Below are 144,179 nucleotides of genomic sequence, written 5' to 3'. Positions count from 1 at the left end.
AACATGTGATTCACAAAATGTGGCCATGAAAAGCTACTATCTAATACCACTAACTTTCATTCAGCAAAGTGAAGAGGTATTTGACTCTCTTGAACAACTTCTCCAGCTAGTTCCTTCATAGGTGCTTTCTGGTCATGGAGTACCAGACATGTGGTTCTATGATGTCCATCCTTGTTGTAGTGACTGCAATGATTCTTCCTCCTCTAAAATTTCTGGACCTTCTTTGAACATTTGTTCCTGGTGCATCCCTGATAAGGAGAACTTTCCATGGAATCCTCACTACAAATAGAATGTTGTGATGTTCTCCCATCATTCATCTTTGACTGGTCACTGGTTGTCTTGGATCATTCTCCAACCTCCTTTATGACATAACTAAGTCTTGCATAGCAAGGCAATTCTCCAATTTGATAGGATTTACAATGCCTTGTTCATTAATGCCTAGGCCTTTTCCTCGATACCCCATTTTATTCATCAACTTTGAACTAATTCCTATAGTATGTTTCTCAAAAGTAGTGAAATCATTGTCATAAAGGGAACATGAAATTGAAGAATCAATTTTTACCTCAGGCGCCAGAGATGAAGGCTCGTCATGTTGTAATTTTCCCAAAGATTCTTTTATGTCTTACAGTTGTTGATACAAACTCTATTTTTCATCCTCTTCTTCTTGTAGGAGTCTCCTCAGTTCAACATTCTCCCCTTGAATGGTTTGGTTGATCTCTTCAAGTTCATGGAGCCACGCAGTCTTTGGTGCTCTTCTTATATTTGGCACAACATATGCTACAATCTTTGTCTCATCCCCTGAATCAAAACCAAAGTCAATACGTCCATTATTTGCAATCCCAAGAGCTGCAATCTTCATCTCGTCACCTAAGTTAGATCCTAGTTCAATTGGTCCAACACCTGCAAATCCTGCAGCTATGATATTTTCCTCATCCTATGATTCAAATTCTTGGTCTTGTTGCATGTTAGTGACCATCTTCTACTTCTCTAATATGCCATTCCTCTTTGGCCTCAATTCTAGATGCAGTTTCCAGCAATGCTCCTCGTCACGCCCTTCTTCCTCACAATGAGTACAAGAGGAATTTGATTCCATTTTACTTGTTGTTGTTTCCTTCTTTGCATAGTTGTCTTGTTCATACTTTCCCTTCATTTCAAGGTGAATGGATTTCACACTAGTGACATCAATAATAGTAGGCTCCAACAACAATAAATAATGTTTGATATAGCTATGTAATGCACCAATATACTTTATTACAGTCTTAGGTGAATCTAATGGGATGCCCAAATTTAAAGCTTGTTTTCTAAATTCTTTGGTCAAACTTTGCACACTTTGGCTCTTGTCTTGCCTCAAATATTGCTATCCCATGAAATCATTTTTCCAATAGCCCAAAGGATAGAATTGATATTTCAATGCAGAAACAAATTTAGACCAAGAGGAAAGGAGTTTACCCACATTTTTACTACATTTTTGAAGCTTGCTCTCCCCCTAGATGAGAGCGGTGCCACTTAGCTGAAGAGATGTTAATTGGATCTTGGCCTTATCTTCCTCGACCCGTTGTATTTGAAAATACACATCAATCTACTTGACTCAATTGTTTAGCTTCTCTGCATTACATTGTTCGTTATATGTGGGAAAACAAAACTTTACATCAAGCTTAAAAAGAGGCTTTTTAGAAGCATTGTTATGATGCTTGTTAGAATGATGGGAATAAGAAGAATAAGACCTTTCACTAGAGGAAGAAGATGGGGGTTATGGAATCTCTCCTCCTCCTTAATTTACTGAGGCATGATCATCTGGTTCTTTCTTCTCCTTCTTTGTGATTGCCTTATACTTTACAAACGTTTTGTCAACTTTATTGACCATGATGTAAAAGGCCTTGCGAAATTTTCTCTCTTCCTCCAATTGAGAATCTTTATATTCGATTTTACTTCTTCGTGCTACATGCCCTGCTTCTGGATCAAAGGAATTACGTTTACCTTCGTCCTTTTAGAGTTTTGTCGTGGTTATCATACACTTGCAATTCACATCAACAAAAGACCTACTTTGATACCAAACTTGATCTGAATCTTTTTACTCCATTGATGTTTATAGAATTGCATTTTAAAAGAGCATGTAACCATGAATACATACACATAAGAGAAGAAGAGAATAAAAGGAAACCATGAAAAATATGGACACACACAAGTTGATAACGAATTTTTCCCCAGTTGGACTATGTCTCTTGGTCTCCTCAATGTGGGGAGGCCTTTGCATTAATTCTCAATGAAATCAAAATGCATACAAAGAAAAATTACACCTTATACCTCCACTTCTAGGGATGACTTGAAAATGCGTAGGTCTCCTGAAGAAATAGACAACATGGTTGGATTCTTGGAAAAATTTCATGAAATATGACTATAAACTTGGCCCAATTATGTTATGGTGACTTCTTGAGCTCCATGGAATCTAAAAATTCTCCACAGATACCAAGCATCAAGGTTCCATTCTAGAATGGTGCATCAGGGTTCATTTAGGTCGCAATTTCTCCCAACACCGGGTTCCACTGTTCTTTTCGCCCAACCTCCCCATTGCACAAATGAATTTCAGTTTAAATAGAATCCCTCGAGCATTATAACCAACGCATCGGTTGGCGCTCCTAATCATCATGGGCAAGTGGGGTCATTGGGCCGATGAAGGTTGGGGGTTCAAACCCTATGACCCACCTCCCGTTATGTTTTTATTATAATAAATGGGAAATAGTTGGTGGGTTCCACCAACTTCCATCGTGACCACTAGTTCTTAACTGCCAGACTTGGCATATGTTGGTTCACTGTTACTGCCAATTATAACCACTAGTTTGGCGAGTCCTCCAACCCATTTGGTTAGCCTCCAACCTGCTCTGCCAAATATGATCATTTCTGCTAAAACAACCTGCAAACTTAGCCGATTGACAAATTTAACCACAGCTAATCACTTGCCATGTTAGCCACCAGATTTGGCCCGCTCTAGGCCCACTGGGCAATCATGGGGTTCCATGTGGTGCGATGTGATTGGGCCACGTGGTGACCCTAGATTGGGCCTTATCTAGCCAATCTAGGCTTGCCACACAACAATGATGTATTGGTCAAGAATATTCTCAAAATATGATGACTGTGTTGTACGAGCGTCATGTAGACATCACTTGCCATGTTTCGCCTCTTGCTTGGCTACCTATTGACTTTACTACCATGTCATCCTGCTAACATCAACATGCATACTGCTGATTTCATCTGCCACGTGGCAGTATATGGTTCCCACTTGAAAAACAAATTTAGTTATTTCACAAAAACTTCAGTGGGGCATAACTTTCACATACAGTGTCAGATTGAGGCATCGTTCATGCCGTTGAATTTAGAATGAAAAGCTCTTCAATTTAAGATAGGTTTCACTAAGTTTTGAGGATTTCAAAAATTTAGCCTTTTAGGATCCTCCTGGATCAAACATAAGCTCACTGATTAACGGTAAATTTTTTGGCTTTATGTGCTCCAACATGGACACTCTGTTGTGGCAACAAAACTTGTATGGTTGTAAATGTTTTGGCTCTGTGTGCTCTAACGTGAAAGCTTTGTTGTGGCAAAAAAACTTGTTTAGAGGATCTCAAATTGGTGATGGAAATGAATTGTTCTAGCTTTGTGTGCTCTGACATGGAAGCCCTGTCATGGTAACAATATTTTTGGCTCTATGTGCTATGAGCTGGAAGCTCTAAATCTCTTTGATTGGTTGTGGAAAAAAATGTTTTGGCTCTATGGCTTCTAACATGGAAGCACTTTTGTGGCAATGAATGGTTAGTACTGGTTGAGTAGCCCTGATGTGGAGCAAGGGACTCAGTTGTGAGGTTAAATAGTCACAACACATTTAGTCCAAATGAGGAACTTGGTAGCACAGTTGGTTTGATGACAATTTAGCCCTGGTGAGGTCGAGGGTTTGAAACTTGGTGGAAGGAAGATTATTTTTTGTATTTTATTTATGCCAAAAACATGCCAAAATGTTGAACATTTAACCAAACAATGATGTCCATTTTGTAGCATAAATGTTGAATCTGGGCATTTTGTATAACACATGCAGGAAGTAGGGATTTTGTCGAATAGTTAAGTTTCCAAAAGTTTTTATGTGTCAAAATTAGTGCAAATTGTTTTTTGAAAAGGGGTTTTGGTTGGAATCTTTTGCAACTTGATAAAGGGAAGCTACAAACAAATGTTGAGTATAGGGAGGTCATGATTATTGGTTATATAAGCATGTGGACATTTTTTTCATATGAAGAGAAGAAAAATTGGTTTTGAAAAGATTTAAGCTTGTGGATCTAGTCTGAAATTGTAACACACCCTCTTACCACTCGTAGACCTCATAGAGGGTGAAAAGAGGGATGTTACTATCCTGATCCAACCTCCAAGGTATAGTTATGGAGATAGGGTCTATTTTTTTTCTCTTTTCCAACATTTTCAAAACTCAAAACCAATAACTCAATTAAATTCGTCTCTATAAGACCTTTCCAACAATATAAAATTTTCCTCTATCCGCTTCCTGGACTAAGAATTACAACCATTTAAAAACTAGCCCTTTAGAATTTACCCTAACCTCCTAGCCCACCATGTGGCACCCACATGGTTGTCTAGATGATTGACCCAACATCCTTATGTGGTTTCTACCAAAACTTGCCATGTATCCCCGACTTAAACCTTGGGAATCCCTCTTAGCACCTCCATGTAATTCCTTTGACGGTCAAGAGGCAAGATGAAAATTTCTTTTACGCTATCAAATGGGAGGGTGTTATATCTATTAAGGTCGGTCAACACTAGAATCTCGAACCTTTGTACCTTAACACAACCTAGAATCCTCCAAGTGGTTGGAAATTAAATTAATTCTCATTGTCTGCCACCAATGCTCTTGTTTGTTAGCTTCCATCAATGTTGGCCAACACTTCATGCACTGTCATTGTTTTCATGAGTGGCTTGGCACTTTGGGATGACAACCTTGTTGTCACCTACCAGAGATAGTTTCCACCCTAGCTTTTTTTTTGTTGCTAATTTTCCTAGGCACCTCCAATTCCACATGCCCTATAGCCAGGTTCCCAGTGATTTCCGAGCAATTATTGCATAATTTTTCCATTTGTTGGAAACTGCATGCTGCTAGAATTTCAAGGCCCAGGTATGTCATACTGGCGTCACCTATCCACGTGGCCTCCTTTAGGTGTGCCACATGTCAATTATTTTTAGGCCATCTGGTCCCTCCAAAGGACAAAAAATGGTTGCCACATAGCTTGCCACCATGGTGCCATGTCATTCTTAGCACACGACAAATGCCATTGTGGCATGGGTCCCACTAAAGGCTCATAACCCCTTGCAAATCACATTTTCCATGTTACCATATGTTAAATATTTAATAAATTAAAAGAGAGGTCTACACCCGATTCAATCAGACAATGGTAGTGGGCTTAGTAGATCGATGAACAAGAGAAAATGTGGACCCTCCCTCTTCCATGTCACAAGGGGAGTCCGCTTTTGAATCCTTGTCGTCCATCAAACATTGAATCTTCACCCTTGATTTAGGTAAGCACTATAGCTCTCTTGACATCTCATTTAGTGCTTGGACGCATGGTTTAATAAGGCTAAAGGGCCCTTTTTTTCCTTCGAATAATAGAATCTCTAGCCCATGAGCACACACACACACACATATATAGATATGCATATGTTGAACATATACACAAGCTCTTTTAGGCTATCCTTCATGAGCTTTATGCTTGAGTTTCAAGACCAGATAGTCATTTTGATCAATAGAATGAGGGCTATTACTAGAGACCATTAAGATACAAGAATTCCAACAAAAAAATAGATGGAACCACCTCTTATAATCAGGAAAATTGATAGAGCTTTAGCTCAGACTTAAGCACAAGGCTGATATCGATTCTTTTAACAACATGATAAACATAACAGAGATTTCCTCATCTCATTCACACTTAAGATAATTAGACCTATTTCAGGCTCATAATAACTCATATATTTGTATGACCTTTAGGACGGTTATAGGACGTAAAATAGACTCATGAATAGATACGGGAGTTCATTCATTTACTCAAGAATCAGACAGAAAATCATCATTCCTTATTCATGCAAGACATCACATTCCTCAACTTAGAATTGGCATTTTAACTAGTACAATAAACATGTAAAAAATATTCAAGGCACAAGAGCTTGATTAAACACTTATCTTATAATAAGAAGTCTGAAAACCAATATTGGGACTACAACTCTCCACCCAACCATATAAAAGTTTCAGCCAAGTCTTTCTTTCAATTGTCACCCCTAAGCCAGATTCCAGAGCTTAAGGAGGAGCGTTCAATGAAGTAATGGCAATAGTTCCAGTTGAAACAAGGTTTCCAAAGGTAGCCCACCTTTATCCACCAGCTAATCAAATTAGGTAATTTGAATACACTGATATCATCAGTTGTGAATGGGGTGTCTGGAGGTTACCTTGTCTACACCCACCAACTATACAATAAATTTCACATAAAGCAAGGAACTCTTCCTTTTATTTAGAGGGAGTTATGATATAGCATCCTGAAATCTTTGGGTATTTAGATAAAAAGATTCTCAATTCATATGCAGAGAGAGAGATATATAGTTAATGATAAGGAGGTTTTATTAACTATGTTACTTTTGAAGGAATAAGAGTGAACTATCCAATAACTTGTTTTTGGAACTTCCACTTGTGTTCTCAGTCCAACCCCGTGGTACTGCCATCAGGTTTTATTAACCCACTAGCCCTAAATGCCTCCACCTCTTAGAAGTTGTCACAACATAGTCTCTAGTGGATTTATCATCCGTGTAAGGAACAACCACTATTCAATGATTATAAGCCAATAAGCCATATGGATTTCTCAACTAGACTATCATTTGAGCTTACTCTGTGATTACCAGCCAAAAATCCTTATGGGTTTCTCAACTAGGCTATCATTAGAGTTATTCTCTATGATATCAGCCAACGAGCCTCATGGGTTTCTCAATTGTGTTATCATCAAATCTTCTCATCTCCCTAAATCCTCTTAGTTCTCATATCATTCGCTGCCCTCTCAAATAATAAGCTTGATCATCAGGAGCCTTTCAACCTTCCTCTTTTCTTGTTCGCTCCAATGATTGACTCAATCCTCAATCGTGAATGCCTCAACTTCCTGTTATTTTTTTCAGCATCAGATGTGTTCTAGACTTGAAATTTGGTGGAGAGGCTAGAATACATAAGATCTTCAAAACCGAGAAATTGTTTTCTAGAAATTCCACCTAGAAATGACTTAATTATATTTTTAACCATTCTTTAAATATTTCCTAAGTCTAAACTTAGGAAATATGGTTAATTAATTAGTATTAATTAAGTCAAGGTGTGAATGATCTAGAAACTCACACTGATTGATCCAAAGATGATTCTAGCCATCAATTATATTTTAATCTTGGCCATTGGTGCTCCAACAAAGGATTATAAGAGGAGGTTGATGTGGTGATGGAGAAGACACTTGAGAGGTTTGATTTTTGAGTAGATCAATTTCGAGAATAGCAGTAGCCAGTTGCTGGAGAGAGAGAGAGATATAGATCGAAGCAGTGTGAGAGGGGAAATGACAATGATCCAAGGAAATATTTCCACATCTGGAGAGTGCATTTGTAGAGAGGCATAAGAGTCACAAAGAGGCTGACGTTGGGGCATCACAATAATTTCTAGAGGAAATTTTGATTATGCAGGGGAAAGCAGAGTTTCAATGCTAGAAGCTGGACAATTGTTTCGGGGGCCACAAAAAACATTTTTCCAGACAACAGGAGACTAGATGGCTTGAGGAGAGGTTGATTCAAACTGAGCACACAAGGGACTTTGTTAAGGTGATACAGAACCAATGCAGAGGAAATTTGGACAACTCACTTGGAGCTGCAGTTAGAGCCTAGATTTTCCTGTGGGGTGAGGAAAATTCCTCACTGGATTTTTTCCAGTATTTTCTCTACAGGATTTCTAGTATTTGGCATCCATATTGTACGCAGTTTTTTCACTGCTACTTCATATTTAAACCCTCATCTACTGCACCAGTTTTCCCAAGCTAGGTTTCTCTGGGGACCTTTGTCCAAAAATAATTGTGTTAGTTTTATGTGTGTGTGCTAGCTTTTCTTCTAGTATTTATTCTTACGTAGTTTTATTTGTGTAGATTGCAGTGTGATTTATTCAGTATTTGTTGTAGAAAACAGTAAATAAATTGTTAAATTAAATTAACAATTAGGAAAATAATTTCTAGTTGCTACAATAAGGTTCACGTTTGGAATTTTCACATGGTATCAGAGCCTAGTTGATCAGTTGTGAAGCTCAGAGGTGAAAAGACAAGGAATTTCACTGTTCATTATGGGCCTCAAACCTAAATATCCAAGGGCAGCACAATCATTCTACTAGGAGGCCAAATTACTTGTGGAGGTTGATTTTTCTGAGTGAGGGGCAAAAAAATTTGATCTTTCCAGATTGAGTGATTCCAGAGGCAGAGGGAGCAACTCAAATTTTTCATTGGGAAGATCTCTAGATGGACACATTTTTCTAAAGCAGCACCAATGTCAGGTGGAAGGAAGAAGAGCACACACAGTGGGAAAATTTCCCTCAGGGTACTTCTAGTCTCAAGAAGTTCAATTTTTCCTTGCATATTAGCAGTCATTGTAAGCAAATATTCTCACTCCAGAAGGGAGTGTGAATAACAGAGCAACAACTTAGCAAAAGGAAAGAGGAGGTTTTTGACATTTTGTTGAGATGGCCACTGTTGGGCTTCATGATCAGGACAGGTTGGATGGAGCTTCCAACTATGTCATTTGGAAGGCTAGGAGGTCCTCCCTTCTAGATGAGTTTGGCTTGAAGACATATATTGATGCAGTGGTAGCAGTTCCCATGGATGTAGATCAGCTAGTCCAAGGGAACGACCAAAGAGATGTAGGAGACTCTCTCCATGCTATACCAAGGTACTTCCGAGTAGTAGAAGATGTACTTAGAGGAGAAGCTAAGATGCACTAGGATGTATAAAGGGGAAGACATAGACCCCTTCCTCACCAAGATTTAGGAGGTTCAGGACCAATTTTTAGTTGTTGGAGTAGTGCCTTAACATACATAGCTTGTGAGATTGGCATTCAACAGTGTCTTCGAGGATTGGCAGGTAGTTTTCAAAAGTATATTGGGCAGAGACAAGTTCCAAGAATGGAACAAAATGTGGGCTGACTTGTAGCAGGAGGAACTGAGGTGAGCTCTTCTAAAGAGTTCCATCAGTGGCAGCAGTAGTGGACAAAAGAAGGTGAAGGAGGAGGAGAATGTGGCCCTTGCATCTAAGGGTCTTAGTTAGGAACAAGGGTAACAAAGGAAGAATAAGAAGGACCCGTCGAAGGTCAAGTGCTTCAGATGTGGTGAGATTGGTCACTACAATACCCAATGTCCTCTGAGGAAGAAGGACAAGGAGGAGAAGCAAGACCAGTAGACAACTTCAACAAAGATCGATAGGCTTTTCACTATGCTGGAGGAAGACTTTGCCATGTTCGATGACATACCTCCAAGAGTGAGGTGGGGTGACTTGGTGTTGTATCCCCAGAGTGCTACAAATGGGTAGGATCATTGAGGAGTCTAATTCATGGATCGATACCTAGCTACGGGGGCCCACAATTTTCCGTAGTAGGATGTATCAGTGATGGTTGATGTAGTCAGATGCTAGAGTGATAGTTGTAGAGACTAGTAGCAGTTAGATGTTGGGGAGCGCAATGTAGAGTTGGCAACAGTGCAGAGTCAACAACAACGTAGTTTCTTCAATGATAATGTAGATACTAGCAACAGTTAGAGACTTGAGAGACAAATACATTATACTTATCACTATTGATTCAATATTTTGGATGCTATTGAGTTGCAGATGTTGCATTTGCAACAACATCAGATGAGAGGGAGTTGAAGGGTAGATGCAGTGTTGGCAACAGTTTAGTAGGGTCAGCAACAACATAGATGTAGCATATATCAGAGTTGCACAGTGGTTGGTGGGTAGTATGTCTAGACATCAACAATGTAACATGAGATGATGGAAATTTGGGGTGCCTCTATAGGGTGTGTAGTAGCAATGGAACACATCTCTCACAAGGAAAAATTTAACTATTGAAAATTTTCTTGAAGTTTAAAAACATTGGCGAATCTCACTAATCCCTAATATGAAAACTATAAAATGTTTATTGATATATTTGTAAAATTATTCAAATTTATAATGATTTTATATATAGTCTCTATATAATGTTGACGATTTTTAAGGTAAAATAATTTTATATTCTAAAATTTGGGAAAATCATCTTTTATAAAAATTGGAAATTGGCAAATATTTTTTGTGGAAAAATCATGGAAAATTAGCCCATGGGGTGAACATTAGCCCCTAAAATTTTCCATTCTCGATAAGAGGGAGTGTTAGTTTTTGTAACATCAGATGTGTTATAGCCTTGAAATTTGGTGGAGAGGCTAGAATACATGACATCTCCAAAACTCAGAAATTGTTCTTGGAAATTTCGCCTAAAATTGACTTAATTAGATTATTAACCATTTTTTAAATATTTCCTAAGTCGAAAATTAGGGATTATGGTTAAATCATTATTAATTAATTCAAGGCATGAATGATCTAAAAACTCACATGGATCGATCTAGAGATGATCCTAGCCATCGATTATGTTTTAATCTTGGTAGTTGGTGCTCCAACAGAGGACTACAAGAGGATGTCGATGTGGTGATGGAGAAGATACTTGAGAGGCTCAATTTCTGGGCATATCGATTTCTAGAGTAGAAAAAGTCAGTTGGCAGAGAGAGAGCTAGAGATCGAAGTAGTGTGAGAGGGGTGGGGATAGTGATCCGGAGGAAAGATTTCCAGATATGGAGAGTGCATTTGTAGAGACGTAGAAAAGACACAGAGAGGTTGATGATGGGGCAATGCAGTAGCCTCTAGAGGAAATTTTGATTCTATTAGGGAAAGCCAAGTTTTAGTGCTAGAAGCTAGACATAGGTTCTAGGGGCCAGGAGAAACATTGTACCAGACAACAACATAATAGAGAACTTGAGGAGAGGATAACGTAGATTGAGCACATAAGGGATTGTGTTAGTGTGATGCAAAGCCAATGTAGAGGGAGTTTGGGTGGCTCACTTGGAGCTATAGTCAGAGCCCAAATTTTCCTATGGGGTGAGGAAAATTCCTCACTAGATTTTTTTCCAGTATTTCTCTGTAGGATTTCCATTATTCAACATCCGGATTATACTCATTTTTTTCACTACTGCTTAATATTAAAACCCTCATTTTTTGCACTGATTTTCCCAAGTTGGGTTTTTCCTGGGACTTTTGTCCAAAAATAATTGTGTTAGTTTTATGTGTGTTTGCTAGCATTTCTTCCAACATTTATTCTTCTGCAGTTTTATTTGTGTAGGTTTGTTGGGTCCCTATAATACTAGTGATTACCCCATTACTATTGTAGTTATACCCCTTATTTATATTGTTGTGCCCCTATTACCCCCATGTTGTTATTTCTGTGCCCCATAGAATCCTTCTATTGTTATTTTTGTGGCTTTATATTATTATTGTTAGGTCGGCTGGATTATGTTGTGACTCCTTAGACTCCTATATATAGAAAGGAGGTTTTGTCATTTGTATCATCGAAGAATTGTTCATTTATGTAATGTAAAGGAGGTTTCCCCCTCGAAGAGGCTGAATTCTAAGGCGTTGATCTATCTTTTCTATCTTTTCTTGAGCTGGTTTCATAACATTTGGTATCAGAGCTTTGGATTCTAGGGTTTCGCTACTCCAAACAGGTCATCGTGGAATTTTCACTATAACTTTTTTTTCTGTGACGTTTCAGAAGTCGCAAAAAAAACCCAATTGAGAAGAAATCGTGCTGAACCTTGGGTCCAAATTTCAGAGCCTTTCGCGCAATATTTGCGGAGATATGATCTGAGGAAGTTGGTCTTTCTGCAGACTCCTGAATTACATTCAAAACAGGTGACCTGGGGAAAATCGTCATAACTTTCTCTCTGGGGATTGGATTGAAATTTTGTAAGAAGGTATAGAAAGAGGACAGACTGTAGTTTCTTGTATGCGTGTTTCAGATCCAAAGGTTGAAACAATGACTCGTGGCACGTCGTACAAGTTCGCTCTACTAAACTATTCTAAAAGCAAGTCACTGTGGGAGATTTCACATAACTCTTCCTTGGAGAATCCAATTTGGGTCAGGCTTGTGGCATTGGAAAGAGGACGTAGAAGGCTACTACAGGTCACAATTTTAGAACTTGATGATCCGAAATTACAGAGATACATCAGATTCAATATCAGGCTTCTATAAAGTGAAAAAAGGTGTGTAGTTTTTTTTTAAATTTTTGTGTAAGCTTGGTTTAACGGAATTCAAAGGGCATAGTAAAGCATTATTATCGGTAATTGATGCCCCGAGGAAAGAAAATGCAAACACCTAGTAAGGAACCTAAAAGCTCTAGCATGACTCATGAAGAAGAGGAAGAAATGCTACATGATATATCAAAATTACAAGAACAAGTGCAACAAATGTCACGCTCACAAAAGCTAACAGAAGCTAAGATAAATGGCGTGGAATCTAAGATAAATGGCGTGGAATCTAAGATAAAGGGCATGGAAGCTAAGATGGATGATTCAAAGACAGATTTGAAGAGAGACATGGCAGATTTGAAGATAGATTTGAAGACAGACATGGAAGAATTGAAGAAGTTGCTACAAGAAAGGGTCACTAATGGTGAAAGGGTAGTAAAGGAAACTCATGATGAGAACAAAAGAAATGTTAATCATGATTCCATAGACTCTAATGTTGGATTGAAGACCCACCATATTCCAAAAATTGATATGAGGAAGTTTGATGGCAAGGATCCCGCCACATGGATATTACAGATGGAGCAGTTCTTCGATCTCAATAATGTGCAAAACACACAAAAGGTACGTATGGCAACTGTATATTTGGAACCAAATCAGTTTGTATGGTATCAATGGCTTTTCTCTCGTAAACAATTTATCACTTGGGCAATTTTTACGGAAGAATTGATAGCACATTATGAAGATACAAAAAGCAACACTTTTTTTAGCCAATTGATAAGTCTCAAACAAAAGGGTTCAGTAATGGAGCACATTGAGGAGTTCCAAAAATTGAACATAAGGGTAAAAGATATTCCAGAGGAGCATAGGATTGATGTGTTCATAGGGTCTTTAAAGGATAATATCCAACATGATGTTCGCCTTTGGGAACCTGATTCATTAGAGAAGGCATTCAGGTTAGCAAGAAAAATGGAAAGCAAAATTATGGCAACCAGGAAGCATACCACTCACAACTATAAAGACGGAAGTGTTGTTGCCCCTAGTCTTCCACAACCTATAAGGTTGACACCACAACAATTGGAAGAAAAAAGAGCAAAAGGGCTTTGTTACAGTTGTGATAGCAAATACACTAAAGGTCATAAGTGTGCTGAGAAGAAATTATTCTACATAGATTGTGAAGAGAAAGAAGAAAAGGAGCAAGAAAGGTCAAAAGAAGAAGATATACTCCAGGAACAAAGCCTAGATGAAGAACAAATAAGTCCGACCATATCTTGTAATGCATTGGCGGGAATTACCACTCCTCAAACCATCAAGATAGAAGGACAAATCAAGAAGAAAAAGGTAATAGTGTTGATTGATTCAGGAAGCACCCACAATTTTATTCTTTGTAGGGTAGCAAAAGAATTGAATTGCTTCCTATATCCAGCACTAGAGTGTCAAGTGATGATTGCAAATGGAGGAACAATAAATTGCTCTGGAAGTGCCATAATATCAAGCTATCCATGGGAGAATATGTATTGACTAGCCCAATGCTTTCCATTCCAATGGGAGGTGCTGATGTTGTACTAGGAGTCCAATGGCTACAATCCTTGGGTACAATAGCTTTTAATTTTCAAGAACTTTTCATCAAATTTTCTACGGAAGGAAAGGAAGTTGAATTAAGGGGTATTGCAGGAAAACTAGGAAAGATAATCAGCTCTAATGGTATGACAAAGCTTCTAAAAAAGGAGCAAAGAGGTGTAATTGCACAATTATGTTCGCTAGATGTTTCCACATTGGAATCATCTATTTCTCCAGATCTCCAAAAAGTCCTGGACAATCATTCCAAGGTATTTGAGACTCCCAAAGGTCTCCCACCTAGGTGTGATCATGATCATGCTATTCATCTGATTCCAGGAAGTGTTCCTCCAAACATCAGGCCGTACAGATATCCCTATGTCCAAAAAAGTGAAATTGAACGTATGGTTGCAGAAATGCTAGAGGCTGGTATAATTCAACCAAGTCAAAGTTCTTTCTCTGCTCCAGTAGTATTGGTGCACAAGAAGGATGGATCATGGCGCATGTGTCCAGATTATAGGGAGCTCAACAAGCTCACTATTAAAGATAAGTTCCCCATTCCTGTCATTGATGAATTACTGGATGAATTGCATGGATCAATTTACTTCACCAAGTTGGATCTTCGTTCGGGATATCATCAAATCAGAATGAAGATTGAAGACATTCCGAAAACGGCATTTAGAACTCATGAGGGTCATTATGAATTTTTGGTCATGCCTTTTGGCCTTACCAATGCACCTTCAACATTTCAAGGTTTGATGAATTCAATTTTCAAACCATTCCTTAGAAAATTTGTGTTAGTATTTTTTGATGATATACTAATCTACAGCAAGTCTTGGAAGGATCATGTTGAACATGTTGACAGGGTGCTACAACTATTGGAGGAGAAACAATTATATGCAAAAAGATCCAAATGTTTCTTTGGAGTCCAGGAGGTGGAATATTTGGGTCATATTGTATCTCATGAAGGAGTTAAGGTAGACCCTAGCAAAATTAAAGCCATTAAGGAATGGAAAATCCCCACATCCATAAAGCATCTGCGAGGATTTCTTGGGTTGACAGGGTATTATCGCAAGTTTGTTAAGAATTATGGGAGAATAGCAGCACCTCTAACAACATTATTGAAGAAAGATGCATTTTCATGGACTCCGGAAGCAACAAAGGCCTTTGAACATCTTAAAGAGGCAATGTGCCAAGCACCGGTCTTAGCTACACCGGACTTCACAAAAACCTTTATTGTGGAATGTGATGCTTCAGGAAATGGAATTGGTGCTGTTCTAATGCAAGATGAAAGACCCATTGCTTTTGAAAGTCGTCCAATCAAGGGAAAGTTTTTAAGCAAAGCTATTTATGAGAAGGAAATGTTGGCAATACTCCATGCACTTAAGAAATGGCGACCCTACCTAATGGGAAGACACTTCAAGGTAAAAACGGATCATGATAGCCTTAAATACTTTTTAGAACAAAGATTATCCTCTGAAGAGCAACAAAAGTGGGTCACAAAGATGTTGGGTTATGACTTTGAAATCATCTACAAAAAAGGGAAGCAAAATGTGGTGGCAGATGCACTCTCAAGAAAGGATGAGGATGTGGAAGCATTGTTGTGCGCCATTTCTATTATCCAACCAGATTGGATAAACGAAGCAAGGGAGGAATGGAAGAATGATGAAGAAGTGTGGGCACTTATTCGAAAGCTACAACAAGATTCCAGTACGTCTGATACATTTAGTTGGCAAAATGATTCATTATGGTACAAAGATCGCTTATACCTCTGTAAGAATTCCCAGCTAAAACAAAAGATTCTTATGGAATTGCACACTTCTCCCTTAGGAGGGCACTCAGGATTTTTAAAAACTTACCACAGGGTTAAGAAGGAATTTTTTTGGGATGGCCTTAAATCAAATATTCAAAAGTTTGTGGCGGAATGTTTGGTTTGCCAACAAAATAAAGTTGAAACAATTAAGACACTAGGTCTATTACAACCTTTATCCATTCCAAGCCAACGTTGGGAGGAGGTTTCAATGGATTTTATCACAGGTTTACCCAAGTCTGAGGGAAAGAGTGTCATCATGGTGGTAGTTGACAGACTTACCAAGTATGCACACTTTTGTGCATTATCACATCCATTTAAAGCCAGTACAGTTTCTACTGCATTTATGGAAACAATTCAAAAGCTACATGGAAACCCAAAGATTATTGTAAGTGACAGAGATCCCATTTTCACTGGAAATTTTTGGACAGAATTATTTTCTTGTCTTGGTACTCAGTTAGCTCATAGCTCATCTTATCATCCTCAATCTGATGGGCAAACTGAGATAGTAAACAAATGTTTGGAAGGATATCTTCGTTGCTTTGTATCTGATAAACAGACACAATGGGTCAAATGGTTGCCTCTGGCTGAATGGTGCTATAACACTTCCTTCCATACAGCAACAAAAATGACCCCATTTATGGCACTTATGGGTATCAACCACCATCCATCACATCATATTTAAGAGAAAATTCTAAGGTTCAGGCAGTGGAACATCACATCGAACATCAACAACAAGTCCTCCAACTCTTAAAGGATAACCTCGTGTTGGCACAAAATAGAATGAAACAACAGGCAGATCAACATCGCAGTGAAAGAAGTTTTGATGTAGGTGATTGGGTATTCCTACGGCTACAACCATATAAGCAAATGTCCCTAAAACAAGCTAAGAAGGATAATAAATTATCACCAAAGTATTATGGTCGTACAAGGTGTTGCAAAAGATTGGTACTATGGCATACAAATTGGAGCTTCCTGCTGCTTCTCGATTGCACCCAGTTTTCCATGTTTCATGTTTAAAGAAGGTTATAGGTGAAAAGCTCCTAGTTCAAACAATATTGCCAGAACTTGACGAGGAAGGAAAAATTATATTGGAACCGGAAGCAGTCACAGAAACAAGAACTCGACAGCTACGAAATCGATCAATTTCAGAGTATCTTATCAAGTGGAAGAACTTATCCGCTGAAGATTCCACATGGGAGGATGAGAATTTTATGCAGAAGTATCCAGAACTACTCAAGCGTTGAGGACAACACTTTTTTGAATGAGAGGGGCATGTTGGGTCCCTATAATACTAGTGATTACCCCATTACTATTGTAGTTATACCCCTTATTTATATTGTTGTGCCCCTATTACCCCCATATTGTTATTTCTGTGCCCCATAGAATCCCTCTATTGTTATTTTTGTGGCTTTATATTATTATTGTTAGGTCGGCTGGATTATGTTGTGACTCCTTAGACTCCTATATATAGAAAGGAGGTTTTGTCATTTGTATCATTGAAGAATTGTTCATTTATGTAATGTAAAGGAGGTTGCCCCCTCGAAGAGGCTGAATTCTAAGGCGTTGATCTATCTTTTCTATCTTTTCTTGAGCTGGTTTCATAACAAGGTTTCAGTGTGATTTATTCAGTATTTACTGTAGCAAATAGTAAATAAATTATTAAATTAAATTAAAAATTAGTAGAATAATTTCCAGTTGCTGCAATAGAATTCCAGTTTGGAACTTTCGCACTCTCTGGGGCCTCCACTTCTTTCTATTGCAATTGACTAACTGTTTGCTATCTTTTCATGGATCTACACAGGCTCTCCTCATGGCCAATGCAACCCATACTCCTTCATTAATTTTTATCCTTTTGTTTGCTTATAACTATTTCCCAAAGAGAACATGACGCATCCTTCATTTCCATATGAATTTAATACACGAGCATCTCTTTTAAAACCACTCAACAAACCCATGATTGATATTTAAAGTAATTAATTCCTCAAGCAATGGAATCTATGCCCCTTTCTCTCAACCATTTTTAATTTATGGCTACATACTTACAAATACATTTTTCAACGTTTACAAGGGGAATTAGACCACAGGGGATGTCACAAAAATATTATGAAAAGTGGTTCACACTAGATTGAAGAAGGAGGTGGGTGCCTCAATTAGGTTGAGTCGAAGCTTGCACATTTTCGAGGTTGGATGTACCTCAATTAGGTTGAAACCTATTGCAAGTGGGTTCTTGCACATTATTCAAGGTTGGTGCCTCAACTAGGTTGTAATTATAGGTGGGTGCTTGCACACTTTGGGGGTCAATGCCTACAAATCTATGTAAATAAATTGAAGAATAAGACACATTTTTTTTGTTTTCTCCTGCAAAGGTTTCCATGTAAAAGCTTGTGTCCTCTCTTGTTGATGTGATGATCAATTCTTGATGCATGAATTTATTTATTGTTATCATGCAAATCATAATGATACATTGCTACATGATTATTTATTGATGAAATGTTTTGAAATGATAAATTTTCCATTACATTGATTCACCCCACCCCCCGGCCCTTCTCAATGTGATATTTGATCTAACACCCCGCTCTCCTTGAGCTAGGTGGGAGAACTTATAAGCTTGAAGCTAGTAATTTTTAATAAGAACTAAAAATTTCCTTTCTACAATACACTTTATCCTATTCAAGTAATGGTGTGTTGAGCATTCACATTTTTTTGCTTTTTAAACAATACCTTGTCTAAGGTAGGGTCCCCTTCTTACCCATGTTTTTTCTATACTCATATCATAGTTGTAGCTATAATTTCTATTTCTAGTTCATTTTTATATATGCTCTATTTTTTTTAGTTATGCAACTTTGAATTGTTAATTCTTGAAAATACGACTTTTTAACTACTGCAATGCCGATATATTACAAATTGTTGCAACTTCTAAGTATATGTGTATCACTGCAACTGTGGTGTTAATATTATATTTGTTCACTCACTAATTGATTTTTGTGAAGGAATTACAACATTGTGTGAGTTAAGATTATTTATGCAACTCCTGTTGCTGCAACTATGTTGTATCTTTAACATTATTCTGTTTTCATGATCTTAATAGTTATGTTTTCCTAAATCAACAATCAAGGTCGTTCTTAACACTTGAGGAAGTCACCTCTAGAAATCAGTGTGATTTACTTTTCCTACAAGTGTGATTTACTATCTTGCAACATAGATTAGACAATGTGATTTCTATTCCTATAAAAGTGGATTGGATTGAAGGTGTGATTTAGGTTACTTGGTGACTTGTAAAAGAATACTTATATCTTGATGACAACCATTTAGTTACTACAACTTCTAAACACATACATGATCATACTAACATATACAGTGCATGGAAGTTGTCAAGTTCCCTAAAAATCCCATATTAACAATTAAATGAACAGTGTTTTGGTTGTCTCTCCAAGAAATTAGAAATGTAATTAAAAGCCACCATCATTTTTGGTGTCGTTGCTAGGGAACTATCAATATATAGTATTTTTTGTGTTGATTGTTTTCTTTTTACTAGTTGTTTTACATGATTTTCTTTTTCAATGCAAGTTTGATTTACTATTTTGCTAATTTTACTTCTTTCTCGACAGTTTGTTTTCAATATAACGACTTGTTAGATGCCTATAAGTAGAGATAAACTTGCTATATTTGTCAAATTTCTACCTCAAACTAACAATGCAAGACATAACAAAGGAGGGCACAACCAACCACATTATTTGGTTCCTACAACAAGTTCTTTGGCCATGCAAAAACTTGAATCCTTTAGCATCTTATGCACTTGCATAAGATCTATTCCCGAAAGATTTGTTTGATGAGTAGTTCCATACAAAGCTAAATTTTCCTAAAACTCCCAAGTTAGCCTTGAAGGAGGAAGACAAGTATTTGGAATAAATTTCCCGAAAAGTTAAGAACGGGTAGTCCTCTTCTTTTGGATTCTCCATCAAATAATTGCAAGAGCAAAACAAGATGAAGAATAACCCACATTCAACCTTGCCAAATTTTCATGATCTCTCAAAAGAATATCCCAACACCTTTCTTTTCAAGTTTGATGTGCTTTGCAGAAGTTATTATACTCTCTTATGCATAGAAAATGGAACTCTTTCTTGCCACACTTAAAGATGCCACACTACATTGGTTTATGGGCTTGGGGTATGATAGAATCAGGACATGGGCATAAATGAAAAATAAGTTTTAGAAAAATATCAAGAGTACTACAAGGAAAAGGAACAAAGGGGACAAGTCTTTTGAATGACCTGGCATGAAGACAAATTCCTTGAGGAATATGTTGAAATATTTTGATACAATTTACAAAGAGTAAGGCAAGAAAACTTACCTATGGAGACATGTCATGTCCCATTACTGCAAGGATAAGAGATGTCGTTATAGAAATCCTCAAATCGATAAGTGGAGGATATATCTCACAACAACATTATGATGATATTGCAGAACTTTTTTAGTGATACTCATGAGGAATTTATAAGACCAATAGAGGACCCCGAGACATGTTGGCCAATATCAATAGGATTGCTGGTAGAGAAATCATGAGAGCACAAATTGGAAACATGCTGGAAAACTTCGAAAATGATATATTAAGAACATCGAGCTCCCAGGTAGACACTTTGCAAGTGAAGAAAAAGGAGGAGGAGGCTGAATTAACAGTAGCAATCTTCTGCACAAAATGTAGAAAAAGAATCCACTAAAGGAGTGACCATTAGATCAAATTAAAATGTGTGTCATATGTAGAAAAGAGTATCATATTAGTACCTTCTCATCTCTACCTATAATGAAGGTTGTTTATCAAGAAGCAGAAGAGCCATAATGGCTTTGTTTGGTTGCAAAAAAATAACCATGGTCACAAAAGGCACAAAGTACGATCTAAGATCCATCTCAAAATTTCAATTCTTATTGGACTGACCCTTCCATGCAATGTCCCTCTTAGTAGTGGTGCTTACCTTCCCAACCTTGGATAGCTCGTTCTCCCCCTTAGCAACCTTGCAAGCAAGGGTGGAGAAATCTAGTATGGAGACCCTCAATAACCACCCATGCAATTGCTTCCTTGTCCTCCAATGAAAGCATTTACATCTACCCCTCCAAGACCACAATTTCTTGCAAACCTATAACTAATCCTAATAATGGTAGAACATTTCAATCAACATGATTTTTTTTCCTTGAAACTTATCCAACTTACTAAACATCTTCCTTGGGTTGTGATGATATCCATCTTAGATCGGGGAAGACACTAACTAGAGAGCATCCTCTAATGCATATTGAGGATCTTGATAAGGAAGCACGAAATGAAGAACCCTAGAAGGAGTTATCTCTTGAAAATTTAAAAACTAAGGACATACGCCTTGAACTTTAAGAACCAACTCGCCCTAAAATTTTAATTCAAGAAAAACCTATAACTCAACCCGAATTTGATTTCTTGGGCAAGCTCAAGAATGTGTGTGTTCATATTTTTCTTTTTCAAGCTATTAAATATGTACCAATTTACTCAAAATTAGTGAGAGAATTGTGTTTAAGGAGGCCATGTCGAGGAAGAAAATATCCCGAAACAATGCATGTCATGGGAAAACTAGTTGATCTTATCATGGGGGAGTCCTCGCAACAAAATATCCTAATGTTGGTAGTCTAAATCAATAATATTGTTATTCCAAACACATTAATCGGCTTGGGTGACACCATTAATGCTATGAGATAGGAAACCATGGAATCCTTAGATCTCTTTCACCTCAAACGAACCCCTATTGTGCTTTAACTAGCTGATAGGCCAATAATTAAGCAAGAAGGAATTTTGGAGGACAAGGTGATATATGTAGACTCATGGGAATATCCCACTAACTTCATGGTTCTCCAACCTAAATCATTTCTGGAGGGATACCCTCTAATGCTTGGATGACCATGGATGGCCATTGCAGATGCATAAATTGCTTGCAGATATGGGAGTATGAAAATCTCCCATGACACCTCCATTAAACAGTTGATGTTATATTTTTCTTTCCAAGCCTAGTTTAGACATTGAAACATATTTTTGGGCTAATGAAGAATACAATGACAAGGAATAGGTAGCTCATCAAGTCCTCATGATTGTTCAATACCTTGTGATTAGGGAGAAAACTGAGAATGAGGAAATTAGTGATTTTATCACCTCCTCCTCCTCCTCACTCTCTAATACACATGGTCTTGACCACATTATGCAACCTATTTTTTAGGCTTCTATAGCCTCAATAGGTGCTTCACCTCTTAAACATGGGTCGTTAGCTAAAGAAGACTAATGGTCAACTTTAGAAGCAATTGAAATCAACCCTAGTAAAAACTTGAAGATTAATCAACCATTTATAGAATAGAAAAACGAGAGATTAATTAAACTATTGAAAAATCATAGTGATGCTTTTCCTTGGAATTATTCAAACATGAAGGGGATCCATCCTGACTTGTGTACATATCACATTTACATTAAGGAAGGATATCGACCTATTTGACAACCTCAACGTAGGAAGAATCTTGCACTAGAGTAAATAGTAAAAGAGGAGCTACAAAAGTTGCTCGCAACTGGATTTATCTACCTAATTTCTAATATCCAATGGGTATCCCTTCTTGCCACAGTCTCAAAAAAGAATGGTAAGTAGAGGATTTCTGCGGACTAAAGATAAATCAATAAAGAAACAAAAAGGATCATTTCCTTCCATTCATCGATTAGGTCCTGGATACATTCGCAGGAAAGAAATAATTTTCCTTCCTCAATGGATTTAGTGGTTACAATTGAATCAAAGTCACTCATGAGGACCAAGACAAAATTAAATTCACTTGTCCATGGGGGACAATTTATTATCATGTATTTCCATTTGGACTATGTAATGCTCCAACCACCTTTCAAAGTGAAATGCTAGGCATATTTTCCGACCTTGTCCATGATTGTGTGGAAATATACATAGATGATTTTTACCACTTATGGAAAAAATGAGTTGGATGAATCCCTTGATAATCTAGAGAAATTTTTTATAAGGCATAACGAAAACAATGTTTTCCTTAGTAATGAAAAGAGCAATATAATGTTAACTAGTGAAATTGTATTGGGGCATATATGTTGCTTAAAGGCATCTAGGTGGATCCTACAAATATTGAAATAATGCTTAATGTACCCATTCCATAATGACAAAGAGAAGTACAAAGTTTCCTAGGTTATGTTGGTTACTATTGTTGCTTTATTGAAGATTTCTTACCAATAGTCAATTCATTTTTTTCCTTATTTAACAAAATGTTGAGTTTTGTGGGTAGGTAGTTGCCAACATACCTTTGAGGAACTAAAGTCTAAAGTGTCATAAGCTCCTATTTTAAAGGGGCCCAATTGGTCCCTCCCTTTCCACATCTCTACTGATGTGTCAGATACTACCATTGGAGTTATCTTAGGGAAACATGAAGAGAATAATTTGTACATAATTTATTCCATCAACAAAAACCTCTTTCTAGTAGAACTAAACACGTTTATACATTATATTATAGGATATATGATAATCTTACATATTTATCATGCTACTATTAACTACTTAATGAATAAACCAACCAATAATGGCAAAGTTACTAAATGGTTTCTGTTAACGGTGCTAGATCCGTCAACATGTCAGGGGGTAATCGTGGTAACAAGTCCCAATTAGACCTCAGACCATTTGGTGTAGAAGTCCCAACAGTGGGTTGTAAGGTAATGCCTTGACCGCGATGTCGCACAGATGCAAGTAAGATAACTCTGTCAGTAGCAAGGTTGTGACTGATGCAGTGAGTCAAGGAATGAGTATGAGAGGTTCCAACACTTCAAAAGGGGAGGAAGGTGAAGGTGAGTTCCAGGTTGAAAGGGATCAGTCCCAACACGGTTAGGAACACACAACACAAAGGACATGCACAAATTCTGGCAAAGAAGTCGACACGGATGCGACAGTCCCAACATACAAGGTAAGATAATATGAACAACACTCACGGATCAGTCCGAGATGAGTGTGACCATTGATATAACAAGGTTCATAGAAAGGTCATTCTAGTGTCCGACAGAGCAATCAACACGAATGGTGACAACATTAACAACATATGCAACACATCAAAAAAAAGATTCATATAATTTCATGTGAATCAGTTGATACACAAGTATGTAAGTTAAACAACATATATCATTAAGGACACCAGAGTAGTCCGATTACAATAACAACATATGCATGAAAATGTGATGGCTTTTATTATATAAAGAAGTGTAAGTCACAATCATACAATACACCATGTAAAATTGCTAGCCCTATTAGTAGAACGTTACAGCTACATCCACCTTCTCCTCCAAAGAGATGTACTTGCTCCATGCAATGGAGAAGCCAAGGCGCATTACAATACTGTCCAAGTCTTCTTCAAGATAATATTAGTAGAAGCTTGGCTGACCAAAAGCCTATACAATGAGTTATGAGGGACTATTTATAGCAAAGGGTGGGGTGAACCTTGACATACCCCTTTGTGACAGTTCAACTACACTCATGACTCTTCATCTACTCAATGACTGTTACATCCAACTGTTGACACTTGACTTACACTTGACATGACTCAACATTACAATGCACATGTACTCATGTGAGACAACATGGCTTGAGTAAGCCTTGTAAGACATCACTGACACTCGATCCATTGTGATGAGACCAACTCTTTGACATACTTGTGATGGTGAAGGTGCTAAGATGATGCCAAGCTTGGTTGTCCATGATGATGTGCCTACACCTCATGGTGACATCTTGCTGAAGCGAACTCTTGCCTCTGTTGCAACTAGTGCATTTGTTCGGCCCGTTCATCCAACTTGTCTGCTAACATGCACATGGTCTTCTTGGGTATGGATGAACCGTCAACACACTAATGCATAGTGTCCATGCTAATCTCCAAGAGTGTGCTAGTGGTCATGTGCATCAACTTGCCGAAGTGCATGTTCAACCCCAATTGGACTTGCTTCTTGTCTTCGCCTTAGTGAGTGTGTTGAATGGGTTGGATTGCATGCGTGCGCTCAGTGACATGCATGTTGCTGGATCCTTTGCATGCAATCAACAACACTACTCACCATGTTTGATCTATGTTAGCACTGGGATGGATCCTTAAATTGTACTGGTGCAGTTTCATCCACAAGTGCGTGTTGCGCCCATTACTATTACTGTTCCCGCTGCAACTCATTGGACTGTCTGTGCAGCTTCATGTTCCTCCTGAGTTGCTACTTCAACACATGCAACTTCTTGGTCCCATCTTCTGCCTTCGCGTGATCTTCATGTCACACCATCACTTCATAGCCCGAGTCTCCAAATTTGCTTTCATTATTAGCAGATTTGCTTGATCTCCAAATTTTCTTTCATTATTAGTAGATTTGCTTGATCTGGCAACTTTGCTTGGCCTCTACATTGTCAACAACCTTTCTCTTGCATTCGCTACGTTCACTACATTTGCTGCATTCGTTATGCTGCCTTCAGTTGTTGTTCATGATGCTGCTCACTGTGATGCTACTGCTTGATGTCCTTGTCCACGAACAACTTGATGTCTTCGTGAGTAGGTAAGCCCATGGACACTTGATCAATTGCATCCCCAAGCGTGCTCTGAATGGTGTCTTCATCTTTGCTCCCTTGAAAACCATTGTACCTGTACTGCTGAGAGGCAGATGAAAACATGTGATACCTGGAGACATGGAAACACTCATAGCAAACAATTTGTCAGTTGAAAACCAAAATGAACATGAGAACCAACTTGCAACATACCTGGGTGAATGATCATTAAGGATATGCAATTTCAGTCGGAAGGTCAGGAGACCGACTGCCAAGACTATAGAAGGCACAGTCTGGGCTGCTGGGAGACTAAATGACTGCTGGAACTACAAAATGCGCAATCCAGTTGGGCAGTTGGCTACTGGGATTGTGGAATGCAAGATTCCAACTGGGAAAGACTGTTGGCTCAAGGACATATTTGCACAAATTTATGGGCCAAGTAGCCACTAACCTCCAGAAATGTGCAATTCAGTCCAGGAGGCTAGTGCTAGGCCAAAATATGCAAATATAGAGAGGAAGGTGAGCCTTCCTTCTCCAGATTGCGTAATGAAACCTTGGTGAAGGCAAACACTGGGCCAAGGTTGGCCCGACTCGCTGACGGGCAACTGGAAGCAAGTAAGTCAAATGAAATGCATGACGAGACTAAGTGATAGCAGAAGTCATGAACAATGCATGCAAAACATGAATGGAGGATTGAGAAAACAGATCAACATTTATGTGGGTGAGGTCATTCGCAGGTTGGGTGAACGTCCATGCAAACTAGTTTCATGCATGCAACAACAGTGAGATAGCAATGAAAATTGAAATAGAGCTAGGAAAAGCTAGAATATATGTAAACGATAATAGGCATTCAAAGAAATCAAGCAAATAGTACTCATACAAGCAAAAACCCAAAAAGAGACAGAAATGCAGCACAAGGCATGGGAAGTGGGCTTACCCCAAAACAACTGAGCTGAATGTGTCGACTACTCCTAGATGTGATGTGGGATGTCAGAGCTACAAGGTTGATGTGAGGAATGGGTTTTGTAGCGTCCAGTTGATGAGTTTTGATAACATCAAGGTTGTGATGCGCATGCTACAAATCTAGGGGAAGCGACACTTGGAGAGAGGTTTATGAATTGTTCCTTGCATGTACCTCCAACTACTAAACATAAATCCTTGAAACAAGGGATGCCTTTGCATGATGCCTTGGGAGAAGTAGCCTATGCATGCAAGTCTATTTTTCTTAGTCCTAAAGGGAACCGATCAAATCACCTACACATGAAAGTGACTACTCGACTGCTAGAGAAAAATGCACATTCCTGACTATCAGCTAGGCTGACTACCCAAGGGGACTGCGCAATTTCTGGGCCCAACAACTGGCTTCCTGTTCATGGGAAAAATTGCGCAAGTCCTACTGGGAGGGTTGGTTGGCAGGATTGCGCAATCTAGGAGACCAACAGGCTATCAGAGGGAATTGCACAATTCCTAGAGGGAAAGGCTGGCTGCTCTCTAGAAACATGCAAATTTCACTGGGAAGCTACTCAGCCTACAGCTGGACCAAGTCTGGATGAGCAGTTTGTGAAGGAAAAAGATCAAACTGTGATCGACAGACTGTTGTTGAGCAAGAAGGACACTGAAGCTTGAGTACTGGATGAAGCAAGGCAAGTTGCTGTGAAGGTTGGTGTGGAGTCTCCAAAACAGGCTAAGGAAAAATTTTGGAGGGTGGTTGTAGCTGCTACAACACTTGGTGACACACTAGTAGAAGTCCAACTCTCTACATAGACCTTGTTCGTGAAAAGCAAGTTTAACACCTCCGGAAGTATTGTTTAGTTTTTAGCTCATCTTAGTTTCACACTAACTTGATTGTAAGATGTATCGTCTACCAAGCCCTTGGTCGATTGACACACATTCCAAGCCAAGGCAACATATTTGTTTCGATTGGGGTTGAGGGGTATATAGGTGCACAAGAAGTATAGTCGTCAAAGTCTTAGTTTGATCTTTGGTGTTGCTCCACTACTAGCAGGCCTGGACAGTACCCTGGTGGAGTCACATAGGAACACAAGCATGGATCCACTTCTAGTGAGCCTGGTTAGTACCCTGGCGGAGTTACTTGCATCACCTCCCTACATAGGAAGCCTTTTTCTTCTTTCGCCTTATTCATTTTTCATTTTGATTTTTTTTTTTCATTTTTACTGTGCATAGAAATTATTCATTTCATAGGTAGAGGAGGGATCTTGACTTATTGAGAGCAGAGGAGGTTGTTCCAATAGAGAAGTTGTTTATTATATCTCTGATGTCCCTGTTAAGGTTTTCCCCCTCACCTTACTCTACTTGACTAAGCTGACAAGGGTTAACCCAAAAACAATCGACTAGAGAAGGTGACACTAATTAGAGTGCAAGCATTGTGTTTACAACAAGGTTCACTTCGATTAGTACGTATTTTCCTTCGACGTATCATGGACTAAGAGTAACAAGTTCATCATATAGAGGCAAGATGACAAATAACCAAGTAGCGATAGTTGTACAAACCCTCTTGTACTTTACCCAGCTCCTTTCATGAGTCACACATGGTTTCATGCAAACTAACCTACGAACAAATGAAACAAAAAAAACAAAGCAAATCAGGAGTAGAAGCAAAAATGAAAGTGAAGTGAGTAAGCAAACAAGCAAGCAACAAACAAGAAAACAAAGCATGTAAGCAAACAAGCATGCAAGAAAACAATTGAAAGAAAACACTACTCCTACTCCTACACTAATAGTGCATGGGTCTGATCACGTGAAGTGATACTTCCAATGCAACCACTGACGCATGGGTAGACCTATGCTGGTGAAGGCTTGGTCCATGAGTAACCTAGTTGTGTGGACCAGCATACAACAAAGATATGACAGTGAAGACAGCCACAGTTCGTGTTTCAAAGTGCCCACGAGACATAAGTGAGTGCATGTGCATGATGGTTAGTCCGTGGACTTACCATGGTGTCATGTGACACTACGTGTGACTTTGAAGCAAAGGAACACTCTTGATTGAGACATGTAAGCAAACAAAAGAAACAAAGATAAATTGCGTCGCGCATGAGTGATTGCAATGTAAGACTCCTCCAATGCATGAGCAATGGGATCGTGCAGTTCGAGTGGAGGAAGTGTGATCTGTGTGTGAGATGGATCTTCAATGCATATAGATGAGTGATGAGGAGCCTTGGGTGATTGAACAGTTTCATGATCGGAAGTGAGACTAACCCCAAGAGAGCGAGGACCTGACATAACCATCAGCTCGGGCTGAAGTGCCTTGACAGTCTTGGGTGTCTCAACTTCATCATCAGGTAGATCATCATAAACCAGTGGCTTCAAAATATCAACTGTGATAGATTCATGATCGTGATAAAAAATGGAAGCAAATGGATCACGACTGCCACGATCAGAAAAATCAATAAATTCTTCAGCATCCTCATGATCAGATGAATCAAACAGAGGGGTAGATGAAAAACGAATGAACTCATCCTCTGTGTTTCCAGAAAAGATAGATGAAGGATCAAGTGGATCTTAAATGAATAGCTTATCCTCTCCATTGTCGAATGATGGAATAGCATCCGGTGAGTCCTGCGAGTGATCAACAATGGGTGCATTCGTAGATGAAGACACACATAAAAAATCATGGATGGTAGGTTCACCAAAGAAGATAGGAAGGAATGGAGGGGGCTCGAACAGAGGGAGTCATTCTTCACCGAGTGTTGATGTTCAGGCTCCCACTCATACTCTTCATGAATGATAGCGCAAGTTGGTTGTGCAGCACTAACTTTGTCAATGGGTTGTTCCTCGTTCACAGCAAGTGTAGAGTCTAGAATGGATGAACATAAGACAACATCATCTAGAGGAACACTTGGGTGCAAAGACGGAGGTTGAAGAAAACAATGCATATTGGAACATGAAGGACTAACAACCAAATCTGCATGAAAATTGAGTGGAGTGATGTTGGGAGGGTGTGAAGAATGAACAGATGTGAAAACATGATCCTCAACATCACTGGGCAATGATGGAACTGTTGAATGAAAGGGAGGCGGACAGTTCATTGAGAGAGTACCTGCTCCCGCATGGGATTGTGCAGTTCCATCAACGAAGAAGGTTGAGCAAGGTTTGACATCAAGATTTCTCTTGGGACAAGCATATTTCTTAAGGCAATACTTGAACCGATCCCAAAGATAAGCAAACTTCATCTGGTTCTTTGGAGCTTGAAACTGTAAGTCACGGAAGCGCTACCAAAAATCAATAATGTTTTCATGCGGAGCCCTTCGTTGCTGTAACATTTTCCGGTCAAGATGGTCTAGATCAAAATGATGGAACTTGTCTTCAATAAGATCACATGAGTGCTAACATGAGTGCATGGTGTCAGCCAGTAGGTTGAGCACCCAAAGAAATGGGGATTCGCGAAGTGTGAATGCAAGAAGCAGACCATTCTGTTTGTCAGTCAACTCATCTTCCTCATAAATCATGGAAAGGAAGTTATGTAAGTGCTTAGGCCAGGCCACTTGACCTTCACCATCATATGTCTGAGTGGAAAAGAGATTGAAAAACTTCCCTGAGATGGAGACATCTTCATGATTCAAAAAACACATCGGGGGAAGAAGAATGCAAGATTCCATGAAATATATGCAAAGGTTCAAAATTGGATGAGAGGAGATTGCTTGTCATCAGGCCCTCCTTCTAGCGCTAGAAATGTTAACGGTGCTGGACCCACCAACATGTCAAGGTGATCTCCCCGGTAAGAAGTCCCAATTAGACCTTAGACCATTTGGTGTAGGAGTCCCAGAAGTGGGTCGTAAGGTAATGCCTTGACCGCAATGTCGCACAGAGGAAATTAAGAAAACTCTGTCAGTAGCAAGGGTGTGACTGATGCAGTGAGTCAAGGAATGAGTATGAGAGGTTCCAACAGTTCAAAAGGGGAGGAAGGTGAAGGTGAGTTCCAGGTTGAAAGGGATTAGTCCCAACTCAGCTAGGAACACACAACACAAAGGACATGCACAACTTCCGATAGAGCAGTCGACATGGATGCAGCAGTCCCAACATACAAGGTAAGATAACATGAACAACACTCATGGATCATTCCGAGATGAGTGTGATGGTTGATATAACAAGGTTTAGAGAAAGGTCTGTCTGGTGTCCGGTAGAGCAGTCAACACAGATGGTGACAACATTAACAACATATGCAACACATTAACAACAAGATTCATATAATTGCATGTGAATCAGTTCATACACAAGTATGTAAGTTAAACAACATATATCATTAAGGCAACTAGAGCAGTCCAACTACAATAAAAACATATGCATGAAAATGTGTTAGCTTTTATTATATAAAGAAGTGTAAGTCACAATCATACAATACACCATGTAAACCTGCTAGCCTTATCAGTAGAACGTTACAGCCACATCCACCTGCTCCTCCAAAGAGATGTACTAGCTCTGTGCAGTGGAGAAGCCAAGGCGTGTTACAATATTTTCCAAGTCTTCTTCAAGATAATATTAGTAAAGCTTTGCTGACCAAAAGCCTATACAATGAGCTATAAGGGACTATTTATAGCAAAGGGTGGGGTGACCCTTGGCATTCCCCTTTGTGACAGTTCAACTATCCTCATGACTCTTCACCTACTCTATGACTGTTACATCCAGCTGTTGACACTTGACTTACACTTGACATGACTCAACATTACAATGCACATGTACTCATGTGAGACAACATGGCTTGAGAAAGCCTTGCAAGACATCATTGACACTCGATCTGCTGTGATGAGACCAAATCTTTGACATGCTTTTGATGGTGAAGGTGGTGAGTTGATGCCAAGCTTGGTTGTCCATGATGATGTGTGTGCACCTCATGGTGACATCTTGCTGAAGCAAACTCTTGCCTCCATTGCAGCCAGTGCATTGGTTCGGCCCCTTCATCCAACCCGTCTGCTAACATGCACATGGTCTTCTTGGGTATGGTTGAACACTCAACACACTGATGCATAGTGTCTGTGCTGATCTCCAAGTGTGTGCTGGTGGTCATGCACATCAAATTGTCGAAGTGCATGTTCAGCCCCAGTTGAACTTGCTTCTTGTCTTCGCCTTGGTGAGTGTGTTGAATGGGTTGGATTGCATGTGTGTGCTCAACAACATGCATGCTACTAGATCCTTTGCATGTGATCAACAACACTGCTCACCATGTTTGCTTTGTTTCAGCTCCTAGGATGGATCCTTAACTTGTACTGGCACAGTTTCATCCGCGAGTACATGTTGCGCCCACTGCTATTCCTGTGCCCATTGCAACTCATTGGAATGTCTGTGCAGCTTCGTGTTCCTCCTGAGTTGTTGCTTCAACACATGCAACTCCTTCTCGATCCCATCTTCTACCTTCACGTGATCTTCATGTCGCAACATCACTTCATAGCCTGAGTCTCTAAAGTTGCTTTCATTATTGGTGGATCTGCTTGATCTTGCAACTTTTCTCCACCTCTAGGTTGTCAACAACCTTCCTCTTGTATTTGCTGCATTCGTTTCATTCGATATGATGCCTTCTGCTGCTATTCATGATGCTGCTCACTGTGATGCTGCTGCTTGATGTCCTTGTCCATGAACAACTTGATGTCTTCGTGAGTAGGTAAATCCATTGACACTTGATCAATTGCATCCCCAAGCGTGATCTGAATGGTGTCCTCGTCTCTGCTCTCTTCAAAACCATTGTACCTGTACTACTAAGAGGCAGACGAACACCTATGATACCTAGAGACATGGAAACACTCATAGAAAGCAATCTGTTAGTCGAAAACCAAAATGAACATGAGAACTGACTTGCAACATACCTGGGTGAATGATCATGAAGGTTGCACAGTTTCGGCCGGGAGATCGGGAGACTGACTGCCAAGACTGAACAAGGCATAGTCCAGGCTGCTGGGAGACTAACTGACTGTTAGAACTACAAAATGTGCAATCCAGTTGGGCAATTGGTTGCTGGGATTGCGGAATGTGCGATTCCAGCTGGGAAAGATTGTTGGCCCAAGGAAAAATTTGCGTAAATTTTTGGGCCAAGCAGCCACTGACCTCCATAAATGCATAGTTTAGTCTAGGAGGCTAGTGCTGGGCCAAAATTCACAAATCTGGAGAGGAAGATGAGCCTTCCTTCTCCAGATTGCGCAATGCAGCCTTGGTGAAGGCAGAGACTGGGCCAAGGTTGGCCTGACTCACCGACAAGCAACTGAAAGAAAGTAAGTTGAATGAAATGCATGGAAACACTAAGTGATAGTAGAAGTGATAAAAAATTCATGCAAAACATGAACGGAGGATTGAGCAAACATATCAACATGCATGTGGGTGAGGTCGTTCGCCGGTTGGGTGAACGTCTGTGAAAAACAGTTTCATGCATGCAACAGTAGTGAGATAGCAACAAAAATTGAAACAGAGCTAGGACAAGCTAGAATATATGTAAATGATAACAGTCATTCAAAGAAATCAAGCAAACAATACTCATACAAGAGAAAACCCAAAAAGTGACAGAAATGCAACACAAAGCATGGGAAGTGATCTTAACCCAAAACAGATGAGATGAATGTGCCAACTACTCCTAGATGTGATGTGGGATGTCAAAGCTACAAGGTTGAAGTGAGGAACGGGCTCTGTAGTGTTAGCTTGATGAGTTTTGATAGCATTGAGGTTGTGACGTGCATGCCACAAATCTAGGGGAAGCGACACTTGGAGGGAGGTTTCTGAATTGTTCCTTGCATGTAACCTCCAATTGCTAAACATAGATCCCTAAAACAAGGGATGCCTTTGCATGCTGCCTTGGGAGAAGAAACCTATGCATGCAAGTCTATTTTTCTCAGTCCCAGAGGGAACCGATCAACTCACCTGCACATGCAAGTGGCTGCTCGACTGCTGGATAAAAACGCGCATTCCTATCTATCAGCTAGGCTGACTGCCTAAGGGGATTGCGCAATTTCTGGGCCCAACAGCTGACTGTTGCCCGAATTTGCACAAATTCTGGGTTGAACTGACTATTGATGGGAAAAATTGTGCAATTCCTATTGGGAGGGTTGGCTAGCAGGATTACGCAATCCAGGCAACCAATAGGCTATCAGAGGGAATTAGGTAATTCCTCGAGGGAAAGGCTGGTTGCCCTCCAAAAATGTGCAAATTTCAGTGGGAAGTTGCTCAGCCTACAACTGGACCAAGTCCAGATGAGCAGCCTATGAAGGGCAAAGATCAAATTGTGATCAACAGACTGCCTTTGAGCAAGAAAGGCATTGAAGCTTGAGGACTTGATGAAGCAAGGCAAGCTGTTGTGAAGGTTAGTAGGGAGGCTCCAAAACAGGATAAGGAAAAATTTTGGAGGGTGGTTGTAGCCACTACAAAAATTTCTTTTATTGCAAGAGTTTTATATTACCATCTTAAATAAACCTATAAAGGATAATGTAGTTGCTCATTTTCTTTCTAGGTTAAAATCTAATGAAAATGAACCCTCAATAGAATATTCCTTTTTCGATGAGCATCTCTTTGCACTTTCTACTAACATTTTTTGGTTCATAGATATTGCTAACTACTTGGTTGTAGGTAAGATTTTGCATCACCTGGCTCCAAAATAATGACAAAGAATCACCAGATGGAGTGGATGTTTCTCCTTGATGGCTCTCTTTTTTGCATTAGACTTGACTTGATTATCATATGATGTGTAGAGGAAGAAAAGTCTACGAAATACTAAAAGGTTGCCATGATGGCCCCATGCATGGGACAATTTGCTGACAAAATAACAAGGTATAAGGTACTTCATCAGGGGCATTATTGACCCTTTATTTTCAAGGATTCCAAGGAATATGTAAAGAATGCGATGGTTGTTAGTGCATGGGTAGACCTGTATAGATAGATCAAATGCCACTACAACCTCAACTGGTGTTGGAACCCTTTGAAAAATGGGCCATTTATTTTGTGGGACCAATAAATCCCCCTTCCCATCAAATCTCCTACATCATAGTTTGCATAGATTATGTTTCAAAGAAGATGGAAGCTAAAGCACTCCCATCAGCAACCGAACAAGTAATAATGGAATTTCTATATGAAAAAAATTTCACTAGGTTTGGAATTATTGAAGAATGTAACTAGTTTTGGTCTTCATAGTTGTCATTTGACTCATGTCATGATGTACTTCTTATGTATCTATCAAATGAAAGAAAATGATGCGAAGAACAAAAGAAAACTTATTTTTTTGTAAATCATGGGTTTCATGCTCAAGTCATTTTTTTTCATTAGGTCAAGCATCTATTGAATGCTCCTAAGGTTTGTCATGAGTAAAGTATTATTGTAAAATTGTAAAAATCCCATTCGAGCTTTTGTCTCAAAGAGAGAAAATATTTTATGATTGAAAGTGTCTAGTAGGCTCCCAAGACCAAGTTGGCCAGCCCAACATAAGTTGGCCTAGAGAGGGCTTATGGAGCATCTAAGAAGGATATAAAAAGGAAGGACTTCGATCTCATTTGAAATACATCAAGCACTCTTCTTTGGATTTGGCCTATAATTGAAATTAGGCATGGAAGGTCCTAAAAGGCTAAAAGATCCTAGCGAAGAAGGAATCAAGCCATAATAATTTTGAATCTCTGAAATATATTTGCTACAACTGACACATGCAAACTATGCCAATATTTCTAGGGTTACCTTAGGTCTGAAATTGCATAAGGTGTTGCAGATTTCTTTAACAAAGACCAAAAGTTAGAAGACCTATTTTAATGCCCTTGGAGATTTTGTCTTGTTGAGAAGAAGGATGATTTACTGGATGATTTGGTTCTTGATGGTAGTCATGGTACCAGTTTTGGTCTTGGAAGTCTCATTTGAATTGATTCTATAAGAAGAGAAGTTCTTTCTGGGTGTTGCCCTTGGAGGGGGTTTTCCCTAGCTTGGAGCCTATATGTGGTGTTCATCTTTGTATAGTTGTGATCTTCATTGTTTTAGAAATTATCTTGATGATAGTAAAATGATAATAATAATAAGAATAAGAATTAAGAAAGTCATAAGGAATTGCCAAGTTAAGGAAAACTCGAAACAAAAATTACTCTCATGCTGCCCTAATCGGTTTTCAAACATGGGATCAAAGATAAGGTCAAGGTAATAGGAAGCTACAACATCACTATTGTTTGAAGTCAAAAGAATTTCCAATAGATGACTAAGGGAGAATTTATGTTCTCCTTGAGGACCGAATAAGAGCTGAGTTAGAATAGACCAATTCTAGGTCACTTTTATACCTATTACAATAAGTATTAACCCTTGGAACTAGTCCAAATTCCTAATCCATGGGTTCTGAAAGATAGAATATCATGATAAGAAGACCATCTGAAGGTTATAATATAAAGCATAAGGTCTTGGGTTCTAAAATATTGAAAGAGGTCAAACAATCTATGAAGAGGCCTATCTTCCTCATCAAGAAAAGCGAGTTCTATAAACTTAAGGTTGGAAGGCCTACAATGGCATAGAAGTAGCCCTCCAGTCTAGAAAAGTGAAACAACTTAAAGAAAATACTAAACCACAGATTGGAGAGGAATTTTAAGTCTAGTATCAAGGTTTTTGCAGTAACTATGGTAAGCCCTAACTAGAGGGATGAAGATGCAGAATAATAACATTAACTTGATTCCATATCTATTATCAAGGGTATTGAAGTAAAGAAGGATTGTTGCATTCCCTTAAGATTTCCCTAGTTTAAGGATTGAATCTTCAAAAGTACCGAGACCTAAAATTGGTATTAGATTTTTATAAGGACAATGAAATAAGGAGAAGTCCTTAAGAGTTTGTCCAAGGATTGTCTGAAAACTGAAGCAACAATAAAAATTCAAGAGGAACAAAAGAAGAGCATCTTGAATGAAATTTTTGAAGCTTTTCTGGAAGTCGGTATTGATAAGAAGATCATGACAATAGTGAAGGTGACAAATAATTCTACATCTATGAGATCAATGATTTATTCTTGGGAAGAAAATGAAGTCCAATTATTTGCAAGAAAGAATAAGGTAAGGCTACAGTAAAGGTATGTATAATTGTTTTTATACTTATGTAGATAAGGTTAAATAAAGGTTCTACATAATGTAATACATTAAGGTTCTTGGGTTTATGGTATCTAGGAATTGTAAAACCCAGATGGGACTTGGATTAGAAAACCCTAGTTAAGTGAAAAACCCTTATCCCAATTTGTTTGTTCCCTCATACAAACCTTAGCTCTTTATATCTAGGGTTTTCAAAAATATTATAGGGTATATGGTAAACCCTAGCATGGAATGAATTGAATAAACCCTAAGATATGACATAAAAAAACTAGGGTTTATGTTTCCAAGGGAAAGCTGAAGGAATTTAGGGTTTGTAATTAAGAACTGCAGGAGTATACCCTTTGAGAAAACCATGGAAACCCCAAATAATCAAAAATGACATCATGATATTGTCTTTGTGCATTTTGCTTGGTTTTACTTGTTAATGAAAATTGCAGGTACAGAAAGGAAGCAAGATTAAGAAGGAAATGTAAGGACCCTAATGGAAATGATGTTAACAAGTTCATTGATGATTGTATGAAAAAAAAGGCTTCAGAAGAAAGAAAGGAAGTTAACAATGACAACTCCAAGAAAGATATTATAGCTTGGTAGTCAAGCTCGATCCATGGGCACTCTGATTAAAATGAATAAATAGATACTTCAAAGATGTCCATATCAATACAAGATCCAAAGGGAGCCATTTCTATTCACAAAAGAGGATTGCAAGAAAATGAAGTCAAAATATTATGTCTAGATTAAAAAGAAGTTTTGGTATCTTTGTTAGAAGTAATCATCTAGCAAAGCATGGGGTTAAAACATAAAGGAAGTTTCAATAGTATAGTCCAAAATGAAGTAGAAGACTATTTGAGGCTTGGTTATGTCAAGGATTGAGATATATAATAAAGGACTGAAGCAAGACAAGAATAATATTCATGCCTGTAGATAACTCCGTGAAAGATGATGAGCATGTTGGAAAGAGGGAGGTGTAAAAGAATCTTGCTGATATTGGTCAACATCCATTGTAAGATTCTTGAATAAAGAAAGAAAATACAACTTCTATGGAAGATATAATATCCCTCTTGAAGCTTGCTGACTAGTTTGTTCCAAGAACATGATGATTGATATATATATATATTGAAGATATTTAGATCAATGTGAATTTGAGGAATCTCTGACCTTCAAAGAGGCAAGCAGTAATAGAAACCATCATATTGACTTGGAAATTATTGAATCGATATTAATAGGACATGATTTTTCTACTTGAAAGGACATATTGCTGGGATGAAGATGACCAAATATTTGAGTGGATGACGTTTTCATTCAAGAACATGTGGAAGTAAAAATGTGGCACAAAAGGTGGAAGGAATCAAGATAACCTATATGATACATAGATCCTTGTTAGGGTTGGTACCTTGGTATGTAACCTAGATGGTACCTAGATCCCTGTTGGTATCTTGGTAGGTAGCCTGGATGATACCTAGATGTTGGTTGGGTTGGTATGTTGGAAGATAACCTAGATGGTACCTAGATCCTAGTTGGTGTCTTGGCAGGTAGCCTATATGACACCCAGATCCTTGTTGAGTTGGTGTCTTGGTAGGTAGCCTAGATGACACCTAGATCTGTGTTGAGTTGGTGTCTTGGTAGGTAGCCTAAATGACACCTACATCCTTATTGAGTTAGTATCTTGGTAGGTAGCCTAGATGGATCCTGGATCCTTGTTGAGTTAGTGTCCTAGTAGGTAGCCTAGATGACACCTAGATCCTTGTTGAGTTGGTGTCCTGGTAGGTAGTCTAGATGACATTTGGATCTGTGTTGAGTTGGTGTCTTGGTAGGTAGCCTAGATGACACTTGGATCCTTTTTGAGTTGGTGTCTTGGAAGGTAGCCTAGATGACACTTGGATCCTTATTGAGTTGGTTTCTTGGCAGGTAGCCTAGATGACACCTAGATTCTTGTTGAGTTGGTTTCTTGACAGGTAGCCTAGATGACACCTGGATCCCTGTTGGGTTGGTACCTTAGCAGGTAGCCTATATGGTACCTAGATCCTTTGATAATTTGATACCTTTGCAGTTAGCCGAGATGGTATCAAGATCTCTAGCATTTTATATGCTGATTCTGACACTCTTCTTATGACAAATTTTGAAAGTGAGCACTGTCCTTATACAATTTAAAAAATTATGAATACCTCCCTGGTTAAGAGGGAGTGTTGAAGAATGTAATTCTTATGTATTTATCAAGAAAATAATGAAAATAACAAAATAAAAAATATTTTTTTGTAAAGCATGGGATTCATGCTCAAGTCATTTTTTGTCATTAGATCAAGCATCCATTGAATGCTCCTAGGGTTTGTCATGAGTCAAAGATTCTTGTAAAATTGTAAAAGTCCCATTCAAGATATTGTATCAAAGAAAGAAAAAGTATTTTATGATTGAAAGTGTCTAGTAGGCTCCCAAGACCAAGTCGGCCAACCCAAAATAGGTTGGCCTAAAGAGGGCTTATGGAGCCTCTTAGAAGGATATAAAAAGGCAGGGCTTCGACCTCATTTGACATACATCAAGTACTCTTCTTTGGATTCGGTTTGTGATTGAAATTAAGCATGCGAAGGTCCTAGAAGGCTAAAAGAGCCTAGTGAAGAAGGAATCAAACCCTAATTTGTTCGAATATTTGAAATATCTCTACTACAACTCACACATATGAAATATGCAAATATTTATAGGTTACCTCAACTCAAAAATTCCAGAAGGTGTTGTAGATTACTTTAGCAAAGACAAAAAGTTAGAAGAACTGTTTTACTACCCTTGGAGACTTTGTATTGCAAAGAAGAAGGATGATTTTTTGGATGATTTGGTTCTTGATAGTAGTCCCGGTCTTAGTTTTGGTCTTGGAAGTCTCATTTGAATTGATTCTATAAGAAGATAAGTTATTTATGGGTTTTCCCCTTGGATGGGTTTTGCCCTGGCTTGGATCCTATATCTAGTGTTCATCTTTGTATAGTTGTGATATTCATTGTTTTGGAAATTGTCTTGATAATAAGAACATAATAATAATAATAATAATAAGAAGAAGAAGAAGAAGAAGAATTAAGAAATTTACAAGGAATTTCCAAGATAAGGAAAACTCAAAACAAAAATTACTCTCATGTTGCCCTAATCAGTTTTCAAATAGGTATACCCCGAGAGATAATGAATGATGAAGGAACCCAGTTTACTTGAAGGCTCGAGGAATTAATGGACACTTACAAGATAAAAAACAAGGTGACAACATCATATCATTGTTGGAAATAATACTGAGAGGGGGGGTGAATCAGTATTATCAAGTTCTTTTAATAAATCTTCCTTATTTATACTTTGAATTATTTTTGCATGTCAGTACCATAAAATAATGAGCATGAACAAGAAAAACAGATAGTCACACCAAAGAACACCAGATATAAGGTGGAAACCCAATGTGGGTGAAAACCACCTGCTGCAATATGTCTCTATCTTCTTTCAAATTAGAAACTCCTTGTACAATGGTTTTGTACTGGTGCAGTCCTTTACTAGTACGCAGGCTGCAACCTGCAGAGAGCTACAACTCTCTCTCGTTTTCCAGTCTCTCCTGGAAGGGAGCTACAACCCCCTACTTCTTTTCTTTCAAGGACCACTTTTCATAAATTTTCAAACTGGATCCATAAACATCAAGAGATCATCAAGTACAAGTAAATCACCTAGTCAACTACAGTAACCAGATCAATAGTGACAGTAAACTAAACCCAGAACACCTTATCAACAGAGAAAAGTCAGTCAAATAAATGCCTTAATACAGATATGCAGTTTTCCTTTCTCTGGCCTGCGTATACCCGCAGAGGGCCTTCTGTTCCCCTGCGTATACCCGCAGTGAGCCTTCTGCTTCACAGCGTACCCACGCACTGTTTCTTCAATCGCGCTGCGTACTGTTACTGTAGGCACGCACCCACAGATACTATCGCGTCGCGTACTGCTACTGTAGCCACGCACCCACAGATGCTATCGCGCCGCGTACCTACGCACCTGTGGCTTCTGAAGCGCCGCGTACTTTCCCTGTGCCTACGCACCTGAACCTATGTCGCGCTGCATACCCACGCACTGCGCCTTCTTCTGCTCTGCATACCCACACACTTCTCCTTTTTCTGCTCTGCGTACCCATGCACTTGCATTGTTAATCACCTGCGTATCTCTGATTAGGGCCGAATTGGCAGTCCCCCAGTGTGCCACAGATAGTCAGATGCTCAGATCTGATCATGCGCTGGAGAGATCATCCTTCATAGATTCACTTTCAACTTCACTTTTATATAGATCAAGCTTTTAAAACAATAACCCAATATTTCAGATCTTAAGATATTCAATTTGCAAAAGATGCTTAGCCAAGTGATCTCCTTTGCTTTATATAGGCAAGCTCTTCCTAAAATCATGGATCAATACCATAGATAACCAATACAAGGAGCCCAAAAACATGGGGCTCAATAATAATAATAATATAAAACAATACCACGGGCCAAAACCATAGAATCAAGAACGGCGAGCTAAATACCACGGGCCCAAACATAAGAAACCCCACGTAAGCGTGCTTCTCTGCCTTGAAGTAAGTGAACTGGGGGTACGCACCTTCTGAACGGGTGACCTGCGTGTGCGGCCGCAGTCCCTTCATGGTGTACCTGCGAGTACGCACCTTTTGAACTATTCTCCTACGCACCTCTTAATTTTCAACATTTGAGAGCCTGATTAGAGCATTGCCACTTGAGGGTGTTGCCATCAAGTACAACATCTGTAACATAGAGCCATACCAGAATCATAATGCCAACAATCTCCCCCTTTGGACTTGATGGCAACCTCAAAATCTTCAACGTCATTCCCCCCCTTTGACATCAAGGGCAAAGGGTTATGCTCCCCCTACGAACATGCTCCCCCTGAATATGAACCAGATCTGCAAATAAGAACCATAAGCCACCAAAACACCATAAATGACCATGAAGGAGATAGAGACATATTTCAGCAATATTCAGACCAGCATCCATGATCTTCTTCTGTACATCCTCCATAATGCCAACAATGCATTATGTGCTCCCCCTGAACCTGTGCCATTCGATCTTCAACCAATCCGCAACCTAGCACATGTACGCATATGCCCCAGATGAGCCTTGCGTACAACCAACCATCAGAAGAGATTCAACAAGATGATGCATCAACAACCCTCAGCTTTTGCCTGAGGTATTCAAAGGTCTCCCTGGGCAATGGTTTGGTGAGTATATCAGCAACTTGTTCCTTAGAAGGAACATACTCCAACTTGACCTTTTGTTCAAGTACTTGTTCCCGGAGAAAATGATACTTGATCGGTATGTGCTTGGTCTTTGAATGCATGACTGGGTTCTTTGAAATGCTGATTGCACTTGTGTTATCACATAAGATGGAGATAGGTGGTGTACAAGTGATTTGAAAGTCCTGCAAGGTCTGCATCGTCCAAAGGAGTTGAGTGCAGCAAGATGCAGCAGCAACATATTCTGCTTCAGCTGTAGACAAGGCAATCGAACTCTGTTTCTTGCTGAACCAAGATACTAATATGGAACCCATAAAGAACGCACCACCACTTGTGCTCTTCCTGTCATCCACGCTTCCTGCCCAATCTGCATCTGTATAAGCATGAAGTGTGAGATCTGTATCTCTAGGATACCATAAGCCATAATTTTGAGTGCCTTGAAGATATTTAAAGATTCTCTTCACTGCCTGAAGATGCGTTTCCTTCAGATTTGCTTGAAATCTTCCAACTATTCCCACTGCATGCATGATGTCTGGTCGGGTACCTGTCAAATAAAGTAGACTTCCAATCATAGATCTGTAGGTTGGTTGATGCACTGCTGCTGAGTCATCATTTGCACTGAGGCTACATCCTGTGACCATGGGTGTACATACTGGTTTTGCATCTTCCATGCCATATTTCTTCAAAATCTGCTTGAGATACTTGGTTTGACACAAAAAGATCCCTCCTTTTTGTTGGATTTGCAAACCAAGAAAATATGTCAGTTCTCCCAGCAAGGACATTTCGAATTCTTTCTGCATTACCAAGGCAAAGCTTTGACTCATAGCTTCTTCATTGCTCCCAAAGATAATGTCATCTACATACACAACAAGTATTAGCAATTTGTTGTCTTCAACTTTTATATAAAGATTGCTATCTGTTGATCCTTTTGAAAAACCTTGTTGATGAAGATATTTGTCCAAGCGATAGTACCAAGCCCTTGGACCTTGTTTGAGACCATAGAGAGCCTTTTTCAATTTGCATACAATATTTGGATCATTTCCAAGAATAAAACCATCTGGCTACTCAATGTATACTTCTTCTTCCAAGTCTCCATTCAGAAAGGCTGATTTCACGTCCATTAGAAATACTTTGAAGTTTTGAAAGCTTGAGAGTGCAAGGAACATTCGGATGGCCTCAAGTCTTGCAACAGGAGCAAAGGTTTCTTCAAAATCTATTCCTTCTTGCTGTGCATACCCTTTATAAACAAGTCTGGCCTTGTTTCTAATTACTTCTCCATTTTCATTCAATTTATTTTTGAAGACCCATTTTGTCCCTATAACGTTCTTATCCTTTGGTCTAGGAACCAGCTCCCAAGTGTTGTTCTTTTCGATCTGCTCAAGTTCTTCATCCATTGCTTTCACCCAGCATTCATCTTTGCATGCCTCTTTCACATTTTGTGGTTAAGTGGAAGAAAGTAATGCCAAATAGCTTGAAGCTTCTGCAACTGTTCTTCTTGTTTGTACACCTGCTTCTTTCTGCCCCAAAATCTGAGATTCTGGATGATTCTTCTGAACATATCTGGATGGAGTCTTCTCTTCTATCCTTATCTGCTCCTCTGGTTCTTCTTGAGGTTCTTCTTCTTCATCATTCTGTCTTTGAGGGTAGTCTTCATCTTCTTCGATATCTTCATGATTTACTTGCCTAGGAATGTATCCATTCTCATCAACCACTACATCAATGCTGTCAACAATTCTTCCAAGTCTTTTATTGTAGCACTTGTATGCTTTGCTGTGTGGAGAATAACCAAGAAGAATGCCTTCATCTGCTCTAGGTTCAAGTTTGCCAAGTTGCTCATCAGTATTCTTAATATAGCATTTGCTCCCAAAGATTTTGAAGTGCTTTACCGAAGGAGTCTCACCATACCAGAGCTCATGAGGAGTTTGAGTGCTGTTCACCTGCACATTTGTTTTGTTGAGAATAACAACCGCAGCATATGCAGCTTCACCCCAGAAAGTTGCGGGAGTTCCAGACTCATCAAGCATAGCACGAGCCATTTGTTGGACTGTTCTGTTCATTCTTTCCACTACTCCATTTTGCTGAGGAGTTCTAGCTGTAGAGAATTCTCTTCTTATCCCATGTTCTTCACAGAAATCGAAAAATTCATTTGAGGTAAACTCCCCACCTCTGTTGGATCTGAGGCACTTAATTTTGTATCCTGATTCATTTTCAACCAAGGCTTTAAAGGATTTGAATTTTTCGAATGCTTCATCTTTGTGCTTCATAAGTCCTAACCAGACAAACCTGGAGAAATCGTCAATGAATAATATCAAGTATTCTTCTCCTCGAGGTGTCCTTTTCCTGAATGGTCCACATACATCTGTATGTACAAGCTCAAGAGGCATGCTAGTTGATCCTTCCTTCTCTGGAAAGTTAGTTCTGGTTTGCTTTCCAAACTGACATGATTTGCATATGGTGTTGTCTGGAATTTTGATATCTGGAAGACCGAGAACTGCCTGATATTTGCATGCTTTCCTTATTTGTGAAAAGCTTAGATGCCCCAACCTCCGGTGCCATAACCAGTGTTCATCATCCTTGCTTAGATAGCATTGTTGTTGTCCTTCTTCAAATATGTACAGATTATTTGGAGTTCTTTTACCTTTGATCACCGTTTTACCTGTATCAAGATCACGAACAAGACATCCATTTGTTCTAAATATCACCTCAGTTCCTTGATCACACATCTGGCTGACACTTAGAAGATTATGTTTCAATCCATCAACATACAAAACATTTCCAGCTTTGACCTTTCTTTTAACTGAGCAGTGCCTTTTCCTTTTATAGCTGCAAGAGTATCATTTCCAAAAGAAACTTTCTTTCCCTTTTCTAGAGTAGAATATGATTCAAGTTTTTCTTTATCACCTGTCATATGCTTCGAACATCCACTGTCAATGTACCATAGATTTTCCTGTCCCTCTGCATAAAATGCTATCCCAAATCTTTCTGTTTGTGGTTCCTTTATTCTCCATGTTTTGGTGCTTGAGGCTTGCTCCTTTGCCTGCTGAAACCTGCTCTTGCATTCAGAATATTCATGACCAAAATTATTGCAAATAGAACATTCAACTTCATTTTCAAGAACCGAAAAGTTGTTATAGGTCCTTTTTGTAATCCCGGTCATACTTCTTTGTTTTTGAGCTTCTCTAGTCATGATCGTTTTATATGCAACACATTGAGCTGCTTTGTGTTCAAAGTTATGGCAAGAGAAACATTGTCCATTGAAGAAACTTCTGCGGTTATCAAATCTTCCGGCCAAATGATTGTAATTTCTATTGTCATTCATTCTTGAAGCAAATTGAGAGGATTTAACCTATGGCTGGTTGTAGCTTTTGTTCATCCTTAAGACGGATTGCCCCTGGTTTGCCTGATAGTCTTTGTTTGTACTTGGTCCCTGGTGATCTCCATTGTGCTTTTGCTCATTCCTTCTTGCTGCATCAAGATAACTCTTTGAGGTGGATGCTTGAGAAGTTTCTCCATTATACCCCAGACCTATCTTGTTTAGTGGAGAACGCTATACATTGTTGATCTCATCCAGAGTTTCAAATCCTTTGACAAACTTAAGATTAATAGCCTTTGTTTTCTCAATATCTTTTCTAATTCCAACAATTTCACCTTCTAATTTTTCAAGATATTTTTCCTTTTCATCAATCTGAAATTGTAAAGTATCAATGATCATATTCTTTTCTTCTATACATGTCTTGAGTCTAGAAATTTCTTCATGAAAGCTATCCACATCTATAGCATCCATGTAATCATCATCTTCAAATGCCATTAAAATTTTATAGTCATTACCTCGTTCATCTTCATCACTATTTGATAGACCATCACTATCTTCATGAGTGTAGTAGCTTTTCTTATTTGCATTCTGTTTCTTGCTCCATCTAGCAGGTTCCTTTCCTTTGTCAATCTTATCCTTATGAGGACATTTCGCAGCATAATGACCTACTCTTCCACAAGCAAAACATTTAAAAGGTAACTTACCTCTAAACCTTCCAGTACCCCGTTGAAGATTTCTGACAAAGTTTGATTCTTCTTCTTCTTCTGGCACGTAACTTGCTTCATAGTAGTCTCCTTTGCATGAAGCCTTGAAAGCAGCTTCTCTCCTGTTTGATGGACCTCCCTTTCTCATTTCATAAGCAGTTAGAATTCCGTGTAGCTGAGACATAGTAAGAATTCGTAGATTTTCCTTTTCTTCTATTGCAGACACTTTAGATTCAAACTTGGGGACAATGATCTTAAAACTTTTTCAACCACAATAGCCTCTTTTATTTCTTCACCCAAGTTTTTCATGCAATTAACAATCTCGTCTACCCGAAGGAAATAGTTAGCCACACTTTCATCATTATACATTCTGAGATTCTCATACTGAATCCTGAGGGTTTGAAGTTTAGCACGCTTTACCTGTTCATCTCCTTCGTAGCTCAAGACAATCTTGTCCCATATTTCTTTTGCGGATTTATATTGCATAACCTTCACGAATTCTGTTTGAGATAAGCATCCTAGCAGAGTATTGACTGCTTTAGCATTTGTTTCATATTTCTTCTTTTCGGCCATATCTGTAGGAGTAGCTGAAGGAAAAGTGTAGCCTGTATCTATGATATCCCAAACTTCTGTACCAAGAGATTGAAGATAGGCAGTAACTCTTACCTTCGAATAATTGAAGTTTGTCCCATCAAAAATTGGTGGCCTGATTGATGCTTCCCTCTCGTAGTTGCTCATGATGAATGATCTTCCTTCAAGCGATCAAGCTTCTCTGAAGGACCTGCTCTGATACCAATTGTTGGAAATAATACTGAGAGGGGGGGTGAATCAGTGTTATCAAGTTCTTTTAATAAATCTTCCTTATTTATACTTTGAATTATTTTTACATGTCAGTACCATAAAATAATGAGCATGAACAAGAAAAACAGATAGTCACACCAAAGAACACCAGATATAAGGTGGAAACCCAATGTGGGTGAAAACCACCTGCTGCAATATGTCTCTATCTTCTTTCAAATTAGAAACTCCTTTTACAATGGTTTTGTACTGGTGCAGTCCTTTACCAGTACGTAGGCTGCAACCTGCAGAGAGCTACAACTCTCTCTCGTTTTCCAGTCTCTCCTGGAAGGGAGCTACAACCCCCTACTTCTTTTCTTTCAAGGACCACTTTTCATAAATTTTCAAACTGGATCCATAAACATCAAGAGATCATCAAGTACAAGTAAATCACCCAGTCAACTATAGTAACCAGATCAATAGTGACAGTAAACTAAACCTAGAACACCTTATCAATAGAGAAAAGTCAGTCAAATAAATGCCTTAATACAGATACGCAGTTTTCCTTTCTCTGGCCTGCGTATACCCGCAGAGAGCCTTCTGTTCCCCTGCGTATACCTGCAGTGAGCCTTCTGCTTCACAGTGTACCCACGCACTGTTTCTTCAATCGCGCTGCGTACTGTTACTGTAGGCATGCACCCACAGATACTATCGCGCCGCGTACTGCTACTGTAGCCACGCACCCACAGATGCTATCGCGCCGCGTACCTACGCACCTGTGGCTTCTGAAGCGTCACGTACTTTCCCTGTGCCTACGCACCTGAACCTCTGTCGCGCTGCGTACCCACGCACTGCACCTTCTTCTGCTCTGCGTACCCATGCACTTCTCCTTTTTCTGCTCTGCGTACCCACGCACTTGCACCGTTAATCACTTGCGTACCTCTGATTAGGGCCGAATTGGTAGTCCCCCAGTGTGCCACAGATAGTCAGATGCTCAAATCTGATCATGTGCTCGAGAGATCATCCTTCATAGATTCACTTTCAACTTCACTTTTATATAGATCAAGCTTTTAAAACAATAACCCAATATTTCAGATCTTAAGATATTCAATTTGCAAAAGATGCTTAGCCAAGTGATCTCCTTTGCTTTATATAGGCAAGCTCTTCCTAAAATCATGGATCAATACCATAGATAACCAATACAAGGAGCCCAAAAACATGGGGCTCAATAATAATAATAATATAAAACAATACCACGGGCCAAAACCATAGAATCAAGAACGGCGGGCTAAATACCACGGGCCCAAACATAAGAAACCCCACGTGAGAGCGCTTCTCTGCCTTGAAGTAAGTGAACTGGGGGTACGCACCTTCTGAATGGGTGACCTGCGTGTGCGGCCGCAGTCCCTTCACGGCATACCTGCGGGTACGCACCTTTTGAACTATTCTCCTGCGTACCTCTTAATTTTCAACATTTTGAGAGCCTGATCAGAGCATTGCCACTTGAGGGTGTTGCCATCAAGTACAACATCTGTAACATAGAGCCATACCAGAATCATAATGCCAACAATCATCCACATGCTAATGGCCAAGCATAGGGGGCTAACAAAATCCTTGAGCCCATCATCACTAATATTTTCAGGCTACACCACAAGGACTGGGATTATCAACTTCTCGAAGCCCTATGGGCCTATAGAAGAACCTTGAGAACTACTACTGGATGCACTCTATATGATTGGTGTATGGAAAGAGAGTGTTTTTCCTTATTAAATAGAGACCTGGACACTAAGAACAACGATACATCTTAGACTAGATTATCTGAAGCTCAAAAACAAAGGATACTCCAGATGGATGAATTAGATGAACTATGTCAAGCTACCCTGCACCAAACTATAATGATACAACACTAGAGGGAATGGTGGCATGATAAGTTCATAAAAAAGAAGAAATTTAAAGCGAGAGACTAGGCACTATTATTCCACTCCAAGTTTAAAGATTCCAGAGGGAAGTTTCACATTAGATGGATAGGATTGTATGAGATTGACATAATATATGTTAACAAAGCCAACAAGACTCATACTATTGATGAAGAAAGGACTCCTCTAATGGCTAATTGACATAGGCTTCACCTATATCACTGACCTTTATCAAGGGAGGCCTTTTTTAGGAATATTACTAATGGTTGGCCTGGTAGTGCTTTTGAAATTGTCTAGAAAGGAGAAATCCCTGCAAAGATGTCTCTCTCTCTCTCTCTCTCTCTCTCTCTCTCTCTCTCTCTCTCTATATCTATATATATATATATATATATATATACACATATATATATATATATTAAGCACACACATGGAGAAGACAACAGATAAGATAATAAGCACACACATAGAGAAGAAAATAGATAAGATAAATGTGAAATACATTTCTATTAAAAAATATATACATATATAATACATTCTTGTGACCCTTAGTATTCATATACCAAGTGGTGTTTTCGACTTCAGTGACTGTTCACATTCCACACCAACCCTTAGCAGATTAGGTGTCCAACATTCCCCCCCTTAATTCAAAGGGGTATATAGAGTCCAAGAAGAGAGTTGTAATACAAAAGTGGAACCAATGGCTGAATGTGCTCTCTAAAATGATGGAATAAGGTGGGATAACTCGAGGTCTCAACCAGTGATGGTTTAAGGATGGTCACCAACACTGGAACACTTATTACAGTTCCTGGAACTCTTCAAAATCTAGGAAGCAACTGAAGTCTTTTGCTAGAGGAAGTACTCCCTATTGTCATGGAAAAGGGAGACCAAAAGGGTCTAAACCTGAAACGCTTAGTGCAATTCCTGAAATTCTTCCAAATATGGGAATAAGCTAAAGTATTATGCTAGAGGAAGTGCTCCTTAATGATTTGAAGAGGGAGACCATCAACCTGGAAAAGGGAGGTCTTCAACCTGCAGAAAAAGGGAGAACCTCAACCTAAAAAGGGAGGTCTCAACCAATGGTGGTTTAAGGAAGGCCACCAACCAAAGGCATGCTCATGGGCTTCTATGTTAGTTTTCAGATTGTTGTATGTTGTATCAATTACTTTAGCCCAATTCAATACTTCAATTAGTAATCTTTCCAGTTATGATTGGTCTTTCCATTCATCAATAGTAATTGAAGATAGAAAATAAATGCAATGACAAAGGAGACAATCAACACATCAACAAGAGATACCAGGTTTGGTCAAAGACCAAGGGAAAACCCACTAGGAGCAAAACCCTTTGAAATTCTTCTTCTATTAGATTGTCATAAAATGTTCAACAGATAGTAAAATGAGCCCAATACAATATCATCCAACAAAACAACCCAACAATATTCATAAATATGTTTCTAGTATCAAAATATATCAAAGACAAGTTTTCCCATTTGCAGTCAACTACGGTCAACTTTAATCCTCGGTAAAATCTGAGTCAAAATTCCCAGTCGAATGCATGAAGAGGTTGTGTGAGAAATTGAAGGTTTTTGGTCTCTCCCTTAATTCCTGTAAGCCAATGAACGTGGATGATTTTTCTCTGTGATGTGCCTATGACTGTATCCCAAAAACCATAAAACAGTTGCAAGCCTCAAACCCTGTAATTTCAAACTTTTGCAAACTTTTGTTGTCATCCCTACCTCAGATCTGTGCGAACCAATCAATGTAGAAGAGATGAGGAATATTCGTGATGATGTCCAAATGAGCTTGAGGTCACTTGTATTTATAGGCTTCCATGGGTGTCCAATTTTCTTTAGGGTTGGCCTTGTCCAAATGTGTATATGTGGGCTTTCCTTCACAAGTACACTTTCCCTTATCTAATTTGAGTGATCTTTAGGTTGATTTTGTTCCTCTAGAAAAGAGGAATTCAATGCAATCATAATATCCATAAAATAAGTTGTCAAAAGTAAAATTTTATAGTAGTTTCATAATTTAACACTCCCTCTACACTAGGGAGAATTCCACTAGTCAATATCTGATCATTGAATATCCTGTCATGTATATCCTATCATCATATCATGTCCCAACTTTGATCAAATCTACCTGCTGAAACATTCTAGAATCTAAAGAAGAAGAATCAACGGGGAGCTAAAGCTACCACCCTCTACATCTTCGGAGAGCATATCTCAATCCAAAAACACATTAGGGAGTACATCTCAACCCAAAATCTCATGGGGGAGCTAAATATATCCGACCCCATATCGAGCAATAAGTGATATAGGGGAGCTACTACTCAACCCATCCTATTGCCTACCGATCTTCCCAACAATGACCCTCAAGAATCATGTGGTAGAACACCTACATCATAATCCAAGCTTGGGCGAGATACCCGACTTGCCAAAACGTAAGGATCACATGCCCCTAAGCCTCCTCAACCTGTTGGCCGGACAAGGAGGGATAATCCCAACAAGCCCAACTTGTGGGTATGATGCAACTAGGGTATACTTTCTAAAGAAAAAAATAGGGGGGATACTATTCAAACCCTATGGTTAAATGATAGGGGTGATACCTTATTGCCCAGAGATCCCTCAACCCCAGGATCCCTCTATCTCCATTCAACACCATGGGAGCTCAAACAAGGGGGAAGAGATGGCTCAGTGTCCTCGATCAAAGATGCCCCTTATTAGGAGGGGTCACATCCATCAGTCCAAGCTGCTCTCTAAAGACCAAGAACTTCCCTTTTGGCAAAGCATTGGTGAGAATATTTGCAATCTTCTCATTTGTCGATATGTGATGGAGTCGAATGACTTCTCTTTGCACCATGTCTCGAATGAAGTGATATCGAATATTTATGTGCTTGAACTTATCATGAAATATAGGATTCTCTGCTAGATGGATCCCACTCTTATTGTCACAATATATCACTATAGTATCCAGGACCTCCTTAAATAGCTCTCCAAAGAGCTTCATCAACCAAACTGCTTCACATCTAGCCATGATAGTAGCAATATATTATGCCTCGATGACAGTCAATGCGGTACTCTTCCCATTGACAATGTTTCCTGCTCACTCAACATCGATGTATCCATGAAGTCGAACACCTCCAGAAGAATATTTTAGACCAAGTGTGATCATCCCATGCAGATATCTCAAAATGTGTTTGGCAACAATCCAATGTGCATGGAGAGGCTCAGTCATGAATTGAATCAATGTATTCACTTCATAAAACATGTCCAGATGTGTGTTCACTAGGAACATCGAAGCCCCAATCAACTGTTTGTACTAGGATGGATTCCCCAAATCATGTTCTGTAACTTCTCCACATAACTTCTTGAAATTCATTTCCATCGATGTGGGTAGTGACTTGAATTATGTCATTCCAAATATTTCCAATATCTTCACAATATATTTTCCTTGTGAAAGGAAAGTATCACCAGGCGTTTTCCACACCTCAAGGCCTGGAAAGTACTGCATGAGTCCAAGTTCCTTCATTTCAAATTCAGAGGCTAGCTCCCTCTTACACTCGATCATCAGGGGCTCACTATCTGTCAAGAATAAATCATCAACATATAAAACCAAAATCAATGACATACCTTGGACTATATTGAAGTAGAGGTTGACATCATCAACATTGCTTCATGTGAATCCCATCTTCACCAAATAACTATCTATGCAAATGTACCATGCTCTGGGGGCTTGCTTCAAATCATACAATGTCTTCTTTAACATGCAAACATGTGTCTTTCGATCCTCTACTTCAAATCCACATGGTTGAATAAAGTCTTCACATCTATTTGATGAAGGGCCCATCCTTGACTTGTGACAAGGGTAATTATCAAACAAATGGTTGTATATTGAGCCATAGGTGCAAATATATCATCATAATCTTCCCCCTCTTTTTGGGAGAATCCTCGAGACAAAAACCTAGCCTTGTATTTCTCAATGCTACCATCAACACCATGTTTGATCTTGAATAACCACTTTGAAGTCAACACATATTTCCCCTTCGGTCTAGGCACAACATCCCATTCATCATTCTTAATAATTGATTCATATTCTTCGGCCATAACATATTTACAAATTTTTTCTTTTATGGCTTCTTCAAATGTGGAAGGTTCAACTTGAATCATAGTGCTCATGGTTGCAACATATCCCTGGTACTTGATGAGTGCCAGTATTGCAGCAAGGATGCTGCAACTCATGGGCTACCAACTTTACTTATCAACCCAGGGTTCGTACAAACTTGGAGGTGACAATGCTATATACACAAGTAAAAGTGAAGGTCCTGCCTATTGTCACTGTTCGTCTGGCGAGAGACCCCAGGGGTTCCAAGCTAGACTTCTATAGAGTCAGAAGAATCTTGATTCTTTGATGGAAGAAGAGCAAATCTACTCTATGAGAGCTACTCTGCTGCAGTAATGAAGAAAACAACATGTAATGCTAAATCAAACCATATCTTAATTAACCATTTAAACATCTATGCTAAGAAGAATTGCTAAATCAACACTAAACAAATGCTACTATCTAAGCTGCATAAGTAAAGAGCATCAAACCACACTAGTGTGTAAGGAAAAAACTAAACTAAATTTGTTTTCAAGTATGCAAATTAATTGTTCTTGTGGATGTGACAGGTGAATGAAAGATGATGGAGGATTTCTAGAAGGTTTATGGAGTGGTTGGATGGTGTGGAAGGGTCTAGGAGGCTTTGTGTCACTTTCTAGAGGTTTCCCATCAATTCGGCCTCAAAACAGGCTGTTTCAGGAAAACCTACAGGATGTACTAGAAACAGGAAACCTAGAGGATACAACTGAGAGCTAATTGTGAGGTATTGGGAAGCTTGGGAAAGGTGTATGATGAGTGTAATGGGGTGTTAGAAGGTCTAGGAGCACTCAGGAGTCAATATCCAAGATAAGATATGGCTAGATTCGCTCAATGTAACTAGGGGAATTTCAATGAAAAATGATAAAAAAATAGTGAGGGTGATGGTGGAACAAGAGATGCCTAAGGTGGATGAAGTGGAAGGTGGCTGTTGGTGATGAAGTCTGGGTCTCCTCCTAAAGTACCTTCTTTGCTTAAAACATGTGTGTCTTCCAATAACTATGCAACAAGATACATTTTCATAAACTAGAAAAGCATGAATCAATTGCCTATACTATGCATGAAGAAAGTTGTTGAAGGGAATGAAAGCATGAGTGAGATCTTATTGCAGAAATGGAGATGGAAAAATATGACAATGGAATCTGCCTTGCAACATGAACCAAATACTGAATCAAAGACGACAAAACTCCAAAGCTCATGCAAGAACTAGAAATCTGTGTTTTTGGGGCTATTGAAGGGTCCCTTCCTCAAGTCATGGTCCCAGAGGGAGGAAGTGAGACTGAGACACCTGCTGAAAACCTTATGGTGATCCTTTTTCTCCTTGTTAACCAGCTGCTTGAAAGAAGGCACAAATGGAAGCAAACTATCACACAACCAATTTAATCTACACTGTTGTAATGGAAATGCATCTAATAAGCAAATGAACAATTAAACTATGAATCTATACTAGCATACATGTACAATAAAGAGGAGCCTTGGATGCTAGGGTTGGGCCCTAACGTAAGAGCTTTAGCTCTCTGAGTTAACTCAATGCTGGCTCAAAACAAAACCCATTATTATTACCAAAACAATGGATTACATCCAAAACTGTCACAAGTCTTGCAACTCAGAAATAGAGTAGAGTTTTACAATAAAAAATCTGAATCCTACTGAGGTCCTAGGCCTCTCTACTTATACATCTGAAGTCTCCAACGACTTCCTTAAAATTAGGGAGGCTTGACTCCCAAACTCGAGATAAACTGGTGCTTTGTCTTTCACTTTCTCGGCTGCCTTCTAGTCCTCATGATTTGGATATTTTCACTCTGAACTGATAGAGGAATACTCTAATGGAGGGGTAGTAAATGAGGAGGATTTACCTCCTATAATCCCTCTCCCTTGTCCCATTCGAGTTTTGACCATGGTTTTTGCCAAAATTCCTTGCTTTTATCCTTTAATCCTACATTAAATGCACATTAGACCACAAAGCAAATATCCAACTGTAACTCATCTCATAAACAAAATATAATCAAAAGTATGCAATAAATTATGAGACTAGTTGGTTTGACTAGGCTAGGAGGTGAATTAAGGGCCATATAATTACCCAATGATGAGGCTCATCATCACCCCTACTGAAAGTGTTGCTCATCCTCTGAGAAACTTAGTCAATATCCATATCATTCATGGCTCTGGCAGCCTCTCTGACATCCCATGCCTCTATTGTGGTCTCTTCCTCTTGTTCATAGAAGCCTGCTTTATTTTCTACTTCCTCCCACTGCCTCTTTTATTCTTCTTCTTTTCTCCATTCTAGCATCCCTAAGAGTAGTGGTGGACTAAGTTTTAGGCCTATCCAATTGACCTTCAACCTTTGCATAAATTGATTATACATAGGTGTCTAGTTGAGTGCCTCTCTCAACGTTTGAGGGGAGTGATATTCCTTTATCTTCAAGATGTGTGGTAGTGTGTTCCATCTCCTTAGGCAAGCATGTATACTATCATCTCCTAGTAGCCTAAACATGTCCTCAAAGTGTGAAATTTCTTGCTCTTGGGAAGCAAGGTATCCAAGTGCTAGCTGAGGATAATTTGCAATCAAATTATGTGTACTGATGAGGGCCATGGGATTTGATTGTTCAAATTTGATCAAGAGAGGTTCAGTCTACTCTCTAGCCAATATTCTTTTCATCTCTGTAGCTCTTAACTCCTCATGGTTCATCCATGAAGTCAAAGCCATTAATTGTAGATATCCTAGCTTGGCATTAGGGTCCCAAACATTCATGTTTGTGAGGGCCATGTTGTGCAAATAAAACTTAGCCATTTTAGCCCTATTCTCTAGTGTAATTTGATCACAAAGTTCAATAAAATGCATGTAGTCATGAAATGGCATGGTTCCCCTCTATGCTATTGTCTTAATCTGAAACTGTAGCCATTGTTCTTTGAGGAAAAGAGCATAGGGTTTAGCTGGCATCCTACACTAGATTTCCTCCAAGTAGAGGCTGGCCATACATGATAGTTGGTTCTCTCTTTCCTGCAGTTGTCCCCTCAGCCATGCATTTTCTCTCTCAAGTTGACTTCTCATTATAGCTTCTCTGTCCCTTAAGCCACTTAGCTCTTTGGCCATTTCTTTGTGTTTCTCTTCCATGTGCCCAATGTCTTCCACCCCCTTTGATTTGGTGATCTGCATCCATCGGTGGGTTCTGGCCCTCTCCTTCTCAAGCTCGAAGAATAGTGGGATGGAAAATTTTTGAGGTATTCCCCTGGCTCCTTCAATAAACCGGTAATAGGAGTCCAGGTTAGGTTGGCGGTTGGGTTCCTTTTTCTCTGGGTCTTCCTCCTTAGCTTCTTACTGCTCCCTTATACTGTTTCCAATTTCTATGCCTGCTGTAGTTTCAATAGAGTATCCTGTAGGTCTTTTTGCTTCCTGTAGGTTTTTCTGTGGATCCTGTAGGATTGACTTACCCTTTGAGGAAGTTGATCTAGTAGTAGGCCTCCTTACATAGGTGATAGGTGACTTAGGGGAAGGCATTTTGTCTTTTTGTGTAGGGGAATTTTCAATCTCAATAGGAATTTTTATTGATGTTTGTGGCTTCCCCTATTTTATTCTTGTGCTCTTTCTTGTTCTGAAATATAGTCGGGTTTGCCTCCTCCCTTTTCCTTTTTGCTTGACTGGGGTGCTGAGAGTAGTGAGGGAAGTTGCTGCCTCTCTCTCAATGGCTTTTGGAGACACCCTAGGTGACTCCTCCTTGTGTTCTTTCCCTTCTGTTTTATTGCCTTCTTCTCTGTTTTTCCTATCTTATTCCTCTTGTGGATCTTCGTCATCTCTATCAATTTCCTCCTTTAATTTCCTCCTCTGTTTCTTCATCATCCTCCCTCTCTTCTCCCTCTTCTTCTTCAGTCTCATAATGTTCCTCTGTGTCAGCTTCTTCTTCATCCATCTCATCCTTATCTTGCTTTGTATCTTCCTCTTCCTGTTTTGCCTCCTCTTCATTGATAGTAGGACTAACATCATAAGTTAGGGCTTTAATGTCATCCTCTGCTAGCAAGTCTCTGGAGACTGACCATGTTATAGGGATTCTGAGGTTTTGGAGGGAATATTCAATGAGGATCCTAATCAACCCATGGTGAGACAATTGTTGGGAATTCCCTTCCTTCACTTTGTCGCTGGAGTCTACGAGTGATTGCAGCAAGAAATAGGGTATGTTGAGTCTTTGGTGATGTGGTGTTTCTATCCCAAATCTTAATTCCTCGAGGATCCTGAAATGATAGCCATAAACAACACTATATCTACCCTCACATGGGATGTATTTGATGAGTTGGTAGCCTACTTCACTCCATGGGTATGGCAGACTATCCCTCCTTACTCTATTTTTGTCCTTAGTGGGTTCTTCACCTTCTAAAAAGAATTTCCTTTTTGCCACCTGGCTGTCTCCTTTGTCTTCTTTTCTCCATGGAATTCCTAGGGGAAGTATGGTGACCCTGCTAATGAGCTCTGGGGTGAGATATATAGTGAGGCCCCTCACTACAACAGCATGGATTCTTCTGTGAGGAATGAGGGAGTGGGAAAATTCTTGAGCCACCTCACCATCATACCCTGTGAATTTTTCGAAAAACCCCATCCAGTTGTGTCTTGTAAAGATTTCAAGCACCTGGGGGTGTTGTTGTATTCTCACAGTGTTTGTGGGCTCTCTTCTATTAAACCCTCCTGTCATCTTGTTGGTGAAGCTTGAGGAGAAAATGAGAGGGTTGACACAATTTTTCAAATGCAGGAGAAAAATAGAGTTGACTGTGTATGTAATTTACTTATCACAGTTGGTAAATTCACTAGATTTTAGTATCCCTAGTGTATTTGCTTGCAAAGGGGGATGAAATTTTAGAGCCTACCTCTTTAGAATGGTTGCAGTGGCCAATTCCAGTGATATCTCCTCTTCAACTCTTCTCTGCCTATCTTGTAGACTGTCTCTGTGTATCCTATAGACTGTATCCTGTAGGAATTGTTATGCATGGTCTTGTAGGAATTCCTGTGCAGATTGATGGATCTCTGCTTCTGGTGGGTGGCCTGGGTTATGAGAGTGACTTGAGTGAGGGAGTTTCGAGGAGGTGAAATGCATGAATGCATGGGAATGATGTTTTATTTCCCTTTATGGTGTTTCGGGGTGAGGTGGTGTGCTGGCAGCAAAGGTACATTGCCATTTTTGGACCGTTGGTCCCCACTACCACCTCATCATTTCCCACTCCTCGTAATTAGCTCCCACCTCATAGATCCATAGTTTAACTTCTTTTTGTCCTACTCCTTCTCTGTCTTTGAGTTGACTGTAGCCACGTGTGAGAGGACACCCGGTTCTGCATGTGTTGACTGCATGAAGGTGGCAAAGTTAACTGGCCACCTTTTCACTTATAAACCAACTATCTCATAACCCTTACAACTTTTGACTACGTGATGAATATGAGTGAGCGAGCGGGATACTTACCTGTGTTTTCGATGCCATGCTGCAATTTTCAAAGACCAGAGGTGCTGCGTTGTTTATTTGCTGCATGCCATTCTTCCTCCTCCTCTTGCTGTCTACTAATGGTTTCTTTGCTTTTGTAGGTATCTGTGGCTGAAGATCTGATGCTGCTACTACTGTGGAGCTCCTAGATCATCCTAGTGAAGACTTGTTGCTGGTGTGATTGGCATTCTGTGGGATAGGCTGCTACAGGATTTCCTACAGGATGTCTTGTAGCTGCTTCTCCCTCAAGATTCTTATATCATGTTGCTGGCTGGGGCTGTGAGGATGGTGTAATGAATGGAAAGAAGGAGTAGAAGTGTGTAGAGCAAAGGATACTCAGGTAATGCTCTTACTCCTCTTTGTTTTCCTTTTTTTCTAAGACTGGGAGAAACTGTTGAAATTGATTTTTTTGTTTTGAATGGTGAGTGCAGGGATGATGATGGTGGATGAGGTGAGGTGTTAGATCATGCATAGGGTGAATTTTAGGGACCTAAAAAACATATCATTTGCCCTTGGATTGCTTCCTGTAGGTTTTCCAGGTCACTGTAATTCCTACAGGATCATATTGTAGGTTTTCAAGGGATCTTGTAGAAAACACAGTCTTCACATAAATTGAAGCAATGGAGTGGAAAAATGATAGAAATGATGGAGGGATGCATGGTAAGGAGTGGAGGAGATGAATATTTGCGAGGCAGGGTTACCTTTGGATCCTCTTTTGCTCCTTGTTTGTCTTTCTCGCTCCCCTGCAAATGACAATTATATATTTTTCTCTCTTTTGTTTTTGTTTTTATTTTTGAAAAACAACTGGGCCACCTCAGAGAGGTTTCCACCCTAGTTGTCTGCCCTGGGCACCTCAAGGGAGGTTTTCACCCAGGGATCTTCTTATTTTTTCTTGTCTTCTCTCTCTCTCTCTCTCTCTCTCTCTCTCATCATTGGGCTGCCTCACGAGGTTTTCAACCCAAAGATGGGACTCAGGCACCTCATGGAGGTTTTCACCTGAGTCCTTATTCTTTTTTCTCTTTTTCTTTTTTAGTGACTTGATGAGGGAGGAGTTGGAACTTGCTCCACCATCATCACTATTTTATTGATATTATCAATGAACTCTTGTTTTGATAAAGGTCTCTTGTACATTTTCAATCGGTGCCCATTAACAAGCAAAGGAATGGATTCTTCATCTATAGTTCTAATTTGCACTGAACCATTATCATGGCATCTTTCCACAACATAAGGTCTGAGCCATCTTGTCCTTAACTTTCCCTTGAAGTATTTATACCTAGAATCATATAACAATGCCCAATCGCCCTCTTGAAATTGCTTCTCCTTAATATGTTTATCATGCCAGATCTTCCTTTGAATTTGAACTATCTCTATATGTAGGAGGGCCTACATTCTGAATTCATCCAATCCATTCAATTGGAACAATATCTCTTTCTGTGCATTGTTGGGATCCAAATCTAGTTAGGCTGCCATCCTTAATGTGTTATATTCAAACTCAATGGACATCAAGGCCATTTTCCCATAGACCAGCTCATAGGTTGTAAATCCAGTGGTGGTCTCCCATGTGGTATTATAGGCCCAGGTGGCCTCAACTAGTCTTTCTGCCCAATCCTTCCTACTGCTGCTCATTACCTTGGTTAAGATGCCCTCCAATGCCTTGTTGGTCACCTCCACTTTCCCATTAGCTTGTGGGTGACAGGGAGTGGAGGTCCTATGCTTGATTTTGTGATGGCTGAGCAGGTCTTCAATCATGTTGGAGGTAAACTGGCTGCTTTGGTTTGTGACTGGCTCTCTAGGGTACCCAACTTTGTAGAATACATTCTCCCTTACGAACTCAGCCACCTTCTCTTCTGTTGTTGCCTTAATTGCCTTGGTTTCATCCCACTTAGTCAAATAATCAGTGCACACATTAATGTACTGTTTTTGCTTTGAAGGAGGGTTGATAGGCCCAATGAAGTCCATGCCCCACTTGTCAAATGGCTCGAAAATCACTTGAGGCTACAGGGGAATTTCATCTCTTGGTGTAGGCCTTCCCATCCTTTGGCACTGATCACACTGACTAGTGTACTTTTTCACATCGTGATGAAGAGTGGGCCAATAATAGCCTACTTATAGCACTTTGAATGCTATCCTCTTTGTTACAAAGTGACCTCCACAAGGCCCATCATGACAGGTCAGAAGGATGTCAAAGAATTCCTCTTCCCTGACACACCTTCTCAATATTTGATCTGGGCCAAGTTTGAAAAGATTTCCTCCAATCCAAGTGAAGGGGGCACTTTTCCTGACTATCTTGCTCTTTTCTTTGGAGGGCAAGTTTGGTGGGAACTATGCTGATACCAAATAGTTTGCTATATCAACAAACCATAGAGAGAGAACTGAAATAGTAAACAAATGCTCATCTGGTAATTGGTCATCCACCATTCGTTCTTCACCTGCAAGGACATTTACCCTAGATAAAAATTCTGCAACAACATTTTCCTTTCCAGGCTTATCAACAATGGTTAGATCAAATCGCTGTAATAAAAGCAACCATCTTATAATTTGAGCATTGACATCTAGTTTTTTCATTAAATATTTGATTGCAACATGGTCAGTATGCACAAATGTTTGATAGCCTGTAATGCAATTCTTGAATTTGTTTAATGAATGCACAAATGCCAGGAGTTCCTTTTCGGTCACTGTATAATTTAACTAAGCCTTTGAAAAGTTCTTACTGATAAAATAGATGGCATAAGGCATTTTTTCCTCTACTTGACCTAGGGCTGCTCTTATGGCTTTGTGTGAGGCATCAACATGAATATGAAAGGGAAGGGCCCAGTTTGGGTCTCGGAGAATCGGTGTAGTGGTTAACTTACCCTTTAGAATGTCTAAGGCCTCTTGACAAATTTTTGACCATATAAACCCAAAATCTTTGGCCAACAACCAAAATAAAGGAGAGGCCAATTTGTTGAAGTCCTTTATGAACCTTCGGTAGTATCCAACTATCCCTAAGAAACTTCTGACATCTCTTTGCTTTTGAGGAGGTGGGACTCTTTGGATGATCACTATTTTTTTTGGGTCCACCTGCAGTCCTTGCTGAGATATTGAATGACCTAGCATGACCCCTTTAGTCATTAAGAATTCACATTTTTCAGGACTGAGAGACAAGTTCATTTCAATGAATTTGTGTAGTACTTTGCCTAGGTTAGTCAGGGTTTCTTGAAAATCACAACCATAAGGTGTAAATTCATCCATATAAATTTCCACCACATCATGGAATAATTCGGTGAAAATACTCAAGACTGCTCTCTGGAAAGTGGCAAGAGCATTGCATAGGCCAAAAGGAAGGACGCTATAGGAAAAAGTACCCCAAGGATAGGTGAATGTGGTCTTATCCTGGTCTTCTGGGTAGATTTGGATTTGGTTGTACCCATCGAATCCATCTAGGAAAGAATTTTTTTTTTCCCTGCTAGGCCTTCTAGCACTTGGTCAATGAAGGGTAGAGGAAAATGATCCTTCTTTGTGGCTTTGTTCAACTCCCTGTAATCAACAAAAATCCTCCACTTACCATTTTTATTGGGAATTAACACTAAAGTGGAGACCCACTCACTGTCAAAGATAGGGTAAATGAATCTTGCATCTAGCAGTTTTTGTAGTTCTTCTTTGACTATATCTTTAAGAGCTAGATTCATCCTCCTTTGTGGTTGCCAGATCGACTTGCAACCTTCTTTGAAGTATATGTGGTGAGTACACACTGAGGGCTGTACTCCCTTCATTTCCTTGTAACTCCAAGCAAAGGCTTCTAGGTTTTCCTTTAACATGTTGCATAGCTTCTCCTTTTCGAGAGCATAAAGAGATGGATTGATTTTCAAGGTTTTCTTTGGGCCAAATTCTATTGTTTTGACATGAAGTGGGGTGGAATCGACCAAGAATAAGTCAATTGGATGATTGTTCCGGGTTTCCCTTACTTCTTCTTCTAATGGTAATGAACTAGGAGTTGGACCTTGGAGCAGGTGTTCAATCAAGTGATCCTCATCTTGCTGTCCTCCTCCCATGGTCACTTCCATAGCATAAAGTTGGGTGGAATAAACATCATCTTCTTCCTCCTCATCCAACCATAAAGGTAAATCATGCTCTAGAGATGGTTGAGCAGGAGGGTATAGGACTAACTGCTTGGACATATGCCCATTCTTGATGGTCATATTCCAAGCTCTGCAGCTGATGTACGCAGCGACTGTGGCCAACCATGGCCTCCCAAGGGTGAGAGGATAACCAGTAAGCTTAGCCTTAGGCTGGAGAACTAGAAAATCTGCAGGGTACTCCGAGGAGTCAATGGAGACCATCACATCCTCCACAATTCCCCCAGGGGTTACTATGGAACGATCTACAAGTTGCAAAACTGTTGTGGTCTTCCTCAATGACCCTTGGAGGTTGAGCTTGAGCATGGTGTCCTTGGTCATCACATTAATGGCAGCCCCAAGATCGATCAGAGTGTGTGGGATAATGGTGCCATTGATGTGCACATCTACTACAGGGCTTCCAGGGTCCAAATATTTTGGACATATTACCTGCCCCAGCATTAAGTCAGACAGCTTCCCAATGACATTAATGGTAGGGGCATCCCTTTTTCGCCTCCCTGGATGCTTGAAGCATTTCTCCTTAATCAACTTATTGTAAATGGGAACATCTTTTATTGCCTGGAGAAGGGGGATCTTTACACATAGATTTTTCAATTCTCCTAGAAGTTTAGTTTCTTCTGGGGTAGGCTGGAGTGGTTGGGCTAATCTCTCAGGAAAGGGTGGATTTACTTTAAGGTTTCTTTCCTCTCTTTCTTCCTCAACCTCCCTAGGTAGAGGGGGAGGTTGTTTATCTGGGAGAACTCTCCCAAATCTCAGGTTAATCTCCTGGATTTCCACAACATAAGTTGGATATGATGTCTCTCCAGTGTATACTTTCTGAGCCTGCCAACTGTTCGGGTTCGGATTTGGCTGGGTAGGCATATGGGGTTGCCTGGGTGGAGCAGAGTGTAGGATTTGTGGTTGGGTAGGTGGTGGAGGCAATAGAGTTGGAGCATTGTTGTATTGGGGCCTCCACCCCTAGAGTGGTGTATTCCATTGAGGTTGTGGTGGAGCGTAAGGTTGAAATAACTGGCTAGTTGGCTGGGAATGATACTAACATGCATAGGACCAAGGAGGGGGTGTAGACCAGAAAGGATGAGTAGGGGGTCCCCAAGAAGGTATACCTGTGGTTTGGTTGGGGTTGTAATATGCATGGGATGACCCTTGCATGCCCTACTGGTATGGTCTAGGCCCAAGAGGTCTCCTTTGGTTAATGTAGCAAAGTTGCTTAGTGATCCCTTAAGCTCCTTGATATATAGCGCTGAGTCCAGGTAAATAAGGGCACTTGTCTATGGAGTGGTTTTCTTCACAAACCAAGCAAATTTCAATACACTTCAATGGACATTCATTCCTAGGATGCCTCCTGGTGCATCTAGGAAAAAAGATGGCCAAGGCTCTCTCTACTTCCTCTTGCTTCCTTTTAATGTTCATGGTGTCCATTTGCAAGGCAAGGGTTTGTAGCATCTCACTTTTGAAATCTTCCAGCATATTTCCAATTTCACCCTTGATGGATGAGTTGGAAGATGATGTACTGGCCACAGGTTGACTACCCCTACCCTTTTTCCTGGCTGCCCTATAATGGTTTCTAAAGATAGTCTTGATATCCTCGTAGGGTAATTGATAGATATCTCCTCCTGCTAATAATTGTAAGGTATCTAGAAGGTCTTCTCTTACTCCCCTGAGAAGGACCAACTTTAGTGACTCAGGGTCAAGTGTGCACCTGTTCCTTTTGTAACTAAGCTAGAATCTTTCTTCGTAATCTTCTAAGGATTCATCCTGGCCTATGGTCATCCTGAAAATTTCTTCTTTAGTATACTTTGACCTACAGTAATCCCGATATTTTTTTGTTAAAGGGTTGCTACATTTGAGTCCAAGTTGTGATGCTATCTCCAGGTAAGCCCATGAACCAGTGCATTGCTGCGTCCTTGAGGGTAGATGGAAATAGTTTTAAGTTTTTCTCATCATCTGTATAGTCATAGGTTTGGAATATAACAACAAACTCAGATAGGAAAGTGTCAGGGTCCTCTGTGGTCAGGCCATGGAAATGAGGTAGGGCAGAAGGGTTTATATTTTTCATCTTAGTGTCCCCGTTGGATTCCCTGATGGGGAAGGCACCCTCAACTCTCTCTCTATTCCCTCTGTCATTTTGGTTTTCAGCCATTGGTTCAGTAGGAATGGGTTCCTGTTCTTCTTCTTCCCTTGTAGGTTCTTCAAATATGTTAGGTTGCTCACCTAAAGGTTCCTCCAGTTCACATCCACTAAAGAAGAGAGAAGGTTGGCTATTGGATGCAGTGGGGGTATTTGGCAAAAATTTCCCTAAGTTGTCCCTATTCCTATGAGGCACGAAAGGAAATGTTTTTGGGTTGGTTTTGTAATTTTTTTTAAAAACTGGAAAGTACTTTGCAGAAATGAAATTGATGATTGAATGAAAATCACTGATAGAATGAAAACACTACTCGGTGAATTGAAATCCTACTTGCAGATTGGAAAGGAAAGTAGATAATGAAAAATAAAAGAAAGGAAGCAACTAGATTACTTTTGTAGAAATAAACTAACAACAGAGTATTGAAGACAAGAAATAGAAGAAAAGAAAGCAGTAATCACATTCTACTCAGACACCTCCTCGGCAACGACGCCAAAAAGTGATGAGTGCTAGTGTTGCAGCAAGGATGCTGCAACTACTGGGCTACCAGCTTTACTTATCAAATCGGGGTTTGTACAAACTTGGAGGTGACAGTGCTATATGCACAAGTAAAAGTGAAGGTCCTGCCTATTGTCACTGTTCATCTGATGAGAGACCCTAGGGATTCTAAGCCAGACTTCTATAGAGTCAGAAGAAGCTTGATTCTTTGATGGAAGAAGAGCAAATCTACTCTAAGAGAGCTACTTTGCTGCAGTAATGAAGAAAACAACATGTAATGATAAATCACACCATATATTAATTAACCATTTAAACAACTATGCTAGGTAGAATTGCTAAATCAACACTCAGCAAATGCTACTATCTAAGCTGCAGAAGTAAAGTGCATCAAACCATACTAGTGTGTAAGAAAAAAAATAAACTAAATCTGTTTTCACTTTTTTGTTTTTTTAGGCAAAATCAAGTATGAAAATTAATTGTTCTTGTGGATGTGACAGGTGAATGAAAGGTGATGGATGATGTCTAGAAGGTTTATGGAGTGGTTGGATGGTGTGGAAGGATCCTAGGAGGCTTTGTGTGACTTCCTAGAGGTTTTCCATCAATTCGGCCTCAAAACAGGTCGTTTCAGGAAAACCTACAGGATGTACTAGAAACCTACAAGATGATCCTGTAGGAATTACAAGAAACCTATAGGATACAACCGAGAGCTAATTGTGAGGTGTTGGGAAGCTTGGGAAAGGTGTATGATGAGTGGAATGGGGTGTTAGAAGGTCTAGGAGCACTCAGGAGTCAATATCCAAGATAAGAGATGGCTAGATTCGCTCAATGTAACTAGGGGAATTTCAATGAAAAATGATAAAAAAACTAGTGAGGGTGATGGTGGAACAAGAGATGGATAAGGTGGATGAAGTGGAAGGTGGCTGCTGGTGGTGAAGTCTGGGTCTCCTCCTGAAGTACCTGCTTTTCTTAAAACATGCATGTCTTCCAAGAACTATGCAACAAGATACATTTTCATAAACTAGAAAAGCATGAATCAATTGCCTATATTATGCATGAAGAAAGTTTCTGAAGGGAATGAAAGCATGAGTGAGATCTTATTGTAGAAATGGAGATGGAAAAATATGACAATGGAATCTGCCTTGCAACATAAACCAAATACTGAATCAAAGATGACAAAATCCAAAGCTCATGCAAGAACTAGAAATCTGTGTTTTTGGGGCTATTGAAGGGTCCCTTCCTCAAGTCATGGTCCCAGAGGGAGGAAGTGAGGTTGAGACACCTGCTGACAACCTTATGGTGATCCTTTTTCTCCTTGCTAACCTGCTACTTGAAAGAAGGCACAAATGGAATCAAACTATCACACAACCAATCTAATCTACACTACTGTAATGGAAATGCATCTACTAAGCAAATGAACAATTAAACTATGAATATATACTAGCATACATGTACAATAAAGAGGAGCCTTGGATGCTAGGGTTGGGCCCTAACCCAAGAGCTTCATTCCTCTGAGTTAACTCAATGTTGGTTCAAAACAAAACCATTCTTATTACCAAAACAATGGATTACATCCAAAACTGTCACAAGTCTTGAAACTCGGAAATAGAGTAGAGTTTTACAATAAAAAATCCGAATCCTACTGGGGTCCTAGGCCTCTCTACTTATACATTTGAAGACTCCAATGAATTCCTTAAAATTAGGGAGGCTCGGCTCCCAAAATCGAGATAAACTGGTGCTTTGTCTTTCACTTGCTTGGCTACCTTCTAGTCCTCATGATTTGGCTGTTTGCACTCCGAGATGATGGAGGAATATTCAAATGGAAGGGTAGTAAATGAGGAGGATTTACCTCCTATAATCCCTCTCCCTTGTCCCATTCGAGTTTAGACCATGGTTTTTTCCAAAATTCCTTGCTTCTATCCTTTAATCCTACATTAAATGCACATTAGACCACAAAGCAAAATATCCAACTCTAACTCATCTCATAAACAAAATATAATCAGAAGTATGCAATAAATTATGAGAATAGTTGGTTCGAGTATTCTAGGAGGTGAATTAAGGCCCATATAATTACCCAATGATGAGGCTCATCAGTACTTGCATGGCTTCTTCCTTTCTCTAAATGATCTTCGAATTGGAGCTCATCTTTGATCGTCTTGTAATGTTTCTTGAAGCGAAAGTGGCCTCTTCCTAGTGGGAGGATCACATGGAGGAGGATATAAGGGATCCATGGGCTCCATGGGATCATCAACAATATCTGTCTCAGATTTAGGTATGAAAGGACCATCCAAAATATCCATATCATCATTCTTATTAGGAGGAGGAGGTGGAGGAAGGTCCCTTGCTTTTCCAAGGGTGACATCTTCATCGAATGTAACGTCCCTGCTAATTTAAACCTTCCTTTGTCCAAGAATATATATTCTAAATTCTTTAGGATTTTCACAATACCCAGCAAACATACCTTTTCTTCCCGAGGCTTACAACTTGTTCCTTTTATCCTTTGGCACATGAAAGTATATAGGGCAACCAAAGATACAAAGGTGACCAACATTAGGCTTGACACCTGTGAATACTTCTTCAGGGGTCTTGTTGTACAATTCTTGATGAGGTACCCTATTTTGGGCATATAAAACAACATTTGTTAGTTCTCCCCAAAGGAACTTTGGAAACTTTTGATCACGAAGCATGGCACATAAAACTTCTATAATGGACCTATTCTTTATTTCATCCACTCCTTTTTTTCAGGAGTATAGGGCACAATTGTCTCTTTTTTGATACCTTCCTTCTTGCAAAAATCAATGAACTAATTCGATGTGTACTCTCCTCCATTGTGGGACCTGAATATTTTGATTTTCTTCCCTGTTTAATTTTCAATCAAAGCTTTGAATTCCTTGAAAATTTCGAAGGCTTCATCCTTGTGATTCAAGTAATATATCCATGTATTCCTTGAGAAATCATCAATAAGGTTGATGTAGTAGAGATGGAAATCAATAGAATGCATGGGCATTAGACCACATATATTAGAATGGATGAGATGGAGGATGTCATTTGTCTTGTTCTCTCTAGAGGGGAATGGTCCCCTTGTCTTATTTCCATTGGCACAACCTAGACATACTCCATAATGTTGGGCTTGAACATCGGGAATGCCTAAGATCAATTATCCAATTTCGGAATAGCATCATAATGTAGATGGGCCAATCTTTGATGACATAGCTTCTTAGATGAATAATATCATGAACTAATGCTAAAAGTGGTATTCTAGTGACCCTATAGGGTCCTTCATATCTTTATCCCAATGTGAATACATCTCTCATAGGTGATCCAACAGGCCAAGTAAGAACCTTTCCCTTGATGAAGGCAACCCTCATCCATTTGTCTTCCAAAGTGGATATTGATACCAAATTATTCTTTAACCCTAGCACATACATCACATCATGGAGAAAAATAGATTCTCCTGAGTTCAAATGAAATTTGACAACCCAAAACCTTTAATAGGATGAGTGGAGTTGTCTCCAGGAATGATTTTCAAATTTGATTCCCTCTCCACCAAATTAGAGAGAACTTCCTTAAAACCAGAGAAGTGATGAGTGGCCCCACTATCAACCAACCAACTATCCCATCGATCCGGAGGAGATGAACTAGTAAGGGAAGAGATGATAATATATTTAGATTGATTCACAACATTAATTTCATACCTGGGGAATTTTGACTTCTTTTTTGTACAACAATCCTCTTCATGGTCCCTTGGAGCATCTTGTCTTCTTCTTTCATCTCTTCCATTGTGATCATTTATTCGATCATCTCTTCTTATTTGATCATTGAACCTATTTTTGTTGCTTCTAGTATTGTAGAGTGGTCCACTGTTCTTCTAAGGGAAATATAGAGCATAGTGGCCTTTCTTATGAAACTTTTATTTGAATTTCGAAGAGGAGGATTTCTTGAATTTGATGTAACTCCTTTCCATTTTTTCTTCTTCTTGTCATGAGCGATGAATGCACCAGGCTCTCCTTCTTCATGCTTTTGAATCCTTCCTCTTGATATCATCCTTGATTCTTTTTGAGTAAGCTTTCCAACAATTTCATTGAATGATGGGAGGACATTATTGTTGCTTATAGTAGTAATGAAAGGTTTCCCAAATAGGAGGGGGACCTCTTAGAGTCACAATCAACAATTCTCTGTCAGGAAAAAAATATCCAACTCTTTGCCATTGATCTGTAAGACAAGATATCGTCATTATGTATTTTTTCACAGATTCTCCTTTGTTCATCTTTGTGTCTTTGAGTTGATATTTCAAGGATATGACTTCATTCAAATTGTTGACTTCATACATGCCAATTATCTTATCGTACATATCCTTAGACCTTCTCTAGTTTCAAACATATGAAAGTAAATTATCTAGTAATCCATCAACTATAATTTTATTTGCTTTTAACTCACCTTTATTGTGATTTTTCTTGTAAGCAACAGAAGAATTCTCCAGAGGCTTAGGTAATTTTCCTTGAATGTAGTCCAAAACATAATTGTTATGAGATATGATCTCCACCCTAACTTTCCATGCAACAAAATTGGACAAGTCACCCAACTTCTCATTTTCCTTGAAGAAGGAAGTCATCTTGACTTAGTTATATTAGCTCTTTCAACTTTCCAAAGATGATTGATTCAATGCTTGTCTCCTTTTGGGCTTGTGCTTCACCTTAGCTCTGAAACCATGTTAATTTTCAGATTGTTCTATGTTGTATCAATTACTTTAGCCCAATTGAATACTTAAATTAGTAATCTTTCAAATTACAATTAGTATTTCCATTCATCAACAGTAATTGAAGATATAACAATAGATGCAGTGACAAAGGAGACAATCAACACATCAACAAAAGACACTAGGTGTGGTCAAAGACCAGGGAAAACCCCACTAGGGGGAAAACCCTTTGAAATTATTCTTCTATTAGATTGTCATAAAATATTCAACAGAGAGTAAAATGAGCCCAATACAATACCATCCAATAAGAAAACACAACAATATTTAGAAATGTGTTTCCAGTAACTTTACCCTTCTTCGGTTAACTTCAGTCCTCGGTCAAATCTAAGTCAAACTTCCCAGTTGCATGCATGAAGAGGTTGTGTGAGCAACTAAAGGTTTTTTGTCACTCCTTTGATGCTTGTAAGCTAGTGACTATGGACGATTTTTCTCTGTGACGTGCCTACAACTGTAGCCTAAAAACCCTAAAATAGATGTGAGCCTTGGACCTTGTAATTTCAGACTTTTATGAACATCTTTTGTTGTCCCTACCTCATACCTGTGAGAACCAATCAATGAAGAGGAGAAGAATAAGATGCGTGGTGATGTCCAAATGAGATTGAGTCCACTTTTATTTATAGGTTTCCATGGGTGTCCAATTTTCTTTAGGGTTGACCTTGTCCAAATGTGTATATGTGGGCTTTCCTTCATAAGTACACTTTCCCTTATTCGATTTGAGTGATATTTAGGTCGATTTTGGTCCTCTCAAAAATAGGAATTCAAAGAAATCATTATCTCTATCAAATAAGATGGCCAAATTGGAATTTTACCTTAGTTTCATAATTTAATATTCTATGTCTTTGGCTACAACTCTGAATCTGGGTATGGTTGTCTCTAGCTGTAGGCTTAGGCAATAGGTTTAGGTTGTGGCTTACTCTCGCTTGATTTATATTTGAAACTTTTAGATGACCATCAATCCCCCTAATTTAAGATACAAGGTGAGAAGATAAAGGAAACAAAATTGCAAGACTTTTTAATACTCTAGAAATTCTAACATATGACTGAAATATCTTCATGGCTATTGAAGCCCATTTCCAAGAAGAAATCTATCCAAGGTGAATCTGTGTTCTTGCAGGAGATTTTTTTCTGAAGCATTTGTTTGAATGATGAGTGTGTTGAGCAAAATGCTTACATCACTGAAGATCAAAACAATTATCTTTTACATGACGAAATCGGTCATAATGTTGGCATTTAAAAATTGAATGTTGTGGAGGAAGAGTAGGAACAGGTGAAAATGAACTGTCATGAAGAAATCCAACACTATGAAATTGAATGGGCTCGGAATATTCTAGAGTATGAAAGGACACATCCTTGTCATATCCAAGACTTGTTTTATGCTTGTTGCTGACAAGTTCTTACCAAGTTCTAATGATTGGCTTGGGAAGTGCAGGCTAAATTTCCACACCTGCATGCAAATCTGCTCCTAAAATGGGCACATGGTGGGAGTCAACTTCAATGTTATTGATTTGACCACTTTTTTAGAACTAATGGGTGTCTATCTTGAACTCAAATAGAGGATTATTATGAACAAAAACAAGTTCAAAATGATGCTGTTGTAACTCATCTTGTTGTAGTTGGGATTTGAGCTGCATAAATTCTATCTTTTCATGTTCATTTTGCAAACAAATTCTGATGTCATAAAGAGTGTCCTTGCTGATGTTTACCATCCCATCAACAGTGGAATGTATGAGAGTAATTAGTAAGTCTAATAATTCAACAATTCGAGCCATTTTATTTTTCAACAACTTAAGTTAGCAAAAGGTAGAAATTAACTTTAACCAAAAATGAACTTAAGGCCAAATAGCTACCAATGAAATATTTTTTAGAATTAAATGTGGCCAATGATAAGAGGAAAATCTCCGTGTTACACCACTGCACAGATAGAGTCACTACCAACTTTTTTCATCCACAATACCTCATGTAATACAAACTCCCAATCATTGATGGCTCAATGGCATCTACCTCTTAGAGTTTTCTCATATGCTTGTCATTGGCTTCTCCAAAATGGTTCATCCTCTTGTCGCTTTACTTGCTATTAGTTATGTCTACCATGGGACACTTCCGCTTTTGATAATAAAATTTTATTGCCATCCTCACCCCCTCCGCATTGTTTCAATTTCACTTGGTTTAATGGTCGTTATTCGAAGTGACGGAGAAGCTATTATACAAGAAATGATATCCAATGATCTCAAAAGTTGATAATGTTTTCAAATAAGATGTAATTGAGTCCACAATTATCTTCGAGTGCACCAAAAGGTGAGGATGATTCACATCTAGTGAATGCAATTTAGAGGCATATGTTTTGAAGGGAACACAATTCAAAGGCATAAAAGAGAACACAATATGACACCTAGACTTACCACGCCAATAGTGCAATCTACTAGATGTTAGATTAAGACACGAGCAAGATAGATATATTTTCGACATCATTGACAGTTATGGAAATCAAGCCTCAAGCATGGTAGGGAAATTGTTGGATGTTGTTGGCAGGCGAGTATACCATATTGTAGCAAGAGAAGAAATAATGGTTAATGGAGTTGATATTACCAGGGAATACCGATGTTTATGCAAAATGGAAGATAGAGAATGACACAAATAGCGCCGAGGGAAGGGGCATTTTTTCCAAAGAGGCGATCAACAATGAAGTGGGCAAAGTGGTAAGAAAAATAGAAAAGAAACATGACTGATAGGTAGAATGAGAGATGTATGGGGATGGCCATGAGAGAAACATTGACACCAAAAGGAGAATATGTTACAGTTGATGTGCATGAATTTCAATTAGGCACAATAGAGATGATTCCGACAATCCAGGGAATCAACAAAGGGAAAAGTTAAACAAGTGGTAGAGATGCTAAGAATAACTGCAAAGAGGAGTTACAAGGGGTGTATATTTGAGACCCGTGAACCTGGCTATAAGGGAAAAAAGGGAAATTTTTTACGAAGGGTAGAGATGTAGGAACGACAAAGGCAACAAAAACTAGTGGCTCAAGTTGGAGCAGGGCCAAATCACCCGTTCTGATACCATGTTAAACACACACATGGAGAAGACAAAAGATAAGATAAACTTGAATTATATATCTATTAACAAATATATACATATATAATACATTCTTGTGACCCTTGGTATTCATATACCAAGTTCTCTCTTGGACTTCGATGATTGTTCACATTCCAAACCAACCATTAGCAGATTAGGTGTCCAATAATATATATATATATATATATATATATATATATATATATATATATATATATATATATATATATATAGATATATAGAGAGAGAGAGAGAGAGAGAGAGAGAGAGAGAGAGAGTAAAAAAATTTCATGTGTGAAAATCCTTAGGGACATACTTGAGCACATGTCATGTGAAAACTAATCTTGGCTAGTGCATGACATGTTAACGAAAAAAAAAAATCTTTTGCTTACTCACCTATACTATGCTTTTCTTTTTCCTTGCTAATAAAGTGACTTGTACAAAATGCAAGAGAGGACAATATCATTGTTGCAATTCCTCTGCTGCAACTCCATTATTACAACCCCATTGCTACAACTTCATTACAAGTACCAATTGCTGTAACTTTGAACTCCGTTGCTACAACTTAGTGGTTGAACCCATATTTTTGCAACTTTGCTCACCATCGTTACTTCAACTCAGCAATAAGACATTGTTACTGCAAATCTGAAACTCTATTGCTGTAACTCTAGGACCGCAGCTCCACGGCTACAATTTCAATGGTAAAAATGGGTAACGCTGCTTCAAATATTTGACACCATGGTTGATATAGTAAAAAAATGTTGTTCCAGCTTTTCCAACACCATTGTTTCAACTCTGACATACTTCTAAAAGTTCGCGCTCATGTTGCAACTTTGAAAAAAAATGTGAATTTGAGCTTCTTGTAGGATTGGGATGCCAATGTAGTTAAGGTACGAATGAAAGCCACTTATGGTAAGTAAGGATAGTTATGTTTCCTCAATATTTTGCATGATGAAAAACATTGATTGGCATAATTCAACTTGACCTCTTAATTCAAATCAATCATGTCATTACTGCCAGCACCACCAATGACATAATATCCCATCTTGAAGTCCCTCCTTCGATAATACAAAACCCCCACTATTGAATCATTCATTCCAATTGTAACATTAGTCATTTGAATTATGAAAAAGAAGGAAACCATGGGAGGCTCCCTTATTCACAAAGAACCTATAATAGCTTTATTACTGCAAGCATATGATAAGGTCTGGGAAGTATTTAAATAGGGGGTTAGGTTGAGTATATCCAAAGGTTGCAAGGGCATAATGATGAAGTGGCCCTAAAATTTTCTCTTAATTTTGTGGAAAATTGGGTAGTGGTTGAGGGATAATTGTGGAGGTCACAAAGGAAATTTTGGTTAAGGTAACAATGTTACTATAGACAAGAGACATATGTTTATGTAAGAGAAGGTCAAAGCCAAAGATCACAAAGAAATTCCTGGAGGCTGGGGAAGCCTTAGTCAAGAAGGGGATAGGGTTTGATAGGAGGTCACAACTACTCCATGGGAGGACATAGCCTTGATCATGCAGAGGTACATCACCTATGAGGACCACCATAGAGTCATGCACCTCCCACATCTATGATTGATGAAACATCTAAGGCATGGGAGACTCATCAACATGCCATATTTCCTGCTTAAAATGATACAGACCATGACAACACAAGAACAAAAATCTAGACAACCCAAGGATGCTCTTTCTAACCACATCCTAATAAAATTGTTGTTGGTATGAGCCTATTGAGGCCTCAACACCCTGCTTAATTTCTTTGAGATTATGGGCCCTGCATGTAAATTTTTCTAATATTACTTTAGAGATTCTTTTATTTTTCTATAGGGGTGATATACTTAGAGGAAATTGAAGATATTAGACCAGATTTAAAGAGATGTATTACAACTCCAAAAATTTCATGCTATCATGTATTTTTTTTAAATTTAATGTATTGAGAAAGCTTTTGTCAAACCTGAAACTTTTGTACACTATTGTTAGGGTTAAAGGCTTATTGATATCCTTCATTTTAAATCAATTTTGATTCAATTCTTGATCTAGATAAGTATTTGATATTGGGTTTTGCACTATTATAAATTCCATTTAATTATATGCTTATTTAAATAATCAGAAATCTATCTTTTCATGATGGATTTAATCGATATCAAGTTGAACAATGAATTCAAATATATATATATGCATGCCTCATTGGTAATTATTTAACTGTTTGATGTCACATTTATCTTTGTTTAATACTGATTGTTATATGATAACTATTTCCTTAATGCAATCATATTATTGCTTTTATATTCATTTGATTCAAATTTAGATATATATGTTGGCATTATGATGCATGTGTTGTACTTGATGGCAAACAACTCATAGAAGATCAACTCACTTATATATATCTAGATGAATCTACGGAAGAGATATCAAATGACAATTCTCAGTATGACAAGTCCAAAGGGGGAGATTGTTGGCATTATGAGACAAGTGTTGTCCTTGACGGAAAATCACACAAAGGATAAATTATAGTGCAGCAAATTTATTTGATAAATTATAGTGCAACAAAGTTTCCTTCATGTAGAGAAAAGTTCACGCACTTTTATGCAGAGAAAAGTTTATTCCATGTAGAGAAAAGTTCACGCACTTTTATGCAGAGAAAAGTTTATTCCATGTAGAGAAAAGTTCACGCACTTTTATGCAGAGAAAAGCTTATTTCATGTAGAGAAAAGTTCACGCACTTTTATGCAGAGAAGAGTTTATTTCATGTAGAGAAATGTTCATGCACTTTTATGCAGAGAAAAGTTTATTTCATGTAGAGAAAAGTTTACGCACTTTCATGCAGAGAAAAGTCCCCTTCATGCAAGAGAAAAGTTAATGCACTTTCATGGTTGGTTCATGGTATTAGTTCGATAGTTTTTGATCCTATGGTTTTGGCCCGTGGTATTGCATCCAAAAGTGTTGATCTCACGCTCTTTCATGGTTGGTTCATGGTATTAGTCTGATAGTTTTTGATCCTATGGTTTTGGTCCGTGGTATTGCATCCAAAAGTGTTGATCTCACGCACTTTCATGGTTGGTTCATGGTATTAGTTCAACAGTTTTTTGATCCTATGGTTTTGGACCGTGGTATTGAGAAAGGACTAAGGCTATAAAAGAGGAAGGAGATCATTTGGCAAAGTATCATCTGAATTATTGAATATCTGATAAAGTGCTAGATCTGGAATACTGTGATTGGGTTATGGTGCAGATTTGGATCTGAGCTAAAGAGGGATCTCACCGGTTGATGGAGAACAAGATCCAAGGATAGATCGGGATCAAATGGTTTGAAATGAACTATCTCTATATATTTGATTATGCTTATTCTAGATCTATATATTGAAAAATGATCTGAAATGGGTATAACTTAAGTTTGAAATCGCTGCAAGACATGTTTGAATATTTATAGATCTGTACGTGGGTTGGCTTTGGTGTAAGCATGTATATATGCAGGTTTGGTTCATTGTAGTAGCGTATACAATTTGAGCTATGATATTTGAAGTCACAGGTGGTTCTGGTTGTTGATGGGTTTTGATGACAGTTTAAAGGTGTCAGTATTCTGCATATCCTGTTTGGTTGATTGTGTTTAGCTTCAGTATTGATGGATGAGAACTAATATTGGATCAGGATCATAATGACTCATATTTATGTGATCTGATGGACTAGATCTGGGTGCTAACACATATATTATCCTTGTATATGTATTGATCTGGTGTTTGGGTGATTCAGAAGATTGATTGATTATGTGCTTCAATGATATTAATGGGTCCAGTATGAAAATTGGATGAAACATGGCCTTTCAGATTATGTGTTGTGCTTCAGGAGTATCCAATATGAAAATGTATGAAACGTGGTACCTGGAGGAGAGAAGATTGTAGGCCGGTGCCTACGTACTAGTATCTTAGCTAGTACAAGAGCTAAGGGGGTGGTAGCTCCCTTCCAGTAGCAGTTGAAAACTTTGGAGCATTGTAGCAGGTAGCAGCCTGCATACTAGTAAATAGATCAGCTAGTACAAGAACTATGGGGGTTGTAGCTCCCTTCCAGGAGAGACTGGAGAACGAGAGAGGGTTGTAGCTCTCTGCAGGTAGAAGCCTGCGTACTGGTATAAGACTGCACCAGTACATAAATATTGTAAAAGGATTTTATTATTAAGAAGAAGATTGAGATGACTTGCAACAGGTGGTTTTCTCCCACATTGGGTTTCCACCTTATATCATGGTGTTCATGTGTGTGGCTTATGTGTGATGATCTGTTCTATTTTACTGCACCTGTTTACTGTTAATATGGTTGATAATGTTCTAACGCACTCATTAAGGATCAACTAACTGAATCATAAGAAGTTGTGGAAGTAGCATATATGAATCTGAATATGGAAATGAAAAAGTTTTATTGATGTGATAATACTGATTCACCCCCCCCCCTCTCAGTATTATTTCCAACAATTGGTATCAGAGCAGGTCCTTTGGTAGAAGCTTGATCGCTTGAGGGAGATCCGTGGAACTATGGGAAAGAAGCTTAAGAAGAAAGCACCTAAGAAGAAGAAGACATCTCAGAAGAACTATGACAGTGGGAGAATCGATTGGGGATTAGGTATAAGAAGCTCTTCAGATTCAGAATCATTCAGAATCATTTCAGAATGAAGATGAACTATCAGGTATGAATTTTCTATCCTCTGATGTTCCAGCTATCTATCCATTTGGAAAAGATGAAAGTGATAGTGAAGCAACTGAATTTGCTTTTATGGGTGAGCAAGAAAAGTATCAAATAGAGGAAGTATTTAGAAGGCTTACATACAAAATTAAAGATCAACAAGATCTATTGAACAAAAGGGAATGTTCTTTCAAAGAAGAAGTTACCAAACTAAAAGCTCAATCAGAGGAAGGAAACAAGGTAAGAAAGTTACTCAAGGACAAGGAAAATCAATGTCAAAAGTTGCATGGTGAAGTGACATCATTAAGAGATGAAGTCAATGAAAGAAGCACAACCATCAAGAAACTCAGTGATAGATCCAGTTACTATGAAAGTCTTGAAGCCACGATCCGCTCGCTAAAGGAAGATCTTGAAGAATCAAAGAAGCAGAATAAAGATATACTCCAAGCTATTGAAAAATAGGTAAACGAAGATATCAGCTTAAAATCTCAACTGGAATGTGCCTTCAGAATTCATCAAATGCAGCAGGATCTGAATGAAGAACAAGAAAAGGAAATTCTCAAACTAAGGCATCAGTTGGAAGAAGGAAGGAAAGTTGAAGAAGACATGAAGAAGCAATGTCTAGAAAAGGAGGAACAACTTCAAGTTGAGGTAAATATCTTGAAAGGTAAATTAGAAGAAAAGGATAAACTATTATGATTTCAAGATAGTACTAAAGCCTTGGATGATATTCTTAGTAGTCAAAGGTCTCCTGCTATCAAGACTGGTCTTGGTTTTCATGAATCTGTTGAAGGTGAATCTAGTTCACAAGGTGAGGCAAGGAACTCTAAATAGAAATCCAAAATGATTAACAAGGAGATGAAAGGTCAACCCCATCAACAATCAAGGAAAGAGACTCCTCAAAGAAAATATCTTACTCCTAACTATGGTCAGCCATTTACGCAGATGAATAATATTGAATGTTATGAATGTCATAATCTTGGACATGTTGCAGCTAGATGCAGAAGAAGGATGGTTCAAGATCATCACACCAAAAGATCATCACATTCCAGTTACTTCAATGGATATTGTTTTTCTTGCAATTTGTTTGGTCACAAAGCTGCTGATTGCTACAGGAGGAATATGAAACATGTAAGATGTTATGCATGTAACAAGCTTGGACATATAGCTAAGGAATGCAGGAACAAAGTATGGGCACCATACCAAAAGGAGAAAACATCATCATCACACTTGAAGATGTGCAAGAAGAAAGAAGTACAGTCAGAAAGAGGCGGCACAACACAACAGCATAACAAAATTAGAGGGAGCTGGAAGTGTAAAACTTCAGTGTCCTAAATCTCATACGCAAGTTTCTTAAAGAGAAGTCACGTATATACGCGAGTTGGTTATGGCATAGTCGCGTATATGATTGTTTGAGGAAAGGCAGTAGGGACAGGTTCAGGAAAAGGATCAGTCATGATTCGGTTTATTATTTGCACTGTTTGATAATGGTTACAATTTGCTGATGATGTGTGGAAATGACTTGATGGTTAGAAGTGTTTTGTCTCTAATGATGATGTATTGATACTTCTTGCTGATATGAATGATCAGATCTGACAGTAAACAAGATGGCACAGGTTTAGGGGGAGCATATGCTTTTAATGCATTGTTGGCATTATGGTTAATAGTCCTTGGTGATGATGCTTATATGGATAAATGATTCATCTTGCTATGATATGGTTATGAGTTGTTCAGATGATTCTTGGGGTTACATAGTGGATATTTAGATCAGATTTGTGGTTGATCCTCTAATGGTGCTTACATGGTGATCTTCATAAGGATAAGGAGAAGTACTCATATGCAGTTGTCGTCATATGCATAAAGATCATATATTACAGTTATGATGCAGGATTCCTATTGTTCTTGGCACATATATGGATGAGGATTGTTGGCTGGATACATGGATGATTATTCAAAGTTGCATTGTTGGAGACTTGATGATGATGAGTTCTTACCTTATGATGATAGGTTGTTTCATACATATGTTGATTGATATTCCCAATTGATGATACTTGGTCCATGCAGATCTGGATGGCTATGGTGTTTCTCACATATGATAGAATGATTCTGTATATACAGAATTCTATTCAAAAGGATGAGTTGATATGGACATACCTTGATGATTCATGCACTAATACTATGGAGCAGATCATTCAGTGTCGTTGCTGATGTTTATCATGATCTTATTTAGGTGTTTGGTCTCTGTTATAAATGTCATGTATATCATTCGATGTAAAGGTCATATCAAGACTCATGATGTAATAGTGTGTCTCTATCTATTGTAGTCATTTGATGAAATATTTCAGTCATATCAAGGTCATGTAACGACCTATGTTGGTTTCCCCACTATGCCTGGGATGAATGATGTAATGTACTTGGTTGTCATTTTCTGGTATATCCCTACTTGGTTGGGAGATGGATGTATGTATGAGTATTTGGTGCTAAGAAGGTCACGTATGATGTATAGAGTCATGTTCTTGTAGAACATCTTTTACAGATCTTTCCTACAGTCAGGGGGAGCATGAACAACACAATTCAGAAAGAGCAGAGCTTTCAGCATGTAGCATGAACAGATTGGTACACCTTGGCATATACAAAGGGGGAGCTCATTCAGAGATTTCAACAGGTACTCAGGGGGAGTATGAACAGCGGAATGCCTTTCTAGGAAAGAGAATATCTTGGTTCGCCCTTTGCCCTTGATGTCAAAGGGGGAGAGTGATTTGGTATTGTTGCCATCAAGTCCAAAGGGGGAGATTGTTGGCATTATGATGCATGTGTTGTACTTGATGGCAAACAACTCATAGAAGATCAACTCACTTATATATATCTAGATGAATCTACGGAAGAGATATCAGATGACAATTCTCAGTATGACAAGTCCAAAGGGGGAGATTGTTGGCATTATGAGACAAGTGTTGTCTTTGACGGCAAATCACACAAAGGATAAATTATAGTGCAACAAAGTTTCCTTCATGTAGAGAAACGTTCACGCACTTTTATGCAGAGAAAAGTTTATTCCATGTAGAGAAAAGTTCACACACTTTTATGCAGAGAAAAGTTTATTCCATATAGAAAAAGTTCATGCACTTTTATGCAGAGAAAAGTTTATTCCATGTAGAGAAAAGTTCACGCACTTTTATGCAGAGAAAAGTTTATTCCATGTAGAGAAAAGTTCATGCACTTTTATGCAGAGAAAAGTTTATTTCATGTAGAGAAAAGTTCACGCACTTTTATGCAGAGAAGAGTTTATTTCATGTAGAGAAATGTTCATGCACTTTTATGCAGAGAAAAGTTTATTTCATGTAGAGAAAAGTTTACGCACTTTAATGTAGAGAAAAGTCCCCTTCATGCAAGAGAAAAGTTCACGCACTTTCATGGTTGGTTCATGGTATTAGTTTGAAAGTTTTTGATCCTATGGTTTTGGCCCGTGGTATTGCATCCAAAAGTGTTGATCTCATGCACTTTCATGGTTGGTTCATGGTATTAGTCCGACAATTTTTGATCCTATGGTTTTGGTCCGTGGTATTGCATCCAAAAGTTTTGATCTCACGCACTTTCATGGTTGGTTCATGGTATTAGTCCAACAGTTTTTTGATCCTATGGTTTTGGACCGTGGTATTGAGAAAGGACTAAGGCTATAAAAGAGGAAGGAGAACATTTGGCAAAGTATCATCTGAATTATTGAATATCTGATAAAGTGCTAGATCTGGAATACTGTGATTGGGTTATGGTGCAGATCTGGATCTGAGCTAAAGAGGGATCTCACTGGTTGATGGAGAACAAGATCTAAGGATAGATCAGGATCAAATGGTTTGAAATGAACTATCTCTATATATTTGGTTATTCTTATTCTAGATCTATATATTGAAAAATGATCTGAGCTGGGTATCACTTAAGTTTGAAATCGCTACAAGACATGTTTGAATATTTATAGATCTGTACGTGGGTTGGCTTTGGTGTAAGCGCGTATATATGCAGGTTTGGTTCATTGTAGTAGCGTATACAATTTGAGCTATGATATTTGAAGTCACAAGTGGTTCTGGTTGTTGATGGGTTCTGATGACAGTTTAAAGGTGTCAGTATTTTGCATATCCTGTTTGGTTGATTGTGTTTAGCTTCAGTATTGATGGATGAGAACTAATATTGGATCAGGATCATAATGACTCATATTTATGTGATCTGATGGACTAGATCTGGGTGCTAACACATATATTATCCTTGTATATGTATTGATCTGGTGTTTGGGTGATTCAGAAGATTGATTGATTATGTGCTTCAATGATATTAATGGGTCCATTATGAAAATTGGATGAAACGTGGCCTTTCAGATTATGTGTTGTGCTTCAGGAGTATCCAATATGAAAATGTATGAAACGTGGTACCTGGAGGAGAGAAGATTGTAGGCCGGCGCCTACATACTAGTATCTTAGCTAGTACAAGAGCTAAGGGGGTGGTAGCTCCCTTCCAGTAGCAGTTGAAAACTTTGGAGCATTGTAGCAGGTAGTAGCCTGCGTACTAGTAAATGGATCGGCTAGTACAATAACTATGGGGGTTGTAGCTCCCTTCCAGGAGAGACTGGAGAACGAGAGAGGGTTGTAGCTCTCTGCAGGTAGAAGCCTGTGTACTGGTATAAGACTGCACCAGTACATAAATATTGTAAAAGGATTTTCTTATTAAGAAGAAGATTGAGATGACTTGCAGCAGGTGGTTTTCTCCCACATTGGGTTTCCACCTTATATCATGGTGTTCATGTGTGTGGCTTATGTGTGATGATCTGTTCTATTTTACTGCACTTGTTTACTATTAATATGGTTGATAATGTTCTAATGCACTCATTAAGGATCAACTAACTGAATCATAAGAAGTTGTGGAAGTAGCATATATGAATCTGAATACGGAAATGAAAAAGTTTTATTGATGTGATAATACTGATTCACCCCCCCCCCCCCCCCCCCTTTCAGTATTATTTCCAACAATATAAAAAAACAAGATCTTATAACTATTTAGTTGATAGCCATATGTGCATTTTTGTTTGAATAAGTAGTAGGTCCTAGAACTATTTCCTTTACCTCTTAACTCCATTTTATTCTAACTCAAGCTGGTCCAGATTTTAGTATCTTACTCTTTATTGGGAAGAGATCTATATATTTTCTTGACTGAGATAGATTAGAATTTACTTTTTGTTGCCTACATATTAGATTAATTTGCATTTGAATATATGAAGTCTTAGCAAAAGTCTCCTTTCATAGGAGAAACTCCATTGGTGGCCTAGATGAGCACTTATGTCAAATTAAGGATTGCTTTCTTGCAAGCTAGTTGCTAGAGGATAAGTATGATGCCTCTTCTTTTTTTATAGCAATTAAAACATCACAAGTCAACAAGGAGAGTGAGGGGTAATTGGACCCATTTTCACCATCCAGAATCACCATCCCAAATGGATAAGGGCCCAGTTGGGGTCCTGACTCAGTGATCTCCCTAATTTTGATTATGGTAATTTTTGGCCACCAACAAAGACCTAAATCGAGAAGGAAAAATATGGGATGAGGTTATCAAGGTACCTACGAAAATTGTCAAAGCTGCAACTCCACTACAGGGATCGAAGAAGTTGCAACTCCATTAACAGGAGAAGAAAAAGTTGTAGCTCCATTATTAGGAGAAGTAGAAGCTACAACTCTACCACGAGATGACAATGCTTCAACTCTTGAACCCACAACCACTACCACTACTAGAGTTGCAACCAAGGAATACATTGTTGTAACTACTTTGGTCATTGAGTACCCACATCGTCTTATTGAAGAAGAAACCCTAGGAGGTAATGTTGCTACTCCACAAAAGGATGAGGACAATGATGTGGAGATCATCAATAGTAAACCTCCTACCATATGAGTGAGGAGGATGAAAAAGAGGCCACATTATGTACCTAAGAAGAAGAGACCCAGATACACCCCTGCAACTGCAACTCAACATGCACATCAAGAAAACCCTGTAATAACATAAGAACTAGTAGGGGCAAAAGATGAAGTAGTTGTAGCAGTAGGAGAGGCCTATGCTTCTCCACAAGAGCCAACAGAGATGCTTGAGGTAGAATTCCATTTTGACAAACAAGAACCAACAAGTGATATGGAGGAATACCAAATTGTCGCTGACCCTACAAAGGAGCTAAGAACAAAAGAATTCGTCACAACATAAGAACTAGCAAGAGAAGTGTTGGGTAATTTAATTGATGGTTAAATTAATTCATTAATTGTCAACCAAGGTTCATGTACTTGTGAAGTGCAAGTGAACAAAATATGTTAGGAGTTATATTTTTTATTTTAAAAGATGAAATTAAAATAAATATAAATGGGAGTAGATTAACTCAAAAAATTCCTACGCATATGTTCTTTCTGTCAAATTACTCTTTTCAAAGCAAATCAAACTTCAATGTGAAATCAATTGAAAATTCTAACTATCAAACTGAATTGAAATTTAATTTGTTGCAACAAGAATTAAAAGTTACTCTATTTGAATTGAATTGAACTTTAATCTGTTGCAACAAGAATTAAAAGTTACTCTATTTGAATTGAATTAAAATTTAATCTATTGCAACAAGAATTAAAAATTATTCTACTTGAACTAAATTGAAAAATATATTCTAATGGTAGAATTGAAATTCTAATTCTACTTGCAGGAAATTGAAATATTCTAAATGCTCTTGCAAATCAAAATTATATTCTACTCAACAAAATAATACATCTAAATCTAATTCCTTCAATAAAATAACAAACTATGATGTAACTCAGAAGGATTACTAATGTGAGCAATTATGATTTAGAGTTTCTTTGTCCATTATTCATGAAATCAAAATGAAAACAATTGAATGAAGCAAACTGTGAGAATGAAATATTTCTGTCATTTTTATGAGTACTCAATGGCTTGTTCAAAGTGTTGAAGATTAAACTGGAAACCAATGAATGAGATACCAATCAAAACATTAAATAACTGTGATTAAGAAGATACTATTAATGAAAATAAGTTAAAATTAACATAACAGAGACTAAAATGATCTTATATCTCTCCAGGGGGCCCTCCTATTGAGTGAAAGCATGTAATTAAATATCAAACTATTCTGTCACGCCTTGATCACCAAAGGAACAAAGTATTTGTATTAAATGTCGAAGTCTTCAATATAAAATGATGACAAATTTGAAAAGTGTAATGATGTCCATTACTTCACGTCAGGGCCTTTTATAATCCTCTATTAAACAAATGTCTTAAGAGTCATAAGCCGAGAAGCAAGTTTCTACTTTGACAACTAAGAAATTAAATTGAAATCAGAGTCTTTCTTCTCATGATTTGCTACTGAAAGAGAAAATCATGAGAATATTTTGATTTGACATATCAACTCCAAATTCTTCTCATCCAATTCCATGCTCACTTGATAATGCCATGATCCTCCTTCAAATCCTGTACACAGTTGGAGTATTATAACCAAAGTTGACTTCTGGCTTGACCATTATATCTCATGAACTAGGTGACTTTCCAGATCGTTATGATAGGTGGATGTCTATATGTAGATCATTTTCCATCTACCTATATCCTTAATTCCTTCTCAAGTGCACTAGGACCTATCTAACCAAGGATGTAGCTGCATAATCTTTGGTTTACTGCAGAAGGAGTGCAATTTAGTAGCTATAAACATGTTTTGATTAAATTTCATAAAAAAAAGTAGGTTATAAACTATGAATGATTGATAACTTTTATGATGTTTGAGCATATTTGAGGTTACCTTTTATCTTGGAAATTTAGCAAAACTCTCATGAAAAGGGTGGAAAAAAAGTAAAAAAGGGTTGTCAAAAAGAAGAAAATTTTGGACTTCAACATTCCCCTACACCAAGGGTTTTGCATGTCCTCATGCATGAAAACTTCAAAAATTTCGAAGTCTTTCATTCACTACACTATCTCTAAAGCTTGGATCAAGACATCCAAGATAGTGCCTTCTTTTTGCTTCTTAAAAATGAATTCTACTCTTGGTTTCTTCATTATAATATTGCTCTACAACCCTCTACCTTTGTTTCTAAGGAACCTATTGTTAGCATTGAGTTTCCTGTTCTTCTTATACTAGTGGCACAAATGTAAAAGTATGTTATCATTTTGAGTCCTGAAGATTTCATTCTTTACTCTTATTGCCTCATGCTCTTGTTTGAGATTCTTGTTCAATACTTCTACCTTATATATATCATGTTTTAAAGCATCTTCTATATTGTATTCTTTTTTAGGAATATCGTCAGTCAAAGCAACTTCTTCATTGAAAGCATATTCATATTCATTTTGAAGAGGGGATTTTACCTTTTGGTGTACTCTTTTCTCCAATGATTCCACATAACCATAGATCTGTTGTTGGACTGGGTCGATTTTAGGTGTCTTCCTGGTTGGAATTGGAGTATGATAAAGAGGTGATGCTTTGGCTTCTTCACTCATGCTATGATATCTTTCCTCAAGGTTAAATATCTCCGGTGAATGTACACTTAAACACTTAGAAATGTGTTTTCTCCTTCTCATTTTTACTTCTCACTCCTTTATATTCTGAAGTTTTTTCTTTTGTTTATTTTCCTTTGTTCCTTATACACTAGTTCTGCTTCTATTTCTTGTTCAGACTGCTTGACCCTTGTGCTAGATTTCTTCCTTTTAACATTTTATTTTTCATTTTTATGTCTAATATTCTCCCAGAATTGACAAAGAGGAGTGTCATATTTAGGTACCTCTGGTGAGGTTTCCATTTGCTTTGCTTCATTAACAGTCAAACCCTAATAGGTTTAGGGTTAGGGTTTGATACTATTATGCATCAACTTCTTCTAGTTTTTGTAACCATTTCTTCCTCCCGAGCTTCTACAAAAAGATTATGGACCAAAAATATTTTCCAATTGTCTCCCTTGGCCTTTAGATGTGTTTCAATGATAATTTTAATTAATCCATGGTGATATAAAGAACTATCGAGGGTTTTTGACTTTTGTTGTACACTAGAATCCATTTTCTTGAGACTACAAAGTAGAAAATATGGTATTTCAATTCATTTCCATCAATGAAATGTAGTAAGAACCAAAAATGGTAGAAAAACATGGTTCCATATCTCACCTCACAAGTTAAGAATTTTTGAATGGCTAGCAACAAATTACTCCACTTAGTTTTTAATGTAGTCACAAGTATCCCGTTTTTGAAAAAAGAAGTATCCATATTTGAGTCTCAGAGGAATACTATCCACTTTCTTTTATTTTCCTATTTTTGAACCAACTCTCTCTGTTACTGGGTAAGTCAGTTGTTTCTTTAACTATGGACTCTATGAGTATGAGCTTAATGTTGCCAATCTCTTCCTCTACTCCATCAAAATATCGTGTAAATTATTTTGTAAATATCCTTGACCCGTGGATATTCCTGAAGGAATTTTACCCCATTGGGTTTTGATCTGACAATGAAATCCATGGTGAGGGAGGAGTTTTGATCTTGGATTGTTTCTCTTTGACAAGGGTGGAAAAAGTAAATGGAAAGATGGTTGATAAGGCTAGATGGTTTAAGGATGTAAAGTGAGGGTAAAATAGGTTTCTTGTGGTGGTGTTCAATTCATAATTAAAATTCTCCTTTCATGTGAATGATTGCCATGATCCTTAGATCCAATTTTATAGGATCATTAGAGTTTAGGCGATTTTGGAGAGATTTTTATGTGACAACTCAGGATATGATGATAGTGTATATAATAGATATGATTATAGAAGTATAGTGGTAGGGTGTGTTACAAGGTCTAGGATTTGCCCAATTTTTATAATATATGTATCATAATCATTTGATGAGTTTTAAAGTATAATTCTCTTAAATGAAAGATAATCTAATATCCTAGTCACATACGTTAGCACATACCTCTTTGAAATTTGATATATTTTCCTTTACTGTAGTTCTAAAGGATTCTTTCAATGTAGGTTGATCTAGGCTGCAGAATTTGTAGTTGGTTGTAGAATTTAAAGTTGGCTACAGAATATCACTAATTTAGTAGCTGTTCTTTTTAAGAATTTTTTGTTGTTGATGGAATGGAACCTTATTGTTGTTTCTTCCTAATGGAACTTGAAGAAGACTAGGCCTCAGGCGTGTTGCTTTAGACCTATAAATTTATTAGAAAAATAGGGGTAACAATAAAATGGGAAAGAGACAAGGAATGTGAAAATCTAAACTGTCAAGAATTCTTGGTTTTTAGTTAATTTTTTTTGTATAGACATGCCAACAATGTTGGTTTTCATGTCTATACTTATTATTTTATATTTTCCTCTCTTTATTTTTTCTTTTTTTAAGAAAATAAATTACAATTGGGTTGGAGGATGAGGAGAAAAATATCCTTTCTCAACCTACTTGAAATCATAATTATCTTGCAAATATTTGACAAATTATTCTCTTGTTAATGGTTTATGATATAACTTAATCTATGTCCATTAAAAATGAAGATAATTTTTTCTTCATTAATGGTCTTGATTATGGATGCCCCATTATCAAAGAAAATATCTATCTCATAAGGACCAAACCAGTGAGTTTGAAACTTTCCTTGAAAATCTTTGAATTTAGAGTAAAAAATAAGAGCCCAATCACCTGGATTGAATCTTTTAGCTTTGATTAACTTGTCACGCCATCTTGATCTTTGTTGCTGAACTATATTGGTTCTTTGGATAGAATCTTGTCGAATCTCATCTAGCTCATTCAATTGTACCAATATTTGTTTCTGAGCTTTAGATAGACCAAGACCCAATTTTTTTGTTGTCCTAAAGGTATGCACTTTGAACTCAATTGGAAGAAAAACTTGCTTCCCATAGACAAGAACATAGGGAGTATGTCCAGTTGTATTTCTCCATGTAGTACGGTATGCCCATAGTGCCTATGGAATCCTTTTTGCCCAATATTTTCTTTGCAAATTCACAGTTGTGGTTAGAATTACTTCAAGTACCTTTTTTGTGGATTCCACTTGTGCATTGGCTTATGGATGATATGGAGTAGATTTATGATGTTTGATTTGGTATTGTTCCATTATTTTCTGCACCAACTTGGATGTGAATTGAGTACCTTGATATGTCATAATTTCCCTTAGGATACCAAAATGAGTAAAAATATTTTCAAAAAGAAATGTAACTATAATATTTTCAGTTGCAAAAGGAAGTGGTTTATCTTCTACCCATTTTGTAACATAATATGTACAAACAAGTATATAACTTTTCTATGTGGATGGAGGATTGATTGGACCAATGAAATCTAGAGCCCATTTTTCAAAAGTCTCTACAAGTACCTATGGTTGTAGAGGCATCTCGTCTAACGAAATATGCTTACCCATTCTTTGGCAGGTATCACATCTCTTGACATATTCCTTGGAATATTTATAAGAGAAGGCAAATAATATCCCACAAGAAGGACTTTGTTAGAAATTCTTCTACCAACAAAGTGTCTTCCACATGATTCATCATGATAAGCTTTCAATATTTTTGGTACTTCATCTTCTCGAATGAATCTTTAGATGATTAAGTTGGGTCCATTTCTGTATAATTCTCCCTCTATCCAAGAATAAGGTGCACTGGATTTGATAACTTTTTGCTTCTCTTTGGCTGATAATCATGGAGGTAACTTCCCTATAGCCAAATAATTATAAATATCTACTATCAGGAAAATTATCTTTTACAATAACATCATTATTATCATTTTGAATTCTAGAAAGAAAATCAACAACTATGTTTTCTTTTCCTCGTCTGTTAAGAATAATAATATTGAATTCCTACAACAATAACAACCATCTTGTGATCCTGCCATTAGTAATTAGTTTATTCATTATATATCTAATAGAAGAGTGATCTGTATGAATGAAAGTTCCATAACAGCGATATAATGGAAAAGCTTGTTAATGGCATGCACAACAATTAAAAACTCCTTTTATGTTACAATATAATTTAACTCTGAAAGAGTCAAATTTTTACTTTTGTGATAAATAACATAAGGGGTTATATATTTATGTCCCAACACATCTCCTAAAGCTGTATTTGAAGCATCAGTTGAGATATGAAAAGGAAGAGACCAATTAGGTCAGCTTAAAATTGGTGCTTTAGTGATTTTCTGCTTCAATGACTCAAATGCTTTATGGAAGTCATAATTCTAAACAAATTCATAATCTTTTGTAAGAATTTTAAAAATTGGAGAGGCTATTTTTGTGAATTTTTATATGAATCTTCTATAATAACCAATAAAGCCATGAAAACTTCTAATATCTCTTTGACAAGTAGGAACTGAAATTTTAGAAATTACTTCTAACTTAGATGTATCCACCTTAATTCCATCACCTAAAGTATGGTGGCCTAAAACAATTCCTTCATTAAACATCATAAAACAATTCTTTCATTAAACATCACAAAACATTTCTCATGACTTAAAGAAATATTTGCTTCTTTACAACTAATGAAAACTTTTTCTAAATTTTCAAGAGCTTCTTAAAAAGTGTTTCCATAGACAGTAAAATCATCCATGTAAATTTCCACACAATCATGAATTAGATCCGAAAATATACCCAAAACCGCTCTTTGCAATGCTACACGTGCATTACATAGCCCAAAAGGAAGTACCCTATAGGCATATGTATCCCATCGACATGTAAAGGTTGTTTTGTATTGATCCTTTGGTGCCAATTAGATTTGGTTATATCCATTGAAACCATCAAGAAATGAAAAGTATTTCTTCCTTGCTAAGGTATCTAGTACTTGATCTATAAAAGGTAGTAGAAAATGATCTTTCAAAGTAGCTTTATTCAATTCCCTATAATCAATGCACACTCCATTTTCCATTCTTCCTTGGAGTAATCACTAAAGGTGAAACCCATTAAATATATGATATCAGATAAACAAAATTCACATTAAGTAATTTTTGTAGTTCCTCCTTAACAATTTCTCTCAGATTAGGGTTCATCCTTCTTTGAGGTTGTCTAACTAGTTTGGCATTTTATTGGATATAAATATGACGCATACATGTTTTAGGATCGATTCCATTCATATCAGTGTATTCCCATGCATAAGCATAGGAATGCTTCTGTAACATCTTTATAAAATTTCTCTTTTGAAATTCTTAGGTTGTTATTGATGTTTAATGTTTTACCTAGAAAGATTTCTACTAAAGAGTTGCCAAAATTTTCCATAGAATGTAAGCCATTTGATGAGATGATAAATATTTAATATTACATTGTTCTTGAAAACTTTGATCTTGCCCACAATATGAAGAAGAATCATTATTGTTCATAAAATTTATTAATTTATCTTCCTCATCTATTTGTGAAATAGTAAATACTGCTTGAATGTCATCAAAATATTTATTGTCAACATCTATCCAAACTTCACTTTCGACTTCAGTTATTGTTTTTGCAAGTGGATGAAATGTGAATTTCTTAGTAGATCTACCATCAAAGATATACATATCACCAGATCTACAACTTATGAATGCATCAACTGTAGCTAGCCAGGGTTTACCAAGGATCAATGGATGACCTCCTAAATTATTTTTTGGAGTTAAAATCATAAAATCAATAAGATACTCCCATGAATCCAAAGAGATAGATGCATCTTCTAATATATCATCCTGTTTGATAACAAATCTATTTTCTAGTTGTAGTAATGTTAGGGTATATTGAAGATTGGGAAGCTTCAATTGATCCATAGTTTATTTTCTCATAATATTGATGGCTGCTCCTAAATAAATTAGGGTGTTTGGAATTTCAATACCATTAATGTGAATTCTTTTAATAGAGCTACCTAGATATAGATATTTTTGAACTATTGGTTTTCCCATCATAATATCGACAATATTTCCCACAAATTGAATTTTCTTGACATCTTTTCTTTTTCTTCCTGTTTTTATAATGCACAACTCCTTATTTTTTTGTTGTTGCAAATATTGGTATTTCCTTTATAGATTGGAGCAAAGGAATTTTGATGCAAATATTTTTCAATTCATCTAGCATATCATATTTTGGTAAAAAAAATTTCCTTTCTATTCCGTTATCAATTTTGAGCCTCCCAGGAAAAGGTGGATTTTGTGGGGAAACAAAAGGTTATTCTACTAGAGGAATGGTAAAAGTTGGGTTTATTTGGTTATCATCTAAATGTGTAGGAACATCTTCCTTTGGAGGAGTATTTTCCTAATCAAGAAACTTTTATTTTCCAAGAACCTCATCCTCTTTAAATTTTTGGATGACAACCACTAGTGAATTCTTTTGCAAAACCCTACCAGATCCAAGTTGGACATAATTTAGACCTAGTGGGGCTATCATACAAGCTTGAAAATTTTGACCTTCTACATTGTAGATAGGTTGTTGATTTTTATTATTTGGGTTTGGGAGTGATTGAGAAGGTAGTTGGTTTTTTTTTTAGGAAATGGAGTGGATGGTAATGAAAGTGGTTGAGCTTGGAATTGAGGTTGAGGAGGTTGGGTTGGTTGAGGAGGGTAGTATTGAGGTGGATAAGGGGAGTAAGGTTGTTGGAATTGAGGATATTGGGGATTTCTACCATAAGAAATTTTCCAACCTTGTGCCCAAGATGGATTTTGAGGTTGGGGTGGCCAAGGTTTCCAAGGCATAGGTGCAGTCCAATTATTCTATGGTTATGCATATGATTGATATTGAGTGTTAAGACCTTGTGTCATGCCTCGCTGTTAGGATTGCCATGGTATTTTAGAAATAAAGCAAAGTGATTCAACTTGATTTTATCCAAATTCATCATAAAAGACAAATTTAAGCCCAGGCATTGAAGGACATTCCCTTGTATCATGATTCTCAGTACATATGACACAAATTCCTATACTATCAAGAGGAAATTCTCTCAGAGCATGTTTTTTCCTACACCTAGGATAGAAGATAGATAATTCAACGTTCTCAACTTTTTTCGTGTTTTGTATTTTGAGAGTGTCTAGTTGTTCACTATGATTACCAAGAATATCTATTTTGAATTTATCGAGAAAATTGCCTAATTACTCTCTACTTGTTGTTACAGTTGCAGATTTACTAACTCTTGACATAGTTGGATCTCTTGGATTTTTACCAGATCTAGCTTTACCTCTAAAAATATGTTTGAACAACTCATAGATTCATCGGATGAAAGTTGGGAAACATCTCCTTTTCCTAAGTTGAGGAGGTCAATCCTCTCATCTCTTATAGCTTTTAAAAAAAGAGCTTTCAATGTTTCCTCATTTAAATCATTCATCCTAGACATTTTAACATTTTAGGAAAATATTTCCACTAAGTATTCAAGGCTTTCATCCTCCTTTTGCATCATCTTAAAGACTTAATCCTTAAGGTTATGGGGCATACAATAATCTTTATATTTTTCAAGGAACACCATTTTCATCTCTTCCCATGTTTTGATATTATGTGTTCCTAGACCCATAAACCATTTAAGGGCTCCATATTTTAGAGTAGATAGAAATAGTTTCAATTTTTGAGTATCAAGTAAGTTGTCATAGGATCTACATAATACTTCAAACTGAAAAAGGAATCTCTATATCCTCAGTTTTTAGGCCATGAAAATTAGGAAGAATAGAAGGTGAGATATTTTTCATTGTGGCTTTGGTATATTCATCAAAGATAGGAAATCCATACGAATTTGGTTCTCGCCTCCCTCCTCTACCACCTCGTCCTACACCTCATCTTCTATTTCCTCCTCTCCCTCTTCCACCTCCAATCCTAAGTTCACAATTTACATCGTGTACTTCTCCTTCCCCTTCCCCTGCCACTGTAGACTCTTCAGAGCTAATATAAGGTTCAATAATAACATTATCTATCTCTTCATCCTCTTCTTCACAAGGTACTTATAACTCGTACCCTAAGAGTTGTTCTCTCGTTGAAGAGAGAACTTGAAATTTTATGAACCTCCAATTATCATGGATCTAGAGGAGTGTGATATAATTCCATCAGTGGATGATTTTGATCTCAAGTACTTGGACAAGTTTCCTGAAGACACCATCCTAGATAGAAGGAACAAAACTTCATGATAGGGAAATATGGAGTGCCTTTGAGTGGGTTTCAAAAGAATGAATCCTAGCAAGGCATGATTAATTGAAAATGATAAAGTGAAGGAGCAATTACCTCAACTACCTATTGATTGATAAGACTTTTGGAGGCCCAAAAGCTCCTTAGTGGGGAGGATTGATCTAGGAGCATCCAAGAGGCTCGAAATTTCAAGTCCTCAAATCTCAGTAAAATTGGAACCTGTTCGTAGATCTTGTTGAGAGGATTCCAATGGTGAAAATGACACCTAAAACCGAGTCTGTATGACAAAGTTATTCTCATTTTAAGTTTTGTGGAAACAAGCAAAAAAGGGGCACCACTAGAAGAGGCCACATGGCACCATTAGGTGGTGACACATGGCACCCTCACATGGAAATCATGGTACAATCAACATGAGGTGGCAATGACATGGACAATTAATTCAACAATGATGTGGCTTGACATGCATCGATCCACGAATTCCACGTGGCCCAATCATTGGCCGCCACATGACACCCCATGATTGTCCACTTCATTCTATTCTATTAAAAAAAATACCTACCAAGGGTCAAACCCTCAATATCGGTGGTCCAAGTCCAACACCATACTATTACACCAACCCCATAGTTAGTTAAATGATAAGGGAGGCCATTATATTTATTATATAGTGGTTGAAATATTTTAAAAATATATGGGGGCCCATGGGTTTGACCTTGGGATCCCATCGACACCAACAACTACAACCACATAGCATATAAGAGTCACAGTTATAACCACTGATAGGAAAATATTTGGTGCATAGCCACCATGATCCATATATAATACAATATAATGGGATCCCATGGGTTTGACCTCAGGCCACCCACTTACTATTATCATCACTTGCCAACATTCTAGCTAGGTAGGACTTGGTAAGTTCGCCCAACTCACCTTATTTTATATATACCCTCATTCGACTAAGAGGGGAATGACCATGATGGAGAAAAGGTCAAGCTACAGGGACTTAGTGCGCTGACCAAGAGGGGACCTATGCCCAAGCGGGAATAGATCTCAAGGAAAATTATGGGCATATTCTGTAGCATATTCTAGAGAATATTCTAAGGGAATATTCATAACATATTTTGATCTATTTTGGAATGAAATTTGATGAGGAGTTGACAATTCTAGAACCTTATGAATTTTATACTCATTTTTCTAGAAATTTCATAAGGAATCCACTAGTGTAGTCAAAATTGAGATCTGAACAACAAATTTTTGGGTCATTCTCATAAATGAGGTATTTCCATGTATTTTTCCATTATTTTCCTAAGAAAATAAAGATGCCTCTACACTTTGAAGCTAGGCCCGAAGACGTAGCTCACACATTGTGAGTGAACTTTGTTATCAAATGTTGGTGCTTGTATACATTGTCTTCATTTTGTGTTGATTATTTATGGGTATTGAATTTATGGTATTTTCATGCTCTTTAAGTAATTCCATTTAACATTGTTGAAGCAAAGATCCCAGATCAATAATGAAAACATATTTGTCATTGTTTTGTACATCGATGATGTTATATTTGGAAGTGATGTTGAAACAATGAGCCAAAGGTTTGTAGCATAAATGCAGAAGGAGTTTGAAATATCCACGTTAGGAGAATTATGATTCTTCTTAGGATTCTAGTTCCTTCAATCAAATAAAGGCTTATTCATGTCCCAAAGTAAATATCTTAAGGAAATGTTGAAGAAGCTTGGAATAAAAAATTGTGCACTTGTTAGCACTCCCATGGCAATAGGATGCAAATTAACTAAAGATGATGAATCACTAGATGCAAATAAAATTGTGTATAGATCAATGATTGACACTTGTTATATTTGACAAAATCTAGACCGGATATCATGGAAGCAGTGGGATTAGTTGTAAGGTTTCAATCTGTATCAAAGGAGACTCATGTGAAAGAAATGAAGATGATTCTTATATATTTGAAGGGGACTATGGACTTTGGCTTATGGTACTTAGGAAGCAAAGACTTTACCTTAACAAAATCTATAGATGTAGACTAGACTGAAAGTGTTGAAGAAAATAAAACCGCTAGTGGAGGAGCATTCTTTTTGGAAAATTGTCTGGTATCATGGTTGAGTAAGAAATAATTCTCAATATCTCCATTCAAAGTTGAGGCTGAGTACATTGCAGCAACAACATATTGCAATCAGATTCTTAGGATGAAGCTAACTTTGGAGAACATAAGAATCAACTATGACCAGCCAATACCAATTACTTGTGATAATACAAGTGTAATAAATATCTCAAAGAACCCTATAATGCATTCATATACAAAACAAATTCTTATCAAATATCATATCCTAAGAGAAAAAGTAGTTAAATAGACTGTTAGGCTGGAATATATTGCTACTAAAGAGTAAATTGCATATATTTTTACCAAACCCCTTACCAGAGGGGAATTTTAATATTTAAGGCATGATCTAGGAGTGATACCTCTCCCATATCATCAATAAAAGGCAACATGTCTTCAAGGGGTGTAGTCCCTTGCTCCTAATTTATGAAAAGGAAGAGGATTGTAGATTAGGAGAATGATTAGTTTAGAGGGGAGTAGCCCTTTTCCATTGATATCAAAGGGGGAGAAAAAATAGAAAAATGAATAAATCATAGACAATAGGAGAAATTTTAGACAAGGGGAGTAGACAAATGAAGAAATTATAGTCAAAAGAAGAAATTGTAGAGAGGGGGAGTTTGCACATAGGGGGAGCTCCTCAGTGTTTTTCCAAATTTGTTTGAGGTTTGTCATCAATGGAAAAAGTGGGAAATTGTCAAATAATATGTTTTCATTGATGTCAAAGCTAGGGTGAGACCCATAATAGGTACATGATATTCAAGATTAAACCTAAAGTCAAGGACATGAGGAATCATGGATCTGAGTCAAGAAGTCAACTTGAATTATAATAATGGTTCAAGAGATCCTTTTAATGTTTTTCAACCTTTTCAATAGCTAACCTAGAAAAGCTTATGGGTGTTTTTATGCTCTATAAATAATAAGAGTTGTGAGCATATTAGATCCAAACATCATATCTACGAAATGTGACTTGAGGTGAAAAGTTGAGTAGAAGAGCATGGTTGAGGGGCAAAGGAGATTATTAAAGGAATTTTAGTGCTAATGGTGGTTCAAGGTGTTAAACCAACATTAAGTGATGATTATTGAGAAATCTCAAAATTCTCTTATATCATAAACATTCTTGCAAATCACTTTATTTCAGATCACCTTCATGTTGTGATAAAACAATGACCCCCATTTTTACTTTATTATCTTCATAATAATAATGGGGACCCTCCATGTAAATTTTGGTTAAATTGCGTTTATTTTGTTTGGCTTGGTTCATTTCGCAGGATTTTCATTTTCCTTGGTTTTTCATTTTGATTATTTCATCAAGTGCGGTTTCTCGCCGGCTTCCTAATGAATTTGATTTTTCCAAATTTGGACTTAAGGTTTGCAAATGACACTCATTCAAAGTTCGGTTAATTTTCACCGCCTAAACTAAAAAATGTACAAAATGTATTTTACTTTTAATTTGTAAAGTTAATTAATTTTAAGTTGTAATTATTATTATTTTAATTAATTTCTTTAATCAACCTAGATTAATTAAACTTAATTATAATTAGTTTAATTAATTTGTAAATAATTAACTTTTTTTGTAAGTCAAAGTTTTTTCATTACTCAAAAGGCATATACAAAGATGTCAAAATGCATGTGGCCTCACCTTGACTAGGTTACTTGACCAATGTTATTACTATGCTAAAAAAAAAAAGCAAAATACCCAACTAAGAGATCCACAGCCTTATAGGTCTTACATACCAAAAAATAAAAAGAGCTAGAAAAACACCAGTTACCATAATCAGTCATTAGAAGTGATTGAAGAAAGATTGTTTGTCCCTGTTCTTGGAGGAGGAGGGGGATGGTATACACAATTGACATGTTTCTTAATGTGAGCAAGCCAAACTTCCATATTTTCGAGCTTCTTTGTCAGCAGATTCTAACCATGCTAAACAACCAAAATTTGTTCACGTACGTGGCACTTAAAGTAATGGATTTTCTCTAGATTGGCCATAACTGCCTCATGTTCTTCTCTCTGGACCCTTTCATTATATTCCAACATGTGCATGATAGATTGGAACAACTCTTGTTGCACCAAAGTTCTCCTGGTTCGACCAGCTATTGCACACCCAACTAACCCCACGCTTCCCTTCCTGTTGCTCCACCCGCATGAGCTCGGACCTCGTCCACGACCTGTACCCTTGCTCCTACTGCCTACTCCATGATATTCCTGAGCCAGGATCCTGTAATACCTGCCATCCACAGGATCGACTAGAGATCTCTCCCACCACGTACTCCACGACCATCGCGAGCTTTACCTCACAGAATTCCCACACTCTGACTACTGATATCAACACCAACTCCCACATTGATCTGAATTGGATCCTAGAACACTCTCTAGGTTTTCATGAACTCTTAAAAATCATGCAAGAGTTCCAAAGCCTTATAGAGGTCAAGCTTATCAGAGATATCCTCATAACAGTTGCAATTTCTGATCAGCGTGGAGCAATGAGGACCCTCGGTCAAGCACGTAGACTGTCAGCCCATGGTAATGCGCGTTGTCGCAAATTAGCAAAACGGGAGGTCTTTTCGAGAAACACGGTTAGTCTCTGATATGCGATTAGTGACAAACCCCTCAAAGAAGGAAAAGCCTCGAGTGCCCGGACCCCCAAATAATTATAAAACGTAGGAAAATAATGCCTTGGTTCGAACACAGCGGGATTCCACAAAACCGACAGGATATCAGAAGGGCTTTGAGCGATAAGTGGTTTCAATCGAGTTCCACCCGATGCCATACAATGAGTGCCACGCATCCAGCGGAAGAGAAAGAAAACCGTTCACATCGAATGGGTAATCATCGTGCTACTTAGCTACCCGATATGAGCGATGACTGTAGGATCTGGGACCCCTAGATCGACGGAAGAGATGCGATCCGATGGATGACTGGATTAACGGGGTAAACAGGTGGAGTTATATAAGATTTGAAGTCTGATATGAGTGATCCGCTGGCGAAGATTCATATTTCGCAGGCATTCTTGGAGTTAACGAACAAAACGGTCATTCAATCATTTCCAGTGAACCTGACACACTCATTCGTTACAGAATAGGTGGCCACCTCCTTGTGAGGCGTTATATAGTGATGATTACACTGAACAGAGGGATTCAGACAGATAGAGATAGGGAAACTAGAAAGCCAAGAAGCGGAAATGAATAGTTAAGAAGCCGATGGCTTTAAAGCCATGAACTAACAGAGACAGAGCAAGCGGGAAAAAGAGAGTTAGTTAGACACAGAAAGCTAAGAGCAGAAAGAAGGAGCCAAGCTGACCTGCAGAAGCAAAGGCAGCATCGAGCCAGACAGAGCCAGAGAGAGTCAGAGAGTCTGTTTACTCTAGAGAAGGCTTGAGAGGTTCAAGCGAACTCCTCTGTATATGCCTGTCATGTATGAGTCTCAGATTGGGCTCATACTACTGTGACCATTAGAGGTCGAGTTTCAGTAAGTAGAGTCTATGTACTCTAGATACTTGGGGGATCCAAGTACAATATTGCTGATTCATATCTGCTGAATGAAACTCAAATTGAGCTCACTGTCGTAAAAAATCTTCTTTTGAAAACATAATAGAGAGGCCACCACTGAAGACTGGACCGGGAGACGTAGCCTAGGAGTATTGGGTGAACTCCTTATTAAACTTGTTGTATTTACATGTTTTCCTATTATGTTTTCTCTAACTGCTTCAGCGTCTGTGTATTTTGCAATCTTATCGATCCATTGCATAAAATAACATAGGCACATCCATGCACATGAGTCTGTAATACCTTAATTGTTTGTCTTAGATCAATTCTAGATCAAGTGGTATCAGAGCTCTAGGTTACTAAGGTTAGACAAGATTGTGCTATATTCTTTTGTTGAATGCTAAATAGATCAAAGCTTAAATTAGGAGAAGGAGAATTGGTTGAAGCTAACCTAGAAATTGGAAGAGTCTATCCTAAGAGAAAAATGGTAGAAGAAATTCCCTTGGAATCAGACCCCCAGTTCATGGATAGTTTCATGACCATGAGAGCCATGGTAGAGGAAATGTATAGAGAATTTAAGAAAGGTAGAGATGAAGATTCATCAAACTCCAAACAAGATAAATGAGCAGAAGAATCTCTCCTCAATGACCATTCTAAAGGCAAAGGGAAAGAAGAAAAGCTTCCCACACCTCTTGATATCCTTGAAAATAAAAAGAAGACATCTTTGATTAAATTAGATGTTAAATTTGATTTGTCGATATATGATGGAGAGCGGAATGCAAAGAAGATGGATAATTGGATTAGATAGATTGATTTGTATTGCAGGGTGCAAAGCATTGATTCAGGCAGTAGTAAGATTCAGCTGGCCAGCCTACGCCTTGGAGGCACTGCCTTGGTATGGTGGGAAGGCAGGACCCAAGCTGACATGAAGAAGCATGGTAAAATTCTTTCTATCTGGAGTGAATTTGTTTCTACAATTAAAAAACAGTTATATCCACTAGCTTATATGTAGCAAGCCATGATGAGTTGGCAAACTGTTCGACAATTGAAAGGGCAAAGTGTACAAAGTTACACCCAAGAATTTAGGAAAAGAGCTTTGATTCTAGGAATTTCTTTAGACTCACTTGAAACTTTGCTAAAGTATATAGGTGGTCTACACAGCTATTTAAAGCATACCATTATCATGTTTAATCCCACTAGCATAGATGAGGTATCTATTCAAGCTACACATCTAGAGGCTAGAGGCAAGAATGTGAACCCAGAAGTTGGGGATCATCAAAACCCACTGCAAGCAAGAATAAGGAAAAGAGAAAGCAGAAACGGAAAGAGAGGAAGGAAAATGTTGTACAAAAGACCAAACCTTCATGCACTCATTGCAAGAAGGATGGGCATGATGATGAACGCTATTGGATTCTGCATCCAGAGCTGAAACCCAAGAAGTACGATGGCAAAAAGAAGAAGACTGTTGCAACTATTCAGAAGGATTTGGGGTCAGACTCAAGGGATGAAACAAAAATCACAACCACAGGTATAAAAGGTAAAAATTCTGAAGCATCTACTAGTAATTATGCAAAATCTACTGATAATGAAGAAAATGAGAGGAAAATACATGAGCTTTTTCATATTAGAGTTATTTCCAAGCATCAAAAGATTGATACTTTGTTTGATAGTGGCTCACAAGTAAATTTAATTTTTGAAGCAATTGTAAAGAAGTTGGGATTACTAACCACACCTCACAAGAAACCATATCCATTAGGTTGGTTATGTGATAAAGCAAAGCTACAAGTGACTAGACAATGTAAACTTAGGTTTTCTTTTGGGTCAGCATTTGTAGATGAGGTTGAGTTAGATATTGTTCCCTTGGATATATGTGGAATTGTTTTAGGAAGTCCTTACTTGTATGATAGAAAAGCTATTTTCTATAGAGCAGAAAACAAGTATTAGCTCGTTAAATATGGAATTGAATATATTGTAAGAGCTCATAAACTCAAGGATAATTATACTCTCATAAACTCAGGGCATATGAAAAGAATTGTAAATTCATGCAAACAATTTTTACTGATGGTTGTAAAGGAAAAGAAACCTGATAAAACCAATGTATTTGAGGGCTGTAATGCTAAACAACAAGCTGATTTAGAAAGAGTGGTTTCAGAATATGATATACTATTTCAAGAACCTAAAGGTCTGCCACCCAAAAAGGAAATAGTACATGATATTAATTTGCAGCAAGATGCTCCATTACCTAACATCGGAATGTACAAGTTGTCCACTTTAGAGAATGCAGAAATCAAGAAGCAGGTATAGGAGCAACTTGAGAAAGGGTTCATAAGACCTAGCACATCACTATGTGGATCTCTAATTGTCTTGGTGAGAAAGAAAGATGGCTCATGGAGAATGTGCATTGATTACCGAGCACTGAATAAGATAACGATTTTTTATCGTTATCCCCTTCCTCGCATAGATGATCTACTAGATCAGTTGAAAGGAGTTGTTTATTTTTCCAAGTTGGACATGCATAGTGGCTACCATTAGGTCAGAGTTACAGAGCAAGATGCATGGAAGATTGCTTTCAAAACAAAGCAGGGATTGTATGAGTGGTTGGTTATGCCTTTTGGCTTAACTAATGCTCCTGCTACTTTCATGAGAGTAATGAATGATGTACTCATGCCTTTTATTGATGATTTTGTCATTGTATATTTAGATGACATTCTTATATTTAGTAAAACATGGGAAGAACACTTGAAGCATGTAAAGCAGACTCTAGATGTTTTGAAAAGAGAAAATCTTTATGTTAAGCTATCAAAATGTGAATTTGGCAAAACATATTTGAATTATTTGGGTCATATTGTAGGGGGTGGTGAATTGAAGATAGATCCCTCTAAGGTTGCAGTCATTTTAAACTAGCCTAAACCCAAATCTGCTACTAAAGTTAGAAGCTTCCTAGGAGCAACACAGTATTGGAGAAAGTTTATTTCTAACTTTTCCTTGATTGCAGCTCCCTTACATGCTTTAACAGGATTGAACAAGGTGTTTTAGTGGGGAGGCAAACAGCAGAAAGCCTTCGACACCTTAAAAGAAAAGATTAGTACAGCACCAGTACTAGCATTTCCTGATCTTCAAAGACCATTCGAGATTGAAACCGATGCGAGACTATGCCATGGGAGTAGTGTTGATACAGCATGGTAAACCCATATGTTATCATTCTGAGACATTTAATTTTGTAGTAGTTAATTATCTGACATATGATAAAGAATTGTATGCATTAGTACAGAGTGTGAAAAAGTGGAAATATTACCTAATGGGAAAAGATATAGTTATACATACTAATCATCAACCACTTCAATATTTACACTCACAAACTAAGTTGCAACAATCAAGACACTATAGGTGGATGGGTTTTCTACAACAGTTTCATCTTGTCATTAGATATAAAAAGGGTGTACACAATAAAGTTGTAGATATGTTGTCCAGACCAATCATAAATGCATCCACTATACTTAAGCATAATTCAGTATTGCATGAAAGCTACATTGAACAATATGCTCAAGATATAGATTTTAAAGATGTATATGCAACTTTAAGTCATGGCAAACAAGTAGAAGAATTGGATTATCATGTTAAGGACCAACTCTTATATCATTTTGGAAAGTTATGCATTCCTCAAATTGAAAGAGTAAAGATAATTCGAGAAGCACACACTTCTCTAATATCAAGTCACTTTGGTGTAAGTAAAACAATTGCACAACTGCAAAGATTTTGTTATTGGCCAAAAATGCGTGAAACAGTTTCTAGATATGTAAGAGGGTGTACCATGTGTGCTAAAAGCAAGCCCAATGATAGAAAAATAGGCTTGTACACTCCACTACCAGTTCCTTCTCATCCTTTGGAAAGTGTTTCCATGGACTTTGTTGGGGGATTGCCTAAATCTAGAAAAGGTCATGACTATTTATATGTTATTGTGGATAGGTTCAACAAAATGTGTATTTTAATACCTTGTAACAAATAGATTACAGTTGAACAAACAACAAAGTTGTTCTTTCAGCATGTATGGGTCATTTTGGATTACCCACTTCCATTGTATCTGATCAAGATTCCTGATTTGTTGGGAAATTTTGGTCAAGTTTGTGGGAATTGATGGACACCAGACTAAAGAAGAGAACAACCTTTCATCCACAAACAGATGGCCAAAAAGAAGTGGTCAAAAGGACAATGATCCAATTGCTCAGAGGCTATTGCAGCAAGCATCCCAATCTTTGGGATGAACACCTATGCTATGTGCAACATGCTTACAACCGAGCTAAACATTCATCTACACAGAGATCTCCTTTTGAGACCTGTTTTGGTTTCACACCAATATCTCCATCGGATTTTGTCTTTGGTAAAGACATAGCGGTTGATGGACACAGTGATGTGGACAAGGCAACTAAGTTCATTGAACAAATACAAGAGATTCACTAGGCAGTACAAGAATAGCTGGAAAAGAGCCAAGCCAAGTACAAGGCAAGGCATGATAAGCATCAGATTGAGCATAGTTTCCAAGTTGATAATCAAGTCTGGTTGTATATCATCAAAGACAGAATGCAAGGTGAAGGTAAGAAGCTGAAGCCAATAAGGTATGGACCTTTCAGGATACTTGAGAAAATTGGTGAGAATGATTTTCTCCTTTATTTGCCAGCTTACATGCACATCTATTCCGTAGTTAATGCATAAAGCTTGAGTTTTTTTGAACCTTCATTGATTGAAGATCCCGAAGAGCAGAGCCAATTGCCTTCTATTGATGATCTGTTGCCTGAATATCTCAATGAATTGCAGGAAGATATAGTTCTAGACATGAAGGTAAGGACAACGCGCAGAGGGGATGTTGAGTACCTCAGGATTGGGCTCAAAGGTTCAAAACCAAGCAGTGCAAGATGGATAGAAATTGGACAAGTGAGGAATTTATACCCTCACTTGATTGATGCTTAAAAACCAACTTTTGGTGGTCCAAAAGCTTTTTCAGTGGGAAGGTCGTGATCCGAATTGGATCCTAGAACACTCTCTAAGTTTTCACGAACTCTTAAAAATCATGCCAAATTTTCAAAGTCTTATAAAGGTCAAGCTTATCAGAGATATCCTCATAACAGTTGCAATCTGTGATCAGCACAGAGCAATGAGGACCCTCAGTCAAGCGCGTAGACTGTCGGCCCATGGTAATGCGCGCTGTTGCAAATTAACAAAATGGGAGGTCTTTTCAAGAAACGGCGGTGGTTTCTGATATGCGGGGCAAACCCATCAAATAAGGAAAAGCCCCGAGCGCCTAGACCTGAAATAATTATAAAATGTAGGAAAATAATGCCTCGGTTCCGACAGAGCTGGATTCCACAAAACCGGCAGGATATCGGAAGGGCTTTGAGCAGTAAGCGGTTTCAACCGAGTTCTGCGTGATGCCATACAACGAGTGCCACGTGTCCATTGGAAGAGAGAGAAAACCATTCACATCGGACGGGTAACCATCATGCTACTTAGCCGCTTGATACGAGCGATGACCGTAGGATCTGGGACCCCCAGATTGACAACGGAGACGCAATCTGATGGATGACCGGATTTGACGGGGTAAACAAGCGGAATTATATAAGATTTGAAGTCCGATATGGGCAATGTGTTGGTGGAGATTCGTATTTAGCGGGCATTCTTGGAGTTAACAGACAAAACGGTCGTTTAAACATTTCCAGTGAACCTGACACTCTCATCTGTTACAGAATAGGTGGCCACCTCCCTATGAGGCGTTATACAATGATGACTACGTCGAACAAAGGGATTCAGATGGATAGAGGTAGGGAAACCAGAAAGCTGAGAAGTGGAAACGAACAGTCAGGAAGCTGATGGCTTTAAAGCCATGAACTGACAGAGACAGAGCAAGCGGGAAAAAGAGAGTTAGTTAGATGCAGAAAGCTAAGAGCAAAAATAAGGAGCTGAGATGACCTGCAGAAGCAAAGGCAACATCGAGCCATACAAAGCCAGAGAGAGTCAGAGAGTCTGTGTACTCCAGAGAAGGCTTGAGAGGTTCAAGCGAACTCCTCTGTATATGCCTGTCATGTATGAGTCTCAGATTGGGCTCATACTATTGTGACCATTAGAGGTCGAGTTTCAGTAAGTAGAATTTGTGTACTCCAGAGACTTGGGGGATCCAAGTACAATCTTGCTGATTCATATCTACTGAATGAGACTCAAATTGAGCTCACTGTTGTAAAAACTCTGCTTTTGAAAACATAATAGAGAGGCCACCACTAAAGGCTGGACTGGGAGACATAGCCCAGGAGTATTGGGTGAACTCCTTATTAAACTTGTTGTATTTACATGTTTTCCTGTTATGTTTTCTCTAACTGTTTCAATGTCTATGTATTTTGCAATCTTATCGATCCATTGCATAAAATAACATAGGCACATCCATGCACATGAGTCTGTAATACCTTAATTGTTTGTCTTAGATCAATTCCATATCACACATCAACACCCCAGAAACCATCAAGCTCACTTGACCCCTCTCTAAGCCAAGAAATTTTTGACTTCACCAGAACATGAGTTCATGAGGAACAAGGAACCGACATCATGTTTATAGCCTTGCTAAAACCCAGACTCCCAAGATGAACCCAAATCGACACCAAAGTCCACCCAAAAAAACCAAGAACCATGTCACCAACCACTACACACTCTACTAGCTGGCTGACCTCCACCAAAAACCCTATACCCCATGCCATAGCCAGAATAAGCAAGATAGCCCAACCCCACTAGACTCCACTATCCAAATTCGCCATGAAATTATCACAAATCTAGGGTAGCACTGCTAAATGACCCCTCACCTGGAAAGGTCAAAGGAACACCTAAAAAAACTCGATCGACATTAGAGCCACTAGGCTTCCCGAAAGGAATTCTTCATCCAACAACCCTAAGAAGGAAAATCCAAGCAATTCCTATCCTAGGGAGCCAAAACAAAGCCAACACCAAAACCTCAGCCTGGGCAAAACCTCTGCCACTACAAACCTTGGCATCACTTGCAAAAGCACCAACCACCCTACACAGTGAACTAAAGCACCACCACCCGGAATGCCAACGTAAGAAACCACCCATGCCAAAGATTCCTACACCCAAAACCACCCACTTCTCCAATAAGCACACCCTCCGACCAAGGAATGGAAAGGAAAGATTCGCCTAGAATAGCAAGGAGAGCGATGTTACCTTAATAACCCCATAGGAGGAGCGATAAATGGATGACCGCCCCAAACCCACATGACCCAAAGAAATGTAAACACAGGAAAGTTCTTATCCTACAAAAAGCCTAATTTCACCTACTGCATGCTCGACACTACTTAACCACCTTATCACAGGCGCTATGGATCCCCAAGACTATGCTATTATCTCGCACGCAAGTGAGGGGTGATGTTTTACACATTTGAAGACAATGTCATTAATCCCAGCATAATGGAAGGGAAGATTGCCTTCCCTCCTCCACCGCTCTCAAATTTCGTATGTCATGCTTCACGCATCGAAGAGTTCCATGTGTCCAACACCCCATCGAGAGTAAATAATTAACTTTTAATTTATTATTTTATTAATTAACCACCTTACAAAACTATTGCAAATGAAATTGTATATATATTAACTATTTAACAAAACTAAATTATAAATTATAAATTATATATTTTAGAATAAAAAATAAAATAAAAACAAACCCGAGAGCTGAGAACTAATTTTAGTATCGATTTCAGAAAACTCACAGGCTCTCGGATTTCTCAAATGAGAGTGGTTATAGTTCTCACCCACATGGTCCTCCCCTCCTCTCCTCACTCTATCACTTAGCTCCATTTCCTAATTGTCTCCAACCTCTTTGTTCCGGGTGTCTGAGCTCTCTTCCCTCTTATTCACCCATCTGCCTCCTCCCTTATACCTCCCAGGTCCCTCATATCATCCACTCTTCCATTACCAAACAAATTTAAGCTCTTTAATGAGAACTCCAAACCACATATGTTATTATTATTATTATTATTATTAATTCTAATTTGTTATATAATTTGATTAAATATGATGCAGGAGCATTCAGCTCAGAAATATCATTGTATTTTAGTAGACATAGGGGGTGTTGCATTTTAAAGAAGTTGGTTTCCTGAGTATTAAATTAATGTAATTATTAAGGTTTTGAGTGATTTTAATGAGAGAAACTAGAATAGGGATTAATTAAGTATTGTGAGGCATATTTGTAAATTCTCTCGAATGTAGGAGAAGATGAGTGATGATGAGTGATTAGTGAGGATTGAGAGATTTTGAAATATTGTAAATCCTAGATTAGGAATTGGTTTCATGATTTTGGGGATTAAAGATAATCCTTAGGATTTAGTTAAGTTGTTGAGATCCTCAAGGGATCATTGAGAGATTTTAGGACTTGATGACCAAATTAAGGATTTGAACCAAGAAATGGGTTACATAACCTTTTGTATAAATGTAAGTCTAAAAGGCATAGAAGAGGGTTAGCTAGCTAGGAGTTAGTTAGAGAGTTAGGAATTAGAGGAGATTGATTGTAGCCTACAGGAAGAAAGAGAAAAGGCCACTGATTAGAATATCAGGCCAAAGGAAGACTCATTATGTAATTATTTGTTTATATATACACAAAGAGTTAGTCCTGAATTGTGCAAGTGTAGATTGAGTAATCGAATGATAAATTGTGTGTGAGTAAGGGTATTTGCATAACATAAGTGTGCAGGTAATTCAAATAGAATCTGAGAGAGACGAAAAACAGAGAGGAGTGTTACGGGGCTGCATACAGACAGTATTGGAGAAAACCTTTAATGCTACAATGATGGTATAACTGCAAGGTTTCCTAAAAACCTAAGGATTTACGAAGGAAGTGTAAAGGTGCAGAGGAGTGAAGTAACGAAGCTTAAGATCGGGATCAGAACAATTGAATACCGTAAGGCGAGAAAAAATACACAGATAGAGAAGCGAGAAGACTATTACACAGTAAGCAACAAAAGAACGTAGCAACAAAGAGCACAGTCGTTGGATCAGTCAGATCTACGAACGAGAGTGAGGGAGATAGATGGCTAGGATTAAGTTGCACAAAATAAAGTCAAGGAATGAAGAGATCAGATGAAGCCACATGTTAACGGGCATGGGGTAGTATTTGCAAGGGGTAAGCGATATCTCGTGCACTCAAAAGGTCGTGAATGGTATTTGGAAATTCTACGCGATTAACCTTAGGGGTTGACACATAGCACATGATGGAAAGAGAAAACCACTTTTCTCACGCGGCTTCGACCTGATATCAGTCGTGCAAGTATCTACGCAAGATTATGTGATAGCCGTTGGATTGAGTGGAATTGATCAGTGGTGGAGATCGACCAAGCTAGTTGGCGATCGGGTAATGCAATAACCGTTGGATTAAGGAATGAGATCGACAGCAGAGGTTGAATGTGCTAAAGAGAGCATCGATATATGTGCAAAGGTTTGTGGAATGGTGGAAAGGTAAGGTTTAAGTGTGGTTAATGAAATATTTCTATTATATGGGAATTATAATATAAATAAGCGGGATTAATGTATTATGGTCTAAGTTGAGTTAACCAAAGATTATGAAGGATTATAAGATTTCACTCAAAGGGTTATAAAGGTACAGACTTTGGATAGTTAAACAAAACGTTTCCGCTTAAGCATTTAATTAAGAGCATTAAACCTTGATTTAAGAGAATTTTCCCTAAGTATGGAATTTTGGAATTCCTGGGACATAGAGTGTGACATGAAATTTTATTTGCATACTGTGGGTAATTGCGGTTTAGGCTGCATCATCGTGGTATATGCAACTTAGGTTTGCATCAAAATGTATTATATTTTTTAGGATATTGTATATATATTAAATATTTTGGTTTTTAATAGTTTTAAAATATTACAAAATTTCATTCAAATTATTGTTACTATTTAATTCTTAATTTTATTAAAATATTAGGAATATAATTTAAAATTAGATTTTTTAACAAAAAATGTCTAAATTTTGTCTAAGCATGTTATTTTTCAGCAAACCAACAATTTTGACATTTTAATTTTGGAGAGCTCTATCTTGAGTTATATTTGGCTAAATGAGGCCTAGGATGACTCATTAGAAAACTAAGACAATGAAGAATATTTTGGGAGTCATTGTATATCCATATTTGGTCATTAAATATACCTAAAATTAGTAGAAAATGGAGCTTTGAATTTGCACAAAAAAAACCAATTTCTAAATTTGTTTTGAAAAAATTGGTTGGCTATAACTTATATTGTTACAAATTCATTCAAAGACAACCTTCTTGGGGCATAGAATTATTTATAGGGATCAATAGGAAGCTAAAATTTCTTTTATTTTTATTCATTTAATTAGAATTTAGTTGGAGAGTTTGTTTTCCAATTTTTTGGCACTTTGATTTTCATGTGCAAAATTAATTCATTTTATTTATTTATTTTTGTTGGTTTTTGTTGCGGGAGATCTGTTGAAGAGGATGAAGCTAAAATATCTTGGAGAAATTCCTTTACACAAACAAAGAAGAGGAGGATTTCCAACTCCAAAATAGAGGGATCTAAAACTTCTTCCCAACAACTCTCCATTTTTAGAATTCTTCTATAAATTATAAATTGCAATTTGGAGAATGGCGAAGGGGTTCCAGAGATGGAAACTATAAGGTTTGTTCTCTGCAAAAATAGGGCTTTTTGCACTATTGTAGAAGGCAAAATTTTGTAGAGGATTAGATATTCTTTAGACCAGTTGTAAGGAAATTCATAGAGACACATCTCACCTCATAAAATTTCATGCTATCATGAAATTTTTCTAAGAAATATTGTACTCAAAGGGAATGAATAAGATATACAATATTTGTACACTTTTGTCAGAAATAGAGGTTGATTGATGGCCTACATTTAATTGAAGTTTGATGCAATTTTGATCTAGATAAGTATGTGGTTTTTGGGTTCTGCACTACTATGAATTTTTAATTACATGCTTATTTAATCAATGGAAAGCTATCTTTTCTTGTTGGATCTTATTGCTATCAAATTGAATAATGAATCCAAATATATTTGCTTGTCCTTACTGTTAACTATTTAGCATATATATTGCAAGTATGTCTTTATTTTAAATCATGATTGTTTTATGAGAACTATTTCCTTAATGTAGTCATGTCATTGATTTTGGATTCATTTCATTTGAATTTGGATGTATGTGCACACCGATATGATGACTATTCATTAGATAGATGACTGTATGTATTAGTTTGAATTAGCAGTAAGTCTTAGAACTATTTCCTTGGATTATTGAATTCATTTTCATTCTGAATCCACAGTTGGTCAAAACTTAATTTCTCTTCTCTTGGTTGGAATTAGATCTACATCTTCCTAATCAAGATAAGATTAGGATTTCTTTTATTTTACTTGCATTTTAGAGTTAATTTTCATTTAGATTAATCATTGCATTCTTAGAAGTCGTCTTGTATAGAGGAAAACCTTAGGTGTGGCTTGGCTGAGCTCTCGATTAAGCATAAGCATGGCTTTCCTACAAGAGCTGCACAAGAGAGTTGATCTGATATCTCTTGTTAGTAAGTAATAGAAATACCACAAGTCAGGGAGGAGAGAGAGGGGGTACTTGGACCCAATAGAACCAGTGAGATCCATCATTTAAACGGATAAGACTCTGATTTGAGACTTTGACCGAATGGCCTTCCCAAATGTTAATAAGGTCATTTTTGGCCATCAACATTTTTGGTGCTAGGGAGGGCCTTAGATTTATTATCTGTGTGGGGTCTTGTTTTAAAATTTTTTGCTAACTAACCATGGCTACTATGTGCATTTCTACTTTGGTTCATTCCTTTAGCTCAAGAGAAGATATGACTAACTATTTTACTTTTCTTGTTCCTTCTAATTATCAACATACCAAATCAAATAATGAAGAACAAGATGCCTCAAATTTAGTTAATTTTGAATCTAAAATTGATTTATTGAGCCTATAAATAAACTTGAAAATTTATCACAACCTCAGTCTTTACAATTCTTTTTCACACACTTTCATATTTATGAAATGGATCATATAAATACAAGTATAAAATCTGAAAATGTAGATGAAGCATTTCCTAATGTTTGTAGTGAACAAGAAGGTCCAATAAAATTAAATCAAGAATAAGATCTAAATAATGAACAAGTTAATCTTTCTTTTCTAGACGTACTTAATTTAGAACTAGTTTCTAGTTCCACAACTGAAAGTTTTTTATTTAGCCAGGATTCTAATTCTACCAATGATGCTGCAAATCATGATGATGAAAATTTTCAGCCAACATCTAATTCATTATATTCCTGCGATCATTATTTTTTATATCCAAATCTTTTTTCAAATCTAATTTCATTTAGTAATGATCATATCAATATTTCTATTGAAGTTATTCCCACAACCAGTTCTGATTTCATTGAGAATGTGACTTGTTTGGATTATGATTCTTTGCCCATTAATGCTATTTTTCAACCTCCCTCCTATCCTTTTAAAGATGTTGTTAATTTAAACTGGCCAAGTGATTTTTAGTAAAGGGAAGTTATATTTGATGAGTATTCTGACTTTGATGGCATAGATTCTCATCCTTTACAAAGTGAATCATGTGCAAAAACATATTTCAATCAAGTAGACCCTCATGCTTTAAATTTACCACCTTTGACTAAACACAAATATGATTTTGAACATTTTTATGAGACTGATTTTCAAGTTTCCAATGAAACACATTATTGGAAACTTGTTTTGATGAAATGTTGTTGGAACTCCCTTCTAGTGGCAATTCTAATATTGAGAATAATAATTGGTTGCAAAGTTTCCCTATTAATCCATATCATAATAATAATAATGTAAATACGGATGTAATTTTATTGTTTTTGCTTCAACTCTTTTGGTGATTTTCATATTTATTTTCTTCTTTCATTTTCAATATTTAGATAACCTATGTTGGCATATGGAGAAATTAAGTATTGAAAACTCGCCAGCTGCATTACCTGAATGGGAAGATCAATTCAAAGGCTTATTATTGAACATCAAGAGCTATTATTTTTCAATTTCATCTGATGTTCATGTCTTATCAACTTTGTATTTCTTCTTAAATACATTGCCAACAAGAATTGGGACTCGAAAGTGTACCTTCATAATATGACTGGCCATTTAATCCAATTAATGATCTTTCATTAAATTCATTAAATTCCATCCACACTTCATTGATGCATTTTAGACTTATTTGGAATGTTCACTTACACAAAATATTGCTAATAACTTGTCTTATTTACATAACACTAATGATTGCTCGTCCTCTCTTTTCTTTGACCTCTTCCATTTTCTATCAAACATTCATCCATATTTTTATGACCCAATAGAGATTTGTTCAAAAGAAACGCTTCAAGAGAGGAATATTGTAAATAAGCTTCTTTTTGTAGATATGTTAGCAATAAATGTACATATTACATTTAGATTTACCTTTGTTAAATCAATCATATCCATACTTTTGTTATTGATGTTTGATGTGTACACATATGCATAAAATAAAGTGATTAAATGGTTATGTTGGAAGTATGATTTCACCTAGTTTCAGTATGCTCTTTAGATTAAGATTAGGAATAGATTACTTTAAATTTAGATCACTTTTCCTGTTTGTATTTCTTTCAATATTGCAGTTTCTTTTTAAGAAGCAGGTAATGAGCTTAATTTTTTCCTTTGATATTCCCTTCATTTCTTGGCCAAGAGTGCCTTAGAGCATATCAATCATATAATGTCTCCATATCATACACACTTGTGATGCACTTGATTATTGTTTTTCACAAACTTCATCACATCGTTGAAATTACTGTTTGTAAAGAAAATCATAAATGGTGAAGTTTCAATGAATCACTACAACTTGACGCTTTTGATAATGTTGATTTTCTAATTCACAAGCATTTCTAAACAGTCACTTTTTCTACTCTTGTCTCTCAATGTAAATATGTAGTGGATGCAACTTAATAGCTCCTTAGAATTTAATTTAGACTAAATACATAGATGATTTTGAACATATGCAAAATTTGAGAAAATACACAAGAGAATGTTGAGATCTATAAGGTAAAATTGTAATCAAATTCTTCTAGGTATGCATATACATTTCATCCTCATCCATTGTTAGTTTTCATTTCAGCTTTGTTGTTGTTGTTGTTGTTGTTTTTTTTTGTTCCAGTTTTTTTTTTCATTTGTGTTTCTTTTTGCAGGTCTGACTTGATTTGGAGACTTGATTATATTAACATTAGAATAAAACTAGCAGTTAGTCTTTTCCAATTCACAAACATGTTTAGGGAAGTATTTGCTTTGTTATCATAGTTTTCATTTTTGTGCTTTGCTATGTACTTTCTGTGTTTTGCAAATTTACAAGATGAGCCATGAACATATTTTTCTTTTCTTGATGCCGCTGAAATGAAATGCTTGGCTCCTTCCAGTTTAAATTTCTGCAGGCTTGTATCTTCTCACATTTTAAATAACAAATTAATGAAAGGTCTTGAAAGCAAAGGAAAATAACAAAGAATCTTGCAGCAATCATAAAAATTACCCATGTCCATGGCTATTCCTCTGCTCTTTCTGGGATTCTGTATTTGCCATGCTGAATCAAATCTCTACACCAGACTATTCATCCTGTGCCTTCTCTTTTAGTTGCACCACTTTTACAAATTCCAAGATCACTAAGGGCTTACTAATTTATCCAATCTGTATATTGAATGCACTTGGGTCACTATTGTTGGGTTTTTATTGATCATTCATGAGTTTGGAACCAATTCCACCCAGCTATATTTGAAGCATTTCATTCATTTCCTTCCAGGTTACATATATAATTTGCCCCCTTTTCCTTCTTTCCATTCTTGCACATATTTCTCACATATTCATTCATTCCATACTTGGAAGCCCAGAAGCCTGTAACTCCTTAAATCCTTATTTCAAAAAAAATTGGGCAAACGGGCTCCAAGATCCACATCATCACATGTTTTTCCGCACACATAGAGGTTTGGCCTACGTGGTGCCCCCCACTCTACTCTAAAAGTCTGTGTACCCAGAAGCCTATAACTCCTTCCAAATTTCAATTCAAATTTCTTACAGGTATTTGGGCTTTGGGTACTCTTCTCTCTTCTCTATTGAGCCCACACCTCTAATACCTTCCTAGAATTTGGGCTCAGGGTTTCCCTCTTTCCATTCTATGCACCCCATGCCTCTCATGTCCGAAACCTTTTTCTAATTGTATCCGAGCTCTCCTTTCTGGGCTACTACATTCACTCTCTCTTTTACCACTCGCAAGCCCAGAAGCCTGGCTAATTAATAAAATCACATTTCAATTCTCTTCCTGGCACTTCAATTCCATAATCTAGGATGGATCCCTCCTTGCACTAGTGATATGTTTGATTCTTTCGAGCTCGAAAATATTTCTAATTCACCTTAGTGAACAACGTGGGCATAAATTCCTCTGGGCTACTATAGTTGGATCCCTCTAATAAGCTTGCTTTTAGAGTACCCGAGTCTCTCTCTTTAGATAATTTTATTTACCTCTTGGGTTCAACCTTCCGAGCTATCATAACCTGTGGCTAATTTGTGTTTTTTTCCTCGCTTTACTACTGGATTCCCATCCCTTTTCCTCATTTTCTCCCCATCCTGTATCTTATCATCCCGGTCATCTTTTAGTATGCATCTTGTTTTTCTTTTTAGGATATGCCTGAGAAACCACTATGTTAATGCAACAAATTGGTAAGAAAACGCAGAGTATGGAAAGGTAATGGATCATGGTCAATTTTGATTTTCGATTCTAGTTTATTTATATATCGCTCTATTTTAATGATCACACAATAGTCCAAGTCCTCTCTCTATATATCCATAAACCATTGTCGCATTGGTTAGGATTTAGATATTGATTCCATACTATTTTATGTATATTTTGGGACTGACATAAAATAAAAAATGAAAAGAGGAGTAATTGCTACTGCAATCCATAACGAAGCACAAATTTATTTTTAATTTTTGATAATTTTTTTGTTTCCTAGAACATGAATCATTATTCTTTGAGCTTGATGCTCACTCTAGTTTAGATTCAATAAGTGATGATTTTGGGAAAATGAAACCTTCATAAAATGCAACTTCCTCATACTTTTAATCTTAATCAAAAGAAGCAATTATCTCTTTTGGAGAAAATCGATATCTTTCAGGTCTTCAAGAATTGTTTCAAAAAATTTGCACCCCTACTTGTTCAGATTTGGAACTTGCTTTCCTCTTTTTGCTTGCTTTCGAGCTTTGGAAAACAATTATTATGTCGATCAAATGATAAATCAACTTAATTAGGGAGTTTCTAAATCTCTAGTTTGTTTCACAAGTCTTTTTTTTTTTTAAGAAAATTGTTAAGATTCTTCCATACAAGCTTAGTTTTGAAACAAGAAGATTAGCAAAGGGACAAAATTTTTATTTGACTTCACTTTCTGTCATAACTGCTATATGGAGTTCGAATTTTTTGTTGAAAAAAATTCTAGTCTATTACAACTTTGCAAGACAACTTAACAAAATCTCAACTTAAGAAAAACTTACATTCTGTCCCCCATACAGGTTCTTTTGTTGAGATTTCTTTCAATTTCGACTTTTCATTCAACCTTTTGCTTTTAGTTTGTAGTTTTTTCTTCCTTTTGCAATTTTTGGAATGCTGATTTCACCTTTGCTTTAGATTGGTTTTGATGATATTACCAAAATTGATATGGAAGGAATTTCTCCCACCCAACGTTGGTCGACATGCATGAAGAATTCTTACTCTATCAATTACATGGGTTTTCATTTACCTCAAAGGGACATCTTTATTGAATTCTAAGTCCTCTTTCCTTAATTCTTTTCCATGGAGGAACATTCATCCTCTCCAAGTGATAGAGTTCATCCTTTCAAGGAAGGATCTGACTTGAGTCTAACTCAAGGAATCCCTGCATTACCCCCACTTCACATAAATAGCCTCTGGATTGATAGTTGCAGCAAAAGATGAGGGGGTCAAACTTTTATGAGTATTATATCCATTTCATTTAAAATCTCTTGTACCACCCCGCCCTCTTCACCCAATTGCAGAAATAAATTCTCTAAGTAAAGTTTATCAAAAGGGTGGTAAAATAGGGTTGAAAGGACGTATGTGTGGGAAGCACAAGTAAACCCGTCAGGATATTGAACATGCTCGTTGGTAGCAAGCCTATGTTTGTGTGGTACTAAGACAACTTCGTCGGGGCTATGGACGCTCGCTCGCAATGAAATGATGCCAGTAAATGAGACCATTTGTATTAATCGATAAATATTTTCTCTAAAAATTCATACCTGTACCTCCGCTGTCAGTCATAAAAGGTAAATTTAAAATTAATTATTTTCCTAAAAACTTAGATTCATGGTTTTAGACTCAATTTGTTTCAAGTACTTATCTTTTAAGAGCTTATATTGCTTGATCAATTAGTGTGAGACCCATGGGAAACATTTTAATGTTTGATAGGATCCATCATTTTAACCTTTTGGTAAAGTTAAACTCATTATCTTTTTGACTAGAGATAATTGTTTCTCTGAATGTATCGCCAATTGCTGTGATAAAACAACAACCCCATTTTTACATTATTATGTTCATACTAATAATGGAGACCCTTCATGTAAATTTTGGCTAAATCGCTTTTATTTTGTTTGGCTTGGTTTATTTTGTGGGATTTACATTTTCTTTGGTTTTTCATTTTTTTGTTTCATCAAGTGCGGTTTCTCACCGACTTCCAATGACTCTTATTTTGGACTTATGATTTGCAAATGATGCTTATTCAAAGTTTGGTTAATTTTCACTACCTAAACTAAAAAATATACAAAATGTATATTTTATTTTTAATTAACTAATTTTAAATTATAATTATAATTATTTTAATTAATTTTTTTAATTTACCTAAATTAATAAATTAATTTAAATAATTTGTAAATAATTAATTTTTAATTATTTTATTAATTTATAATTTATTAATTAACCACTCGACAAAACCACCACCGCAACCAAAATTATATATATATAGATATATATAAACTATTTTAATATCGTATGAGAGGGAGAGTTCTTTTTAATATTGTATTTATTAGAGGGAGAGTTCCTATATATATATATATGATAGATATGTATAAACTATTTTAATATCGTGTGAGAGGGAGAGTTCCTCTCCTCACTCCATGAGCCAACGCCATTTCCTAATTGTCCCCCGACTCCTTTTTGTTCCGAGCTCTCTTCCCTCCTATTCACTCATCTCCCTCCTCCCTTATACCACTCGTATTATCCACTCTTCAATTACCAAACAAGTCCACTGCAAACCACATACGTTGACCTTTTTAATTTATTTCTTTAACTATTAAATTCTAATTTGTTTTATAAATTGATTATATGTATTATATTTTTTTAGGATTTTGTATATATATTAAATGTTTTGAATTTTAATAGTTTTAAAATTTATAAAATTTAATTCAAATGGTTGTTATTATTTAATTTTTAACTTTTAAAATATTAGGAATATAATTTAAAATTATAATTTTTAATAAAATACACTTAAATTTTGCTTAAGTTTGTTATTTTTCATTAAACTAGCAGTTTCAATACCTTGATTTTGGAGAGTTTATCTTAAGTTTTGCTTGGCCAAATGAGGCCCATGATGACTCGTTAGAAAGCTAGTACAACGGAGAATATGACTCATTAGAAGGATAATACAATGGAGAATATTTTGGGAGTGATTAAATGACCAAATTTGGTAATTAAATGTGCCTAAAATTAACGGAAAATGGAGTTCGGAATTTGCACCAAAAAACCAATTTCTAAATTGATTTTGGAAAATTTGGTTCGCTGAAACTTCTTTTGTTGCAAACTCATTCAAAGACAACTTTCTTGGGCCGTGGATCAATAGGAAGCTCAAATTTCTTTTATTTTTATTGGTTTATTTAGAATTCAGTTGGAGAGTTTGTTTTCCCAATTTTTGACACTTTGATTTTCATGTGTAGAATTAATTCAATTAATTAATTTTTTTTTTGTTTTTTTTTTGTTACAGAATATCTGTTGAAGAGGATGAATCTAAAGCATCTTGGAAAAATGCCATTGCACTAACAAAGAAGAGGAAGAGGATTTGCAGCTCCAAAATAGAGGGATCCAAAACTCCTTCCAACAACTCTCCATTTTTAGAATTCTGTTTGTAAATTATAAATTGCAATTTGGAGAATGGGGAAGGGGTTCTAGAGTTGGAAACTATGGGGATTATTTTCTGCAAAAAGAGGGCTTTTTACACTATTGTAGAAGACATAATAATGTAGAGGATTAGACATTATTTGGACTAGTTGTAAGGAAATTTACAAACACGTATTTCACCTCATAAAATTTCATGCTATTATGAAAATTTTCTAAGAAATATTGTACTCAAAGGGCTTGAATCAGTTCTACAATTTTTGTACACTTTTGTTAGAAATAAACGATGATTGATGACCTACATTTAATTGAAGTTTGATCCAATTTTCATCCAGATAAATATGTGGTTTTCGAGTTCTACACTACAGTGAATTTTTAATTACATTCTTATTTAATAAAAAGAAATATTTTCTTGTTGATTCTTATTGCTATTAGATTGAATAACAAATTTGAACAGATTTGCTTGTCCTTACTGTTAACTGTTTAGCAGATCGATTGCAAGTATGTCATTGTTGTAAATCATGATTGTTTTATGAGAACTATTTCCTTAATGAAATCATGTCATTGATTTTGGATTCATTTCACTTGAATTTGGATGTATGTGCACAACGATTTGATATCATTAGATAGCAGACTGTATGTATTAGTTTGAATTAGTAGTAAGTACTAGAGCTAATTTCTTGGCTTATTGACTTCATTTTCATTCTGAATTCATAGCTGGTCCAAACTTAATTACTCTACTTTATCTTGGGATTAGATATACATCTTCCTAATCGAGATAGGCTTATGATTTCTTTTCTTTTACTTGAATTTAGAGTTAATTTTCATTTAGATTAATCACTACATTCTTAGAAGTCCTCTAGTCCAGAGGCAAACCTTAGGTGTGGCTTGGCTAAGCCCTCAATTCAGCTTAAGGGTTGCTCTTGCAATAACACTACAAGAGATTAGATCTGATATCTCTCTTCTTGTTGGTAAGTAATAGAAATATCACATGTCAGGGAGGAGAGAGTGGGGGTAACTGGACCCAATAGAACTAGTTAGAGCCATCATTTAAATGAATAAGAGTTTGATTTGAGACTCTAACTAGATGACCTTCCCAAATGTTGATAAGGTCATTTTTGGCTATCATCACTTCGCTAGTTGATGAATAAAATAATTGCCAATAGTAGATGTTCCATCTACCAGGCCCTCGACATATTTTTTTTAATCAAAGGTATAAGTTTGAAAAATCATCAATATCTCGGTATAAGAAACCCCTAGTCACAATCCCTGGTCATAAAGGTGCTAAGGTGTATCTCTCGAGGGATAATTCCATTTGGCATATTGACATATCTCCATTTTATAAGAAATACAAGGATATTGCAGAATCGTCGATATCCTAGTATATAGGTTCCTGGTCACAAGATACATAAGACAATACCCAAGGGATAAGCCCCTCAATATATCGACATATCATCATTTTAGAAAAATAGGTGCTACTCTGATTTTTCAACACCTTGGTATATAGGGTCCTAGTCATCGCCTTGATCACGAAGGTGATATGGAATAGTAGCTAAAGTCTAAGCCCCTTGACATATCTATATATGACCATTCGATGGAGATTCATAGATTTTTTGATATCTCAAGCTTGTAAGCTTTGTTCATGAGGTGCTTAATGCCTAACACCAAGTCCCCTTAACACTTTTCCACATAGATGTGTTAACAAAAAGGTGAATGCTTGTGGTTTGATTGATATTCTATTATATTGGCCTCTAGTCACCATCTTGGTCATGAAAGTGTTGAGAAATAACACCTTGGGCTTACAAATAATAACATATTGACAAATCAAAATATTTCGAAGCACATAGTGTTGGAATAAGGAATTACTGAGAGGGGTAGGGGTGAATCAGTAATAATGGGGTTCTTAAAACTTTAAGTGCACATCTTCAACTCTTTTCACTATTGTTAGTTATTTGAGAGAGCATTCATACTACATCAAACATGAAAAACAAGATAAGATATTCACATACATCAACTGAGAAACACACACACATATTCACATAGGTATTTTTACGTGGAAACCCAAGGGAGAAAACCACCAATGTGTTTGTTCTTATGATGTAATTTAAGCACCCACTTAATTACATCAAGTTGTTTGTGAAAACCCACTCACAAGAGGCCCCAACCACCTTCAGATAACAAGCCACAACTTTCCAAGAGGCGCCAACCTCTTATGAATGCAGGCCACTACCTGCTCTAGCCGTTGTTATACTTTTCATACAATTTTCAAGCTAAAAACAAAGGAAAATACATATACACAGAAATATAAATCTAATTCACCGCAATACCAACCTTTTCCCTTTAGCTCTCCAGATCTCCTATGTACTATGCTCCTTGCTGCTCCTATATCTCTAATAAAAACCCACTACAACATCATAACTCAATTCAACACCTGGCCCACTCCCTTTACTTTCACATACACAACACTGCTCTCTAAGCTACCTTAAGAATTCTCAATTCACCACCTCACTCAACTCCAATCACAGGGTTTGTTCCATTGTCACACAATGAATGATGCGGTCCCTCTCAACCATCAACCTGCCATTCACACATCCTAAGTGTGTACTCTATGAATGACTCTCCATATTGCTGCAACATTTGGCTACTTGCTACTGCGATCATATTAAAAGAAGAGCATGAGATTCTGAGCATTTTTCTCCTTCTCAACTACTCAAAAATTGCATCTGCAACATAATAAATTCTGAGAATGGGAATATGTGTGATTCTCCATCTTGAGAATTAAATCTTAGTCAGCGTGTACACCCAAGGAGGTTCTTCCATTCTTATTAATTGCTCACAGAGCTTGATATGTACTCTACAATGGATTCTCTGAACTGTGATCAGATTTCCTATCCCCAAGGCTCTGTTCTTCATTTAATTCAATGAAGCATGCATGAGAGATTAGAGGTGGCTTACTTTAACTCAAGACAATCTCATCGAATCATTCTGCACAATTGTGAGCCTTGCTTCCTTAACTCACGATCTTTGCAATAGACATTACTCTAGCAACACCAACTCTTCTGCGCACATTTACTATCAATTGCCGAAGTCCTAAATTTGTTTGAAGCCTTAGATCCCTGCACTCTCGTAAATTTTACTAATAGTGATTCTCAAGTTCTTACGGGCTCGCAGGACTCTAGGCTTGGCCTCTATCTCCTTTTGCTTCACCTCCCAATGATTTTCCACCATAGGACTGGGTGTTGTGACCAAAGGCATAAAACTTAGGTGCTAAGCCCTTCATGGTCCTGTCAGGGACCTATCTCCATGTGTAAATGCTCTATGCCCTCAGTTCTTAAGATTACATGACCAAGTGATAATATAATGCCCGAAGCTCTTGGTCTCGACACTTTCTCAAAATGCAATTATAAAGAAGTTATGGGTTTTCCAACCTTCAAGTTGACATGTCTCGTGGGGACCACCCAATGCTTCTCCTGATTGGTTTCTTCTGTGCCACCATGACCTAATGCCTACTACCCGATGCCTCCACTAAATTATTTTCACAATCCGTTGGGATAATGCCTATGGGATGAGATGTCATGTGGGGTCTTCTTGGTGCCTTTTTCATTGGTTGCCACTCTATTCACTGCCATCGTGTCCTGAAGCCCTACAACCCAACACATTGGTTTGTGCCTATTTAATAACTGTATGGGTCATATTTCTAGGATGACGTCACTCCTTCTATGTGTCGAACTATGAGTGGTGACATGTGTCACCTATAAAGGGGCCATTTGGGTACCCAACAATGCTAAATCTTCCTGCCATGTGTCCATGATGATTTCATCCCCTAGCATCATCTGGGCCAATCAATTTCTACCACTTGTCCTTTCAGAGGAGATAGCAAGTGTTCTCTGAGGCCTAATTTTAGGATTAACCTCTGCTATAATAAAAAAAGCCACCAGGTTCAAAAATCCGGCTCCAACACCACTCTTGAGCGGATTGTGGTTTTGGGAGGGGTGCCCCCGAAGTATCTCTTTGCCATTTATCTGCGCGATCAATTATGTAGGAGACCACTTACAGGACCAAAAAGCCCATGTATAGGGCTTTCTCTAGTGCCATCAGAAAGTCACCACGTGGCTCGACGCTTTCATCCTGATGCTTAGCCATTTGCAATCTCTTTCATGGTCCAATGTTCTAATACACTACCTCTTTATTATCCCTTCTGGGATTCACCTCCAAGCTATCAAAGCCGAGTGGGCCCCACCCAATCTATTCCTTCCCCACGCTTACAACTTGTACCCTATTTTAAATCACTGGGGTGCACCTACTGGGATGACATCATGTTGATCCTCCTCTTCCTGGTTACTTAGACTTGGGCACTGAAATAATTTCGGCAGGGTGAACCCTCCGGGGTAAGCCCATTAAGCCAACCTGTAATTTGGGCTCCTCTGACTCAATCTACTGCTGCCACGTCTACCCGATGCACTCGCTTAAAGGCTCTGCTAGACATCTCACTTAGTTTGGAATCTAAGCCAACTTTAGCTACACACCAAAGGCTCACCAACCACCTTTATCTCTGCTGATTAGACTTTAGGTACCTCAACTTTGACTTGCAATAAATCTTGATCCAGGAGACCATTTTTATACTCCCACACATTGTTGGAAAGATATTTTTGAGTATCATCCAACTACACTACTTCTATGAGCATCTAAGTTCAAAAATAGAGGCAAAATTTCCTTCAAATCCTGGGACTCCCAACCACCATCATCATCATTTTATGGCTTCTCTAATAAGCCTGCCACAATGGTGATTCTTTACTAGAGACTGCAACAACCATGGGACTCCTCCTGAAAAACATGCTCCTTAATTCTAGACCAGTTGACATCAATCCCAAAATACTTGTTGTCACCAACCATCCAGGTAGCTAATTGTCCAACAATATCCCCCTTTGGCATTGATGGAAATAATATATGCTCCCCCTGAAACCAGGCATGGTATTCTTCATCATTGTTCTTCTCCTGAGCACCAGTAATATTACCCCCCTTTGGAATTAATGGCAAATTATTCTCTTGAAAACTCCCCCTGAACCACTGCAGCCTACTCTGCAATTGATCCCACATGCTGAGTAGCTGCCAACACACATTATAATCAAGTCATTTAGGAGGAGGAGTCACAACTCTATCTGTTGCCTAAGATGCTAAAAGGGATATCTTGCAAGTGGCTTAGTAAAGATATATACAAATTGGTATTTAGTGGCCACATTTTCAAGTCGAACAACACTATCTACAACCTGTTCTCTTAAAAAATGGAACTTGATAGGAATGTGCTTGGTCTTGGAGTGTATGCCATGATTCTTAGAGATACTCATGGAACTAGTATTATCACATATGATTGGAATGGGATTAGTCAATTCTACATTAATTTCCTTCAAGGTTTTTTTCATCCATAGAATTTGTGAGCAATAGGTGGAAGGTTCATATACTCTGCTTTAGTAGTTGATAAAGAAATGGAGTCTTGTTTCTTGCTGACCCAAGACACTAAGTAGTTTTCCAAAAATAATGTTGCACTAGTGGTTCTCTTCTTGTCATAAATACTACATGCTCAATCAACATCAGTATAGGCCTTCAACTTAAACTCTTTCATTTTAGCATACCATAGTCCATAATCAATTGTCCCTTGAAGGTATTTAAAAATCCTTTTGACAACAATGATATGACTTTCACAGGGGTAGGCTTGATGTTTGGTATTGATTCTTTGAGATACATCAGGCTTCCTATCATTGATCTATAATCAATCTAATTTACCTCTGGTGTCTCACCTTCTTTTTATAATATACAGCCTGTAACCATGGGTATGCTAGCTGGCTTGCAATCATCCAGCCCAAATTTCTTCAGAGTTTCTCACAGGTATTTGGATTGGGATATAAATACCCCATCTTTTGGTTGAGAAATTTGTAATCCTAAGAAGAAGGATAATTCTCTTATTATGGACATCTCAAACTCTATCTACATACAATTTCCGAATTGATGTCCCAATTGTTCCATATTGCTGCCAAAGATTATGTCATCCACATACACTACCACAATTAGGAAATGATAATCTTCAGATTTTATATACAAATTGTTGTCTACAGTGACCCTCTTGGAGCCTTGTTGTTGAAGATATCGATCTAGTCTTACGTACGAGGTTTTAGGTGCCTGTTTGAGTCCATATAAGTCCTTTTTTAAGTTTGTACACAAACATTTCATTTTTTGTGAGTGTGAATCCCTTTGGCTTCTCAATATAAACTTCTTCTTCCATCTCTCCTTTGAGAAAGAATAGCTTTACATCCATCTGATATGCCTTGATGTTCTTATGATAGAAAAAGGCAAGAAACATTCTGATAACTTCTAGTATAGCTACTGGTGCAAAGGCTTCCTCAAAATATATCCCCTCTATTTGGGCATACCCTTTGCACACTAGTCGAGCCTTATTCCTGATTACTTGACCTTGCTCATTTAGCTTATTTTAAAGACTCACTTTGTGCCAATGATGTTTTTCTCTTTGGGTCTTGGAACAAGTTCCCAAGTATCATTCTTCATAATTTGATTAAGTTCTTCATTCATAGCTCTCACCTAGGACTCGTCCTTACTTTCTCGAGTGAGATTCTTAGGCTCAACCTGAGATAACAAAGAAAGATTTGCACAACTTGGACTACTAAAAAATTCCTTTTGGTCTGAACACCAAGTATTTGATCTCCAAGAATTTGACTCTCAGGATGTTCTTTCTATACATACCTAGACAGTGCTTTGGGCCATGGAGTTGTGCTCATTTCTACAACGTCATTATCTGTCTATGTTTCTTCATGGTCTGAGGACCTAATAGCTAAACTCACTTATCCATCTGAGTTCATGTTTCCTTTGGAGGACTCATATTGTGGATTTATTTCATTTACTACTACATCAATGCAGTCCTCAACTCTCTTTGTCCTTTTGTTGTAGCACTTATATCCTTTACTTCGAGGAGAGTACATGAGAAATATACCCTCATTATCTTGTGAATCAAACTTTTATTTATTTTTATCATTCCTTTTGATAAATAATTTTCTCCCAAATACCTTGTAGTGTTTTATTGATGCATGTCTTCCCTTCCACAACTCATAGGGAGTTTTATCACTATTAGGCCTGAGTTGTGTTATGTTTTATAGGTACACTATTGCTTGTGATGCTTCTCCCCAAAAGGTGTGAGGTACTTCATCTTCATCCATTATAGCTCTTGCCATTTCCTGGATTTTTCTTTTCTTTCTCTCAACTACTCCATTTTTTGTGGAGTTCTAGCCACAAAATATTGTCTCCTTATGCCATGTTATTCATAGAATTCTTCAAACTCTCTTGAAGTGTATTATCCTCCCTTGCTTGATCTTAAGAATTTTATCTTTAGATATATCTCATTTTCTAATTGAGCTTTAAAATTCTTAAAATTTTTAAGCACTTCTAATTTTTATTTTAAGAGCACGATCCAAGTGGCCATGGTAAAATCATCAATAAGCAACATAAAATACATCTCTCCTCTTGGGATTTTTTCTCTGGTTGGGCCATAAATATTTGTGTGAATTAGATCCAGTGGTCTAGATTAAGATAATTCCTTTGTCTTGAAATGAGTCCTAGCCTTCTTACCAAATTGACATGACTTGAATATTGAATTATCATGCCTTGACAGTCTTAAAAAGCCTCTCATAGCTCCTAGCTTGCTGATTCTTATTAGATGTCAAAATTAATATGACCATGTCTCCTATGCAATAATTGGGGTTCATTTATCTTGCTCAGATAGCAACTTACTATGGAGTCATGAAACACATGTATGCTATTTGTGAGTTCTGACTACCTTTCCCACCAACTTTCCATTCTTTTCATGTCAGATCTCACAGTCTTTGGATCGAAAGGTCATATTATAGTCATTATTTCACATCTGGCTTACACTAAGCAAGTTGTGCTTGAGACCTTCTGCATACAATACATTTTGGCCTTTAGAATTTTCATCGAGATTGACTATGCCCTTACCCTTAATTCTTGTTGGGGCATTGTTGCCGAAAGTGACACTATTCCCTCTGTCATTTTCTCTTAGTGATAGGAATTTACTATTATCCCCAGTCATATGCTTAGAAAAACCACTATCTACATACCATTTGGTGAGCCCTTGTATTTCACAAAGAATGTTTCAACTCCCAAGGGCTCCTCAACTCAAATTATCAACCCAGGGTTTGTATAAACTTCGAGGTGACAATGCTAGGATTCCACTCATGCCATCCTCTGTTATGACATTAGATCAAAAATTTCTCAAAGACCCTTCCTCTTATTGAATTAGAATGAAATCTTGATAAAAGTACAATTGGAAATTGCTTCTAGCTATGAAAATAGAAATTCCATTAACTCAACTTGTAAAACCCTAACTACTTAATTCATGAAAGGACAAAGGCTAACCTACTTGCAAAAATAAAGCTATGTTATCTTGCAGAATTCATCAAATTACCTCATCTACTTGTAGAAAGGAAACTAGTTTATCTTGCATGATTCATCAAACTACCAATTAGAATTTCATGTACCATCTACCTAGATCATACTTGCTCATAAATCAATAACCTACTTGCATAATAAAGAAACTAACTCTACTCTATTTTTTCAGTGAAGAAGAGGAAGGTTTGGAGTGGCCTAGGAGCTTTCCCTGATCATGTTATCATAGCTGGGGGTCATTATGCATCTATGCTAAGTCAAAGTTGCAGTGGGGGTCGAAACAGATGAAGGAAAAGGCAGCTATAGGTTTTCTACAAGCGATTGCTACAAGAGACCTATAATGCTACAGGCAATTGCTATAGGAGGCTTGTAATGCTACGGGGGGGCATCCAAGTGGTTTTGGAGGGTGAACACATTGGCTTGAGGGTATGGAGAGGGTGATATTAGTTGAAGCAAATGAAAGGAGGTAGGTTTGAGCCCCTAGCCAAGGTCAGGACATCTCAGAGGCTTGTCTTACACTAGGATGAGTTCTCTTAGTTACTTAAGCATAATAAATTATAAAACAGGGTTTTTGGGAGAAAGTTTGGAGTTGGAAGGAGAAGATGAAAGAGTTAAGGATGGAAGTGGTGAAGGTGCCCTTCCCTGCAGATTAATCAACCCTGGAATCAATCACATGCATGCATCCATTTATCATTTACACAATGAAATAACCTATGATGGAAAAGATTAGTTGAATTTAAATGACATCTAATTCATGTAATATTGCTGATCTAACCACTAAAATAATTTCTAAACTAGAGAAAGAAAGTGCAAAACAGAAAAACTCACACTAATATATTTCCAATAAATCATAAACACAATCTTTTTGGGATGTGGTTATGAATCCTTCCACTCATTCTCCCACAAGAGAGGTGTTGTAGAGGCTGCAACCACATGATTTTATAGGTTAATTTCTACTGAAATGCAAGAAACTATGAACTTCTTGGAATCAAGAAGAAACATAAGTACAAGAAGAGGGACCAAAGCCTCTGGGTTGGGCCCAAACCCAAGGGTCTCAACCCTCTAAAACTAACTCAGATGCAACTTAAAATTCAACTTCTCATTATAAAAAATTGCAGGTCTAATACATCACATAAAATTTGAAAATAGCAATGTCAAGCTTGGAGCTCAATAGCTACACCTAGCTGAACAAAAACTTCGAATCCTAATGAGCTCTTCTTCTAGTTTATTTATACAAAAGGGAAGATGGAACATCTCCCTTGAAAGTAGGAATGGTTTCCTCCTTGATCTCGAAAATGGTGGATCTTTTCCTTCTTGATCTTCACTTGGACTATGAGTCACTCAAATGCTAATGAACTGGAACTAGTGAGAGAGGATATGGTGATCCCAAGATGAGTTTAGGAAGTTAATGAGGTGGGAAAATCCCCTAGACTCTCTCCTAGTTGTCTCCATTAAGCCCCTACATAGTAATAGCCTAAAAAATGCTTCATTTTCCTGCAATTAAACCACATTAGGCAACATACTATGACAAACAACTTTTACTCCTCTTACTAAGCATAATATAACGAAAAATGTGAATTAATACAAGAGAAGGATAGTTTTAAGGCTGGAGGATGGCATATTAATATTCAAAATCTAACTATTTATGGGACTCATCACCATCTGTTCTCTTAATTATGTGTTGACAGAGCAAGTCCACATTCCATGCTCTTACCAAATTTTCACTTCCAATTCTTCTTATCCTTATGAAAATTTGGCTGCCAAGTGTTTTGAGGCTTAGATGAGTATTTAAATATCCTTCTGTGTTCACTCACCTTATGTCCAAAATTATTTCATTTGAAGCATTCAACATCATTCATTAGGGGAGAGAAAGTATTTAGAACTCTGAGAGGAGAGTTTTGAGATCTAAAATTTTGATACTTATTATATCTGGAATTTTCATCTCTTTCAACTTTGATCCTTCTACAAGCAACAACCTTATGTCCAAAGATATGACGTCTATAAAAATGACCATAAAATAAGTAAGAGTACCTGAAGTTGGAAATTTTATGAGTTGGTGTATGAAGGTACCTCTGTTATCTTGCTAATTGATTCATTCTCCGTTGGTGCGACTCCTTGAGGTAGTTGGAATCATTATTCCAGGGATGGGATCCTCTTTGGCTTGCTACCTTTCTATCTTCATTAATTCTTTCTTGATGCACTTTTGCATATCTCTGAGGTTCCTCAAATCCTATGGACATGAAGTTCATCTTTCCCATAAAAGATACTTGTGGTCTAGAGTATCCTGGGCCTATTTTGATCTCTGAGGACCTTTGACTATTTAGAATCTGATCTAGCTTTCTTGTACCTTCTACAAATTTTTCATTTATACCTTTCTCGGTCTCCAATATCTCAAGATCTGTTCCCAGAGAAACGACCTCTGCCTAGAGACTCTCACACTTTTCTTCCCATTCATGGATCAAATCATTAAGAAATTATTCCTTTCATTTAGCTTCTTCTAATATGACTTTCAAGGACAAAATTTCATCTTTTCATGTTTTTGAGATAATCTCCTTTTTTACCTTGAAAAGCTCATGTTTTAGATGCTTAATCTCTTCTTCTGGTTTCTCTCATGTTCCTTGTTTTTCTTTTAGTAGAAGGGCTAAACTATATTTTATTTTAATGGATTCTTTAAGTTTTTTTTTTTTTTGATAAACAAATTCTTCAATGTCTGAGTTGTACATACCTTCTTCAACACATTGCATCTATTCTTTTAGCGACTTGTTCTTTTTCTTGGCCTTCTTTAACTCATTCAGAGCACTGATGAGTTTCCATTCAAGGTCCACTACTCTTTCTTCTTCTTATTCCTCTTCAGAGTCATTGGTATTTTGTTTCTTGGAGTCTGCTCCAAATTCCATGCGTACATACTCATTTGAATCATCTTTTGAAGAGTTTTCACTGTCTAACTCTCGTGTTGAGATATCCTCTTTGGAATAGAGCCCCTTTTTCTTAAAGAACTTTTTCTTCTGATTCTTTTTGAGAATTGTTTCTAAATTTTTGATCATCTTCCTTTTCTGTCCTTTCTTGTAAAGGCAGTTGGAAGAAAAATGTCCAACTCTTCCACAACCAAAGAATTTAAAGGGAAACTTCCCCTTATACTTTCCTGAGCCATGCTTTAGTTTCTTAGAAAATTGAGCTAGCTCTTGATCAAATTCACAACTGGAGAAATCTTGATGATCTTTATGCTCCTTGGCCTTCTTGGACACTTTGGATGTTGCCTCCTTAGATTCATACTTCTATTTTCCTACTTTCATCTCATAGGATGTGAGAGTACCAAGCAACTGATCCATCATGAGATTCTTTAAATCAATCATCTCTTCCATGGAAGAGACTTTGACATTAAATCTCATTGGTAGAGATCTTAAGACCTTTTGAACAATTTTTTCTTCTTTAAATTCTTCATCAAGTCCTCTAATAATATTGGTTACTTCATCAACTCTGTGGAAGTATTTTTCTATGCTTTCTTCTTCGCTCATTTTTAAGATTTCAAACCTCATTCTGAAGGTTTGAAGTTTGGTTTCCTTGACTTTATCATCTCCTTCAGGACTCTGATTGAGCTTGAATGTTATGCAACCAACTCAAAAAATAGAAGAAGAAATAGTTCAAAGACTTAGAAATTAGCCTCTTCGAGGGGGAAACCTCCATTACATTACAGAAATGAACAATTCTTGCATGATTCAAACCTTTCTATATATAGGAGTCTAAGGGGTTACAATATAATCAGAGCCGACCTAATAATAATAATGTAAGGGCACAACAATAATAATAGTGGTCTTCTATGGGGCACAATAATAACAATACGAGGACTACATGGGCACACCAATAAAAATAAGTAGGCTACATTGACAATAAAAATGAGGGATTAAACTAGTATTATAGGGACATAACATGCCCCTCTCCTTCAAAAAAGTGTTGTCCTCAACACTTGAGTAGCTCTGGATGCTTCTGTATGAAATTATCATCCTCCCATGTGGAATATTTAGTGGATAACTCCTTCCACTTGATGAGATACATTGAAATTGATTGATTTTGTAGCTATCGATTTCTTGTTTCCATAACTGCTTCAGGTTCCAATATGATTTTTCCTTCCTCATCAAGTTATGGCAATATTGTTTGAACTGGGAGCTTGTCACCTATAACCTTGCTTAAGCATGAAACATGGAAAACTGGGTGCACTCGAGAAGATGTAGGAAGATTCAATTTGTATGCCATAGTAACAATATTTTGCAACAGCTTGTAAGGACCATAATACTTTGGTGATAATTTGTTATCCTTCTTAGATTGCTTGAGGGACATTTATTTGTATGGTTGTAGCCATACAAATACCCAATCACCTACATCAAAACTTCTTTCCTTGTGATGTGAATCTGCCTATTGTTTCATTCTATTATGCGCCAAAGTGAGGTTATCCTTTAAGAGTTGGAGAACTTGTTGTTGATGCTCGATGTGATCTTCCACTTCTTGAATCTCTAGTGAACATAATTGTGCAATTATGCCTCATTGTTCTTTATTTAGAATATTTTTCATGCCATTAGAGTTGATTATCTTTCCTGGTTTCCCCAAAGATTGTAACCATTGGACTTCTAGTACAACATCAACACCACCCATTGGAATGAAAAGCATTGGACTATTCAATACATATTCTCCCATCTATAGCTTGATATTATGGCACTTTCCAGAGCAATTTATGGTTCCTCCATTTGAAACCATCACTCAACACTCTGGTGCTAGATATAGGAAGAAATTCAATTCCTTGGATATCTTACAATGAATAAAATTATGGATACTACCCAAATCAATCAACACTATTACCTTTTTCGTCTTGATATGTCCTTCTATCTTGAGAGTTTAAGGAGTGATAATTCCTATCAATGCATTACACGATATGGTTTGATTCATTTCTTCTTTATCTAGGGTTGGTTCCTGGTGTATATCCTCTTCTTTTGATGTTTCTTGTTCCTTTTCTTCCTCCTCTTCCCAATCTATTTAAAATAATTTCTTCTCAACACACTTATGACCTTTTTGTACTTGCTATCACAATTGTAACAAAGCCATTTTGCTTTTTTTTCTTCCAATTGTTGTGCTGTTAGCATTGTAGGTTGTGGAAGGCTAGGAGTAAGAAAACTTCCATATTTATAGTTGTGAGTGTTAGGCTTCCTTGTTGCCATAATTTGGTTTTCAATTTTTCTTGCCAACTTGAATTCTTTCTCCAGTGAATCAGGTTCCCAAAGGCAAACCTCATGTTAGATGTTATCCTTTAAAGTACCTATGAAGACATCAATCCTATTCTCCTCTGGAATATCACTTACCCTTATATTCAATTTCTATAAGTCTGCAATCTGCTATTCCAATGAACCCTTTTGTTTGAGATTTATCAATTGGCTAAAGAAGGTGTTTCTCTTTGTATCCTCATAATGGGCTATCATTTCCTCCATAAAAATTTGCCAAGTGACAAGTGGTTTATGAGAACAAAGGCATCAATACCATACAAATCGATTAGGTTCCAAACATGGAAAATTTTAGGGGCTAATGTTTGCCCAGTGGGCTAATTTTCCATGATTTTTCCACAAAAAAATTCGCCAATTTCCAATTTTATAAAAGATGATTCACCCAAATTTTATAATATAAAATTATTTTACCTTAAAAATCACCAACATTATATAGAGACTATATATAAAAACATTATAAATTTGAATAATTTTACAAATATATCAATAAAAATTTTATAGTTTGCATATTAGGGATTGGTGAGATTCGCCAATGTTTTTAAACTTCAAGAAAAAATTTCATCCTTAAAATTTTCCTTGGTTCCAAATATAAAGTTGCAATGCATACATTTTGACTGTGTTTCACATTATGAAGATCAAAATATTGCTCCATCTATAGTATCCATGTTACCAGATCCTTGCTATCAAACTTCCTCATATTGATATTTGGAATATGGTAGGTCTTCAATCCAATGTTAGAGTCTGTGAAATCATGATTAACATTTATTTTTTTCTCATCATGACTTTCATCTAATACCTTTTTTCCATTAAGAAGCATTTCATGTAGCAACCGTGTCAAACCTTCCATGTCTTCTTTTAAACCATTCTTCAAATCTTCTGCATTGCTTTTCATTTTTGCTTCTATACCATCCATATTAGCTTTCATGCCATCCATATTAGATTTCATGCAATCAATATTAGCTTTCATTTCATCCTTCAAACCTTCCATGCATTATTTTAAGCTATTCTTCAAACCATCCATCTTAGCTTCCATTTCATTTTTGGTTACTTTTTGTGAAAGCAAAATTTGTTGCACTTGGTCTTGTAATTTTGATATATCATGTTGCATTTCTTCCTCTTCTTCATGCGTCATAGTAGAGCTTTATGGTTTCTTACTGGGTGTTTCCATTTTCCTCCTTCAAGTAATTTTGGAATGAAACATTGATATTTATGCTTCACTCTGCCCTTTGAATCACTTCAAACTGATTTTTCAAATAAAACTTATGCAAATTTTAAAAACTACAGACCTTTTTCTTCACTTTGTAGGAGCTTGATATTGAATCTGTTGTATATCTATAATTTCATATCTCCAAGATATAAAATTTCATCCTGTGGTAGCCCTCTAAGTCCTCTTTCCAACCACACAAGTCTGATCGATATTAGATTCTTCGAAGAACAATTATGCTCAATCTCCCATGATGACATGATTATAGACTGGTTCAGTAGAGTGAACTAGTACAAATACCCAACAAACTAAATTTTGTCCTATTTCTATCGCTTTTTATGAAATTTAATTCCGATTCTCAGAGAGAAAGTTATGACTATTTTTCCCAAGGTAACCTATTTGAGATCGAATCTTGGAGCCTGTAAAAATCTAAACTTCCTCAGATCATTATGAAAATATAGTGAGACAAGATTTTAAATTCATACAATAGGTTCACTAAGATTTACTCTCCACGTGGTTTCAATTTCAGCATCTGAAGCTTCATAGAAAAAAAGTTATATTAAAAATGCCACGATGACCTTTTTGAAGCAGTGAAACCCTAAAATCCAAGGCTCTGAGACTAAATGTTATGTAAACAACTCACAAAATAGAAGAAGAAATAGTTAAACGACTTAAAAATTAGTCTCTTCAAGGGGGAAACCTCCTTTACATTACACAAATGGACAATTCTTGGATGATTCAAATGAAGAAACCTCCTTTCTATATATAGGAGTCTAAGGGGTCACAATATAATCATAGCTAACATAACAATAATAATGTAAGGGCACAACAATAACAATAGTGGGCTTCTATGGGGTAGAATAATAACAATATGGGGGCTACATAGGCTCAAAAATAACAATAAGGGGGATATGTTGAAAATAACAATGAGGGAATACACTAGTATTATAGGGACCTAACATTGACCCATACTTCCTTATCAGACTTACAATGCATAACTTTTACAAGTTCGGATTCATTGAGGCCAAAAAGAATGGAATTATTAGCTTTAGAATTATTTTTGTACAACATTTAACTATCTACATATTTGGGAGGGACATCAGGGACAACATAATCTACTAGTACCGAGCTCCAAACATCGAATCCTAGGGCCATAAGATAAGATTGCATTCTAACTTTCCAAAATGTATAGGTTGTCCCATCAAAGAATGGTATCTTACTTGAGTAGGCATCCTAACTCTCTTGCCTAGACATAATTCCTTATGGATCTACCTTCGAGTGGTTGAATTGTTCTTGAAGGAACTTGGATCTAATACTAATTGTTGGAATAAGGAATTATTGAGGCGGGGAGGGGGGGGTGTGAATCAATAATAGTGGGTTTCTTAAAACTTTAAGTGAACACCTTCAACTATTTTCACTACTGTCAGTTATTTGAGAGAGCATTCATACTACAATAAACATGAACAACAAGATAAGATATTCATATACATCAACTAAGTGGAACACACACATATTGACACAAGTATTTTTACATGGAAACCCAAAGGGAGAAAACCACCAATTTGTTTGTTATTATGATGTAATTTAAGCACCCACTTAATTACATAAAATTGTTTGTGAGGACCCACTCACAGGAGGCACCAACCTCTTATGAATGCGAACCATTACCTGCTCTAGCTATTGTTATACTTTTCATATAATTTTCAAACTAAAAATGGAGGAAAATACATATAAAAAAAATATAATTTTTTTTCAGTACATTACCAACCTCTCACCTTTAGCTCTACAAATATCCTATGAACTGTGCTCCTTGCTTCTCCTGGAGCTCTAATCATAGCCCTTTGTGACACTGTATCTCAATTGAACACTTGGCCCACTCCCTCTGCTTTCACATACACAACACTGCTCTCTTCAACTACCTCAACATTTCTCAATTCACCACCTTGCTCAACTATAATCACGGTTCTTGTTCCATTTTCACACAATGAATGATGTAGTCCTTTTCAACCATCAACCTTCAATTCATGCATCTTGAGTGTGTATTCTATGAATGACTCTCCAAACTACTACAACATCTTGCTACTTTCTTTTGCAATCATATTAAAAGCAGGGCACGGTCTTTTGAGCATTTTTCTCTTGCTTAGCTACTCAACAACTACAGCCGCAACACAATCAATTCTAAGAGTGGGAACATGTGTGATTCTCCATGCTGAGAATTATATTTCAGTGAGCCTGTTTTTCCAAGGAGGTTCTTCCATGATTATTAATTGCTCATAGATCTTGAGACGTACTCCAACATGGCTTCTCTGAATTGTGATCAAATCTTCTGTCCTTGAGGCTCCGTTATTTATTTAATTCAATGAGGCATGGATGGAGATCATAGGTGGCTTACTTTAACTCAAGACAGGCCCATCAAATTATTCTGCACAATTGTGATCCTCTTTTCCTTGACTCACGATCTCTGCAGTATCCATTACTCCAACAACACCAACTCTTATGTGTGCATTTACTATCAGCTGCCAAAGTCCCAATTCCGTGTTGAAGTCCTGAATCTCTTCACTCCTGTAACTTTTACTAATTGTGATTCTCAAGTTCTTATGGGCTCATTGGACTCCAGGCTTGGACTCTAGCCCCTTTTGCTTTGCCTCCCACTGATTTTCCACCATAGGACTAGGTCTTGTGATCGATGAAATAACACTTAGGTGTTAAGCCCTTCATGGTCCTGTTGGGGGCTTATCTCCATATGTAAATTCTCTATGCCCTCGGTTCTTAAGATTACATGACAAAATGCCAATACAACACCTAAAGCTCTTGGTCTCAATAATTTCTCAAAATGTAATTCTAATGAAGTAACAAGATTTTTGACATTTGCGTTGATGTGTCCTTGGGCAACAACCTAGCACTTATCCTGATTAGTTGCCTTTATGCCACTATGGCCCAATGCCTGCTGCTTAGTGCCTCCACTAATTCTTTTCACAATCCTGTCAGGATAACACCTATGGGATGAGATGTCCTATGGGGTCTGGCCAACGCATTTTTCATTGTCTGCCACTTTATTCACTGCCATAATGTTCTGACACCCTACAAATTGACACATTTACTTTGCGCCTATTTAATAACCGCTGGGGTCATACATCTAGGATGACGTCACTCCTGCCACATGTTGACCTGTGAGTGGTGACATGTGTCACCCAGAAAGGGGCCATTCAGGAGCTTAAAAATGCTGAATCCACCTGCTACATGTCCATGCTGACATCATCCTCTAGCGTCATCTGGGCCAATCAATTTATGCCACCTGTCCTCTCAAAGGAGAGAGAAAGGGTCTATCACACCCTTGTTTTGTGACTAGTCTCCATTATAATAAAAAAGCACCAGATTCCAAAATATGGCTCCGACACAACTCCTAAGTGGATTGTTGTTTTGGGAGGGGTGCCCCCAAATTATCTCTTCACTGTTGATCTGCGTGATCAACTGTGATAGAGACCACTTATGGGACCATAAAGGCCATCTATCAGACTGTCTCCAGTGCCATCAAAAAGCTGCCACATGGCCCAACACTTAGCCATTTATGATCTCCTGCCTGGTTTGAATTTCTACTATGCTGCCTCTTTGTTATCCCTTCTGAGTTTCACCTCCAGGCTATCACAGCTAGGTGGGCCCCACATACTCTATTCCTTCTCGGTGCTTACAACTTGCACCCTATTTGAAATCACTGGGGTACACTCGCCAGGATGACATCATCCCAATCCTCCTCTTCCCAGACACTTAGACTTGGGCATTGAAATAATTTCGTAGGGGTGAACCCTCCAGGGTAAGCTTGCCAGGTAAGCCTATAATGTGGGCTACTCTGACCCAATCTACTACTACTATGTCTGCTCGGTGCACTCACTTAGAGGCTCTGCCAGAATTCTCGTTGAATTTTGCATTTAAGCCAACTTTGGCTATGTGCCAAAGGCTCACCAACCACCTTTAACTCTGCCACTTAGACTTTGGGCATCTCAACTTTGACTAGAAATAAATCCTGATAAAGGATGCCATTTGAAAACTTGCACATACCATTGGAAATCTCTTTCTGAGCACTATCTAATTACACTACTTCTAGGAGCATTTGAGTTCAACTCCAAAGGCAGAATTACCTTCAAATTCTAGGACTCCAAACCACCATAGTCATCATTTTATTGCTTCTCGAATAAGCCTGCTACTATGGTGATTCTCTACTAGAGACTGCAACAACCATGGGACTGCTACTGAACAACATTCTTCTTAATGCTAGAACAATTGAAATCAATGCCAACATACTTGCTGCCACCAGCCATCCCGACAATTCCAATTTTCCAACACATAAAAGGTTGGAATCTCTAATATCCTAATATCTCGGTGCTTAAGTTTGTTAACTAACATAAAATTTTCCAACAATTGACAAAAAGAAGTGTCATTGTGTATACCTGAATTCTTGATTTTGCAAGAGGTTGTAGTGTTAAAGGAGTTTAGGGATTTCTTTGGTATCCTGACATAAAAGCACCTGGATGTGTTCCATGAGCATGTGGTGTAGTGTTAAGGCATATTAACACTAATATGTTGAAAATTGAATTGAAGGGATCTTTGAGGTTTTAAGGAAGGCAAGCACTAAAAAGGTTCTTGGTTGTATGTATTTGTGTATGATCACTAAAATTTAAAGGTTGGATTGAAGGTATATACCTTATAAAAAAGCATTATAAAAGTGTTATCGCAGGTGCTATAAAAGCACGAGAACATCATAGATGCATATTTGAAAGGTTTAGGGCAATAGTAATACTACAGGTGGCATAAAATCCAAGTCTTGAAAAGTGGCCTAAAGGAATTGCTTGGATGAATTTTAGATCTAATAAGGAATGTATGTTTAGAATCTTAGATTGAAGGAAGTGAATGGTTGTATAGTACTATTAATTGAAAACAATGGTGAAATGTAGTTTCAAATATGTGGTTTGAAGAAGAACCTAGTTTATGTGATAGAGTAGATCGATGAATAATACAAAGTAGATTATAGAGCTAACCATTGAATTATAGAAGTAGTTTGCATAATAGACAAGCATAGAGGATTAGTTTCTTCTGTAGGTTGGTGCCTAAAAAGTAGTAGAGAGGATTGGTGTCTCCTGAAGATTGGTGCTTGCAAATTAAATGGAATTGGTGTCTCCTATGTGTTGGTGCCTACAAATTTGAAAATTGAGGGGTTTGGTGTCTCCTATAGGTTGGTGCCTACGAATAACAATCATTTAAATAAGTTTTGTTGTTTTCTCTTGAAAGGGTTTCCATGTGTATCTTGTGTTTCTTGTTCTACTAATGAGATTGATGTTTTATGGTGATTGAATGTTTAAATAAGTAATATTTGTATTATACTGATTCACCCTCCCAGGATAATTGCGAATCCAACAAATTCAACCATGATGACTCCACATGGATGATAACAAAATATTTCCAATAAATTACAAGTACCAATTTACAACAACAACAAAAAAAAAATTTCCATTTAAATGAAAAAATTGAATGGAATTTACACTTCTTAGGTGCATATTATGCTTATAAGAGTAACATAAAAAAATTAATGTACATATAATTTATATCCCGTTGAAAAATGTTCATCCATCCTACATTTTCTCCTGTCTTTTCAAGCTCATCCTACCCTCGCAAAGAAGGGGCCACAATGACCTACCATAATAAAAAGTCTATAAGATAGTATCATGAGAGAGACATAATTATTTATAACAACCAAAGATAATGAATTTGTGAAGTCCCTTCACTGCCTTATAGGGACTTCATTTATACCTACCACTCTCATGGAGCAAAGTTTGATACTCATGTATTCTTCTCTATCCTCAATCGGAACTTTTAGACAAACAATATTCTTGTTCTCAGAATGAATATATTACTTATTGGTATTATTTTGATCTACTTCATCCTCTAAAAATGGTTGGCCACATGTTTGCAAGTTTTTTGGTTTATATTTGTGTCATTTAGTTATTTTTGAATAAGTACATGCATGAAGACAAGAATATTGAATATACCCAAGTTCTTAGTAGAGCTGAGAAATAAAAGTCATATTCTCATAATCCAAAACCTAAACCTATGTTAAATTTACCCGTTGCAAGAACATATTTTCCACTAAACCCTCTCTAATATCAATTACAACACATGTTCTAACATATGAGAAAAGACTCACCATTTAAACTACTCTAGACTTAATTTGATGTGACTACCCAAGATATTGCCAATATATTTTGTAATTGATAAAAGCAAAAAATGAGGGGGTTAATTTTGGAACCAAACCCAAAAAAACATTTTTTTTAGACAAAATTTAAGGATTCAAAGTAGGAAACCAAGGAGTAACAAAAAGACCCACTTGGCACCATACCAAGGTATGTCTACTAAAAATCCTTGATAATTGATAGGGATTTAGATTTGAACAATAAATAAACCATTGGAGTAGAAATAAAACTCACAATGTCATGTCCATGTAAAAAAAATCCATTAAATAAAATTTGAAGTAGAAGGCCATAAATTATTTAATCTATGTGTTACTAAAGAGGATTGGTAAAAAAAAAAAAAGTCAATACATTCTAGCTCGGAGATCTATAACTTGGGCATCTATTTATACTTCTTTACAATATACAATTAGACATGAGAGGGTTTAAGTATGATGGTCCACCATTATCCACGAAACTGCCATGCAAGAGGAGAACCAACCTGAAGGTTGAATCTTTTATAATTCCAAAGTCAGACAACAAAGAATTATCATCAACTTATTTACTTAAAAAAATAAGCCTTTCTTTGCCGCTGCGATCCATTGACTATGCATTTATTTGTGCTTAATCTAACTTTGGATTGAATACCCACCACATTCCAGAATAATTATGAGGAAGTTTGATGGAAACGATCTGGTAACACGGATAATACAGATGGAGTAATATTTTGATCTACATGATGTGCAACACACACAAAATGTATGCATTGCATCTTTATATTTAGAACCCAATCAGTTTGTATGGTATCGATGGATTTGTTCTCATAAACCTCTTGACACTTGGTTAATTTTTATGGAGGAAATGATAGCACATTATGAGGATACAAAGAGCAACACCTTCTTTAGCCAATTGATAAGTCTCAAACAAAAGGGTTCAATGGTAGAGAACATTGAGGACTTCCAATTGTTCTTTGCCATTGAGTCAATACATTACAAGATATGGTTGGATTCATTTCTTATTTATATAGGGTTGGTTCCTGGTGTGTATCCTCCTCTTTTGATGTTTCTTGTTCCTTTTCTTCCTCCTCTTCACAATTTATGTAGAAAACTTTCTTCTCAGCACACTTATGACCTTTAGTGTATTTGTTATCACAACTGTAACAAAACACTTTTTCTCCTTTTCCTCTAATTGTTGTGGCATCAACCTTGTAGGTTGTGGAAGGCTAGGAGGAGCAACACTTCCATCTTTATAGTTGTGAGTGTTAGAATTCCTTGTTTCCATAATTTTGATTTCAACTTTTCTTGCTACCTTGAATGCATTCTCCAATGAATCAAGTTCCCAAAGGCAAACCTCATGTTGGATTTTATCCTTCAATGTCCTTATGAAGTCATTAATCCTATGCTCCTCTAGAATATCAGTTACCCTGATATTCAATTTTTGGAAGTGCTCAATGTGCTCTGCCATTGAACCCTTTTGTTTGAGATTTATCAATGGGATAAAGAAGGTGTTGCAAAAGATTGGTACTTTGTTATACAAATTGGAGCTCCATGTTTGATGCTTAAATAAGGTTATTGGTGACAAGCTCCCAGTTCAAACAGTGCTTCTAGAACTTGATGAAGAAGGAAAAATAGTATTTGTGCTTGAGGCAATCATGGAAACAAGAACTCGAAAAATATGGAATCGATTAATTTCAGAGTATCTCATTAAGTGGAATAACTTACTTGCTGAAGATTCCACATAGGAGGATGAGAATTTTATACAGAAGCATCTAGAACTACTTAAGCATTGAGGACACCATTTTTTTGAAGGAGAGGGGCATGCTAGGTCCCTATAATACTAATGTATTACCCTTATTGTTATTGTTAGTGTAACCCCCTATTGTTATTATTGCGCCCATGCATCTACCATGTTGTTATTTATGTGCCCTATAGAATCCCACTATTTTTATTGTTGTGGCCTTACATTGTTATGGTTACATATATACCAAGGAGGTCTTATCATTTGAATCATCCAATAATTGTTCATTTATGTGATGTAAAGGAGGTTTCCCCCTTGAAGAGGATATTTCTCAAGTCATTGACCTATCTTTTCTTCTATTTAGTGAGCTAGTTGCATAACACCCACCAAACAAGTGAAGAGAGGATATCACATCCAATTTATTAGGTTGGCCTCATGCTTAACACTTATGTTAGAGGTACTTTCCTAACAAGCACTTCTTGCTACTAATGATTTTTTTTTTGCCATGCATTATTCAATTCTAGTTTAATTTCATGGCCTTGAAGAGTTTACTCTCCAATCCTAATCCAAGGCTCTATTGCTAAACTACTATTAGTTTTCTAACAAGAACAAATTCTAGTTGAATTCAAATTAAGTGTTCATTTTATAAGGAGATTGATAACTTAGGGGAGTGGTAGTGCACCTTATGATGTTTTCAAACTCTGGCAATTGAAAAGTTAAGAACACTATTAAAATTCCCCTTGGTTTTAGCCAAATATAGTCCATGAGAAACTTTTGATAAAATCATAACACAAACACAAACACTAAGTTTTTTGTTTTTGTTTTCTTGAGAGTACAATACTGCAACCCTATTTAGCAAGAAATCTAAAGGAAAGTGCCGCAAATCAAGTACTGATTCAAACATGCAAAATGGAAGTGGAAGAGGAACATAAGCGATGATTTTCTCTTTTCTTTTTAGAATAATCTAAATGCATGAAAACAAGCACTATTTCATAACAAAACCCTAGTACAAGCAGATCCTAACCCTTCAGGTAGCAAAAAATGTGCAAAAAGGAAGGGAAGAAGGGAAAATATTGTGAAATTTCGTGCCTTAGGATGTAAATGTACTTTTTGAGAGAGAAACATGAATAGACATGCTCTCAAAGTGAATGAAACAAACATATACATCCTTTGTTACAAAAAGCAAGGTGCACGTAGTTTCATTTATAAGCAAAAAAATCCTGAAACCCCTAAAATGACTCTTGAAAATTAGTCTAGTATACTAGATGTAAGGTAATTAGAGTGAAAACTTAATAGATAACCATAAAAAAGTCCAATTGAGAAACAAATTAAATCTTATTGAAAAGAAATCAAGGAGTTCTCCTTGGTGAATTCACGAGTTTTGTTGCAGAAAAAATAACTCATATAGATTGGGTGAACTATCAATAGATCAAATCTAAAAAAATACAATTCAATCCCTAGGGTATCTCTATAATAACTAATGTGACTATTGATTAGCTATAAGGAGGACCTACCTGGTCCTAATGCTCAATTAGAGATGAATCCTTGGAGTTAACCTTGCACCGCTTGTCCTTGCTCCTATCCATGCTCTTAGATGTTCCCACAATGAAACAAGTGCCTTTCTCAATCCAATCAGAAAATTAGAACTAACTGTCAAGCACTTTCAGGATACAAGTGACTTTTTCAATCCAATCAATACCTTAACGAACTATCTAGAAAGTTAGAACCTTATACAAACACTAAAAATATCAAATGATGGACATTAACATAGAATTTGGGGGAGGGAAATAACATAGATATCTATTTCAATTAGAATGAAACAACAATACAAAAATATATGCTTGGTCCCGTATCTACACCTTCTGTAACTATCATTTATATTCTTGCATCCACAAGCCACTTAGGACTTTGAAAATATTGTCCATGCAAGAATGAGAAAAACCAAGAGGTTTTAGGCATCAAAGAAGGAAAAGGGGGAAATACTCAAGAAAGAGGGGCTTCTTGAGGGTTGAAGGTCGTAAAAACCATAGGGTGACAATGACCTCTTACCATTTTGGTGAAAGGTTAACTTTGTTACTACAACAGTGCTACTAGAAATTAATCTAGTCATTCAAGTTGGTTGAGTAGTTTAGAATGGGTTATAGGGAGTTATAAAATAAATTTTCTTGTGACCATGTTTAGTAGTGCACAATTTTGATGAATATTTACATTTCTTACTCAATTTTTGAGGCATATTCTTCTTTTGTGAACAATAATTGTATACATATGCTGCTTTAGTGAATAGGAAGAGAGTGTGGATTGCTAAGGATGATTTTTAATTAGTGTTTATAGTGAGCCCAATCTACAAGAGGTGTGTATAAATTGTATTGTGTCCAAGTCAAGGCATCTAAGACATCAGGGTGCTAAAAGATGTTATAACAATACCTTCTTGATAAGATACATACTTTATAACGAATGAGTCTTATGTCTTTAAAAAATTCATTTAGATGTGAATTTGGTCATGTATACCCATTGACACTTCACCACATTCTTTCCTTATGGTTGAGGAATTAATCCCATGTTTCATTCTTCATTAATGAATGATATTCATCAACCATAATATCCTCCAATTGAGGTCGACGATGTGTATCCTCACATGTATTTAGATCACATGCCTCTAGCACAAACACATCATTAGAGAAACACTACCATACTATTTTTTACTTCTAGTCCTTATTGAGTCAAAGATATCTCTTGTATAAACTCTATCAACTTAAATAATCTTATTCACCCATCCAAGAAGACAATTCCACTTTGTTGAAGGAGTTCTTGTACAACCATCATCATTATGTGATAGAATAGGGATTCCAAAACTTCTGGTTGACCTTGCTATTTCATATTGACTATAAGTCAATTTGTGTAAAGATGTTAACTATGCAGTAGATGGTCATATGCAATAGTCAATCAATACATAATTTTCAAAATTTCGACAGAGTCATTGCTTAATAAGCCATTATATGAATTCAATATATTGGCATCTAAGATCTTCTCATAAAATACAACATCTCTCATATAGATAATCTCTTATTTTATAGGGTTACATAACTTGTAGGCATTTGAGTCTTTAGATTAGCCCATCATGGTACATGCATGACTCTTCAAATCTAGTTTCTTCCTTTCATCAATTGGATTATGAGCCTATACTATGCATCTAAAGGTTATAATACGTTCAAGAAAGGGTTTATCCCACTTCATTTCTCAACAAAAGTCATATCACAAACAACTTTAGTTGGAATAAAATTTCCTGAATAAAATAAAAGAAGA

Source organism: Pinus tabuliformis, chromosome 6, assembly GCF_031772625.1.
Source record: "Pinus tabuliformis cultivar Carrire ecotype Pingquan chromosome 6, CPIR1, whole genome shotgun sequence".
Classification (NCBI taxonomy): Eukaryota; Viridiplantae; Streptophyta; class Pinopsida; order Pinales; family Pinaceae; genus Pinus; species Pinus tabuliformis.
Note: the sequence above shows the minus strand (reverse complement) of the source record.